Source organism: Amblyomma mixtum, chromosome 7, assembly GCF_055824585.1.
Source record: "Amblyomma mixtum isolate Tamu chromosome 7, ASM5582458v1, whole genome shotgun sequence".
Classification (NCBI taxonomy): domain Eukaryota; kingdom Metazoa; phylum Arthropoda; class Arachnida; order Ixodida; family Ixodidae; genus Amblyomma; species Amblyomma mixtum.
In genome coordinates this window covers 130,211,608-130,355,786 of record NC_143018.1, presented here as the reverse complement: position 1 = coordinate 130,355,786, position 144,179 = coordinate 130,211,608, and the positions used below count along the sequence as shown (strand labels likewise).

The 144,179-nt window shown below is 46.6% G+C and overlaps 3 protein-coding genes, 1 long non-coding RNA gene and 4 pseudogenes across 4 annotated transcripts; 3 read left to right on the top strand and 5 right to left on the bottom strand.

Annotated features, from left to right (window-relative positions):
- Positions 1-23,819: 23,819 nt before the first annotated feature.
- On the bottom strand, positions 23,820-27,683 carry LOC149337591 (uncharacterized). The gene is made up of 3 exons (XR_016284640.1): positions 27,595-27,683; positions 27,116-27,238; positions 23,820-23,898 (listed from the first exon to the last, which is right to left on the bottom strand). It is a non-coding gene; the product is annotated as an uncharacterized LOC149337591 (long non-coding RNA).
- Positions 27,684-45,873: 18,190 nt separating this feature from the next.
- On the bottom strand, positions 45,874-73,004 carry LOC149337590 (uncharacterized; annotated as a pseudogene).
- Positions 73,005-79,007: 6,003 nt separating this feature from the next.
- LOC149337589 (uncharacterized) lies at positions 79,008-86,579 on the top strand (annotated as a pseudogene).
- A 1,390-nt stretch (positions 86,580-87,969) lies between these two features.
- On the bottom strand, positions 87,970-90,621 carry LOC149337588 (kelch domain-containing protein 3-like). Its single transcript, XM_089554910.1, has 2 exons — positions 90,476-90,621; positions 87,970-88,963 (listed from the first exon to the last, which is right to left on the bottom strand). Exons 1-2 carry the CDS (start codon positions 90,619-90,621, stop codon positions 87,970-87,972), a joined length of 1,140 nt encoding a protein of 379 aa, XP_089411036.1.
- An 8,714-nt stretch (positions 90,622-99,335) lies between these two features.
- LOC149337586 (uncharacterized) lies at positions 99,336-112,055 on the top strand. Its single transcript, XM_089554465.1, has 3 exons — positions 99,336-99,803; positions 110,833-111,044; positions 111,641-112,055. Exons 1-3 carry the CDS (start codon positions 99,336-99,338, stop codon positions 112,053-112,055), a joined length of 1,095 nt encoding a protein of 364 aa, XP_089410591.1.
- LOC149337587 (uncharacterized) lies at positions 103,386-109,140 on the top strand (annotated as a pseudogene).
- Positions 112,056-113,078: 1,023 nt separating the features above from the next.
- On the bottom strand, positions 113,079-119,991 carry LOC149337584 (uncharacterized). Its single transcript, XM_089554464.1, has 4 exons — positions 119,771-119,991; positions 118,756-118,946; positions 113,572-113,793; positions 113,079-113,368 (listed from the first exon to the last, which is right to left on the bottom strand). Exons 1-4 carry the CDS (start codon positions 119,782-119,784, stop codon positions 113,079-113,081), a joined length of 717 nt encoding a protein of 238 aa, XP_089410590.1. The 5' UTR covers positions 119,785-119,991.
- LOC149337585 (uncharacterized) lies at positions 114,724-118,409 on the bottom strand (annotated as a pseudogene).
- Positions 119,992-144,179: the final 24,188 nt, after the last annotated feature.

Genomic DNA, 144,179 nt, shown 5'->3' with positions numbered 1-144,179 from the left:
CTGGGACAAGGCATCGCTGAACGTCCTGATCATGCGGTCAAGTACGCCAGCAACAGCCTTCTCCACCGCAGCAACAACGGACTTAGTTAAGGCTGCCTCCACATCAGCAGTGGTAGTGCGGGCAATACTTGCGTATGAGCACTGCCGTCTGTCAAGGCGGGCGTATGCATCAGCGCGCGAGCACCTGTCACGCTGAATAATGTCCAAGACGTTCTGCTCATCGGCACGCTTCGGGCAGGTGGGGTCGTCAGCTGTGTGATCAGAGTGGCAAAGACAGCAGCTAAGCGACTCAGAAGTGCAAATGTCGTGTGCATGATCGCCGCCACAAACGCGACAGCGCGTTGCCGACTTGCAAGATTTGGCACTGTGACCGAACCGCCAGCAATTCTTACACTGTAAAGGACGGGGCTGCAGTGGGTCTACACGGTACACAATAGGCCCAACTTTGATCTCGGACGTACAAGAGTACCCTGCAAATGTGGCAATAACCGACTCCGTTGGTGTTCGAGAGCCTCCAGCCTCTCTGCTGCAGCGGTAAACTGAAAGGATGCCAACACCGGCGTCATGAAGTCTGCAAGAATTTCCCCTGGTGTAGCGGAAGGATCCACACCGCGGATAATTCCTTTTACGCAGGCTAGCTGCTCAGGGATGAATACCTTCACCGGTAGTGAGGCGAAAGAGGTGCACTGCAGCAAATCGGCAACGCAATCCAAGTGAGCCGATTTGCATAGAATTCCTCTCTTGCCAAATGGTCGCACCTCCGAAATCTCAAGATAGTGGCTGGTGGCTGCCTTCAGCTGCTCCTGGATCAATCGAGAGTTTTTTATTTTAATTACGCCATCTCCTACAGGGACCAGCGCCACAGGGATTAGCTTGACACCATTTTGACTAAAAGATGTTAGCGGCAGATTTTCAGCCGGTAAACTGGCGAACCAGGTTACCGGACCTGAGCCCGGGGAAGACATAGCCATGGCGGAAAACCTGCAAATCCTTCGAACCTACATCCATAGGGGGAAAGACCTGGCCAAATCCCCCACTCGCGGAACGGCCTCACCAAAATTTGAAGACGGCCAGAAGACGCAGAGGCAGTCCGTGGAAGAGCAGCACCAACGGGGAGGAGAGGGAACAGCAGGACTCCGTGCAGCCGGTGGCGGAGAGGCTTAGAACGGCCGTGCGCTCCGAGCACGCGCTGTCCTTCTATATTTTCCTCTATCGCGGGAACGCCGATCTCAGCGCCTGCGCTTTATAGCGTCGCCGGGCGCTATAGATGTATTGGATGGCATTGTTTGACGTTTACAGATTTTTATTTTAAAAAGTGCGAGAGATATGTCGGTGTGGTCAGTGAAGGCGGACCGTACAGCAAGACGGGCATTATGTGCGTAATAGAGCTCAATAATCATAAAAATTATTAATTATAGTTAACTGATCAGGTTGATATTTTTTATTTTTGGGCGTAAGTCTGTATCGCAAAACTGAAGGCAGTCAATAAAAAAAAAAGATGACCTCAGCTTTTGAATTTTCTTAATCGTTACTGTGGATCGAAATACTGAACACACGCTTGCAAGCTCGATGAGTTGCCTTATCCGCTTCGTATATTCATAAACGCGCCGCTGCGCGTCGTATCGTCGCCGAATTCCAAGAAACTTTTTCTACATCATGAAATACACAAACGGCGTCCGTGTTTGATCCATCAAAAAGGTGAGCGACAGTTTTGCGCATTTTCAATGCGGGTAAACCAACTCAGTCAGCTTTGAAATGCGTAAAATCTGACGTTCGAAATTTCAAACCGCTATACTGATTAAAAAAAAGTTAGAAACTTGGCTCACCTTTTACGATGACGGCCTTTAATTTCGCAACATAATATTGCCCCTCAGAATCAAAATAAAATGTTCATTAGTTACTATTAGTTAATTAATATTCTATTAAATCATGTTTATATCTTACATAATGTCAACCATCCTGTATAAATCCCTAAACAGCACCAACGTATCTCTCAAAGTTTTAAAATAAAAATCTACGTAAAAAATCCAAGCTGCATTACATATCTGAAGTAGTAGTGGTAAGGACGTACTGCATAGTCGCTTACGTCTGCATGTGGCGATAACGGCATATGTATGAGAGCATTTTGTAATGATTGGGACTAATTTCATTACATCTTTTATTTGGCCGCCCTCCATCACTGGTTGGAGACGCCACGCCCAAGGTTCACTCTTTATTGGCTAATGTGATAGTAGGCCGCGTCGCTGTTGCAGGCAATCACTAAAGGCGGTTCGCATGCAAGCGACTGAGCGATTGAGCGACTCGTCGCAGCGACGACTCAAAACAGGTTTTTCCGCCGCGGCGACAGGATTCGCTAGCATTTTCGCTTGCATGTGAAACAGGCTTAAGAACGAGCAGTAGAAATAGAATGAAAATAGTTATACTGGCTGTGACGTTCGTGTTGTTCCAAAGTAGCACGCCGTATGTGGGCACATATACATAGGCTGCCATTTATTTTATATTTTCATATGAAAGCATATAAGGCTTTAATAAGGGAGTAAACACTCATTTTCATTCAGCCAAGCAGTCACATGGCTACAAAGGGATGCGACACAGCTTCCACAGAAACTTTTGCATTTTCGTAAAAAGATTTGTCTTGGTCTGGGGACATGGTGTATGACTGTGCTTGGGTGGATGCGAATAAGTAATTACTACCTTATTGGAAGTCTACTCCGCCTTAGGGGAATTTTCCCCTCAAAATTTGAGAGGTATATAAGGTTATGTGCAGATCTGTCAGTATATGTTCGTATATAGAACTAGCTCCATACATAAGCTCCAGCCAAATATGGACATATACGGATTAATTTATATTTCGCTATACCGGGTGTTTTTTTTAGAAGGTCCAAAATTTTTAAAGAAAGGTAAATTCCTTTAGATTTATTTTAACCCTGGGGCTATACTGAGGGCTACGGCGGACACCAGGTAAGAGGCAAACTACTTTAATTAGTTCGCTGATTAACTGAATACGTTAATTAACTTTTATAATTTTTATTTTAGGGGATATGTTCTATTAGCATAATTGGAGATCGTCTTCCAACCAGTCCAGCCAAGAAAAAAGATTTCCATGAAAAAATTTTTTGCGCGCGTAACGAAGCGAGAAAAAGTCACCCTGGTAGGCAGCTTCACACTGTAACACAGCGTCTGTGAGCGCCTGGGACGTAGCTTGTTCCGCCCTGCACTTTGTGTCAATGCGTTTTTGTCCCAGCGCGGCATTCCGTGAGGCCGCGGAGCGAAGCGAGATAAGCAGCGATAGCGCAGGCCGCCAGTCTGGGACGCGTGACGCAAAGCGCAGGGCGAGTGAACTACGTCAGAGGCGCTCCCGACGCTGCGTTACGGTGTGAAGATGCCTACCAGGGTGACTTTTTCGCGCCTCGTAACGTGCGTGAAAAATTTTTAATGAAAATTGTTTTTTCTCGGTTGGACTGTTTAGAGGATGATCTTCAATTCTGCGAATACAACATATCCCCTAAAACAAAAATTAGAAAAGTTAATTAACATATTTAGTTAATCAGAGAACTAATTAAAGCAGTTTTCCTCTTGCCTGGCGCCCGCCGTAGCCTCCAGTATAGCCCCAGTGCTAAAATAAATCTAAGGCAATTTACCTTTTTTTTTAAATTTTGGACCTTCTAAAAAAAAACACCCGGTATAGGGCGCCCATATAAGTATATTCATCCATATATGACTGTTCGCAGATATGGTTATATACGGATTCGGCCGTATCTGGGTATATAAAGCCCATATAGAGAAATAATCCCATATATGGTCTCCATCAGATACGGTCATGTAAAGATCGGATATATCTGGCTATATAAGGACCATATATACATATATTTCCATATATGTGTTCAATCCATATATGAATATATAGGGAATTGCGCATATCAGGCCATATATATACATATATTTTCATATATGAGCTCAGTCATGATATGGATATATAGGGAATTGGGCATATCAGGATATATACGCCCACATATACATATATTTCCTTATATGAGTTCCATTCAGATGCGCCATCCTAAAAATAAGGCCCAGAGCGCTGTGCAAAGAAAATCCTGTTTTCAGTACCCGGCGTTGCACGTTGGGGCAAGAAACTATTTCAAGGAAACGATGAAGCAGCACAAAGTTGATGTCAAAATGAGCGAAGCGCAGTGGCCAAGCACTGGGAACCAACGTTTACAATTACGAATTACGGCAGTATGGCAAACATTTCATTACACTTGTGTAGTTAGGCGAACAGTAGCGGTTTTCTGCGCTGTAACGCAACTAGTACACAATTTCCGAAAATAGGAAAGTCTCAATTCTTTGTGGCTTGATCCATAAAAATGAAAAAAAAAATGGCTGAGGCTTAGCTAAGGTTAAGCCTAGTCAGATGCGAAGCATATTGATGGCTAGGCTTGGTAATACATGGCTTTCCTTGGTTGAATACTTGGTCATTTTAATACAACCACTAGAAGCCTTCTTCGTGGGGGAAGACAACGGCATGGCTACAGCGGAACGCCGACTAACCCCGAGACGCGCGTTGGGTGAGCGCCTGGATTGCCACGGAAGCCGCGTCCGCCTGCCCGGTGGAGCGAGCGTTTCACCTACACCGAGTGTGAATGCGCGTTCGAAATGCGCGGGAGTGTGACGTCACCATACCACGTGATTCACACGGCGTGCAACCGCAGCGACGGCACAAGTTGGAGCCCCGTCTCTCATCTGTCGTGACGTCATTGTGTCATGTGGTGTGACGTCACCATATCACGTGGTCTGCACGGCGTGCAACCGCAGCGACGGCACAAGTTGGAGCCCCGTCTCTCATCTGTCGTGACGTCATTGTGTCACCTGGTGTGACGTCACCATACCACGTGGTCTGCACGGCGTGCAACTGCAGCGACGGCACGAGTTGGAGCCCCGTCTCTCATCTGTCGTGACGTCATTGTGTCACGTGGTGGGCACGGCGTGTAACCGTCACGAAGGGCTTGGGTTACCTATTGTAATATGCTTCGCATAATAAGGCAAGCAAAAGGCTTATGGCATTGTAGCTCTTATTATATGATTCGCCTACTTACCCGGCCATGCAAGTGCAATGCGCACTTTCGACGGTTCCATCCTTCTTCACAATGCACCACGCCTTGTATGATTTCGACAGTGTTTGTCTGGCTTCCACAGTCGCCGCAATAACAACGCCGCCGCCTCCGTGCGTTCCCGCCTTGAAAGATTTCACTTGCTTCACCTTCCCGCATATGAATGCGTTGTACGCATCTTCAGGTTTATAAGATTTGAACTGTTCGTCCGTGTAAAAACACACGCCTTCCTCAAGATACAAATAAATATCTGCTGCTGTCACAGGCGGCAGATTTCGTGGGCCAGATGTAAAGGCGAACCGGACAACGTCGTCGTCTAGAGCTTCAGGCAGCTCCTCGCCTCTGAACGAAAGTTTCGCCGGTACCGCACTTGCGCCTGGGTGTCCATCTTCTTAAAGTAATCGCTTGACACTATTTTTGTACAAGTGCCGCCGCGGTGGCTCAGCGGTTATGGTGCTCGGCTGCTGACCCGTAAGACGCGGGTTCGATCCCGGCCGCGGCGGCTAGAATTTCTTTGGAGGAGAAATTCTAGAGGCCCGTGTACTGTGCGATGTCAGTGCACGTTAAAGAACCCCAGGTGGTCGAAATTTCCGGAGCCCTTCACTACGGCGTCCCTCATAGCCTCAGTTGCTTTGGGACGTTAAACCCCAATAAACCAAACCAACCAATATTTTTGTACAAGTGACATACAATGAAAGTAAGCACAGCCTCAAAACACGTGCGTATAGTCCGGGTCTCCATATCGCGCCGCCTAAAAACACTGCCGGAAGTTCTTCGCCGGAGGTTTAGTGAGAGCAGCCAATGAGCGCCAGAGGCGCGTGTTTGTAAATAGTGATAAGGCTTGTACAAAACACGGCCGGTCTGCTGGAGAAGGCGAATGTATCAAGATATGAAAGCATAGTTGAGCGGAGATTCCTTCTTCTTCTCCCCCCCCCCCCCCCCCCCCCCCCCCCCCCCCCCCCCCCCCCCCCCGCTCGCTTCATAAATCAGCGCACGCTGCTTCGAGGCGTTTTCTTTCTCGGTGACACGAGAATAATAATAAAAATAAATTCTCGTATTGGTCGCAGCTCTGCCAAAATACCGACAGTAGTCCTAGCGAGAGTTACTCTTTAAGGTGGCGGTCCCACTCTGACATTGAGCGGGAACCATTTGTGGTGATATTTGTACGTTGACTGTACCTCGCTCGTTCGCTTCATAAATATGGTTCAGATATCTCCGAAAAGCTAGTTTTCTCTGCTTTCAAAAGATGCATTTCGTTTAACGGTAGCTGAAAATTTGTTTCAACTGTAAAAGAAAACGCAAAGATGAAAACTGGCAGTTGAGCTCAACTTGTCTCAGGAAATGCAAAATTGTGAAAAACCTCTTGCACCTAGAGAAATATCTTTCTAAGTACTTTGAGACCTGGTGCTAGTGAGCATAGTTAACCATTTAGAAGTACGTGTATAGATTAGTTTATTAGCCACGCATGTTTGAAAAGCATAGAAAACAGAACAATGTAATCTGCAATCACTTTTGGGATATGCATTGCACTGTGGCAACGTTTTGTACAGTTTGAGATAGTCTAATCGCTCTTCCATTCTGAAAATTTCATCCATCTGCCTTCTTTAGTTTAGAAGTTATCCCTGATCAAAGTTTGCGTTTTTTCGAAATAGTTAAAAAACGGAATGCAATACTGTTCAGGTACCCAGCATGTGGCAGTTCTGAGATTTTGCGTGAAGAAACTTAATACTTCGCTCTACGCGGCTAAGCATCGCCTTTACTCTACGGCTTTTGGGGAATGCGCAATGTCTAGTTGATTTTAGCTACCTTTTTTGTTCTCCTTATGAAGGGCACAAGCTCTTGAAACGTTCCGCGGCTTCTTTTTTCTGGAAAATATACTCTTAAATTGTCGCTCTCTCATTCTTTTAATCAGCTTGTAACAAATGCCAACAACAAAGTCCACAGAATACAAACAATAATAGCAATAACACAGCGACATGCGATAACTGTAGATAAATGTAGTAATTAGCGCCATCTACACACATGCACGTGACTAAATAATCGCAGTTCAAAAAAATAACGAGTGCGGCGCTGCTAAACATTTACAATCAGGAGGTGTTCACGAGAGGGAACGATATCTCTACGATGTTTGCACGTTTCCCTCGATTTTGCCCAATGTAGTGTGTGTCGAACTTCCAAGCAGATTTCCGCCATATTGCTTTGCTGAATTGTTTTGTAGCGTAAAGCTAGTAAAGCCACACTACGCGGGTCAGAGCCGAGTTTTGCTGGTTTTGCGCGAGTGTGCGCCGCCTGTTATGCGCATGCGCGAGAACCGCGTGATGTCACGAGAGGCGCAGCTCCGCAGGTGCGTCGCCCCCTCGCCACAGTCGGTGCGAGCTCCTCGCTGCCGGCGACGCCGGCGTGCGCTCCTCTCCGACGCGTGACCTCGTGTTTATGACAGTTGCACCGCGCGCTACTGCGCATGCGCGAGGATGGTGCGCGGAGAAATGACGGTCGCGCTCAACATGTAAGCTCTTGTAAGCTAAGGAGAGTCGAGCCGCTGCCAAACGGCGCAGAAGACTGGAAAATGTAGATTCTTCCGATCCCGAGGTTGTCGCCTGGCAGTTCGCCGTCGAGCAGCCAAGGCGAAACGTGCGGCCGAAACACCGGAGCAGTTTACGCTACGTATATCCAGGCATAGCAGAGCTAAGCCACTGCCACTTTTTTCTCCTGACGCTACGAAACGCATTCTGGGCGTCGTATTATTTTTCGAGGACAGCTTTGGCATTGCTAAAGCGACAGGAAAGGGAAGAGACAGGCTTTCGCTTCGTGCTGCCGGTTGTTCGTTGTTCCGGCTAGCGCTGTGGAGGGGAAGTTGGAGAGCGCTCGATTCGCCTGCACTCAATGCACCAGTTCGGCAAAGGTCGGCGGCATCGGCGGTGCGGCGGGTGTGTACTGCTAGTTCCGGCACTTTGAGCGCGCGCAGTTGGGCACTGTCTGCTTCCAAAACGGATGGTCGAGTGCAGGCCTGGTCGTCGCTAGCCTTTGCGATGCCAATGAATTGCAGCCAGCTGTTCACAGCCTACATCAGCTTCAGCCAACATCTCCTATATCATGGAGAAATGTGCAAACAGCACATCACAATAACATGTTGCCATGAACAAGCCTTGATCCGTTTCTTTGGAGAACTCGAGCAGCGTTATAGCTTGTCGACGAGTGAAAGTTACTTGAGTCTCCGCCGTTTATCGCAACCCGCAAACCATCATCTGCTTCCATGGCGGCTGCAGCTGCACTATTTCAGCACTAACCATGGAGCAGGTGCAGTTTTCCTGAACTAGACTCGCACTTCTTTCAAACGAATGCCGTGGTTCAGAGGGCGCCATGACCACCGCTGAAATGAATCCATGTGGTTTATTAGTCGGGTACAACTCAAGAACGGAGCAGCACATGCCCATCAAAGCAGACCGCCCAGCCAAGCGCGTCGACCGAACAGTTTTCTGTTCGGTCTCCACAGATGCGCCGCGACAGCACCGGTGGAGACTGAAGCGGCCACGACCGTCTGTTGCCGAATATGACCCCACCTGTAACATTCAGCGCTTTTGCGCAAAAGACGCTCTCGCGCGGACATATGCGAAAGGTGAGCACCCCAGCCCTTCCCCTTTAGTGGCTAGTGCAGCTGAGACAATAAACGGGTGCTCCAGCTCAGGTGCTCCTAGAGACGATGGCGGATGCCGGGGCCGCAAAATCTTTTCCTTTTTTTTCGTTATTATTCTTTTAGCCTTATCCCGAACAAAGGACATCCACCCTCGGCGACACGGGGACAAAGCGCCGACTCTTTCGCTCTCTTTCGCAGGCTTGGCTGCATGCACAGCTACACAAATCGACGTGATTGGCTGGAGAGCTCCCTCTGAGTAGCGTGTGCCGTTCGTTCTTTAGTTGTAACCGACTACAGTGCTGGGAAGCCCCTTTTTGGGAACTGGCACAAAGGGCCGCCCCCTCCCCTTGCTGCGCGCCCCTCCTGCAGGTGGGATAGACTATCGGCGCAGGAAAAGGAATTCTCGGAAAATGATTGCAAGCACGTTATAAGCGGTGTTTACATCACGGGTTAAGTTGAGGATTTGAGCTGAAAACCGGTTACTGGGTTCATGTAAACACCTAAGAGTCGGGTCCGGGAGTCGAGGGAGCGAGTCCAGTCAACTCCGCTGCAGGGGGTGGGTTGACTCACTCGACCCCAAGAGCAGATAGCACGTAAACCGGTTGGAGTCGGGTTAGTGGAGGGCGAGGTGATAAATGCGAACCTGTTATTCGCTTGCGCCGTAGCGCCTCCGAGGCAGCCGTGCATGCCGCAATCTTCCAGGCTGCCGCTGCCCTTTCCCGCTGCGCCGCTCGACGCTTGGTGCCGCTGCTGTTGAACCGGTCGCGACTCGCTAAAATCGAATTCATGTAAACATGCAGTCAAGTTGGGTGACCTTCCTCAACTCGATCTCCTCGCTCGACCCGCCGAAGTCGGGTTCATGTAAACGAGGCTATAGTTGCCTGACAATAGACGGTGTGAAAATAGCAGCTGTTCCTTCAGTTTCCAGGTACGCGCGCGTGGACACGCACGCATACACACACACATACGCGGGCGCCTTTTTCAATCTTTGATCCAACCAAATCGAGGCAAATCGACGCAAGGCAAGCAAGATATACATTTCAGCACGCGATGGAAAATTCTGGAGGGAATAAGCAACCTAATGATGCAAACTGGATGCAAGAAAGACGTACATCTAAAATGAATAAGAGCACGCAGTTGAGGGTCCAAGCGAGAGAGGGGAGGGGGTCGCCCTAAGTGCCTACAGAACTATCGCTTTGTAGCCGACCCCTGTTTTTTTGGCAGCGTTCCTGCACACCTCACCCCCCCCCCCTCCCTTTTTCGTACAATGTCTATAAAAAAAGTCTCGAGTCCGCCTCGTGAATGGTATGCATCTGTATACTGCATTTTTGTGAACCTTGGCAAAATTCCGTCTAGGTTGATCGGAATTGGTTGCAAGGTGCCGCCGCATGTACGACGAATATTTGCTTCTGAGGTAAACACATTCTGTCACCCTGCGGTGCTAACCCTCTCAATAGCAATTTCACCTCTCTTGCGCAATGTCGATTCATCTGGAGGGTAAACAGAAATTGACAATTGCCCACTTCTCTCTGCCTTTTTCTTTACCAACCATAGTTTATAAGGTTGGACAGGCATCCGCTGAGCGTTGACTAAATTGTATAGCTGTCTTTGTTATAGTTTTCTTAACATAGATGCAATACCATTTGATAATAAAATATTTTTGTTTTCAGGGTTAGAGTTGGCAGGTTGCACTCTAGACCAGGAGTGTTCCGGCTACTACTAATATTACTATGCATCAACAGTGACGAAGTGATTGCACGCTCAAAAGACGAGGGCAGAAGGAAGGACACAAGAAAGGCACCGATTTCAACTATAAGGTTCATTGAAAAAACAAACAAAATTGCTAGAAATATATACATGGGACATAAAGATAAATAATTCGCTTTATATCACACCTTCCTTATTTTTGGCGTCCGCTTTCTCTTTTCGCTTACTTAGTAATTTGCGCTGTGCAATTATGTCGACAATTGTCACTAACTCTCCCATGTTTCCAGCGTATCGACGTTGTGGCTGTTGCGATACGGGCTGGGCAGCATTATTTTTTTCTTTTTCTTTGCTCCCACTAATATATGTCACGACATTGAAAACGGTAAAGTCTGTAGTCGGGTAAAACTCAAGAACGAAACGGCACATTCCCTCAAAGGAGGCCCTCCAGTAGTAACATCGACGGTACAGCTTTCTGTGGCTACTCAGCCAAGGCTAAACAAGAGAGGGAAGGAAACGGTCCTCTTTTCCCGTGCTGGGCATCCTTACCCGGAACAAGGATCACCCCACCTCTGACGCCGTTCGGACAAAGACGGTACCCTCTTTGCCCCGGCTCTCCAACTTTTTCCCTTCACCCTTCCGGAACCACAGACCGAATAAAGGAAGCCCCACTCTCTTTGGCTTTGGCAAGGGACAGGCAGAGAAAGAAGCATGCGGAACCACCCCAGCCAACACCTCCCCCCACGCACGACGGGGACTTGCAGCCGGGTTTGCCATGGTTTGTTTGTAATCCTCTGAAGGCAGGGGCAGCAACAAAAGAAAAGCCTTCACACAGCGCGGGTCAAGAAAGGACCGGACACGTATCTCAACATCTCAACCAAAACCAGTCTTGGGTCGCTGGGGGCAAGACAGGTAGACACTTTCTCAGTGATGGATCAGTGTCGTAGCCTGGTGGCAGAATATGAACTACTTGCAAGATGGCGGCAGTGGAACCGCCACCTTAAGTGCCTCCAGTTGCGCGTAGGTCCGCCATATTGCTCCCTCAGGGGAATACGAGGGAAAGCCGCAACTCTTGCATGCAAGAGGCCGACTTGGTGCAGTGGTTAGAGCGAATGCCTGCTCAATCCGCTTGATTCTGGCTGCCAAACTTGGTTTAATCTAGGCAGACTACTGTTGCATTGAATGAAACAACTTGCTAGTATGCGTGGGCTGCACCAAGGACCATCTGAATGATTTACGAACAGAATACTCGCCGTGTGGTGGATGGGTGCCGCCATCTGTTGCAAACAGCGGTAATCAGAAACGTGTTCTTGTTAATAATATACGAACACTTGCGATGAAAAATACGCGTTATTGACAGGAAGGCAATCGTGTACATATGCTTTGGGACGAAATGAAATGCCGCAAAGCACGAGAACAGTAGGTGCACGAATGGACTGTCAGCCACAGTCTATAGTGCTAAACGGTGCAAATGAGTTTTCTCCGTAATACGAGGTCTGTTAGAAAAGTATCCAACTTGCTTTTTTTTTGCGAACACCTGATGGATATGAAGCAAGCGCGCTTACAGCAGCCGACCTTGAACCCTCGTGCGCATGCACGAATTTTTTCCCGCCTGCCGATAGCGTCAGTCGCTGGGAAGCAGCGTTTGAGTGAGGGAGTGCGCAGTGCTCTCGTCGGTTTTTTGTTGCAAGGAAAATGGCGGAGCGAGAGGAGCTGCGCTACTACCTCAAATTTTGCCAGAAACTTGGCGATAGCCAAATGGAAATTATCCGAAATGTTCAGACGGCTTTCGGTTATGATGCTATGAGCAGCACACAGATTAAGCAGTGGTGCAACTGGTTTAAAGACGGCCGCACATCCGTGGAGAGAGAGCCACGCTCCGGTCGGCCATCAACATGCCGAAATGACCAGGTAATTGCCGAAGTGAACGCTGTGGTGATGCGGGACTGTTGTGTGACTATCTGAGAAATTGCGGAAGAGGTGGACATCAGCAATTTTTCTGCACATTCCATTATCACCGAAGATTTGGCCATGGAGAGAGTTGCGGCGAAATTCGTGCCGAAGCTGCTGACGGTGGAGAAAAAGCAGCTTCGTGTTGAAGTCTCACAGGAGATGCTGGATTCCACAAACAGTTACCCTGACTTCACCGACGCCGTAATCAATAGTGACGAGTCTTGGGTGTACGGGTACGACCCGGAAACCAAATCCCAGTCGTCACAGAGGACGCATTCCACGTCACCAAGACCAAAGAAGGCCCGACAAGTGCGCAGCAATGTCAAAGTGATGCTGACTGCTTTCTTGGACTATCGCTGTGTGGCACACCACGAATACGCACGCCCCAGGGTCAAACAATGACTAAACAGTACTGCAGGGATGTCCTCCATCGCCTACGTGGTACTGTGCGGCGCAAGAGACCGGAATTAAGGTCAACAAGAAATTGGCGCATCCATCACGACAATGCTCCTGAACATTCTTCGCACTTGATTAAGACTTTTTTGGCGAAAAACCAGATCCCTGTAGTTCAACAGGCTTCTTACTCTCTTGATATGGCCCCCTGCGATTTCTGGTTGTTTCCCAAAATCAAGGGGTCATTGAAAGGAGCGCGATTTCAGACTAGAGTGGACATTATGGCTGCAACGACAGCAGAGCTAAATTTCATTCCGAAAAGGGTCTTTTCGGAATACTTCCAACAATGGCAGCACCGCTGGGAGATGCATATGGAGCCCCAAGGAGGCTACTTTGAAGGTTATTAGGTTTCTAACGCTCCAGTTATGCCAGTTTTTTTTGTTCGGCCAAAGGTCGGATACTTTTCTAACAGACCTCGTATGTGGATGCTTAGCAACCATGTGATCGCGTTTAGCTAATAGAGGTAAAATATCAATAGAAAAAGGAGAGAAACACGCAACTGCACGCAACTGCAATAGAACTGACCCAAGTTGAAAGTAAGAGAGCCATGCATGATCTCGGCAGCCGTATTGCATCGATAGAGTCAAGAATAGCGAGCCTTGATGAAATGAACTGTGCAGTTGGTGAATGGAAAAAAACGATTTGAAGATCAGCAGCGGATGTTGAGTTCAGTAATGGCAAAGGTTGAGCATCTGGAAAACCAGAGGAGGCGTTGCAATTTGCTTTTATTTGGTGTCGAGGATACAAAATCAAACGAGTCAAATGAGGACTCAGTAGAATGCGTAATTGACGTGTGTAATTCGAAATTAGGAGTTCAATCCGTAAAACTAGAAATTGCTCACAGGTTAGGCAGATTCAAGTCAGGTAGCAACCGTCCTTTAAAAGCGATTTTCGCCTCATACGCTGACAAGCAGAAGGTTTTAAAGAGGGCTTATAAATTAAAAGGAAGTGATGTCAGTATTTCAGAGGACTTTTCTGAGGAAGTACGTAGAAAGAGAAAGTTTCTAAGGCAGTTCGCAAAATCACGTGAACAAAGTGGCGACAAGATCAGCCTCAGGTATGACACTCTTATTATAAACGGCGAGAAGTACTTGTTTGATGATAATACAAATGAGGTCGTACGGATAGTAGGTGATAAGGCCAGTGCTACAAAGGAGGTAGGACCAGTTGAGTGACGGTGTCGGCGTAATGCAACGCTTATTTCCTTTCTCGTAATTAACTGCCGTAGCATTAAAAACAAGGTTGATGAATTTGCAGCTCTAATTGATATGGTGAAGCCGTCCGTTATTCTCAGCACTGAATCATGGTTAGCAAATGAAATTGCAGATGGTGAAGTATTCCCAGATCGTTTTAAATGTTATAGAAAGGACAGACACTTGCATGGAGGAGGTGTATTTATTCTTGTGGATGCTTCAATTTCTTCTTACCAAATAAATGTTGCCGATGAATGTGAAGCTGTATGGTGTAAACTGATGCTTAATAACAAGAAAGTTATAACTGTGTGTTCGTTCTACCGCCCGCCTGATTCATCAGTTGATGTGTTTGCGCAGCTGGCGGGGACAGTTGACGCAATTCAAATAGATTTTATGGTGATCGGAGGTGATTTCATCTGCCTAGCATTAACTGGACTCATCAACCTCACTTCCAGTCCTTTACGAGTCGCTCCTGCCAAGAACTGATCAACTTTTTTGAACTTTATGCATTGCGTCAAACGGTTCTGAAACCGACACGTGGGGATCACATCCTAGATTTGTTGTTCACAAATCAACCTGAATTCGTCAATTCCACTCAGGTGCTACCTGGAATAAGCGATCACAGTGCTGTGCTTTGTGAAATGAAAGTTGAACATGTAAGGAGCGCTGGTACAGCACATAGGCGAGTATATAACTATGAAAAAGCAAACGTAAGGGAGATAAACGAAGAGTTGAATAAGTACCGAACGACTTTTGAAACGCATGCCGATAACTCTGGACTGGTTGAACTATGGTCTAGATTTAAGGATAAGATGTTTGAACTGAGGCAGTGCTTTGTTCCGGCATGGATATTAACGACGAGGAGGAGTAAAAGCAAACCATGGTTTACTCGGGAGCTACGCAGTATTACGCGCAAAAGGCAATGTGTTTACGTTAAATTTAAAGGAAATCCGACGCGTGAGAATTGGTTCAAGCTTCAGGAAATTGCCGGAAGAATGAAAGTTGCTGTGGCAGCTGCAAAGAATTCGTTTGGCATTTCAATGGAGACGAAATTAAAAGAAAATCCAAAGGAATTTTGGAAACATGTAAAGAGAAATGGAAAAGACTCTGTAACTATACCACCTCTTGTTTCTGGTGACACCTTTGTTGATGATGATGCACAAAAAGCTGAGTTCTTTAATAAATATTTCAGCTCTGTTTTAAGCTCTGAAATCGAACATGCTGGTATGAATACCCCGAGTTTCCAGCCAGTGGCGAGTGTTATGGATGATGTTGTGATCAGCATCAACGGTATACAGTCGCTGTTGCAGAATCTGAAGATTGCTAAGGCTGGTTGTCCTGATGACTTGCCAAACAAATTCTACAAGCTGTGTGCTGAGTCGGTTGCACCCTACTTAAAGATAATTTTTGAAAAATCGCTTGAAGAATCCTGCCTTCCAGATGACTGGAAAATTGCAAGTGTTGTGCCAATCTACAAATCTGGCCCTTGCAACACTGTATCAAATTATAGACCGGTATCTCTAACTTAAGTTGCGTGCAAGACACGCGAACATATTTTGTTCACCAGTATAGCAGCACATATGGACGCACATTCATTGTTTAATCCTCGTCAGCATGGTTTTCGAAGGGGCCTATCGTGTACTACGCAGCTGACTGAATTTGCGCACGATTTGGCTGAGGCACTGGACAGGCGACTTAGCGTGGACTGCGTGTTTTTGGACTTTAAAAAGGCCTTTGATACCGTGACGCATTCTTTACTAATTCAAAAAATGTCTTTTTACAATATTAGCCCTCAAGTGATATCATGGGTAAAAGATTACCTATGTTTACGGCAGCAGTTTGTGGTTAAGAATGGTGCCGAGTCTCAAAGAGTGCAGGTTGTGTCTGGTGTTCCCCAGGGCTCCGTGTTAGGACCACTATTGTTCCTGCTCTACGTGAATGACATTGGTGACGGAATAGTATCTCAAATGCGGTTATTTGCGGATGACTGCGTTCTTTATAGTGTTGTCACTAGTGATCGAGATGCGGAAATGTTCGAAGAAGATTTGAACAGAATCTCAGAGTGGTGCGTTAAATGGAATATGAATTTGAATTTGTCCAAGACTGTCCATATGAAGTTTACAAGAAAGAAAAACCCTGATGTGTATTCATATGTTATTAGGAACACAATGTTAGAACAGGTATTCGAATTTAAATATCTAGGCGTTTATTTTACTCCTGATTTGAGCTGGCGCCGTCACGTCGATTATATCTCTGCTAAAGCATGCAGAAACTTGAGATTTCTTCGCCGAAATGCAAGCACTTTTCCACTGTCATGTCGTGACATTTTATTCAAGACTTATGTCAGGTCGGTTCTGGACTACGCGTGCACTGTCTGGGACCCGCCTACTGCTAGAGATAAAGATAAGCTGGAGAGGGTGCACACTGTAAAAAAAAATGCTCCACAGTACAGAGAAACCCGCTGGTAATGCGTTGCCGGAGGGTTTTCCGCAACATGAATACAGCGACTCCGTCCGACGGTTGTCACATTCTTGGTAACGGAAAGTTACGCTATGCTATTCACGAGAATGAAATCGTTTCTTTGCAACGAATGCTTCTGTTGTGTTCTTATTAAAGGTCCCGTAATGTGTATGCATACTTCCTCCGTTCATTTGGAAGTCATCTGATCTAGAACGGAAATAATCTGCGTTGTAATTATGTACTATCGAGAGCAAAAATAACAGACCCCTGCCAGCGCGTGCCAATCCGCGCCAAACTGCATCCGAGCACCGCCTGACGAAGCGCTCCTAGTGCCGAGACCAGCGCAGTGGCATGCGCCCATCTCGAGGAGCGCTATGCATTGCTTGCCACTGCGCTCGTCTCGGCATCTGGAGTGCTTCGTCAAGCGGCGCTTGCATGCAGTTTGGCACAGATCAGCATGCGCTGGCAGGGGTCTGTTATTTTTGCTCTCGATAATACTTTCAGTAGTACATGCACATGCATCTGTGTATAGCTTCTGCCCAGAATGTTCACTGCAGATATAGCAGTCCAGAGGCCGAGGAAATAAGTATTATGTACAAGACTTTCATGCATATTATGTATTGCACACGTACAAAGAATGCAACTTAGAATGAAAGAGTGGCAAGTGTTTGGCTGAGTACAAGTACATACGTTTTATTTTCATGACAAATTGCACACATTGTACCTCTAAACATTGCTGTCGGATTCATCTGAAAAGATAAAAAAATCCTCATTTAGTAGCCACAAAACACCTATTATAAATTTCACAAATACATTTGAACCATTTGCTATTGAACAATTGGCTTTCGTAGAAGCTTGCAAAAGCCATTTACTGAGAACCAAACCAACGTGATTCATTGCCTAAAATTCATTTCTCATAACAGTAAACAGCCAAAACCACAGGGCCAGGAAGAAGCAGACAAAATTCGCTTACTCGGATACCACTGTGTGCATGAAAGTCTTTACGGTTGTCAACAATTTTGTGCAAATAGAAAGTAGCTAAGGATGGGTGCCAAATACAATTCAGTGCAGATGCTTTTCATTACATAGTACTCAATGCACAACTTAGCGAGCAAGGAACATTGGTAACACCTGAAAAAGGCCAGACACTTGCCCACAAGCATGATGATGATTGTGATTTTTGATCGCGCGAGGGAATCTGAGGACAAAGAGCACCATGGCACAAGGTATTTTCTTCATCTCAAGGTGGGGCAATGAACATTTGGCAGGCATTTCACCCTAAAGAAGACGAGCACCAGGTGAGGAGAAAGCTTGTACCCATTGGATTGGTGGTTACCCAGCCCTTGCCCACAAGCAATCAGGAAGCATACTTCCCCGAAACCTTATGCTTTCAGTCATAGTTTCCATTATCTCAGTATCTGCAAGAAAATGTACTAATCTCTGATGTCAGTGAAAATGCAGTCACAGGTGCTGGTTGCAGCTCACTAAGGTATTCAAATATCTCTGCAGTGTGCCTCACAAGGAACAGATGCTTAAGTTTCCACAAAGGGCTCTTTGCAGAAATTTAACCGAAGGCTGCTGCTATGTTAACCTTTTTAAAATGATGGCCCAGGAAGACAAAGTGTCGTCATGTGCCTTAGTTTGGTTTGGTTTATGATTAAGGTTTTATGCCCCAAAGCGACTCAGGCTATGAGGGATGCCGTGTTGAAGGGCTCCGGAAATTTCGACCACCTGGGGTTTTTTAACGTGCATTCACATTACACAGCACACGGGCCTCTAGAATTTCTCCTCCATCGAAATTTGGCCGCCGCGGCCGGGATCGAACCCGCGTCTTTCGGGTCAGCAGCCGAGCGCCGTAACCACTGAGCCACCGCGGCAGGGCTGTTGCTGGTATTGCTTCGCACAGCTTCAGTCTTCTCTTTGACATTTCGCGAAATCATTCCAAATCTGTGAAAGATCTCGCTCGCAAACATTTTGGTTCTAATGAAGGAGCAAAAAAGACCCATGTCCTAGGCCTTTCTTTTGTGACACTAAAGGAAGGCTCGCATTTAGGGTCATTATTACGAAGAGTTCCATGTGGCAACAAACTTTGAAAGAATTTCTGCAAGGGCTGAGTGTTCTGAAGCCTAAGAATTTCTCATGAAGCGCCCTGTAGATTGAGTGCTCTGAAGCCTAAGAATCTCTCATGAGGTGCCCTGCATATGCATCAGAACACCTAAGTGAGCTGTTACTGGGCCCTGTGAGTTGCTCTGTCACTTGACATCAAGGGTATGTACTTTTCCTCGACGCATGCAGTGATGATGTATATGTCGAGCGAAAGCATAAAAGACTTCGAAGAGTTGCGCTTCCAGATTGCTTGCGGAGGAAAGCACAAGAGTCTGGCCATGCTCAGCTGTTACCTTTGCTTTTTGCTTGCTGAGTTCTGCAGTGAGTACTACGTAATGACAGCAGGTATCTGCATCGACTCATGTTTAACATCTTTCTGTGCGACCTCCATCTTGCACGACATGACAGGCAACTCCATAATGCCCTTCATGCACCGAGTGTCAGTGTGTTCGGTCAGCTTCCTGGTCCTGTGTTTTCTGTTCTTAAATTTATTACTGCCTTCATTCTCCACTCCATGAAGCCTGAATGTGCTACACTGGGTTTTCATATATTGGAGGCACTCAGGTCGCAAGCCATGCTTACTATATTCAGCACATAAGCGTACATGTGAGACAAATCATTTATAACCAATTTTAACAGTGGTATTTCGTGCAAGAATATCTAAATGCTACTCAATTTTTGCTCAAACTTTCAGATACACACTCTTATTCAGATTAAAAACATAATTTGGCTGCTGTGCTCTCCTGATGCCAGGTCCCGAGTTTGCATCAGTAGCTTGGAATAGTGCCTCTGTTACCTCTGGCAATGAAATCGAAAATGTTCAGCGGAAGATTGTATGCATCCTTTGTGATAGATATATTGAGCGCTGTCGTTTCTAAGACTACCCACTTTCTTCTAGTAGACCTTGGTATGTCTACTCTTTATGACAGGTGACTCACGTGTGACATGCATTTTCTACATAAAGTTGTGCTCGGCTCTATTGACTGTGAGCAGTTATTGATGTCACTGCGATTTTGTGTGCCTGAGGGAAAAACCACCAAATACTATGATAGATTTTATCCTGACATGCATGCCATTTCACCAATGACTTATTTGCAAATAATACAATTCAACTTTTTATGACACAGAAACATTTGTCTAATTTGCTGTTTTCATTGTTTATTTCATAATGCTTGTTTTTCTTTACTATTATTATCATCGTATTTGTGACCATATTTCTGTATTATGTCTGTTCACGTCATGGTATTTGTATTGACTTAGTGTGCACTCGTTTCGGCCAATTGGCTGTTCAGGCACATTTAAAACAAAATATCTACCTATCCATTTAAGCAGAAGCACAGCACCAAGGTACTCACCAACTGTTTGAAGCACTGTGTGCAAGTTCTCGTGCCGAGATGAATACAGGTACTTTGGAATGCATACTGTCCAAGTCTTCATCATGCCATGCCGCTCCGACTCTGGTGGCAAAATTTTCCACTAAAAAAAAGAGCAATTTTGTTTGTGTTAGACTAGTAATATTAAATTTTACTATATACTAGGTACTTCGCATCATTCTACCCCAGACTAAACCATACACCAGTGACCATCATGTTTTTAATTTTGTTGTATATGATCACAAAATGTGGTGTAATTAACATGTTAGAAATTCTGGTCAAAATAAATCTGACAAAGTATTGTTTAAAAAAATCTGGGCACAAGGAAGAAGGAAGCTAGCCAGATAGCCTGGACGAATGTTTTCAGTTTCATGCAAGCATCAGTACCCTTGCACACAAAATGTACAATTTAGTGGGTTTACCCTTCCAGAATGGAATTTCATGCTGCAAACATCTAGCTATGCGAAAAAAAAATTTTAACTTCCATTCCAGACAAAGGAAAGAAAATTCCTCTGGTTTTTCTTCACAAGCCTCTGCAAGTATGCAATTCAGTGAATCTACTCTGCAAGTACGTGAACCTACCAGCACGAGACAATGACAAGAAAGGAGACAAAGCAGGCGCTGACTCGCAACTGAAGTTTATTGAAGTAAACAGGGAGTACATAGAAAAGCCAAACAACACCACAAACCACACAGTTACAGATAAGCTATACCACAACATGAGTAAAAGATCGCCCTTAACTTTCCTCTCATCTAGATAGTCCAACTCGTCGCATATTAACACGATGGACAGCACACTCACAGATTTGTCACCGAGTTATAAGATGTGTCTAGCCTCGATAATTTTCCGGTTAATCTGCTCCAAATGTATCGCCAAAGTGAGTGTTGCCAAAAGGAATGGCTAGCAGCCTTCACATTCCTTGCGATGTAAGATAAGTTAGAACCCCTACCAATATCCAAATATCTCTTGTGCTCCCGTAGTCTTACATTCACACACCTTCGAGTTTGACCAACATAAACCCAACTCCAAGATAACAGTATCCAATACACCACATACATTTTACAAGGCACATATGCTTTTCCCGGACCAAATTCATAAATTTATTCTTAATTTTACAGATTGTAGACAACTTATTAGGGGCCAAGAGCACCATTTCTGCGTCATAACTTCTGACCACATTTTTCAAATTGTGCGACAATCTACGTATGTACAGTAACACAGTCGATCTTTTGGCATCTCGAGGCTGGCCCCGGCCGTATCCTGCCAATCTCTGTGAAGGGGTTTTAGCTTTAACATGCTAAAGAGAAGAATGGTGCAGCATCAAGTAATAAGGACAGCAGGACAGCAAGCACACACACAAGTGCCAACCTTGGAGCGGATACAGAATCCAAGAGCACGTGCTTGACAATCAGCACTGACAGTCAAGGAAATGAGAAAACACTGATTTGAACATTCAAGATTGAATGAGCCCGATCCTTGACTGCCAACACTGAATGTCAATCACACGCTCTTGGATTCTGTATCCGCTACAAGGTTGGCACTAATGCGTGTGTGCTCTCCTGCTGTCCTCGTTACATGATGCTGCGCCATTCTTACCTTTAGCATGTCTGACCAACTTGGTCAATCTTATACGCTCAGCTTTAACAATTTATCACACACTCCTGCAATAGCATGGTTGGGGAATAATGCTTTCGTAAGCCTTAAAATCTGCTCTTGGAGACCACTTGTCATGCTGTGAAAGCATCAATTCATCTACCGAGCCTAGCCTAGATGATACAATGCTATCTTTCACTAGCGTAGAATGGTTCGGCCAATAGTCAAGTAGCTGCTTGACACTCCTGGGTGAATATCGGCAGCATACATGGCATGTGCAGAACATCAAGGTGAAGCCCAGAAACCGCAGCTCTTTTTGATGGGACATTTCCTCTAAGGAAAACCTAAGACAAAGAAAGGCCTTGCTCCTTAAACAACTTGACAATATGCACAGGTCCCACACTATCGCAACCTTTTGTAAAAGACCAGAAAATCAGACGCAGTGAAAGATTTTCCCCCAGCCCATGCAAGTTCTTGGCAATCACTCCATCCACCCTGCTTAAGAGAATATTACTTAGCACAGAGGCATTCAATCGATACATATACTGGACTTTTGAACATATGCCGCACAGCCATACTCCAGAAACATGCTCTTCAAATAAAAGTAGGTAAGTCCAAAAAAGAAAGACTATTACGCACCTGTTCCTAAACACAAGCTCATCATTGTGCTCCGATATACACATTCACAAGCTTTTCATAAGGTCCTCAAACGGGATGGAATAAAATAGTTCTACATCGACACTAACCGCCAGACAATCCGCTGGATTGCCATTCTTCAGATACTCAACCACGCTGCGAAGTAGACAGATGCTTTTGCAAATAACCAGACAAAATTTTGCAAGAACCCCTTTCTGAAATTTATCTGAAGAGCATGCTAGTGAATAGCATTTATTTTAAGAGCATGGTTGTAGAGTATTGTAGTGTGGTATGTGTTCAAAAATCTGGTTCGAAGATGGGCCTTGTGCTAAGAGATATTTTAAGTAGGGTGAATAGAATGATTGTCAAGGACTTGCATGGACTGGGGAAAAAATCTTTTGCTATGTTGATGATTTTCTGGTCTTTTGCAAAGGTTCTGATAATTTGGGACGTGAACATATTCTCAAGCTGTTTAAGGAGCAAGGCCTTTGTCTTAGGTTTACCTTGGAGCAAATGTCGCCACAAAAAGAGCTGCGGTTTCTGGACCTTACCTTGATGATCTGCACACACCATGTGTGCTGGTAATATTCACCCAGGAGTGTTAAGCTGCTACTTGGACACAGGTTGGCTATTACAAGCTAGTGAAAGATAGCATTGGACTGTCAAGCCTGGGCTCAGAATTGATGAAGTCATGCTTTCACAGCATGACGACTAGTTTCCAAGAGCACATTTTAGGTTAATGAACGCAGGATTTCCTAACCATGTTATTCCTAGAGCACACAATAAATTGTTAAAGAAGCCGAAAGCTTTTCACGGCGACCGGCGCAATCAGGCCGGGGCCAGACAGCGAGATGCCAAAAGACCGGTTGTGTTACCGAACGTACATAAATTGTCGCACAAATAGAAAAATGCGGCCAGAAGGTATGATGGAAAAGCAATTTTCTTTGCATCTAATAAGTTGTTTAAAATATGTAAAATTGTTAAGAATAGTTCTGTGAATGTGGCTAGAGAAAAGTACACATGTGGAGTGAAATGCATATATACCTTGTTAAATGAACATGGTATCAGACACTATATCTTGTGGTCGGGTCTATATAGGTCAGACTGGAAGGTGTATCAATGTAAGATTACAGGAGCACAAGAGGGTAGGGGTTCTAACTTTTCTGTATATTGCAAGGGATGTGAAGGCTGCTACCCTTTCCTTTTGGCAGCACACATTTTGGCAGTAAATTCAGAGAAAATTAAATGGTAGATTATTGAGGCTAGACACACCTTACGACTCGGTGACTAATGTGCAAGTGTGTTGTCTATCGCACTAACACGCAATGAGTTGGACTATCTCGATCAGGGGAATGTTCAGGGGCATTGACTCATGTTGTCATGTATGCTTATCTGTAATTGTGTGGTTTGTGGTGTTGCTTGGGTTCTTCATGTATTCCCTATTCACTTCTATAAACTTTGGCCGCGACTCAGCGACTGTCTTGTCTCTTGTCTCGTCTTTCACACTGGTAGATTCACCATGATGTCTCACCTCTGCAGAAATCCAACACGACATTTTCCTCTTCACACTTGAGGTTCAGTGCATAATAAGGCCAACGCCAGACATCCGCAAGAAAAGTTCATGGCTCCATTAACACCGCCTCCTGCTTACAAGACACAGTGCGGCATTCATTGTAGATTCTACCTGCAACACAGAACGCAAAGTTTTAGTTTCAGTGGACTAACTAGGAAAGTAGCACAAAATATCTACAGCCAAACGGCCAAGCTGAAAGAAATTGAGGGTAGTGTAATAGTGAATATACTGATATAGTTTTGTGTAACATCTTCTATTCATATAAAATGTACACTTTTTTTTCTTATGCTGACGCCTGGGTACGCTATTTTGTGCACTTATTGCATGGGCCCGAACTAGCAGCTTGCTAAGGGCCCAGATGCTTTTATCACCCTGTTTGTATAACCTTCATCCAAAGTGAATAAACTGATACTGATATAGCATGCAAGATATATGCATGATATATTGTGATATTCAACACTGCTACCATTGGCTTAGCCACCTATTATGTATAACAAAAAATGCAGTATCACATAAATACTGATACAGTACTATTAGTGTTAATATTAGCAGTGCAGGTTCAATGAAAAAAAAAGGGGCCTAGTGCCAGCTGCCATTCCCACAGCAGGCTTGTGACCAATCGCCAGTTTAAAGGAAAAAGGAATGACTGAAAAGGGAGAGAGCCAGTAGGGAGGAAGACAGGCATAAAAGGACTTATGATACAATAGGCAGGCAAAGTTATTTAGACAGCAACCACAAAAGAAACATTAACACCCAAGTAAAGATGTACAAGACCAACCATACCATTGTGCAGAGTGGATAACTTGTTAACCTCATTTAGCCCAAAATATATTTTCATATATACTTGTGCTATAAAGTGATTACATTCATTAATAGCATAACTGACCGACTGAAACCAAAACAGGGATGAAGGGCGGTGAATGAGCCCTAGGCGTGATGCTTTTGCCTTCCTAGTGGTACACAGAAGGACCATTCAGTTGAACATCGGGTCTTTGAGATTAATATGTAGTTTAATATTAGCGCAAAAATAGAAGTAGTAACAACAAAGCAAGCAATGTAGCTGAACATTGTTCTATGCACATGAGAAAAAAAGCATTATGAATAACCAAGTATGCAATGTTTGTAGCTGCACATTTTTTAACACACGTGTCTAAAACATATGCGCATGATTTGCCACAAGAGAGTGTCTCATTTAGATAGGGTACCTGCTATGGCAGTAGTGCACAATTAGGCTGGAATGAAATGCAAACAGCGCCTATGAACACGACAAAATATTTCACCTGTGTGATTCCAGCTTGAGTATGCAGCTAGCCTGATTCCTGTTTCTGGTTAAGAGATCTACCTAATACACATATATGAACACTTTCTAAATGTATACCTCGCTGCAAAGTAGAAAAGTACTGCACATGTATGTTCGCATTTTGTTCCGTCCTAACTGTAAATGCATAATGTGTGTCTAATGCATATTATTATCAGTCGAGGCTGTCGCTTCCGACGCTAAGCAGATATGTGAAACGTGTAAGAACTCCTTGAAGGCAAGAGTCTGGAGACAAGCTTCTAGACCCACTTTGAAGGATGTAGATTTGGTGTTTAGTGCGGCATATAATTACTTCTGCATTAATAGCGAGCATGTAAGGCCAATACAGGGTGCTTCTGAATTTGGTCGCCTAAAATTTGCTTGGGAGAACGCAAAATAATGCTAAAGAGCAATCTATAGACACAATATTGCATGCTGAATAAACAACAAGAAAAAAAGAAGGCAATGCTCTGAAAGCACCTTCAATCATTCAAGACAAAAATGATGAGGCATGCTGATGCTGCTACTTGAACAATAGAAAAAAGCGACTACTGCTTACTTACAATGCTTTCTCTGAGCAAGCAATGAAAGAGAGCTGTAACTCATGAAACCTCACGTCATTCTTTTTACAAAAAAGGAATTTAAAAGGTTGCAATGCAAGAATCCCTGCCATAATAGTATTCTCCTCACACTTGGGTTACACAAGCCAAGACTTTTAACAGTATGTGTTTTTGCATGTGTTCATTCTGAAGCATTACCCGGTTGAAGCGACACAAAATATTTACGTCCCCATGAACCTGTGCGTTTAGCATAATCACAGAAAATATTTTTTACACTGGACAGAAATGCAACAGCATAGTGGCGTGACTGACACACAACAGGCTTCAGGGACAGTGCAAGACAATGATCTGAAATCCTACACAACAGACCTGCGACATCACAGTGGCTAAATCCTTGATAGTAGTATTTAACAGCCATCTAAATACTCGTGCGCAACAGGTGGGAGCACTTTACTGCGAAGCAACAGTAAACCTTTGCCACTAGTCTAAACAAAAGTGCGCCTCATTGCGACTTCCACTAAACTTTTTTGCTCCCAGTGCAACAAAGCAAGTACACAGGGGGCTCGAATGGCAACGATACGATGCGTTAGGCTATCATGTCATCATCTTAACATAAACAATGCATGTGGTCCCTGTTCCGGACTGCCAATCAGCCTCGAGAAGACAAAGATGCTTATAAAAAAAGAACACAGCAACAAGCTCTCAAACCTCACAGTGAACTTAGAAGTAGCAGAACCATGTAACCTAGCCAATAGTTCGAAGCTAAGCAGCAGAAGAAAATATGTTAAGGCCAGGACTGAGCAAAGAGAAAATCATGGAGGAAACCTAAAAGCAGCAACAAGCAATGAGAGTGGAGTTGCCTTGATGTTCATTGTCAATACCTACTGCTCAAAGTAAAGCAAACCAGGGTATAAGAAATACAGCATTTCGGTTTGGTTGGTTGGTTTATGGGGTTTAACGTCCCAAAGCGACTAAGACTATGAGAGACGCATAAAATACAGCATTTCATACTATGCTTTGAGCAAATGCAGTGAGAATGAAACAGGGTAGAGACTTGTCTTATAAAATTTTCATTCTTTACTTTGCACCAGAGGAAAACAGAATTGTGTGCAGTTCACCTACTGCTTGGCACTGTCCTAGAAGGAATGAATCCAGGTTTTGAAAAGTCTACAGAGAGAATACTGATGCTGCATGTGCATTTCTCTCTAGACTCCCTCGTTTATTCCTTCCCTTAGGTTCAGGAATCCACCGAGAGAAGTGAGACAGTTACTGCCCCATTTCCTTTCCTCAAAAACCAATTGAGGAAAGGAAATGGGGCAGTTTAATTTTAATTTTAATTTTAATTTCATTTCTCTCAACTGTCCTGAAATGTGTATAAGTTACCAATTTTTTTTAGTGCCTAATTACATACTGTAATTTTTGCAAGGAATATGAGGTTGATGGACAGAAAAAAAAAAGTCTGGAATGGTACCTTTGGTAACTTGGCACCTGGACAAACAGCTGACCCACTGGGCGTCCCCAAGGGCTCTGCTGCGAGGCGTCCCTAGCAACAGTAGCCGGTTGTCCAGATCCAAAGGAACCACGCGAATGATTACTGAAAAGTTTAAGGACAGCAGATGCATGAACACAAAACAGCTTTTCAGCACTGTTGCAGTGGAATGAACGGTTCCAAATCTCTAGACCATACCTGGTAATAAATAAATTATCAGAAGACCATCTCGAGCGCAGAATGATCTCAAAGCACATTCGACACGCACTACCAATATGGACAGCCTGTGCTTAATTGAATCCAAAAGTTTACGCTGATCGACCAATGTTACTTCAAATAGAGACAGAAAGCGCATGCACGTTGTGCTGATGTTACCGTGAACATAACATGCGACGAGACACAGGGTTACAATAGAAACAAAAAACCGCTTTCAAAATCTGAGAACAAAATTAATTGCTCACCTTCTCACAAGTTCACCAAACCGGAGACGATGCCGTGTGGCTGCCGCCAGTCACTCGCGATGCACAGAAACAATAAAAATGAATGCCACTGACTTTCCTTGAGCAATTTTCAGTCGATTAAACTTCACTGTTCGCACCGACCACCGTTCACCTCACCAAGCATGTGTGCACGGAGGAAGTAAAATTCATGCGGGCAAGTTAGCCGCGCAAAAAGCCGAGCACGACGCCATTTGCAGAGCTACGGTGGTGGCTAGCAGAGATGCACGGGAAATTCATAGCATCATTCGCGTATTCGCATCCATGCTTACGTCGCTGACACCGCAAAAGCGCACCACCTTGAAAACATATCAGACGTATTTAATTTTACCGTAGCTTTTTTAGCTGACAACTTGAATGGTTTTACATATTAAAATTTTCTTTTCGTTTCATGAGCGTTGTTACCACAAGAGCGCAGTGCATGCAGCTTGGCCGTCACGAGTCGAAGCGCTAGCCAAGCCCGCAGTCGGAACCATGCGCGGAGTATGTGTGGTGTTGAGTTGGTTGAGTGAACAGGTGCTTTAGAACGGTTTTTGTTCTTCCGTGTTCACTGCGTGCGTCCTGCGCGCTGTATTATCGTTACGGTGTGTGTATGTGTGCGGCCCGTACGCCGCAGTGGAGTGTACAACCGCTTGCTGTCCCATGCGGCATCGATGCATAGTAAAACGACCGTGCAGAATGTGCGTTACAATGCCAGTGGCCCTGCACGAAAGAGGAGACTTGAAGCCGGCGGAAAAGCTGCTCACCCTCGTGGGACTGCAAGAATCTGGCGAGGAACAGTCGACACGCGTTTCGGTGGATGATTGCGTTTATCAAGCTAAAAAATTCAGGACTGGCCAATAGCACTGATGAGCTGCTGCTGCTGCGTCATGATAAACACCTGTCTAATGTTTATTACAAGCTTGTTGGATGTGAACGTGGCCATGAGTGGTATTCGTCGAGCAGCGGCCCTCAGGAGGTGGAACCAGTCGATACCTGAAGACGATTACTGTTTGCCCACGCCCTGGCGCCTCGCTTCCAACCGCATGCGTTAGCGTTATTTATATCTGAATTTCACACGTAGTTAAACTTTCGCAAATATTACAGCCGCATCTTTCAAACGTGCCGTGTGAAGAGGACCCTTTTTCATGTTTTTTTGTGGGAGGGGGTGGGGGAATGAGCGGCTGCTCAAATGTCATTCTTTATTATTTTGAGCTTATTTTCATTATATGTGCCAGGTTGGCCCATTCTTACCTCTTGGTTGCATGTAAGCAATGCATTTATTGGGCTTTAATTTTTTTGCTGTTGTATTGGCACAGGGTTAATGATTCTCATTGTATTGTGGTGGCACATCATTGTATACACTCCTTGCAGAATGTCTAAGGGGGTAATAAATTACTGAGCAGAGAGTATGCCTTGTGATAAATGCGAGGAACATTACTGATTTACTTCGCACTTGGCATGTTCCGTTGTCGTTAGTGGTTACGTATGCCTTGCCTGCTGCTTTCCAGTGTAGGGGCGAGAGGCATGTCAAGCTCCACTTAGCAGCTTTTTCCTGTCCACTCTTTACTGGTCAACATGGTAAAATAAACTGAACATAATGCATGCTTGCTGAGACTTAGCTAAGACTACAATTCATTTATTTACTGTCAGGGCCTATCGGCGCCGGAGAGAGGAGTGGGTGGCTAACAAAAATACATGTGTAATAGGCAGATTAGTTAAGGTGATTATACACAGCATACTTGAAGGCGTCGGATGCAGTGATGGACATGACAAAGGCAGAGAAGATGTGACAGTTGGAAACGTAGAAAAGTAGAGATCTGCGTGAGCTTGCACATGACTTAAGGTGAACACTAGCAAAAAATTAAGAACGTGCAGAGGACTGAGGCCAGAGTTAAAGCTAGTTTAACAAAGAAAAGAACCTCCCAGCAATCCAAAATGAGCACATGCAAGCAGTTACGTAAACATGGAACATAAAACTTTTTGGATGGAAGAAAAGCCAAGGCACATTGCTCATTGTGACGTTGCTTAAAAAGTGGGTGTCCAGTTGTTCACCTTCATATCCGGTCCTTCCACACCTAGCGAATGAAATGCCATCAAGGAGGAGCATCTCCAATTCCTCTAATTAATTGCATGGGAGGTACACATCTTGAGATGTCGGAGGCTTGGTGTCTCATTTTAGACTAGATAGTTTGGTAAATATAAACATTACCACATGTAAGAGGCATGTGGTAGCCTTGCAGGGGGTGTATTTTGTAAGTCTTACAGCATGTTGTGCAATGCTGGCATGTTTCATTATTTACATTGCAGTAATATGTTAGCACAGGCGAGAAAGTTTGTAACTGAGCAGAAAAAAACAATATTCATGCCATGTCTTAGCCGCATTCTTTGTACCATATAAAACATAGTGCGTATAAGGAACTCCTCATTTTTTTCAAATTTTTCTTTCTGAGCACTGGTTTTTTGCAAGTTAGCAGGGTTCTACAGTCTTCTGTAGCTGTCGACTGGCCCGCATGTTTGTCAAAGCTGCAGAGTTCATGATGGGTCGTGTCAGTGCAAGCTAAATAAAGGTGGATAGGAAATTCACGCTTCCAGAGTACATTCCAGAAAAAACAGCTATTATTTCCTAGTCAGGATGAGGGAGCAGCACCGACGGTGCACATCCTCCTTGTCACTAGAGCAATTATGGCTGCTCACTGCTTTTTTGCAGCGTTTCATTTATCCGCAGGAAGACCAGGCATGAATGGCCGGCTATAGGTACCTAATAAATTGAACATTGCAATGAGCAATATTTTGTTGTGCCTGTGCTTTTTTTATCCGTGAAGGAGTTAGCGTTTTTGATTGATGGTTGTGTAGCAAAGATGTGACTGCTACATTGCACGGCATTCACAAATCTGTTTGCCCATGCTTTTGGCTTTCTCATTGGTTCGTTTCCTTATCAAACGGCAGACGGAAATTCGGCTTTCACCTTGTGCACTTTCATCATGTTTGTAATGTATTTTCAGCTGGTATTCAGTTTCAATTTAGAGAAGTTGTCTAACCATTGTCTGTGTCTAAGGTTTTTTAACTCTTGACCTCATTACGCTGCATTTCTACATGATTTATTAAATGCATTTATTAATTGTTACCCTGTCATGTGGTTAACAACAGTGAAAACATTTTTTGATGAAGTCAACGTTCTTCTTTTAAAGTTATAGCAAAGTAAGTCCTTTGTTATTTAATGTTGCTTACAATTTGTAGCAATCCCTCAACGTTGAAGCAACATTATGCGTCTCTTGGGTCTAATTTGATTATCACCCCCCCTCGGATCTTCACCTTTGCACATGGGGTTAATCTCATTTTCGCCATGCTAGTTTGCGGACATTGTCGAACAAGAGTAAACCACACAGATCGGAAATGGGACGTCATGTGGTGCCTAGTCCGGGGGCCAACAGTTACGGCGAGTCATACGTTTCAGAAAATGCATAATACGGCCAGCCACCTTCACGAATGTGTTACGGATGGACCCTCCATTTTAGATTCAACCGAGCAAGCGTTTGTTCTGTTATGGAGAGTTTGTACGTAACATTCACGGAATTTTTTTGCAGTGCATAACATTGCCTCTCGTTTCGTGTCTGGCACACGCGGGGTTCGTTACAGTGCATCACGTACGAAGGATGCACTGAACTGGGAATTGCTTGACACGCGCCGAAAGAAGTTGCGTCTGAAGCTGTTTCATGCTGTTTATTATTCAACTGTTCGGGTTGAACGCGAAAGGTATGTGCAGGAGCCTTTTTATAGATCCAACCGTCATGACCATGTTTTTAAAGCCCGCGAATTCGCGGCAAAAACTGAATTGTTTAAAATGTCTTTCTTTCCGAAAACCATTAGAGAATGGAACAGACTACCGAGCGATGTTGTGAGTGTGACATCAAATGATGCGTTCTTTAATGATGTGATGCGATTGTGATGTGTTCTTTTGAAGTGAGATGTACATGGTGAAAGTTTTATGCTTGTAACTCTGCCTGCGAGCGGAGGTGTCATGTGTGCTTCTTTGTTGTACATGGCCCCCCCCCCCCCCCCCCTTCCCCCACTGTAATGCCACGGCGCTGTGGGTTCCTTACTAAATAAATAAATAAACTGTAGGTACTTATAAAATAACTCTATCGAGAGCTGACAAACAACGCCACTCTCCGGTTTCAGCGCAAGCTGCCTGCTCTTGTGTCTTCCCCCGTAGGGACGAGGTGGCAGCACATGTGCTGTAGCTGAAGCATCACAGGAATTCTTTTGCAGTAATGCTAAGGGGCATCGTGGGCGGGGACAGAGCGACACGTACGCATCGTTATTGCATACTTCGATTCGCACATATAGACAGTTTACAGCGCGCAGTTCTTCCGTTCGGGACCAGATGGCGCCCCGGGTGCGCTCGGAACACGGCGTCATTACTTGCCTCGTAAGTCGCCGGCGTGTATGCCTCGACGCAGTAGTGGAAATGCGGAAAGAGGAAATACATGCTCTGTTGTGGACTGCAAGAATTGCGACCAACAGTTAAAGGGGCTAGATGCGATCGTTTGCGAGCTTCACGGAACCGAACTGCACAAGTACGTACTGCCCCTGTTCGCGCCCGTTGGGCATCCACCGTTTCCGAACGGGCGAACGCAACACACATGTTCGTCAGCGCAAGACCGCGAATATAGAAAGAAAGGTCTCCTATCTTCGATAATCTGCGAGGGTAAGTGCGCAACATAGCCCCGTGAACAAGCTGTCCTGCAACCGAAACGTCGCAAAAAAAAAAGACGACTTACGCTCCTGCCGCCGCGGTGGCTCAGCGGTTATGGTGCTCGGCTGCTGACCCAAAAGACGCGGGTTCGATCCCGGCCGCGGCGGCTAGAATTTCTTTGGAGGAGAAATTCTAGAGTCCCGTGTACTGTGCGATGTCAGTGCACGTTAAAGAACCCCAGGTGGTCGAAATTTCCGGAGCCCTCCATTACGGCGTCTCTCATAGCCTCAGTCGCTTTGGGACGTTCAACCCCATAAACCAAACCAACCAAACCACTTACGCTCCTATACCTCTACTGAATATTGTGCAGTGCATAGCCGTGACAGCGGACAACGCTTACCGTCAGTTCGTGTATTACACACCGTCTTGGTGCTACTGTTGAACTGCGCTCCAAGTAACGCGGTTTTCGTGGCCAACAATCGGAATAAAGCATTTGTGTTACGGCTGCTGTGCTCCGCGGTTGTCACTTCCTCGCGATCCATGCGAGACAGACGTTAAAAGTGACCTCGGCTGATTACTTACAACCAACGAGACCTCGAGCAATTTCATGTCCGCATATCGAGCATGGAGCGTACTACAATTTATACTATGTGAGGCTGACATAACTCTGAACTTCGTGTAGTGAACGCTCTGCCATGCGCGCGTTATAACAATTATATCGCGGAATCCTTGTAAACGATTGCATGCAGTCTTGTGAAGGCTGCTTGATGCATTGTACTGCTTAAATGATTGGGTAACATTTGTTTGTTCATTTATTTTTGTCGCCTTCCTTTGTTTAGCAAACCAACAGAAAATATTTTAGACTTCCTAAGCACTTTTAACAGGTTATAAAGAAATGAGTACGATGAGCATGTGAGCGTTTTAGAGCAGTGTCTGCATGCATGTGCACAATACGACAACGACCTGCGTAGCCGCAGGGTCATTAAACCTTGGTGTTTTAGATAATAAGAATAAAGAAATATTAAGCAAAGCCTTCAACGGCCTTCAGGCGATCCACCCGTTGCCTCGAACAGGCGGAGAGCTCAGCGGCTCTTCGCGACTTGAAGCCCGATCACGTTTTCAATGCCTAAAGTGATCAACTAGTGGTTTTCACACGTCCTTCGAAGCTTGGGACCAACCACAGCGTCGTCTTCCCACTCCTTTACAACCGTATCAGCCGAAACACTGCCTGTCGGAACCGAAAGATCAGACGCAGCAGCCGTCGCGACGAGGCGCGCGCCGAGCGGTCAGGAGGCGAATAATGGCGGCGTGATCACGTGATCAAAGATGGCAGCCCCCATGATACGCCGCTGTAAAGCGTCTAGCCAGGTTTTGACGACTTTGTGCTAAAGTGGCTGTTTTTGGGACTTCTTGGTGACAAAAATTTGGACTTGGCTCCGTGGCTCTTTTTTTACTCTATTTGAAATCGAAGTTACGGCTAAATAATGGACCCCCTTTTTTTTGCCAATGGTCCGAGTGCATCTTTGCGTGAGTGAGTAAGAATGCCGCACGTAAACACCATTTTTCTGTGGTGCCTGCCCTTTTGTTGAAAATGTGCTTGTCATTATGACCTAGACTAAAAATACTTCTCGCTTCGGCGTTCACTAAATGCTCGCTGGTTTTGTTTTCCGAGGCGAGACTCCGAAACTTCGCCTCCGGTGTGCAATGCTGATGTGTAGGCTTTCATAGAACCAGCAGTAAGGAATGTCTATCCACTATGCACTCAAGGCACCTCAGCTAAGTAGGGAAGTGACCTTGCTATCCAACTGATATAGATGGTTTCTTCAGTTGACTACTGGTTCAAAGCGCATTGATCGCTCGCACATGCCAGCCCGACACCCACTTGTATGATTCTAAGAATTACAGTCGTGGTCAAAATTTTCAAGGGTACATGGTTTTTGTTTTAGCCGATTATTAGGGAGCCGGGAAGGAGAACAAATTTTAAAACGTGATGGCGCAGCTTTTGCGCATCGCACAGCGATATAGAGTTTGAGGGGAGCCTTAAGTGCCCCAGTATACCGTTGAGAAGCAACCCATGTGACCTGAAAGAATTTCAACAAGACTGTGCTTTTTATGCCCTTTTTATAGAGGATGTTTTTTTTTAACCGTTTACAGATTAAAAAAAATAGAGCTGATAGTATCGTGACTGCCGCCTTCACGGAATGTATATTCGGCTTGGCGGGTACAAGATAAGGACATGGCAGTGAATTTTATTTAAATATTTAGCCAAATTTAATTAATTACCTCTCTAATTCTTCATTGTACGCTGCATTTTGCAATCAAAATATTGAAAACTGTCAAGATTCAAAGCTAATACAATTTGCATCATGTCCCTAAGTGCAACTGATAGAGATATTCGCGATGAGTCCTTCAGCCTTTTCGGTTCCGATTCAGGAACTGAACGCTCAGAGTGCTCCGGAAATCCCACCCACGATACTGTGTTAGAGAATGACGAAATCATGACGACAACCGACGGCACCAAGGCTATAGCTGTGACTGCGATAGGCAGGCGCTCGAGAAAAGCGCATCTCTCTCTCATAACATCTATGGCCACCGGCGCCTGAGGTACACAGGTGTGAAAGCTTGGAATGATTTCCGCTAGCCATTGTTCTTGCTTTCTATAATTGTAACACAGTAACCCTGAAGAAACATTTTTTGGCGCTGGATTTTTAGTCGTGTTATTTGCAAACTATAAGTAAAGGGCATTTGTTCATTTGTTGTGTTCTTTAGCCGTAATAGTTAGCATGTGTGCAATGTGGACTATGCAGTGTATTTTATTTCATTTCATTTCATTTTATTACCCTCAAGCACAAAAGTATTACAGTGGGGAGTGGTACATACATTATATAGCGAGAATGAGCAGAGCACAATAAAACCTAAACGAAACAAAAAGGCTAATATAGAACAGCAAATAGAAGCACATAAATAAAGAAGAAAAAATGCATGTTAGGAATATTAACTGAATACGGGAATAAACGGCAAAAGTATACAGTAGCAGAGCAGATGGAACAACCGTAAACGGAACAGGTACACACATAGAAAAACAAAGAACATGACACAACATAACTGGATGCTAGGAGAGAAGTCAAGAATCACCTTTAAGGTACCTTGCAAGTGTTGCACGAAATAAGCCATGATCCTTTATTAACGCGATGTCAGACGGAAGGCGATTCCCCTCTGCCGATGTACGAGGAAGAAACGAATGATAAAGGGCGTTGGTGTTGCAAGTGATGACGTTTACTTTACAAGGGTGGTCGATGCGTGGCGAGCGATAAGATGGCTGAGCAATGAATGCATGCTTCAGGTGACTATGATGATGAATTTTTTGAAAAAAGCTAAGACGCGACACTTTCCTCCGTATCTCCAGAGATGGCAGTGACTGTGTTAGTTTCATAGAAGTAATGCTGCTTGTGCGGTTATAACTGGAAAGAATGAAACGTGGATTATTCTGAACCATCTCTAGTGAGGATGTTAGATGCGCCAAACCAGAGTCCCGAATAAGTTGTTGGTAAATGAAGTGCATATTATTTACCTTATGATCTTGTATTTGCTTGTCTGCATGGCAGTGCTAGTTGCGCAATGTTCTTGTGAATATGTGGTTGGTTTATTTCTATGAAATAGCTGGAAGAGACGTGTGATTATTTGTTTTTCATATTTAGTTTGTGGTCTTCAGTTTGTGCGTTCCATCTTCCGCCTCACTTTTTCTTATTCTTTTGTATGGATCCGGCACAAGCCTTTGGCTATGGATCCGCTCACCTTTGTCTATTGAAGAACTACCTGTTATAAAAAAAATAAAATAAAATAAAAATAAAAATAAACTAATAAGACGCTTTAGATCTTTTTAAGTGCTGAGCCCGGGTTCGGATTACACCCATTAACATGAACAAAACCGCAGCCTAGACTTTCTTGATGGTATTTTTTTTCTTTAGTGAATCACACGTTTACCACGTGTACAAATTAAGGTCCAAAAAAAGTATTTTGAATTTTTATTCGGCCCACTCCAAATTGGTTAAGAGAGGCATTGCTAAACATGCCTTCTTACAGCTCTAGAAAAGTCTTGCTTGCACAATACGAGTGAGGGCGTACAAAAGCAGGTGGGTCGCTTTGTTTAGGCAGGTTTTCCGACAGAACTGGTGGCATCGGTATCTGAGAGCCTGATACACAAGATAAAAGCTGGGGACCATTCGCAGACGACTGAGCGACAAGCTCACAAACGGGCCAGATGCGTGGCACTGCCCTCTCTTCACAAGCTTACGCACCGCCTTAAAAAGGTGGCCATAAAGGCAATATCAGGGTAGTGCTTACTGCACCCAACAAACTCGGAAAAATGTGCAGGGTTGTTAATTATTACTTCAACGGAAAACTCCCATGCCCTACCAAGCATGGGAAGCCGTTTTTGGCCTGCAGGACCAATGTGGCCTATTTAATTACGCTATCTTGCGGAAAATCCTACATCGGCCAAACTGGCCGTGCTAGCAAACATTCGCCTCATGGAGCACAAGAATCTGGCAGCTGCTATATCAGGCCATGGACACTTGGCGGCACACTGCAAATGATGTAAACTGAATGAAAAAACTTGTGCCCCATTCTTTGAGCAGACACGTGTGGTATATGCAAATGCAGACCAGAACGTGCGGGAGGTATTGGAAGGCTTTCTTATTCACATGGACATGCCATCGTGTGTGAGCAAACCGAATGTTCATCTTTCTACTAAAGAACTGAAGTTCCTCTATCAGGAAGTGCCATCACGCATGCGATTTGGCTGTTGATTTTTTGGCACCTGATAGTCACCTATAAAGGCGTAGTACTTTTCTGGAATAAAGTCAGCTGATGTCTAGAGCCTTGTGATAAAGATGAAGTGCGGCAGGTGCGCTGCACGCACTCGCGCGCACGGGAATGGAGAAGACGACGAAGTAGGATAATACAGATCGGCTCGACCGTATGCTACGTGTACTGTTTCATTCTAATTATCATTACTTACGATACAACATATTTTGGCGACGAGGATGCTGTTTTGATTCAGGACCTTGACGTGGACTGCTCACCATCCATCATGAGCTTTTCTGGGCTTCAGCCACCACCGCCGTTCCTGCCGACTCCTGGTCGTCCTGCCCTACCATGGGAGCAATGGGAGCTGGCGTTCCGGAATTACATGCTGGCCTCTGGTCCCTCTACTCTGGGCGCGGACAGGCGGAAGGCCATCCTGCTGAATTGCATCGGACTGGAAGGTCGGCGCATTTTTTACACATTGGCGCCGCCGTCGTCCACTCCAGCGCCTACAGCTGCTGCATCGCACTCCGGTGACGAGGCGCCGCGCCTTGACGAATTTGATGCGGCGATATCTATCCTGTCGGCGCATTATAACTCGTCCGTGAATGTAATCGCCGCACGTCATCGCTTTCGGCGTCGAGTTCCGGCTCTAGGAGAGACAACCGATGAGTACGTCGCTGTCCTTCGCAGCCTTGTCGGCGACTGTGGCTTTGGGACCATGGCGGACGATATGATCAGGGACCAGCTGGTGGAGAAGACCTCGAGTTGCCATCTGCGTGAGCGCCTACTCATGGAAGGCTCCTCCTTGACTCTGTCGCGCGCCGTGCTCCTTGCTCGACAGTGCGAGCAAGCTTCCCGTGAAGCCAGGGAATTGGCTGAGGAGGACGCTCCAGTACGTCGTGTGGGATGCAAGCGCGGATCGAGGCAGACACCACCTCGGGCCCATTGCTGCAAGTGCCAAAGTCAACCATCGCAACCTGCTGCTGCAATACCACAGCGCATGTGCTACCGTTGCGGATCTACGGCCCACCTGGCGAACAACCCTGCATGCCGAGCCCGCAACCGCAAGTGTCGTCGGTGCGGCAAGATGGGCCACTTAGACTCTCTTTGCAAGTCGTCCGACCGTCAAGTTCAGCAAGTTGCAGATACTGCTGACACATCGTCGATGCCGGATGGGTCCAGCAGTGCATCTATTCTCAATGTTGAAAGTAAAAAAAAAAAAACGGAATTTTCGCCTCGGTCCTGATTGAAGGCAAGTCCATCCACTTCCTGATTGACACCGGCTCATCTGTGTCAATTATTTCTGAAGACCTATACCACCGATTCATCGCTGCAATTTTCCCGCTTAAACCAACTGCAGTTCGACTATAGGACTATTCTAAGTCTCGGATTATAGTCCAAGGCTGTTTTGTTGCCACAGCCAAGTTTCACGACCGTACCGCCTGCATCCTGCTGTACGTTGTGTCGGGAGGCACAACGCTGCTGGGTCTGGATTCCATTGCAGCCCTACAAATGAAGATAAAAGGTGCATCGTTGGAATGTATTTCCATGACGCCTGATACGCCTCTGTTACCTCCTGAGCTACGTCCACACTTCAAACATCTCTTCTCCAAGGAACTCGGAGTTGCTCGTGGCTACGTGCACAAAGTCAGAGTGCAGGATTCCGTTTCTCCTGTTTCTTGCAAGCTCCGACGGCTGCCGTTTGCCATTCGACAGCAAGTGTCCGAGGAACTCCAGAAGCTTGAAGCTCAAGACATCATTGAACGGGTCGACGCTTCGAAGTGGATTTCACCGATAGTCGTTGCTCGGAAAAAGGATGGCTCCATCCGAATGTGCGTCGATTTGCGTGAGCCGAACAAGGCTATTGTGGTCGACAGTTTTCCTTTGCCTCAAACGGAAGAACTTCTACATAGCTTGGCCGGGTCACAGCGTTTTTCGAAGTAGGACCTTGCCTCGGCTTACCATCAAGTATCACTTAGCCCTGAGAGTCGGGAATTGACCACATTCATTACCCATGATGGCCTCTTCCGCTTCAAACGAGTGTGTTTCGGCCTTGCTTCGGCGCCTTCGGCTTTTCAGAAGATGAAGCACTTAATTTTAAAAGGGTGCAAAGGTGTCCTCTTCTACATCGACGATATCATAGTCCATGGCACCACCCGACAGGAGCACCTGACCAACCTTCGTGCTGTTCTCGAGCGCCTGTCCCAAGCCGGACTCAAGCTCAACCACAAATGTGTCTTCGATGTTCCGAAGCTCACTTTCTTGGGGCACGTTGTCAGTGGTGAAGGACTGTTTCCGCTTTCTTCTGCCATCGAGGCGATTACGAAGGCTCCGACTCCATCTAACATCGGTGAGCTTCGCTCCCTCCTTGGACTTGCGGGTTTCTACTCCAAGTTCATCCCGCATTACTCCGACGTCGTTGAGCCTATGCGCGCCCTTCTTCGTGGAAGCGACTCAGCCTTCACTTGGACCGCTGCTGCGGATTAAAGCTTCAAACTACTGAAGTCCATGTTGACGTCATGTGACGTGCTGCATTTCTTTGATCCTGCCCTTCCCGTGGTCGTAACGACTGACCCTTCCGGATATGGCCTTGGGGCAGTGCTTCAGCAAGACAACGGCCATTCCCTGCAAACTGTTGCGTTTGCCTCCCGTACCTTGACACCCCAAGAACGAAAGTACTCTGTTGGCGAACGTGAGGCCCTAGCTTGCGTTTGGGCGTGCGAACGGTGGCACGTGTATTTGTGGGGCCGGCCTTTTGTTCTACGCACCGACCACAGTGCACTTGTCACTTTGCTGTCGACGAAAGGAACGGGTCATCGGCCGTTGCGAATTTCACGTTGGTCGGCTCGCCTGTTGTGCTACAACTACACTGTAGAGTACCGCAAAGGCAATGACAACTCTGTTGCGGACGCTCTGTCTCGCCTTCCCTTACCGACCTCATCATGCAGTGAGCCCAGTGAGTTCGACTCCAGTGACGACGATTTCGTCTGCCTGCTATCGCCAGCCGTGACTCTACAAGAGCTACAAGAGGCAACCATCAGCGACGCGGCAGTTGCTCAAGCCATTCAGTTTACATCTGCGACATGGCCGGACAAGAAATCCCTACCGGAGAACCTTAGGCCATACTATCTCCTGCGATCGGAGCTGTCCGTCGTGCAGGGCGTCTTGTTCCGAGGTGACAGGCTCGTCGTTCCCGAAAGTTTGCGACGACGCCTCATGGACATCGCGCACGAGTCACACCCCGGAATAAGCCGCACGAAAAGTCGACTGCGAGAGCTCTACTGGTGGCCGCGAATGGACGAGCACGTCGAAGAAATGGTACGGACATGCGTTGTGTGCCAGTCCTGTGACAAATCGGCTCGTCCGGTGGCAGCTCCTCTGCAACCTGTCGGCTTCCCAGAAAAACCTTGGGATAAGGTTGCCATTGATATCGTGGGGCCTTTCGACCAAGCTCCCAGTGGCTGCCGCTTCGCGATTACGCTAATGGATTATTATAGCAAGTGGCCAGAGGTTTTCTTCGCGGATGCCATCACAACTCAAACCGTTCAAGAATTCCTGCTTGGCCTCTTTGCTCGTGAGGGTTACCCTCAAGAGATTGTTTCTGACCACGGACCTCAATTCTCATCGATGGCCATGCAAACTTTCCTCCGCGAACGGGGGATACGCCATTGCTACTCTTCAGTGTACCATCCCCAAGCTAATGGACTCGTGGAACGATTCAATCGAGTGCTTAAGTCCTATATTCAGCTGGCTCTGTGCGAGCGACGCGACCTACGTACAGCTATTGTGGACTACCTCGGTGTCTACCGCTGTACGCCCCATGCCACTACTGGAATTGCACCATGGCCGGTTGCCCCGCACAAGACTCAACGTCGTAGGACTGCCGGATCCGTCCTTCTCAATGGATCCGATAAAAGCGCTCAAGCTTTTGCGGCAGAGGCTTGAGGAGAAGCAAGCGCAGTACAAGCTTTATGCGGACCAGCGGAGTGGCGCCAAGTGTCGTGATTTTCAGATTGGGCAGTACGTGCGTGTTCGCAAACCAACTGTGCGAGGCAAACTGTCAGCTCGGTTTTCGGAGCCTCGGAAGGTTGTGGAGCAGCGTGGACCTGCATCTTATCTGCTGGATGATGGGCGAGTGTGGCACTCGTCCAAGTTTTCTGCAGTTCGCCCAGAAGTAGTTCAGCAGCAACTGTCCTCCCCAGCTCCAGCGGCCCTTTTCGCTGATATTTCGCCGCCTATCGACGGCAACAGAATGCCGCCGCCCAGTCCACAGTCCGGAACCGTGGTCCAGGGTTCTTCTTCGGACGCGCCTTCAATCCATCTGATGCCAGCCGCTCAAGTTAGCTGCCCGGGCCCTCCATCGCACCTGGTTTCGCCAGCTCCGGAATCGGCAGCCGCTCCTCAACCCTCGTGTAGTACATCCACACCGGCAACTGCGGCTTCACTTCCTGCGCCGCCTCGCCGAAGTACTCGCAAAAAGAAGCGGCCCGCATGGTTGAAAGACTATGACATCCGCTAGACATTTTTTTTTTTAAGTGCGGCGGAAATGTGATAAAGATGAAGTGTGGCAGGTGCGCTGCACGCACTCGCGCGCACGGGAGTGGAGAAGACGACGAAGTAGGATAATACAGATCGGCTCGACCGTATGCTACGTGTACTGTTTCATTCTAATTATCATTACTTACGATACAACAAGCCTGTGTTTTCCTCTTCTACCCTGCCGTCCCTCTTTTTAGCGCTACTGCTATGTCCTCTCAATCGATAGCATTAATTTCGAATACTTCACACAGAATAACTGCCTTTGCCTTCCATGAATAAAGCACAGATCCTTTGGTCCAGAAAAGTTTGTGCATTTTAGCGAACCTTGCAAGTGACGGAAGGATAATCGGAGGCGTAGATTCTTCAGGCGAGGAGAGCGTTGCCATTCGTTTTTGCACAGGCGACAAGCATCTGCACCTTCTCGGTCAAGGAGTATCGTGGTTGCAGCTGACCCGCGATTCCAACGCGCATTCAGAGTTCATATCTACAGTATTGCAGGAGCCTTGCTCGTTCTGTTCGTAGAATCACAGTCGGCAGTGCACCAGTGGAGATTCCAGTGAAAAGTAACAAATCGCAAGCAGATAAGCCACCGGTCCCTGCTTGCCCGAGACAGAGCGGAAAGGGAAATCTTGAGCGAGAAGGCAGGCGCTTTTCTCGAGCGCCAGGGGCGAGTATCGGGAGCGGGATTTCCGGCAGACTCTGAGCGTTCAGTTCCCGAATCGGATTCGAAAAGGCTGAAAATTAACTCGCGATTATCTCAATGTCTGTTGCTCTTAGGGACATGCTGCGAATTGTATTAGCTTTGAATCTTTACAGTCTTCAATATTCCGATTGCAATATGCAGCGTAAAGTGAAGAGTTAAAGAGATAATTAATAAAATTTTGCTAATTATTTAAATAAATTTGACCGCTAGGTCTTTATCCTCTGTCCGCCTAGCCGAATATACCTTCCGTGAAGACGGCATTCACGATACTGTCAAAGCTTTCTTTTTTTAAATCTGGGAAGGAGTAAAAAAATACCTTGTCTATGATTTAAATGAGGTGCCTTGGTACAAAAACCATCGCTTAAGAAGCAAAAAATAGGGCAGACAAGGCGCTCTGTGTGCTTGTCTTTCCAAGTGCTTGTCTTTTTTTTTCCTTGTGTTTCGTCCCTAAATCATGAAAAAACAAGGCCAAGCATCTGTCCTTCAGAATACCTAAATCTTTAGATTTCGTAGGATTCTTGTAGCCAACTCAGGCGCCAAAATATTAAGCGGTAATATCGGTGCCCGCATACGTGAAGACAAGCGCGGCACCCTCACATCTTCACTAACAGAAAAAGGAGGTGCAATTCTAATGAGATTCGCCTCACTGCACGTGAGGAGTGCCGCACGCACATTGCGTCAGGGAGGGCAGGTTTTAAGTTCTGCATGTGCAGCGTGCAGGATTCAGTCCAAAGCTAAGCGTTCTCGCAATAGCTGCTTGTTGCGAAAATCCTACATTATAGAGTGATCTCAAAATGCAGCCACTTATGCGCTAATATCCGTACCAAGTAAGAGCTTAATTATTCATATGGAAAGGTTATTAATAAAACTTTTAGAACGCCAGAAATTATGCTCATTCTGGCATTTGGTGCGTGCCTCAGCGAATAACTAAGCTGGAATAAGAAATTTGCAGAACCATTATATGTTTTTGTTTCTAAAACTATATTTTAAATCCCCTGTGCTAATCTTGCCAAGGGCGACAGAAACTGGAGGAGTAGTCAGATCAGGAGCTTTAATGGGGCCGGCTGGTCTCGGCTGCCACAAGACAGCGGTCATTGGCGGGCGCTAATGGAGTGCTTTGTCTTGGAGGGGACGTAACGCGGATGGCGATAGCACTTTTGATAGTCCTTAATGCAGGAACAATCTGGGAGAAAATAATAAACAATGAAAAGTATCAGCTTAAAGGAGCCGAAAATCCGCGCATTTCAAGTTTCGATTGCTTGAGGATATAGGGGGGTGGGGTAAATTAAGATTGGCTAAATTTTAATTCCTCGTTAATATAATTCTTCTGAGAGGAGGTCGCTTAGTGCGAGCTCCGCAAAGCGCACAGTCGTATTCTTCATTCTTTGCTGCCTGAGTGGACAGGAACGTCGATTCGAAACCGATGATGAAAGTTGGAGTTGATTATATCGCATTTTAGTGAAGTACAGGTATATATGTGTAGACAGAAGAAGATCCCTAACTTGTAGAATAAAGGTAATCACCTTTATAAATTACTCTAAAAATATCTCGACAAACATTGAGCAAGACAAATTGTTTGTCGTGCTCAGTGTTTGGCGTGGTCATGCTCAATGCGGTGGAAGCCTATTCCCAATTCATTACATTTCTTCAGATGCTGTATTCACCGATTCTGCCAAGATAAAATAGAGCCAGTGCACCCTCCCTCGAATGCTGAAGCAGAAACGAACATGAGGGGTAGAGATGTTTTCGTACTTGTACATTTAAATTTTCTTGACATTTCATAAACAAAAACATTTCACATCATAAGTCACAACGGGAATCGACTTCTGTTGTTTTCGCAGCATTGCATGCCCATCGCCATCTTTGCAGTCTTCAGCACTATGAATCTCAAATTTCCTCTCCAATGCCATGAACCGTCCGCGACCCAAGGAAGCAATAACTGCTCGTAGGTCCAATATGAAAGTGAACAGTATGTTTGTACGTAGCAGCACATTCAACTGTTATTTCTGCGTTAAATTCGAAGTATCCTAAGATTATTAGGACAGGACAAATTGTGTTAGTCACTCATATTTATAGAATGATAATTAGTTGAATGCTCATGCTCAGTTCTACTGCTTATGGTTTAGGGGGGTTTAAAGTTTTCAAGCGACTCAGGCTATGAGGGCTGCCGTAGTGATGGACTCCGGGATTTTCGACCACTTGGGGTTCTCTAACGTGCAGGGACATCGCACAGTACACGGAAGTCTCAATTAAGTGCTGAACTAATCCGGGAATCGAAACCTCCAAGCTTCGACTCCTTGAGTGAGCACTACTTGTCTTAACCATGTGGACAGCAGACTCTGGAGCGTGTTGATGTGGCTTAAGAGTGCTTAGCTCTCGAAAAAGTATCACATGGTGCGTGTATCATATGTACAGTGCCATTCTTACGCCTCGAAATCTGTAACGAATCCAAGGAATAGCAAGAAATGTCGCAATCGCACACCGGAACGTGCCGTTCGAGAACCTCTAAGAAATGCCTAGAGCCCTGCGAGCAGCGGACCGGGTTTCGGCGAGACTCTGTCCGAACAAGCACACCATGTGGGAACAAACGATACGATGCATTTAACTCTGAGTGGAAACACCGTAAAATCACCGAGCTCGTCTTGTCGCGTAAGTAGAAAAAAAAACAATTCAATTGAACGGCCTTTTCACTGAATCACTGCCCGCGTCAGGCGAACGCAGATGGCGACACGGACTCGGGCTGCCTTGATTCTTCCCGCCTGGTGTAGCGGTGTGTTTACCGGCCCAACCACACCGCCTACTTCTCGAGCAATTCCTCTGCAGTACTAGGCGACCTTTTCCTCTTTTTTTTTTTCCAGGATCCCAGTAATTAAGCTCTGACCATGCCAACTGGACCGGAACAGATTGTCGTCCTAGGCCCATGGCGGGCGACCTGTGTTGCAAAACAAGCGCGTAACGGCCAAAAGCTCGTGCGCAATAAACGTGTCTCAGATGCTTTTAGTTCGGTGTGACTTTATTTGAGTAATTATGTTTTTATTTATGTAAAGAACACCTTTGAGAGATACTGGAGAGAGGCAGGCTGATTTTTTTCCATATTTTCGCCGAATATAAAGCTATTACTGCACACGAACGTACCTCAGGGGCTCGCATCTGTGCGAGTACAAGAGCTTGTATATCGCATGTTCATCGAGATACCCTGAGAACAATAGTACTGTCTTAAGTACTTGTCATTGTTAAAGCATTCATGCAAATGAGTGAAGATATGAATAATTACAAAAAAGATACATGCGCTTTGTGCTAACAGTGACAATACAACATAAGTATTATGGCGCGAAGGTGCTTCTAATGGCGCACTATGTAAAAAATAGTGATAAAATGTACGGACGAGCTTCGCTGTAGTATGACATCAGTAGTTGAGCGACAAAGTGTAGTAACGGTGAAACTGCGTCTCCGATCTTGCCAAGCTATATCTCTGCGTGCCCAGTACGGTGCAACTAAGTGCGTACGCCGGCTTTTATAGATGAGTCTTTCCGGGGTAGCACTTGAAACGCGGCTTGCATGTGCCGGCCGCGGGCGACGTTGCGGTGACCGTCTGGTTAGCCGAGAAGTAGCGCACCATAGGCTCAGTCCTGGTGAACGCGGGCCAGTCCGCCGACCTGCGTTTGAACCGTTTAAACCAAACACAATCCCTGTTACAATATTTCTTTGACGTAACGACAAAGATAAGAAGACAGAGCGAAATAACAAGAAGCTAAGAAAGTCAGTTTCGCCCTAGTAAAGTACACATTTCTAAGATAGCGATACTGTACCTTTAACGTCAAGCTTATCGCGGGCAAATTGTTTAGTCGTAACATGCGAAACATTCTGTACCGATTGACACCTGAAGTGTGGGCGATGCTTGTCTTGAGACTTGCCACTGTATCATCGCTTGGATTTGAATTCCTTCCGTCCGCTTTGCTGACAAGCCTTTGTGAACTTTTAGGTAGCATTGTGCTGCAATTCGTGTTATACCTAACATGAACCTTTTTGAGGTAGCTTTTAATATATGAGGTAGGTTTCAATCATAGATCACGTATTTTGCACTATATATAATTGCTCTTGTCTCTCCATTCACTATGATTGTCTCAAGTCATAAATACTGGCCATAAATGTTTTTTCCTCCGGAAGAACACACTGGAAGAGGTACCTCTTCATACAGTCCTTTCCGGAACACTGAAGCAAAAATGTTTGGCCGAGATGCCATCCTGAGGTTTTCCAAACCTAAAGTACCGCGTTGACAAGCAATCGTCGGCGCCCAATATACGAGGAAATATGACACAAATCAATGCATTCGTATAGGTGACTAAGCAGCGGAGATACCTTCCTGAGCGGTGTCAATTGCCGGATAGTTTCCAACAAAAATACTTATCTCTAGTCTTGAGCACTGGGAGGACCTTCTGGCCGACTCGGACCCGCAGCATCAGCTCACTCTGGTAGAGCGAGCCAGAAAATTCTGGTCACTACACCCTCGCCAACGTCTACCTAACCTAATCTCTACTAATGTAGTTTTTCAATAAGAAAATAAATAAATAAAACATAAATGAGTCTATCGCCGGCAGGTGTGACAACAAACTGAAGAACATGCTGTTCGAAGCATGAAAATTGCTTAAATTTTTATTTTAAGGATATTGATCCCTTGCAATAAATTTGTTGAACTGACCGTGCTAATAAGTGTACAGATCCTCACCCGTTGTCGATGAAGTAGAGTAAGGCGTCGGCGAAGCCTCTCGCGACAAATGACTCGAGGTAGTCATCGGCGGCCAAAATGAAAGGCAGCATCGACGTCGTCGCTATGCTGCGGCGCCTGTGCGGGCGTGGCGGCCTTGTGGTCGACCAGACCGAACTCGTGGACGTACACAAGCGCCGTGTCCGACAAATACTCGGCGAAGGCCAACGCCGGGCAGACATAGAGCGCCTCGTCTGGCAGCGCCCCGTAGTGTCGAAACGCGCGGCCAGTGTCGTTCAGCGACTCCAGGTCCGTGTGCAGGTTCTCGACCTCCAGGATCTCCTCGCCGAGGGTGAACGTGAAGAGCGCCGAGGCGGTGCTGCGGTGCTGGTCGGGCGTGAAGTGCGCCCACGAGCCGTTCGTCGAGGCATCCAGGAAGCGTGCCAAGAAGTGCGTCCCTTCGCCCCGGCCGGAGCCCACCAGCACTGAGAGCGGATTGGGAAGTCGAGGGGCCACAGCTGCCGCGGCGGCTCGGGGGGGGGGGGGGGGGGGGGGGGCAGCACAGGCCGCCTCTCGGATGCCAAAGCAAAGGCATTCTACTAAACGCATCGCATCATGGCGGTTCGAAGCGTTTTATGACGCTACTCTGCTGCTTTTGTTAAGCCATCCACAAGAGAGGACAATGGGGAGGGCAGATCTTCTGACAGGGCCCACGAGATGAAACACAGCCAAGTGCCGCATTCGTTGTAGACTCCGTCACTGTGGCCTCAATTTTAGTAACACATCTCTCTCTGCTGATGAGGATGGCTTGCTACGGTTGCGTCTGCTTCAGCGTTTATATAAATACGGACATTAGAGATCCTTCTCTCTCTACCAGGTTCGGACCACATCAGTCAAGCTTACTTAATTCTTAAATTTACGCGCCACTGAGGGACAATGTCAGCTCAGGAGAGATGCGATGACTGTCTCTCCCTTAGTAAACCCTTCCCCCGCTTCATCATCATCATCATCATTTATTTACCCTTAAGGGCCCCAGGGGGCATTACATAGGGGGGGGGGCGAACAGTAATCAAGTCGCAAAGAACAATGTTTGGAGCATAAACTTAGACACATGTAGCTCCTGCAGAGAACACTTCAAAAAGGAAACAAGCGAGTAAGTACGTAAACAAAAGAAAAAGAAAGAAAAAGGACCTTCAACAGGAATTATTAGGGGAATAAATCAGTTAATATCTCTTTAAATTTAGGGAATTAACTTCATTCACAACACTGTCTGGAAGGACATTCCACTCCGCTATGGCAGCTGGCAAGAACGAGGAATTAAACGCATTGGTTGAACCATGAATGCTTTGAACACTACGGCCCTTAAAAAAACGTCGCGATGATCTTAAAGGTGGCATAATTAGGCTCTCACGCAGTTGGGGAAAATTATAATAAAGTTTGTGAAATAGACAGAGTCTTGCTATCTTACGACGGGATGCCAAGGAAGGTGAACCAACGGAGGATTTGATATTAGTAACACTCGTCCAAGAATTATAATTTAATGTTACAAACCGAGCAGCTCGATTTTGAATGGCCTCTAATATATGTGTTAAATACTCTTGATGTGGATTCCAAATACTCGATGCATATTCAAGTTTAGTGCGGATGAAAGTTTCATATGCGATGAGTCTTACCTTAGGGGGAGAAAATATGAGCGATCGTCTGATGAATCCTAGCGATTTAGAAACGCTAGCAGCAAGGGACGTAATGTGCTTCGACCAGTTAAGATCACTTGCTATTTCTATGCCGAGGTATCTGTAGGATTCAACTTCAGATAGCGCAGTCCTGTTTAGCGTGTATGAAAAGTGCAGGTTAGATCGTTTAAGGGACACGTGCATAAACTTGAATTTAGTTTCGCTCAGTTTCATGAGCCAGGTCGAACACCAACTTTGTATCAAGTTCAGGCTGTACTGCAGCGATGACTGGTCGTTCGTAGTACTAACACGGCGGTAAAGGACGCAATCATCTGTGAACAAACGGATGGATGATGAAATGCCGGCAGGAAGGTCATTGATAAAGACAAGAAACAGGAGCGGGCCAAGAATTGAGCCCTGAGGCACTCCGGAGGTAACTTTAGTGACGGTAGAAGGATGATTGTCGATGACGGTGCATTGCGAATGATTAGTTAGGAAACTGCGAATCCACGATAATATCAGCGGGTGCAGTGAAAGGGAGGAAAGTTTAGCCAAGAGGCGCTGGTGAGGAACTCGGTCGAAAGCTTTCGAAAAATCGAGGCAAATAATATCTTTTTGAAACAAGGAGTCAAGGTTTAAGTGGAGCTCAGTCGTAAATTCAAAAAGTTGAGTTTAACATGAGTAGCCAGAACAGAATCCGTGTTGGTTTGGAAAGAAAAAAGAATTTCTATCGAGGTGATTAGCTACTTGGGAGTAAATTATATGTTCAAGTAGTTTACACGCAATGCATGTTAGCGAGATGGGACGATATTTAGATGGATCAGTGCGGTTTCCTGCCTTGAAGCGAGGCACGACTCGGCTAATCTTCCACTCAGACGGGATTTCGCCACTAGGAATAAGTTGCGTGAAAATGATTTGCAGGAAATGGCTGGATATTACTTTGGTACCTTTAAGAATTTTCGCAGAAATGTCGGGCCCAGGAGCACTTGATACCTTTAAATTTTCAATAAGTTTACATATTCCTTCGGCTGAGATACTAACAGGTGGCATTTCAGATACATTTAGGCTCTGTGATGTAGGAATGTTTACGGCTGGTTCGTGGGTGAAAACAGATGAGAAGTACGCATTCATTGCGTCCGAGCGAAGCTCCTTTGGAACATCACAACCACCTTGATCTAATAAATATATATTATGTGAACCGCTACGACCTGGAGCTAAAATAGTCGAAAACTTTTTTGGGTTATTTCGAAGAATATCGAGTAGGTCATTGTTGAAAAAGTTTTCTTTAGTGCTCTTAGGCAACTTGGTATAATTTCGCAGACAGCTAAAACATTTTTCCCATTTAGACGCTAAGTTGGAGCCCTTAGCTTCTCTAAATAATCGTTTTTTCTTATTTCACAGACTTCTTAAAGAGTTAGTAAACCACGGTTTTCCGGCATCACCACGAATGCAAACAAGGGGTACATAATATTCAGTTAAAGAGGTAATTTTATCTTTATATTATAAATGGGCCAGTTATCATCAGTAGACCTGAAAGAAGCAGTCTGTTCGAAGTGCAGAAGGAATTTGGCTAGTTCTTCATTAATTTTAGAAAAATCGGGTTTTTTGTAGTCGCGTATGTATTTCACTGAACGTTGTCGTGGAGTGATGCGAACTGAAAGGTTGAACAACACTGTGCTATGATCGCTAAGACCGGCGATAGATGACAAAGTCTGGATTAAATCTGGATTAGACGCAAGAGCAAGATCTAGGATGCTAGTGCCCCGAGTTGGTATTCCGGCTGCTTGAGAGAGGTGTGCAGGCAGGGGCATATTATTTTTATATCCTTTTTGGTCGCCCCCACCTACTCTTTGCTTGAGAGAGGTCAGTAGGTAGAAAAAGATCCAAAAATTCTTCGAATGGCGGGAAGATGCGATTAGAGTGTCCCAATCGATGTCTGGGAAGTTAAAATTGCCGCTAACTATTACGTTGGCTCTGGGAAACTGTGTATTGATGTCGAGCAGAATGGTACTTTAGTCGTCGATGAAGGAATGATCGGGGTCAGGTGCTTGGTAACATGCAATTATTATATTGGTGCAATGAGCAAGAGAAACGTTCACGCAAATTATATGGCTTTTACTATTGACTGCGACAACAGAAGAGACCAGAATACTTTTAACAAGAACCATCACGCCGCCTCCCCTACGCCCTGGTCTGTCACGGCGGAAACAAGTGAAGGATTGCTTATCTTGGAAAAGTTCATCATTCAGTATACCAGGTGTGAGCCACGTTTCAGTAAAGATGGCAATATCTGTGCTGTTGTCTTGCAATATAGCTTCGACTGCTTCTTTCTTTGGAAAATAAATTCGGATGTTTGTTAGTAAAACGGAAACTGATTTATCACTTGGGGCAGGGGCTGCACGCGTGCGATTTTGGAAAGATTGGTGCATAAAGGACCTGTGTGCCTGCGGTGAGCGCTATAAATTTATTTCAACCGCATAATCTTTAACAGCAACGTACACAAACTGTTTGTTGTTCATGATGAGGTTATCAAAGCGGATTTTAAATGCTGACCATACGAAAAAAGTTTCTTCATTGCCAAGCGAACGCGTGCAGAGTAGTCTTCACGGACGGAAAAGGAAGACTTTTTAAGCTTGGAACTGGCAAAACGGATACGCCCTTTTTCTTTAAATCTCATAACATTTACAATGATAGAATGTCGTATGCCAAAAACAAAAGGACGAAACAGGAAGGAAAAACACAGAACAGGAAAGAGGCGCAACTTCCAACTTTAATAACAGGAAAGGAAACGAGGCGCTCTTTTATAGCCGCTGAGCTGCATGAGGGTGCGTGAACTAAAAAAACAAATGCGGTGGTGGAGGAGTGATAACAGCACAACAAGTCATAGGGAGGTCACTATTAGAAAAAGCAGGGTTGATAACACATGCGAGTGTGAATGATAGCACAGGTTGAAAGATTATGAATAAGGATTAGAACCAACGCTAAGATATTAACAATCATAAAACCGATTGAAGGAAGCAAGCGGACTTTGCAAAGGGCATCTAAACGAAACCGTGCAAAAAAGCTAGTTCGTTTCTGGTGAGGAGAACAGAAGCCGTGCTAATGCAGTTGTCTTTTCTTTAATGAATATGAAAAGCCTCAATGACTTCTCTTTTGATTTTTTCTTTTGCCCTGGCTAGAAACCTGGTATCGTGAAATTTCGGACAACAATCTTTACATCTGCTACAATGTAAAGCTAGGTTGCTTCCCGTCTTGCGTTTTAGGGTCACATTGTGCTGTCGAGCACACTCATTGAAACTCTGTCCCGTTTGCCCCACATATACTTTGCCACACGTCAAAGGGATCTCGTATACCACATTAGTGGTGCATTTTGTGAACATTGTTTGATGTTTCACAGTACAGGCCATTTTGATCCGCTTTCCTGACACCCTCGAACCTAATGCAAAGAGAAACTATTCCTCGATTTACTAATTTGGAGTGGGCGCTATCGTAGGCTAACAGAGACTACTTTTAGCGAGGTTGATACATTAGGTCGGCCCTAGAAAAATCTTGTCCACACAAGATAAGTGAAAGCTTCCAGTATCAGATCGGAAGGGTTATGTCAGCAGGTTACCGATTGCAACTGGTCACCAGCGTGTCTGAAAGCCTGCTTCAAAAAATGAAGAAACCGGGCTACAAGTGTGCCATTGGAAACAAACCTGTGCAGGTCATACCTTACCTGCATGGCTTTTCGCACAATTTGAAAAAAGTGGCTTCCAGGCACGGAGTGCAGCTGGTTTTTTCAGCCCCCTGCAAACTGGCAAGCATATGTCCGATGGTGTCAGGAAAGAGGATCAAAAAGGCCTGTACTGCCAAACATCAAACAGTATTATAATAATTTTTCAACAGCGCATGCTACACAAGGACACAAGACGAGGAAACACACACACAGTGTTCAAACAGTGTTCATAATATGCACCACTAATGTGGTATACGAGATCCCTTTCACGTGAGGCAAAGTATATGTGGGGCAAACGGGACAGTGTTTTAATGAGCGTGCTCGACAGGACAATGTGACCCTAAAACGCAAGACGGGAAGCAACCTAGCTTTACATTGTAGCAGATGTAAAGATTGTTGTCCGAAATTTCACGAGACCAGGTTTCTAGCCAGGGCAAAAGAAAATATCGAAAGAGAAGTCACTGAGGCTTTTTATATTCATCAAAGAAAAGACAACTGCGTTAGCACGCCTTCTGTTCTCCTCACCAGAAACAAACTAGCTTTTTCGGACGGTTTCGTTTAGATGCCCGTTGCAAAGTCCCCTTGCTTCCTTCAATCGGTTTTATGATTGTTAATATCTTAGCGTTGGTTCTAATCCTTATTCATAATCTTTCAACCTGTGATATCATTCACACTCGCATGTGTTATCAACCCTGCTTTTTCTAATAGTGACCTCCCTAAGACTTGTTGTGCTGTTATCACTCGTCCACCACCGCATTTGTTTTTTTAGTTCCCGCACCCTCATGCAGCTCAGGAGCTATAAAAGAGCGCCTCGTTGCCTTTCCTGTTATTAAAGTTGGAAGTTGCGACTCTTTCGCGTTCTGTGTTTTTCCTTCCTGTTTCGTCCTTTTGTTTTTGGTGTACGACAGTCTTTCAAGACGATGTACCAACTAACCCGTCAAAAAGTTCTATTACAATGATAGGGCAGTTTTTTCCTTGTTGGAAACGGCCAAGTCTGAGCACGCTCAGTATCGTGGCTATCAATTGTGACATCGACCTCGTCCGCGCAGAATGAAATAATTCCCGATTCAGACTCGGACCAAGATTCATCTTGTTGATCTGTGATTCCAAAAAACAGCAAATTGGACCGTCGGTGACGGTTCTCAGCGTCATCACATTTATCAGAAAATAGCTTAATATCGGTTAGAAGTTTAGCCATATCAGGATCGGCTGATAAACTCGGGCTACTTTACTGATTCGAGCTCGTGATTTGTTCCAGGGCGTCAACTCGCACCGAAAGGCTGGATATTGAATCCTCGCACTTCGACTGAGCAGCGCGAATCAATGCTAGTTCACTAAGCATGGTATTTTGAGAGCATTCAATGCGGGATATAGCCAAGGCAATTGATTTGAGGGCCGGTTGAGGGGCGTTATTCTCTGCGGGTCCTGGGTTCGTTTCCACATTCCCGGCTAGCACAAGCATAAGGCAAACGACATAGGCGTTGATACTCTGGTAACATAATGTGCACAAGAACCTTCGCAAACTGCAGTCAGCGTCGATGGGGCACGACACCGCAACCCAAAGCGCGTTATCAGAGCAAATGCAAATTGAATTTGGTAAGCAACCAACCTGCATGAAAAAGGGCATTCTTGTGACCTGCATCGTTGCGGTGGTGTGCCCCGAGTGATCGCAGTGTGATGGTGGTATTTTTAGTCCATTTAACGCGGTGGCGCTGAGCGTAGTTCCTGGTTGCCAGATGTAGAAACGGTTCTGCGAGGGAAAGGTTGAGGCAAGCGGGTACTGCACAGTGCCGCTTTCGTTGTCGATGGAGTCAGCTTCCCGCCAAACGTCGGAATCCATGTCCGGGTTGTAATGGCTGCCTTCACAGCCCGGCGGCGTTTACGTGGTAATCCATATCAGTAAGGCCTGCATGAAAAATGGCATTCTTGTGACCTGCATCGTTGCGGTGGCGTGCCCCCGCAACGTTCCCTCTGCACGTCCCTTTCCGCCGTGTGCACATCTGCACAGCGTTAAATTGAGACGCTAACTATAGCCAACTATGATAACTATAGCCAACCATCCTTAGGGTCGACGGGTACTAGAGGTTCTCCGTATGTGGGCAGGAAGGGGCTCAGTGTCTGCGCGAAATAGTCGTCGACGGGGAGGGCCACCAGTGCCGCCGTGTACACCACCTGGAGGCAGGCAAGGGCGCGGCGTTCATCCTCTGCCTCGTCAGGCGAGGTGCACAGCTTGGCCACGACCAGCCGCACCTTCTCCGCGTCAGCACACTCGCCCAGGCACGACAGCGGTGAGCCTCCCTGCGCACCACGGGTGGGAATCCCTCATAGCACAGAGCTGCGATCCCAACTTACAAGGCACTCTTCAACAGCTGATGAGGGCGGCTCTCCTTGGATGTTTTCGATGTTTTAACCCTTGTGGTAGCTACCGCTTGTAATGGCAGTAATGACTGCGTTCCTTTTTCGTGAAGAAAGGATAAACACTTAATTAAATGACCCATGGCTCGTTCATCTCCGTGAGAGTTCAAGGTCCTCCTCCTTGCCGATGAGCAGCTGCTGCAGAAGGGTGTGCCAAGAAGCGATTCATTAGCCCTGCTGAGAAACTGTTGCCGCTATTTAGGGGATGTTGCGACAAAGCAACTGACGCTGAGGCGTTCTGGCTCTCCGACAGTTCTTACTGTTGGAGAGGACGAATGTAGGTATGGAGCCGCTCATTGAAATATTGCTTGTATTCCGGTACTGTCCTATTAAGGCGGAAGCATTTAATGCCTCATCGTTGTAAGCAGGAGTTGTCGACAGAAATGTCACGCTTTTCAATTGGTCGAAACGGTCATGACATCACAGTGCGCGAATTTCAAACAGGACCATTTGTACTTTGGCTAATAACCATGCAGCCAATTAAAGGGATCGTATAGTGATGCTCCAAGTGGGACTGATGTTAATTATTTCCATAATTAACCAAGTAGCCTAATTAACCTTTCTAGTCAAACCATATAAATAAATAAAACTGAGTAGGAAACTGAGTTCGGGAATCGAACCCCGGTCTCCGGAGTGCGAGACGAGGATCCTAACCACTCCGCCATGCCAGTTCGATGGTTTGGAATGAACAAAGGCTCGTATAGTGAATACGGTGTCTCCGTTCCTCCCATCTTCCTCCCTTCCCGTTACGTCGAGCCTAAGGTATCCACCAAGATATCATCATCATCATCAGCCTGACTACACCCACTGCAGGGCAAAGGCCTCTGCCATGTCTCTCCAATTAACCCTGTCCTTTGTCAGTTGCCGCCACTCTACCCCCGCAAACTTCTTAATCTCATCTGCCCACCTAACTTTCTGCCGTCCCCTGCTACGTTTGCTTTCTCTTCGAATCCACTCCGTTACTCTTAAGGACCAGCGGTTATCTTGCCTTCGCATTACATGCCCTGCCCAAGCCCATTTCTTCCTCTTGATTTCAACTAAGATGTCATTAACCCGTGTTTGTTCCCTCACCCACTCCGCCCGCTTTCGATCTCTTAACGTTACACCTATCATTTTCCTTTCCATAGCTCGCTGAGTTGTTCTTAACTTAAGCTGAACCCTCTTTGTTAGCCTCCACGTTTCTGCCCCATAGGTGAGTACCGTTAGGATACAGCTGTTGTGTACTTTTCTCTTCAGGGATATTGGTAAGCTACCATTCATGATGTGAGAGAACCTGCCATATGCGCTCCACCCCATTCTTATTCTTCTAGTTATTTCCCTCTCATGAACCGGATCTGCGGTCACTACCTGCCCTAAGTAGACATATTCTCTTACTATTTACAGCACCTTCCTACCGATGGCGAACTGCTGTTCCCTTGCTAGGCTGTTGAACATTACTTTGGTTTTCTGCATGTTAATTCTTAACCCCACCGTTCTGTTCTGCCTGTCTAACTGATTGATCATGCTTCGCAGTTCTTGTCCTGAGTGGCTTAGCAAGGCAATGTCATCAGCGAATCGCAAATTACTCAGGTATTCTCCATTAACTCTTTTCATTTCATTTCATTTTATTGCTCTCAAGGCCGGTCAGGCGTTACAGAGAGGAGTAGGCAAAAAAAATAAATACAAAGAAATACACAAATAAACAGTTACAATTCATAAGCATTAACAGTATCCTTGAATTTCTGAGAATCATTGATGACGACGACGGTGGAGGGCAGGTGATTCCAGTCCGAGGCTGTTCTGGGGACGAAGGAATTTAGATATTGGACAGTCCTGCACTGTGGAATGTGCACCTTTAGTTGATGATCTCTTCGGGACGATATGTGCACCGGAGGAGTAAACAAGGACTGCTTTAAGGTTTCGTTGCCGTAATATATTTTGTGAAATGTGCAGAGGCGCGAAATGCGGCGCCGTATGGCAAGATCCGGAAGACTAAGCGTTCTTTTCATTTCTGAAACACTGGCATGGCGGGAGTAATTTGACATTATGAACCTTGCAGAGCGATTTTGGATGGATTCAAGCAACCCAATGAGAGAGTTAGTGTATGGGTCCCACACTGGAGCAGCGTACTCAATTTTTGAACGGACGAGTGTTTTGTAGAGCAGTAGTTTCACGGGGATAGGGGCAAGGGAAAAGTTACGACGGATGAAGCCAAGCATGCGGTTGGCCTCGTTAGCAATATATTCAATGTGAGCCTTCCAGGACAGATGATCTGTTATTTGAACTCCAAGGTACTTATACTTGTTAACTTGGGTCAGTGGGGTGTCGTCGAGAGAGTATGAGCACGGAATGTTGTGATTAGTCGCGCGCGTAATTCTCATTAATTTACATTTGTTAACGTTTAGTTTCATAAGCCAGGTATTACACCAAGTTCCAATTATGTTCAGATCATTTTGAAGAGCGCATACATCATCTTGGTTAGTAACTTCTCTATATAAAACACAGTCATCAGCGAAAAGTCTTATTTTGGAAGTAACTGAGGAAGGAAGATCATTAATATAGATAAGGAAAAGAAGAGGTCCTAGAACTGATCCTTGCGGAACGCCAGAGGTTACGGGGGAAATAGGGGAGTCATGATCGTTAGCATTTACATACTGACTTCGATTACTTAAAAAACACTCAATCCACTTTAAAATACCATTATCAATATTTAATTTACTTAACTTATAAAGTAACAGTTGATGTGACACGGTGTCAAAAGCCTTTGCAAAGTCGATATATATACAATCAATGAGAGAAGAGTGGTCCAGAGCTAAAATCAAGTCATTAGTGAATGCAACTAATTGAGTTTCACAAGAATGATGCTTACGAAAACCATGCTGTGAATCTGTAAAAAACGAATTAGCTTCCAGATAGTCAACAAGGTGTGAATAGATAATATGTTCAAGGAGTTTGCATGGAATAGATGTTAAGGAAATAGGCCTGTAGTTATTAGGATTATGAACGTCACCAGACTTGTGGACTGGAACCACCTTGGCGATCCTCCAGTCGTCAGGCAGTGATGCGCTGCGGATGGACTGCGTAAAAATTTCGGACAACATCATGGATGAATATAAACATGTACTTTTCAAGAACTTATAACTAATACCGTCGACCCCTGCAGCTGAAGCAAGCTTTCCTTTCTGAATAAGACTGGCAACACCTTCATCATTGATAGTTATAGGCTCCACCTGAACAGATTCTGAAACCGCAATATCGGGTAAGGTGGACACAACGGAATTACTAAAGGATGAGAAAAATGTATTGTTCAAAGCAATGCAGCACTTGTGAGGGGGAACCGGGATATTATTTATGGAGCGAAGTCAGACCTCTTTTGTTTTGCGCATATTAACGACGTTCCAAAATTTTTGAGGGTTGGAAACGAGCAAATGAGGCAGTGTGTCATGATAAAAAACATGCTTAGCGCTCTGCAGCGCCTGCTTGTACTGTGACGCGACAGCACGATATAGGTGCCACTTATCAGCAGTTATTGATTTTTTTCAGTTGCCGGAAAATGCGCTTTAACGATACGCTGAACCAAGGTGCTTGTTTGGAGCAGGAAACGCGACGAGTGGTAATATATTCATTTATCAGATCGTTCACCTTCGTTTTAAATATGTGCCAGTTTTCTTGAATGGAACGACTCCAGAACTGCGGGAAGAAGGTGTCGGAAAAGCGCTCGAGCTCTGCATTAATAGCTTGGAAGTCCGCCTTGTTGTAGTTCCTAAGTAGCTTGTATCTTTTTGGTGAGCGAGCCGAGCGTGAAGGCATAGTTAGGTGGATTGCACTATGGTCACTTAAGCCCGGAAGAAAGCTGATTGAAGATATAGTTTCAGGAGAAGTGGTTAGCACAAGATCAAGTATGTTGGCAGATGTCTGAGTAACACGGGTTGGTTCTTTAACGATTTGATCAAGGTTGAACGTGGAACACAATTCAATGAATGCAGAACATTCTGAGAAAGGACGTAAGAGATGAAAAGAGGGGCTGTTCCATGAAATTGCGGGAAGGTTTAAATAACCAAAAATATAAAGAGGAGACCTCGGAAACTTAGAAAGGACCGAATTAATGGCGTCATGTTGGTCATCGCAGAAGCAAGGCTGTGAGCTAGGTGGTCGATAGCATACACAGAATAAAACGTCCTTGTGGTTCAAACGTAAGCAAGTGCAGAGAAATTCCAGTGAAGAATTCACGGGAACGCTATAGGAAGCAATTTCATCTGATACGGCAATCAAAACACCACTACCAACACGCTCGCAGCGATCAAATCTATAAATGTTATAATTTTTTTTCACAAGTGAACAGTTCCCGAGAATCAACTTTTTCAGACAGCCACGTTTCGGTCAGGACAATCACATCGGCAAAACACGTGTCGGCTAGAGCTGACAATGAGTCTCGTTTATTTAAAATGCTGCGAATGTTAGTGAAAAGAATCGAGTAATCTGGATTCGGTAATGCCTGAACGGCTGCGTTTTCCTATGGCGAACCTGAGTTAGAAGTTGATCCAGGCGTATCTGATGCAGGCGGAGGAGATGCAGGCGGGGCTGTTGCGTCATTTTCAGAGGCACGCCCGCCAGGCGCTTCAACTTCGCATACGGCATCCGTGTCGGCAGAATATACGTAGCATTTTTTGTTTACGTACAGCCTGTTGTAACGCAGGTTGTATTTATGGCCACTTGCTTTACCATAGTCCATGAGCTTTTTCCGCGAAAGCCTAGTTGCTCTGCAAAAGTCCTCCTGTATAGACACGCCTGTATTCTTCAGTTTTGTTCTCTGAGCCCAAATGCTATCTTTAACTTTGAACGACGCGAACTTCACGACGATCGGTCGGCATTTCTTTTGAACGAAAGCTCCAAGGCGATGTGCCCTTGCAATGCCTTCATCGGTTAGTTCCAGGGAAAATGAGCTCAGAAGGCGTCTCCCTATCTTCTGCTCAGATTCCGCCCATGTTTCATCTGCTGCATCATCGACACCATAAAATATAAGATTATCTCTTCGAGACTGATCTTCAAATTCATCAAGCCGTGTCCGCAGAAGATAGCTTTCATCAAGAACAGCTTTAGTTACGAAGTGTTTCACATCAGCCCCATCCAGAAGAGCTGTAGAATCGCTTGCCTTTGCTTCGAGAGCTGCCAGTCGATGTAATGCGTCTGACACCGTGTCTTCAAGCTGCTTTTGACTAGCCTCTAGCTGTTTTTGACCGGCCTCTAGCTGTTTTTGACTGGCCTTTACCTCGCTCAAAGATGCCATTACCTCCCCAAGGCGCGATTCCATAGATTTTTTGAGGTCATTAATTGCAACTAATATATCCTCATTACCCAGGCCTTGCTTGTTAGGACCAGGGTTCGACTCTACATCACCTGACAACAAAAGCAACTTCACAACATGAATACAATCGGCAACGGTGCATCCCAAAGTGTGTGGACATGGAACAAGCAGTAAACAGCGATTACTAGTACGCTTAGAATATAGTGAAAGTGGGCAACTGACCTGCGTAAGCAAGTAGAAGGGCTTTAGAACCATCATCGCTGCTGTCCCACGCCCATTGACGAGCGGATGCATCGGTTGACTATTTATACACGGCACACTGGTTGATGACGGTGGCGGTGCGTCTTGCTTGTCGCAGCGCGGTGGCAGCGCGCTTTCATGGTCCAACGGCGCGAAGTTCAGAGTGGCAGGACAATGACCGGCATAGAAGAATCCGTGGAAACGGGCAACATTTGGCAGCGATGGTTCTCCTCCAGGCAAATCCAGGCAAAAGGCAGGGAAGTTGCAGTCGATCACAAGCAACTGCGTAAGCAAGGAGAAGGGCTTTAGAACCATCATCGCTGCTGTCCCACGCCCACTGACGAGCGGATGCATCGGTTGACTATTTATACATGGCACACTGGTTGATGACGGTGGCGGTGCGTCTTGCTTGTCGCAGCGCGGTGGCAGCGCGCTTTCATGGTCCAACGGCGCGAAGTTCAGAGTGGCAGGACAATGACCGGCATAGAAGAATCCGTGGAAACGGGCAACATTTGGCAGCGATGGTTCTCCTCCAGGCAAATCCGGGCAAAAAGCAGGGAAGTTGCAGTCGATCACAAGCAACTGCGTAAGCAAGTAGAAGGGCTTTAGAACCATCATCGCTGCTGTCCCACGCCCACTCAACTGTTCCCATTCCAGTCCCCGGAATACCTCCTGTAAGCAGGCAGTGAAGAGCATTGGCGAGATCGTGTCTCCCTGCCTGACACCTTTCCGTATTGGAATTTTACTGCTGACGTTATGGAGAACTATAGTAGCTGTGCAATCGTTATAAATATCTTCCAATATTTTCACATAGCACTCTTCTACACCCTGATTCCGCAATGCCTGCATGACAGCTGAGGTTTCCACTGAGTCAAATGCTTTCTCGTAATCAATGAAGGCTATAAATAGGGGTTGGTTATATTCTGCGCATTTCTCTATCACCTGATTGATAGTGTGAATGTGATCTATTGTCGAGTATCCTTTACGAAAGCCTGCCTGATCATTTGGTTGACTAAAGTCCAAGGTTGTCCTGACTCTATTAGCGATTACCTTAGTAAATACCTTGTAGGCAATGGACACTTCAAGTCCTTGACGTCTCCTTTCTTATGAATTAAGATAATGTTAGCGTTCTTCCAAGCTTCTGGTACTCTCGAGGTCACAAGGCATTGCGTATAGAGGGTAGCTAGTTTTTGAAGCACAATCTCTCCTGCGTACTTCAACAAATCTGCTGTTACCTGATCCTCACCCGCTGCTTTCTCTATTTGAATTGCTCCTAAGGCTTTCTTTACTTCCTCCTTCGTTACTGGCAGGATGTCCCATTGCTGTTCTCGACTGCCTCCCTCAGTAACCTGATTATTAGATTCTCTACTGTATAGATCTTTGTAGAACTCTTCGGCTAATTCAACTATCTTATCCATATTGCCGGTGACATTGCCCTGTGTGTCTTTTAGCGCATACATCTGGTTTTTACCTATGCCCAGTTTTCTCCTCATTGATTTTAGGCTACCTCCGTTCCTTAGAGAATGCTCGATTTTCTCCATGTTAAACTTTCTTATGTCGGCTACCTTGCGCTTATTTATTAACTTCAATAGCTCTGCTAGTTCTATCCTGTCTGTGGAGTTAGACGTCCTCATGCTTTGACGTATATATGCGAGATATGCGAGAGGCGTACATTTCCTTTCCTCAAAAAGCAGTTTACCGTCCAGAAAAGCGTAGAGCCGAATGGGCGATGGCGTTCTGTGCACTCCCTGGCAGCGTTGCAAGACGCTGTCGCGTTCCACTCTTAGAGGCGAAGCCTAACATCTTAACAACGCTTCAGTGACACAAGCAGCAACACCGCGCTTAAGGCTTTCTCGTCTTCGCACTTTAGGTCTACAAATTGCCCCCCCTAATTTTTTTTACGTAAGATCAAGTCACAGGTTCATCGTGCATAATTATCGGCTTTGTGGTTTCCTGGGGAACCCGACGTGCTTTCGAGGACAAGAATCTGGTAGTCTTGGGAGTTCTCGTGCAGCTGTACGTTATTAGTAAAAAGAGGGGAGATGAAAGACACGTAAAGTTGCGCGCATGGCTTTCCCGGCATCTCAAATATGCGATTTTGGGCACCAGACCTACGCCTTTGCTTCCAACGCAATAATGATGTAATTGGTTAAGGAGGAATAAGAGGAGAAAAATTGTAGGGGACAGCTAAGCTGCGCCTGAAGAGCAATCGCTCCCAGCGGCAGGCCTTGTGCGGCCTATAGGTTGCTCTTCTCGAGCGACCTATCATTAAATCAACTGCAACATGCCGAGGTGGGCAGGCGTTGATGACCCCGCAAGGTCACGTGACCTAGGTGGCCCACGTGCCTCCTAGGTTGTTCTCTGGGGACCACCAGGCACAGCCACGCCCGTGATTTTTCGCTGACAACACTGACGCCGACAACAGATTTTCTGTTGAATGGGGCCTGTACGGCTATCGCGTTAAGAGGGCGACTTTGTTGAAAGCTTTCGCTCCAAGCCACTGCAAATAAGGAGACGCACGGAGACAGGGCGAAGCACGCAATGCAAATCAGCTGAGGGGCCTGAAGTGTTGCCAAGCGTATTTTTGAGTCTGCAGATAGTTTTTCCTGTCCGTTATTTCTATGTTTTCTAGCAAGTGAATGTATTTGCCTGAACTCAGCGGCAGAAACATGCTTGATACTACCGAAAAAAGTAAAGAATCGACGCATACAACGCAAACTGTGGCACCATCAGCGCAAAAGTTGTTAAAGAAACACAGAATCTTGACGGAAGGTGCTCTCGAAAACAACTGTGCTGTATTTCTGAATATGACAAGAAAAAAAAATTCCCTAATAAACTGAACATCCATTTCGCGGAATCTTGCAGAGCTGAGTTCAAGGCAGACTCTCGTCGTTTGCGCATTAGTACAATGTGGCAATCGTTGAAAGGAGATTAAGTGCGGGATAGGCTCTGGGTATGCTGCCTGCAGTCGTTTCCATTTTGGTTGTGAGAGTAGCCTGCAGCATCGGCGCACCTGCAGCATGGCTCTTGCAAAGAGTGCACTCCCCCCGTGCGGCGACAGGATGTGCAGTCCAGCGCTGATGGCCCCGGCGTCCACTCCCCAGAGAACCAGGCTGCGGGGGTCTCCGCCGAACGCGGCCGCGTTCCCCTTGGTCCACTGCAGGGCAAAGTGTTGGTCCCACAGACCCTGATTGCCTGGGAAGCCGGTGACGTTGGCGTACAGGAAGCCGAACACTCCAAGCCTGCAACGTATAAAAGGCTCATAAGGCATGAACCAGGCGGCCGTTTTTTTTTGCACTGAACAGCTGCTCTCTCATGAGTGATATGTACACATCGCACTTTCTATGGGGTAAGCAACATTGGCACTGCCATAGTTTGTCTAAACCAAGGTCACCAGCCATGACGTGCAGACCAGTGGATGTCATATGATAATGGGTCATGTGCCATCTGTGGTTGTAAGATCCAGGTGCTTATGCGCTGATCATATCAAGTACAGTCTGCGACCTTAAAACTATACGACTTTGCACGCCTCTGAGCTAGAAGCATAGCGGAAGCTACGTGATACCGCACATACTGAAAATTGTGTAAATATGGTTTGGTTTTTATGGGGTTTAGTGTCTCAAAGCCACTCAGGCTATGAGGGACGGCGTAGTGAAGGGCTTCGGAAATTTCGACCACCTGGGGTTATTACGAATGTTTAGATGTTTGTGGTGACGCTAAGAGCGATATGTCGTTTGTGCCTTCGTCGCATATTTCGTTATTACCTATGGTCTCGACATGAACACACGCCTGTTAGAAAGCCTACTTTTCATGTTTAAGTCACGGCCAATCTTTTAAAGGTGCACTCAAGTGGAATCTGAACTCGTATTTTTACCGTTGGAACTCGATCTACACGTTCCGATCGTTCTTGGAAACTTCGAATTAATGCCCTATGCGGCCGATTTCCTTAATTTAAATCGGATTGACGTCAGGCTCTTGCCTTTTTTTTTAATTCTCCTGAAATGGTGGGAGGAGCCGACCAACTTTTCACCCAGTCCCGTGGCGGCTTGCCGCTCTGCCACCGGCGAAGTGATACGTAGTGATCGGCGAAAGCAAAAAGTCCACGCACATTTTTATTTCCATGGGCCTAATTTGCAGCTATGTAGTCTCTGACTAGACCTATTTATTCAAGGAAGCCTAACAGAAAAAAAAAAACAAATGCGAAACCAAAGTCTCCACGCGACTGCCTGAAAGGCCCTCCAAGCGTTGGTCGACTCCTCCCACCGTATGCGGGGAATTAAATAAGAATTTATTATTTATTATCAATACCTCAAATGCCCCAGGAATGGGGTATTACATGAGGGATGGGCTGAATGTGTCACTAATGGCAGATTGGATGGCAGCCTTGAAGTGCAGTGGATCGGAGTGGTGCACGGAGTCGAATGGCAGGCTGTTCCAGTCTCGAGCAGTTTGCACGAAGAATGAGCGACGATGAGCTGTAGTCTGTGCTGGGGGAGGGTAGACTGCTTTGGGATGGTTGGTACGGCTTGATAAGCGATAAGTTGGCAGGATAGCTGAAACATCAAGTTGGCTGTGATAAAATTTATGAAAGAGGCAGAGCCGAAAGATGCAACGTCTGGACTCGAGATTAGTAAGATTAGCCTCAGATTTCAGTGCAGTGACGCTGGTGTGATACGAGTAGTCCGAAAAAATAAATCTAGCTGCGAGATTCTGAACTGATTCGAGGGTGTTTGAAAGGTTAGATTGATGAGGGTCCCAGACTGAGCATGCGTACTCTAACTTCGGCCGGACAAATGTGAGGTATGTTAATGTTTTAATTGAAGCGGAAGCGAGTCGCAAGTTCCTACGGAGGAAGCCAAAAGTGCGATTGGCTTCGTTTGTTATGTGCGCTGACCAATTAAGTGTGTTAGAAAATGTGATGCCGAGATATTTATACGATTGAACAGATGCTATTTCAGATGCACTTATTTTATACTTGAACTGTTGATAGTTTTGGCGCCGATGGAAAGAAAGCAATGACGTTTTATTAGTGTTTAAGGACATTAACTAAGTGTTGCCCCAGGCTTCAACACGTTTAAGGTCGTCTTGAAGTAAGCGAGAGTCAGAGGTGTTATGGATGGGGCGGTAGATTACACAGTCGTCTGCAAATAGGCGGATATGAGAAGTGATATTATTACGCAGGTCGTTAATATAGATTAGAAAAAGCAAAGGCCCAAGCACAGTGCCTTGGGGGACACCTGGAAAGGACCGGGGAGCAAGATCACGAAAGTTTATTAGCATACACAAATTGTTTCCGCTTAGTGAGAAAATTGCGTATCCAATGTAATACAAGGCGGTTAATGTGTAAGCTTGAAAGTTTAAGTAGAAGTCTTTGATGGGGAACCTTGTCGAATGCCTTTTCAGAATCCAAAAAGAGAGCGCCCACCGGAATGTTTAAATCGAAATTAGAGCTTACGTCGTTAATGAATAAAGCTAGTTGAGTATCACATGATAGCCCTTTGCGAAACCCATGCTGATTAGGATGAAAAAAAGTGACAGATATCAGGAATTTTACTATGTGAGAGTAAAGCACATGCTCCATTAGTTTTGAACAAACGCTTGTTAGTGAAATGGATTTTCGTACGGCATTCGACTGTGTGCAGCATAAACTCTTATTGCAAAAACTAGGAAGTTATGGCATTCGTGGTACTGCGTTAGATTTGCTAAATGATTACTTATGTAATAGATCTCAGTATGTGCAGGTAAATAATGTATCTTCCAATCACTGTGCTATTAGACAGGGAGTGCCACTCCTGTTTATCACCTATATTAATGACTTCTCCAAAATACCAGGGTCACCTTATTTAATTATGTATGCGGATGACACTAATATTTTCTTTTCTGCAACTTCCATGTCGGAGTTAGAAACAAGCGTAAATTCTTATCTAAAGGAACTTCATTTGTGGTTGCAAAATAACAATCTAAGTTTAAACCTGACAAAAACCAACTACATTATTTTCAGACCTATTAATGCACTCATATCGCAACCTATCAATATACGATATGCAAACACTACAATACGTCGGGTTACTAATCAAAAATTTCTTGGCGTTTGGTTTAATGAAACCCTATCCTGGAATGTACATGTTTCAAAGCTAACTACAGAACTAAGTAAAGCTGTTGGATGCCTGTATAAAATTGCACCTCTAATACCTGTCTGGCTTAAGCTAGCAATATATTATGCCTTTTTCTATTCCAGGCTATCGTACTGTATTTTAGTCTGGGGAACCAGGACAGCTGCTAACATTGAAAAACTTCACACACTCCAAAAAAGAGCCTTGCGGGCATTAGAAGGATTTTATGGCTTACCGTTAAATTTGCCAACTGCCCCACTCTTTAGAAAATACAGTCTACTAAACACTAAGCAGATTTATAACTCTCGCCTGCTGCAGCATATACACAAAAATCGATTATATGATTCCACCAATGACACCCCGACAATGAGGTACCCCTTCCGCAAAATAATGAAAGTAGTACCAAGAATCCGTACAAACTACGGCAAACAAAGTTTGAATTATCAGGTACCAACTGTTCTCAATGTGTTTAGCGTTAAAACTGAATTTACCATTTATCTAAATAGTTTTAAGAAAAAAATCAAGAAGTTTTTGTTAGAAACTGACCCTCTACTAACATGAAAATTTCTTAAGGTCGTCTCGCTTTTGGCCTACATTTTGTTCTTTTTACTTTTGTACTGCATATCGTGTTACTTTATTAAGTTACTACGCTTTTAGTCTTTGGTAAATATTTTTTGTTTACATGGTGTATGTTTTCTGTGCAGTGCCTGTGCACCTCTTTTGTATAATTATTGTGTATCTTCTGTTCTATTGACGTTGTCAGTAATGCATGCAGTGTTTCTTTGCTTGCATTTTGTTATGTCATTGCATTTATGTATATATATATATATATATATATATATATATTACATCCCCTGTGCGTTATATTCCGTAGCCACACTTTCAATACAGTGCATCTCCATCTCGTTTTGTGCCACCAATGTCACCAATTTGTTTGTATTTTGTTGCCATGATGTTATCATGCTTGTATGTGCTGCGCACCGCTGCCCCTGGTTCAGGTGCCGGGACCTCGTCAGGCCAATTGGCCTTTTGCCCCGGCTCCCTCTTTCTGTAGAAAGAAAGAAAATAAATTTCAATTTCAATTTTAATTTCAAATGGGACGATAACTAGAACATAAAGATGGAGGACCTTTTTTCGGGACTGGAACAACCTTGCCTACTTTCCAGTCTTCCGGCACCACTCCTGATGACAATGATTGCTGGAAACTATGGCATAAAATCACACTGACAGTGTTTTTCGTATGTTTTAGTACCTTGGTGTTAATGCCATCGACACCTGCAGAAGATGAAAGCCTTAATGAGTCAATGATTTTCACAATACCGGGAGGATTAAAAGTGATCTCAGGCATAACAGTGTGATCGTAATGGGGAAAATCTGGTAAATTGTTAGGAGGTTCTTGCGCGAAAACAGAACTGAATGCACGGTTTAGTTCTTCGGCTGTTTGACTTCCAGGAATCGGCCGATTGCAGTGATCGTGTAATTGTAATGGTTGCGAGCGCTTAGGGTTTATAGTACTCCAAAATTTTTGGGGTCATTTTTTAACATGGTTGGCAAAACTGATGAATAGAAAATACGCTTTTTTTTGTTAGCAAGTGACTCAAACTTATTTTCCGCAGTGTAATACTTTTTCCATGAGCATTCGTTGTTAATTCGTTTTACAGAGCGAAAGAGTCTTTTCTTTTTGTTGTTGAGACGTTTCAACGTGCGGTTCAACCATGGCGATGATGGTTTATCGGTTACAGTGATAGTGGGTATGTAAGTCTTTATCAGCTCATGCATTTTATCCTTGAAAAGTAATCAGTTAGTCTCAGCGGAACGTTTAGAAAAGTCCACAAGAAGCCAGACGGAAAATTCCTCAAGTGCAGTATTGATTGCGGAATAGTTTCCTTTGTCATATAATGTTATTGTTTTCATTATTGTTGGTGTACCCGGTAGATGGCAATGAAACGAACCGTGCACGATGGAATGGTCACTAAGAATATGTGAGCGAAGAGAGCTTATCGGAGTCAGAGGTAAGGATCAGATCGAGTGTATTAGACGAATTGCTGCTATGACGTGTTGGTTGGGCGACTACTTGCGTTAGTCCAAAGGTTAGACACGTGTTTACGAAGTCACTTTCAATGTTATTCATTGATAGTGTTTTGGCGAGATTAGACCAGGTAATAGCAGGAAAGTTAGTCTCCGAACAGCAGAATAGGTGACTGACGGTGCGTTGCAGTTACGCATTGAAGAACGGCGTGGAATTCGGCGACAAAAGAAGCTTTGGCGTCGGGGGGGCGATAACAGGCGCCGATGGTAAGAGGCATTGGAAATAACAAATATAATTTCTAGGGGCGATGATATTTTTAATTCGATGCATTGGAGATTTCGGTGGGCTGCTATCAGTACGCCACCCCCACGCTTGTCGATTCGATCCCGCCGGAAAATATTTAAATCGGAAGAAAGCGAGAGAATTTCAGAGTCGGTGATTGATGATCTGAGCCATGTCTCGGTAAGAACAAGAAGGTTAGACTCTGTTGTGTGAATTATATTGCTGAGAGGAACAGGTTTAGGCAAAAGGCTTCTGATATTAGTATATATATAAAGGATAAGTAAGAACGGCTAGGTTTCAGACAAGTGTTTCCTACGTGTGTAAAGGGTGGGGGACAACCATCTGATTACTGCGGTCAAAAGTGTAAGTTTTCTTTCCGATGGTTAGTTTGTCGTGTCTGAGTTTGAATTTAGTTTCTTCCTGTGCCTTCGCGAATTCCACAAGGCGCTTTCTAGCGGCAAGAGTACTTGGGCAGTAGTCCTCAGAAATACTGTAACTTTTGCCTTTGAGTTTTTTGGCACATGAAATAACCTTTTCTTTAACCTTAAAATGCGCAAATTAAACAATTATTGGTCGGTTCCGGTCCGCCCCAAACTTTCCCAGCCTGTGATATCTAGGGGAGCAAGAGTGGTGTCTAACTGCTCGCTGCAGTGTCGGATAATAAGGGCCTCTGACTGCGCCCACGTTTCTCGTTCGTCATCTTTATGGCAAAAAAAAAAAAACAGGTTTGATCTGCGCGACCTGTCGTCCGAATCATCAAGTCTGCTTTTAATAGCAGCAATCTGCTCAGAGTTCTGTTCGGAGAGCGCCTGTACTTGCGGAAGCCCGCGGAAGCCCGAAGCGGAAGCCCGAAGTTAATCCGATTTAATTAGGGAAATCGGCCGCACAGGGTAATAAATCGAAGTTTCTAAGAATGCTGGGAACGTGTAGGTCGAATTCCCGCGGCAAAAAGACGAGTTAAGATTCCTCGTCAGCGCACCTTTAAGCGCATTCCTACCCGCACCCTATCCTTCTGTCACGCAATGGTCTCATGTAATTCCCTACCTGAAAATATTGTCACATGCACAAAAAGCAAAACATTCAGAGGATGACTCTTTAGCTAAATATAATCCCTTGGAACAAACTCCACTTCTTGCTTTCTTTTTTTTTGTATGTTTGTTTTCTATAATTTTCTCAGTTGGCTTTATAATAATAATTAACATTTATTATCATTGTTGTATTTTCGCCTTTTGCTGTAAAGCTGCTTATTTGAACGCGACAGCGTTAAGCCTACCGTTGTGCAGAAAGCTCGGCGTCGTCAGCGTCGTAGGCGACGTTGTGAGAGACAAATCCTCTTCGACAAGCAACCAAGGTGGGCCATCTAAGTCACGTGACACCGCGGCGTCATCACAACCTGCCCACCGCATTGTGAACAAAACGACCGCCGTGGCAGGGGGCAGTTACATTAGTAACTGGTCGCGAGAGGTTGTTCGGAAAGAGCAACGTGGGTCGCACAAGCATCACAGGTAGCAGCACCTGCTATTGCAGAGCAGAGGCGCATTGCTCGCTGCACCACCGCTCGAGCAGTGGAATGAGGACTCCCATAGGTCTGTGAATGTAAAGTAGAGAATTACCAATACCACATATATGAGCATTAACTCATTAACTTATCGCGTCATAATGTTAAGGTGGGGCTTAAATGTCCGCTGAATTTTTTTTCTCTTGCATTATTTGGCGTTGTATATTGCTCATCCCTTTTTCCAGCATTTTCAAGCAAGGCTACGCATGTTAACCTGCCTCCCCTTATGAAATATCTTTTGGGCCTGGAAGAAAAAATAGAAAACAAAAATGGAAAACAGAGTAGACCCGTAGGGTGTAGAGGAAAGAACTAAGCGTAAAAAATAGTCTGATAATCTAAAAAATGACACTGAGTCTAGAAGCTGAACACCTTCTATTGCTGCTCAGCGGCAGGCAACAGGGCTGCTCACAAAGAGTTCGTGATGCATGTTCGTAATCGCGTGATTCAGAAACTTGGTAGTAGGCGCTGTACAGTTTCAGTCGAATCCCTGGCTATCGATTCTCTGCTCGGGGTAGGGCTACAAGCGTGGCGATCTTTTTCCCGAAGTCATTCAAAGCGCTTGTTTCGCTTGATCCTACTGTTCGCACTACCGTTCGCCCCCTCCAGACAGCGAATGCGAGCGCAGCGCACCTGTAGTTGGGCACGGCGACTACGCAGTCGCAGCGCGCAGCCATCACAGCCCCATCGTACTGGCGCAGCCTGTTGGAGCAGTGCGTGAAGTGCCCTCCGTGCAGGAGCACCACCACGGGCCTCAGCTTGGCCGGGCTTAGGCTGGGTGTCCATAGGTTTACGTGCAGGCAGTCTTCAGTCCAGTCGGCGCTCTCTTTGCCTCGCTGCCGCTCGTGCGCGCGCAGCCACTGTGGCGGGCACGGTGGTTCCTGCGCTCACAGAGCGCCATTGAGAACGACAAATGAGATGTTAGGAAGGTAGGTGAGGTTTGACGGGCCGAAGCTGCACATATGTGGGTTATGAAAGACGCTGTGATGGAATGTTTCCAGAACTCTTTAATAATCGCAGAACACAAGGCCGATTTTACAGCCTGCTGCCACCGAAATGCGGCCGGTGCGGCAAGGATAAAACCCTGCGGTCCTGGGTTCGTCCTCATCGAACCTTAATTGGGAAGGGGTGCGAACAATATTTCCCGAGCGGGAAATATTCCGAGGGCAAACCACACTCGTCTTCATTTTCTTTCGCGAGGAAAGGTTGAGTAACTCTATGCGTAGATTAGACTGTTCCCTTAAATCACCCCCTCCAAGAGTACGCCATAGCCGTACCCTTGATCCTGGAAGTTAGGTATAGCGTACTCCTTTACAAACGCTGCACTGAACCGGGCCGTAAGTTATATATTTTATATTTTTTGCTGACACAGGCACTTTGTTACACGGCGGAGGAATGCACACGAAATGTTTCTGGAAAAGAAAATGCGCCATATAGCAGAGCTTGCTTAAAAATATCAGGGAACCAGCACGGCCAAAAGCAGCTCGTGGCTGACATTTCATACTAAATAAAACGCCGGCATTATGTAGGATGAAAATTGTAATTTTTAATTTGAGAAGCCTCACTTTGTAGAAGGTGCTTTATTGCAAGCGTCAACTGCAGCTGTGTCTGGGGTTTCCTTAATGCTGGTATACGACTGAGTTCATGCATGTCATCTCAGCTACGCATAGTTTTTGGAGCCAGTGTCGGCTCAAATCACCGAAATGAGCATATATGAGCAAGAGACATACGACCAACTTTCTGTATTTTGAGGCAAGAAAAAAATTCACTGGGGAATCTGATTCCTTTGTATGTTGGCAATACGATAGAATTAGAAGCGTTTGACACCTTTACCGGAATTATGTCACATCCCTCCAGTCAAATGGGAAAATTTTATAACCGAGAGCACACATTTTTCTCCCGATGGGCTGATGCTCTGGCAATAAAAACAAGTTTTTCAAAACAAACTACAATAAAGTATCCAACCTCTTAACCACTCGAAAACAAGCGCTCTAGTATTCAGGGAAAGATTTACTTGACTTCAGCGACAAGTGGTGGGCGTTGATACCCCATGCGCTAATCCGCATGCACGAACTGCTGCCCTGTCGTGCTAAACCGCCGTGTTGGCCACGTGGCTGTTACAATCGCCTACTCAGCAAGCCAGTTTTGAGGTGCCAGCTCTGGCTGTGGCGGCCGCGAAATACAAAAAGCTCAGGCTCCGTAGCAGAATTTCAGGCCCTAAGTGCCCGAAATCAACCCGAAGCCCCACAGTACGGTACGCCTCACACTCCGCAGTCTTGCTTTACCACGTAAAACGGAATCGGTCAATCTTTCGTACTCGATTCACTTTTCAAAAGTGGAAAGGGGAAGCTTACCTTGAAGATGGCCCTGAGCTCTCCCTGCCACGGGCGTATGGGCGGGGGTCTCTAAAACCCCTCATTGAGGGGCTTTAGGGGTCTCTGGAAGCGGACGACTCCCAGCGGCGGCTCGGCGTACGGGACTCCGTAGAAGGCGAGGACGCTGCTGTTACCCGCGTCTACCCACAGTCCGCGCAAGCTGCCGCTGCTCGTCACCACGTGCTTGTCCTCCGCGCCGCCCCAAGTACAGGATCCAGAGACCCAGGGCTGGAGCTGTAGAGCAACACACCGCCATGCCTGCAGAGTGTTAAACTTCCAACACTTGCATCGCCTATTTGGCAGTACACCATGGTCACTAATCTATCCACAGCGATTATTGATTGAATGAGTTTATTCAGTAAGTACTGACAATGCTGCCGACAATCCTGCTTGAATGCCCAGGAGTGACGACCAATGAGGCCATTCAGTTTTTAAATCTTTACTCTACCGTCTAGGCTATCCCATGTATACCGGTGTCTGTGCAGACATGCAGAGGTGCAGCTGTACAATATTTCTCTCCACCTAGCTGTGCTTATCCTTCTTATACAAGCGTACTTCTGCGAACCCTGAACGTGGTTAAACGGGTCGACGTCCCCGATACAGCCTGCACTTCCATACTTAAACTTCACCGGAAGCTGACGTTGCCATTTCAGGTCTACCGTCACCTGAATAAAAGAGAAGGACTACTGTATCTACAATAGTAGATAGCAGCCTCGAAGATGGCCTGAACCTTTGTGGGGAGTTCTGGGAAGAGAGCCGCAATAAGTGAAAATTCCATCGAAGGTTCAATCGAGCGGTATACTCTTTGTCCTTTCTGAAACCAAATGTGAACATAAATTGGAGGAGAGCTAGTAGGTGCGTCGCTGTCTTCTTTTAGCTATCACAACAAACGTTGGAACAGGTCACATTTGTTGTAGCCGCGGCGAGCGAAGCGGAGGCAAAACAATTAAGCAACATACTGACAACAGGGTGTCGAACCCAAATTTTTTCGGGTTCGGTTCAGGTTCTGGTTCATGCCTTTCGGGTTCAGTTCCGGATTCGGCTCCAGCCCGACATTCCGTTCCGGTTCGGACCGTACTGAACCGGTTCAAACGGGTCCAGGACAAAAAAAATCAAACTTGTTATGCTGTTTACTTTTTTCTGGCGCATCAAAATATATAAAATAAAAAATGCAAACATTTCTTTTTTATTTATTTTATTTACAATACTCCTAAGGGCCCTCGTGCGAGGGTATTACATAGAGGGGGGGGGGCGATACAAGCATAAAAATATGGCACAGGCACTTGAAACAAAATACACGTAATAATGAATTAAAACTAGTAATGTACACAAATAACACAACAAACAGCGCAGAATAAAATACTCAGTAAATGCACACAAGACTACAAAAATACCAAATCTGTTAGTCCATGGTTTGCTTTAACGAATGCTGAAACGATTGTAGGTTAACCTCAGTAGCTATGTGCGATGGCAAGTTATTTCAATCTATTATAGTGCGAGGAATGAATGATTTCGCGTAGAGCAATGAACGGCATGTGATGCCCACATGTTCCTTCATACCTGCTTAGATTTTTCGCTTGTTCAACTTAGCACTGATCCTACCCGCCGCGATGTTAATGCGAGATGTTCTAAATTTATCCAGTTTATTGTCCGCGGCAAAAAGACGAATTTACGGCAAGAGTCACAAAATGAAATAAATTCGAAATCAATGTAAATCGGCTTTGTGTACGCCATATTCCGCCTGATGAGGTATAAGGCGAAGCTTGAGCAGTTTGAGGCATAAGCTTGATCAGCGTCGGAGACCCTGTCGCACGAGTAATATTGGTCTCCCCTGAAGCTCGAGTAAGCAGGGAATTTTTCGTGCGCAGTACAGTCAGGCCGGAATGAAACGCGAACAGAGCATGTCAAGAAAACAAAATATTTTACCTGCCTACTTTCAGCTGAAGTGTACAACTAGCCTGATTGATGTGCCTGGGTAAAGGGCCTACTGAAATGCATAATCGAAAATAGGTTGTAAAGGAATATCTCGCTACAAAACAGAAATGTATGACATATGCGTGTTCGCGTTTCATTCCGGCCTGACTGTACATTTATGGGGGCGTTGACCTGACCGGCGCACGTGGCCTCTATGTTCCCGCGCACTATTGAGAAACGAAGCTGTCATGTATCGGCACCTATTAACAGGGAGACACATTTCCGTCGACCCGCAACCGACTTGCCAATTACCCCTACTTTACTGCATGGCACGAGAATATGCAGAGCCCCTCCACCTCCCATCCCAGAACCAACGAGAGCCTCGTGAGAACACTGGCTCTCCCTAAGATCTAGAGCTTCCCAAACATATTTTATTTACCTCCTCAATGTCATCTTTGTGACTCGCGTTATGTATCTCGAGCTACTATAGCTCAGTATTCACCAGACCGACTTGCCCAGATTTCCACCCTGTTGACTCCCATACCAGTTATGGAGTTGTTTTCTTCAGCACATGTGCGGATTTTGGAAGCGTACGTTGTGTTCTGGTGCACCTTTCCGTCCGTTGTACGAGCTTTCCTGCGTTCGTTGTTGTCATTTTGTCACCAATCGGTGCGTATATAATTTGCACGAGTATGAAATGTATTGAAACTGTTTGTGGTCTGTTCTTCAACACTAGCCAGTGGTCGCATTCATTACGTGCTCCTTTGGTTCACTATCTTTGCTAAATTTTCTTGACTTCTAAACACACTTCTCATACTTTTTATGATCTAAATGTACGTTTCATGCACACTGTGTGCATAGCCACCAGTTCTTGTCTTCGCATAAGTATGCAATCACTGACCGTCTTCTTAGTATGTGTGTAGGAGAAAGGGTGAGGGGGCGTCTTTTAAATAGGCGCCATATTACTTTTGCAAAGCTGTTCTAAGGCCAGACAGTTGAGAATTTCGTGCTAAAATCTGTTGTATACCCCGTAGAGTCGCGCTGGAGATACCCGTGTGTGTTATTCGCATCTGCAATATAGGGGTTCCTGGACTGTGGCATTCACGATGGCTTTTTCTTGATTAGTAACTTTTTAGTTTCTTTCCTATTTTTAAGCTGCAATGGTCTAACTGCAAAAAATGACAGCAGATAATTGGGACTCGCGGCTTTCACGCCAGTCGTGTGTCACAACACCCCTGGAAGCATTCCGACTGTCGTTAAGTGCTTGGAGAAGCGGCCGTAGAAGAAGTTCTCGTGTTGAAACCATAGAACAGTGGAAAATGTTTGTCCAGTAGACTGAAACTACAATCTAATCGTGGTTGATTTCTACAATGAGCTGCAAAATGTAATAAATGACAATATCAGAAGTATTATAACATAGGGGTTATACCCGCTTAGAAAGTGTGATTTGAAGCGTTCATTGTAATCATCATCATCAACAACCTGACTACTGTACTAGCCATACTGGCACAGCGCTAAAGACAGACACAAGGAAAGGCGGGACAACACGGCGCTGACTAACAACTTCTTGAAGTTGTTAGTCAACTTCCCGCCTTCCCTTGTGTCTGCCTTTAGCGCTGTGCCAGTATGGCTAGTACAATGGAAAAACAACTCGCCCAGCTTTCCGTCCTACAGAAGCCTGACTAAGCTCACTGCAGGGCAAAGAGCTCCTCGATATCCCACCATCTAACCCTGCGCTTTGCCAGCTTCGGCCACCATATCCCCGCTAACTTCTTAATCTCATCCGTCCACCTAACTTCCTGCCACCCACTGCTACGCTTGCTTTCTCTTGCAATCCGCTCCGTTACCCTTAACAACTACTGGTTATCTTGCATTCGCAATCCATGCCCCGCTCAAACCCATTTCTTCCTCTTGATTTCAGCTAGGACGTCATTAAACCACGGTTGCTCCCTACACATTCAGGCCGCTTCCGGTCTCTTAACGTTACATCTGCTATTTTTCTTTTCACAGCTCGCTGTGTTGTCCTTAACTTGAGCCGAATCCTTTTCGTCAGCCGCCGTGTTTCGGCCCCATAGTTGAGTACCGGTAAGATGCAGCTGTTTTATACTTTTCTTTTGGGCGATATTGATAAACTGCCATTCATGATCTGAGATAACCTGCCATATGCACTCCAGCCTTCTCTTCTTATTAATTATCTTAATCCCGTGATCCAGATGTGCAGTGACTACCTGCCCTAACTAGACGTATTCCGTTACCAATTCCAGCACCTCTCTACCACTTGTAACTGGTGTTGCCTTCGGAGACTGTTAAACATTAAGCTGGTTTTCTGCATGCCCACAGATCTGCTCTGCCTGTCCAACTCACTGATCCTGCTTTGCAGTTCAACTCCTGAGTGACTTAGCAAGGCATTGTTATCAGCGAATCGCAAATTACTTAGGTATTCTGCATTAACCCTTATCCGAAACTGTTCCCAATTCAGGCCTCGGAATGCCTCCTGTAAACAAGCGGTGAATAGCATTGGTGAGATCGTGTCTCCCTGCCTGACACCTTTCTTTATTGGAACTTTATTGCTCTCTTTATGGAGGACTTTGATAAATGTGCAGCCGCGCTATATATAGGGTGCTTTTTTTACCGATTACAGTTTTTTAAAACAAAGGCGCTGGTAGTATCGTGTATGGCGTCTTCACGGAATGTATATTCGGCTCGGCGGACACAGGATATGGAAATCGCGGTCTATGATAATTAATTAATTAGCCAAATTTTGATAATTATATTTAACTATTCACTTTACGCTGCATATTGCAATCTCAATATTGGAGACTATAATTATTCAAAGCAAATACAATTTGCAGTATGTCTCTAAGTGTAACAGCTACTCAGATATCCCTTTCAGGCGCCATTTTTGTTTTCACTGAAATCAATTATTTTTTCACCTAAGTAGTATATTCAGGCCTCAAGAAAGGGAATTTGTTAGTTTTCAAACGTGAAAGACCAGCAGGTCAGTTCTTACTACGGTGTGGAGAATTCCGTACAAAGTGTCAGATTTGTTAGGAATAATAACATCAAAATGTTCTCGTGTGTCAGGTAAACACCCCAGGGATCGTGGAATCACTTTGTGTTTGGAAGATTCACATTATGCTCGAAATTGAGCAAAAACAATCGATGTTTTCACTCGCGGCAAAATCTGTCTGCACAAAAATGGCGGACAAAGTGCTACCTAGCTCACTCTTATGTAAAATATTATTTACTGCATTCGCTACATAGTACAAAAAAGCAACTTATTTGCAACAAGAAGGGTACTCAATTTGACTGAAATAATGAAATGACTGTTAACTGCTCCAGTTTCTCAGAAAAGCTGTAAGTTTGCCGCTTACACAATTGTGTACAAAGCGCCTGAAAGGGATATAACGACTGAATTTTCATTCCTTTTGGATCCGATTCGGGAACTGAACGCTCAGAGTGCGCCGCAAATACCGCCCACGATACTACGTAAGAGATCCACGAAATCAGGGCAACCACCGACGGCAAGAAGGCTATAACTGCGACTGCGGCAGGCAGGCGCTCGAGAAGAGCGCATAGTCACTGCTTCCGTGAGCAGCACGCGCTCTTTTTTCGTCATGGGTACTAACTCGGAGGCACGTTTCCTGCCATGAGCGGCTTCGGAAAAGCAGCACGGCGATAGCGCGCAAAATTTCCCTTTCCGCTCTAGCACGGCCAAGAAAGGAACGGAGTGCAAGTTGTTTGCAGTAGTTTAATGTTTTTGATCCCAACTAATTTCAAAAGATGTGAACTGATGACGGTTACCCCGTCGTATGTAAGTAAAACAGCGCTAGACACGGGACGAAGGAAGAACAACACAGCACAAGGCGCTACTAGGAACTCGGTTTTTATTCCGCCACAAGCGAAAAATCTTTTCGGAAAGTAAGAAAACCAAAACATAAAGATAAACAGTACAGTCACTCAGATACATAAAGTGCAGTCATTGCAGGTGCATGCACCAGTAACAAAGTTAGGTAGCGAATTTCTTTGTCAAGTAGCTTAATGGATGGCTTGCTGACGCAGGTCTGTCCTCTCTGTTGAATGATTAGTGCCTCGAAGACTTCCCTTGCTGTTTTCGATCTATATTTCTTAATAACGCTCGTGCGGTCCAAGAAAGGTGTGCAGTTTTTTGACTGGCAGTTTTTGCAGTGTATGGCTAGATTGCTGCCAGTTCCTGTAGAATGTAATCTGACGTGCTCGCTTAGTCTGGTTTCAAGACAGCGGCCTGTTTCCCGACGTACGTTTTACCAGACGAGAGCGGCACGTCATAGACCACGCCGCACTGACAGTCAGTGTAGCGTCCTTGATGGTTGATGCCACACGGGGCGTGCGATGGTTCGTCATTGTTGACGCCCTGGCACAAGGCAGTGAGTTTGTTGGGTGCAGAAAAGACCACCCGAATGCCAACGCGTCCCGCACACCTTTTGACCGGATGGGACAGTTTGTGAATGCAAGGTATGACAGTCATCTTAGACGTCTTATCAAGTCGCCTGGTCTTCTTCGCATTCTACACTTCCCTCAGAAGGGACTTTGCCACAGTCATGACCACAGGGCTGCGAAAACCTGCGCCCTACAGTCTCTCGGTCTGGGATTGCACACTGGGGAGCAACTCATGAGGGCAAGACCAGCCAATGGCGTTCTTAAGTGCTGCTTTAACTATCCCACGCTTCATGAGCCGAGAATGTGCAGAGGAGTATGGAAGGAATTTTTTCTTCAATCGTGGAGCATATTTCCAGCATATGTGCTGCACTGTGAAGCTGAGCTCCATGTCTAAGAAACGCAGGATCCCATTTGAAGGAAGCTCTTTGGTAAACTTAAAGTCTTTCAGGACTGACTTGAACACATCTGCAATGCTTGATGACCGACTTTCCGCGTCTCCTTCCTCATATTCAAAGAGGATCAGGAAGTCGTCAACGTAGCGGAAAGGCTTGACGACACCACATGCTTGAAGATCTTTTTCAAGTTGTCTGTCGTGTCGCGCCAGAGGTCGCTCAAGATAGGTGTCAAGCATGAACCGATACATATTCCTTCTTTCTGGACATAATGCTCATTGTTGCACACCACTATCAGCGAACGAAGATAAGAACTTAGTGCCTCAAGAAACCTATCCACGCTGTTCCCGCACGCGTTCTGGAACGCACGGTCCCAAAGAACTCAATGCCCTCGCTGACGGCTTCCATAATTGCACCGTGCGGTAAGGAAAAGTACGTGTCCTTGATGTCCAATGAAAAAGCACTTACATATCTGGGTCGCTGTTGCAGTTCACTGAGAAATCGTGATACCTCTGCAGGGCGCCTGACCAGGAATGGGTCCTCTAGCTTGAGACCAGAAAGTGCTTTTTGCAGAAACCGACCCAAAGGCTGTTGCCAGGTGCACCTTTCGCAAATGATGACGCAGAAAGGTGATCCTTCTTTATGCGTCTTTGCAGTGAAAAAATGGTCTCAGGCAAGGATCTTTCTGCTTCTTCATCAGCGCTGCAACTTGTGATAAGCCGGCTCCCTCACACATCTTAATCGCCTCTCTCTTGGCCCGTTGCGGTACTGTTCTAGTTCTTCGGAAGTTCTCGCCTACTGCCTGCTGGGCCTTCTGGTGGTATAGCTCCCACGGAATGATGACAAAGCTTCCCTCCTTGTCAGACTGTATTAACTTCAATCCTGCATCACGCAGTGAAGCGGCTGTCTTCCCAAGGTTTAGATGTGGTTTTTTGCAAGACCTGCATGGCAAGGTATCGGCGCAGTCCGATATGCATCTCTCCGCATCCTGATCATCACGATCGAAGAAAAAATTCCTCCCATACTCCTCTGCACATTCCAAGCTCGTAAAGCGTGGGATAGTTAAAGCGGCACTTAAGAACGCCATTGGCAGGTCTTGCCCTCATGAGATGTTCCCAAGTGTGCAATCCCAGGCCTAGAGACTGTTGGGCGCAGGTTTTCCCAGCCCTGTGGTCATGAATGTGGCAAAGTTCCTTCTGAGGGAAGTGCAGAATGCGAAGAAGACCAGGCGACTTGATAAGACGTCTAAGATGACCGTCATACCTTACATTCACAAACTGTCCCCTCAGGTCAAAAAGTGTGCGGGACGCGTCGGCATTCGAGTGGTCTTTTCTGCACCCAACAAACTCCCTGCCTTGTGCCAGCGCGTCAACAATGACGAACCATCGCACGCCCTGTGTGGAATCAACCAACAAGGACGCTACACTGACTGTCAGTGCGGCGTGGTCTATGACGTGCTGCTCTCGTCTGGTAAAACGTACGTCGCACAAACAGGCCACGAGCACGCCAGATTGCATTCTACAGGAATTGGCAGCAATCTAGCCATACACTGCAAAAAATGCCAGTCAAAAAACTGCACACATTCCTTGGACCGCACGAGCGTTGTTAAGAAATATAGATCGAAAAGAGCAAGGGAAGTCTTCGAGGCACTAATCATTCAACAGAGAGGACAGAACTGCCTCAGCAAGCCATCCATTAAGCTACTTGAGAAAGAAATTCGCTATCTAACTTTGTGACTTGTGCATGCACCTGCAATGACTGCACTTTATGTATCTGAGCGTCTGTACTGTTTATCTTTATGTTTTTGTGTTCTTCCCTCCTGGACAGATAATTCGCTTCTGGCAGAATAAATATCGAGTTGCTAGTAGCACCTTGTGCTGTGTTATTCTTCCTTCGTCCCGTGTCTAACGCTGTTTTACTTACATATGATGTACTGTCGGAGACAAGAGTGGTATACTCCACGCGACCGGAGCCGGAGCAACGGAAAACTGCGTTTCAACGCCATCTGCAGGCGGCATCTCGGACCCAGAAAGCCAGTCTGTAACCTTTATTATCAGCAGGCATGTTGCTTGACTCGTTTAAATGTTTCGTGCTTTTGCTCGCCAAAATGCCGAGCGGCGCCGCAGCAGTAGCAATCTGGTGGCCGTCTTTTCATTTTGTGTCTTCTTTTTTTCAGCGCGCGTTCGAGATATGGCTTCAGAGCCGGCGCGCGCACTGTCGTGATGCGATCAAATGCCCGCGCGCACGTGGCTAACTTGTCGTGGAAGCAGCGCATTTTTGAAACATTGAAACGAGCCAAGCGACAGGCCTGCTGATAATAAAGGTCGCAGATTGACTATCTGAGTTCGAGATGGCGCCTGTAGATGGCGTTGCAATGCAGTTTTCCGTCGCTCCGGCTCCCGCAGCATGGAGTATACCACTTTTATCCCCGATACTATCAACTTGCCGAAGCCTCCGCCTTAACCCCATCGTATCTCGGTGGTTGGGTTTTATGCATCAGTAATGCACAAAATATACTGAAAAAAAAATGCGCAGAAACACCAGGACCAAGCAGAGACAAACACAAAGACGAGTGCTACTCACAACTGAAGCTTAATTCAAAATCGTGCACATATAAATAGAGAGAGAGAGAGAGAGAGAGAGAAAAGGACGGAAAGGCAGGGAGGTTAACCAGGCGATGCCCAGTTGGCTACCCTACACTTGGGGAGGGGAACAAAGGGGAAAAAGGAAAAAGAGCGGCAAGGAAATGAGTAAATAGGAAAAACAGAAGAAGGCCAGACCACTATATCATCAAAAACATCACGTGTCACCCCCTTACATACCCGAGTGAGTTGGCCAAAAAGCTAAACTCCCTATCAGAGAAGCGGACGGAAGTCTGGGGGATGCATTTATCTCCACTGATACGCATATGAAAGGCTTCTATGAGCTCACGCACAAGTTGATCGCTGTGCCTGAACAGAATTGTTGTTTTGTCAAACAGCAGTTTACATTTCATCTCCTTCTTATCGCTCGCAACACAAGTGCGGCAATGTTTTAGGAGGTTGTCAAGAGAATCTCCTCTGAGTAATCTTCGGTATTCTCCTAACCTTTCATTGAAGCATCCCCTGGTTTGCCCGGTATATACTGCAGCACAGGATAGCGGTAACTTATCCACAACTCCCCTGACACACCGAAGGAGAACGCTGAACACTGAATTGATTGTGAAAAAATGCGAATTAAGGTAAATTATGTGGTTGAAATGATTATTCGAACAATAAAGAATCAATAATTTATTGTTGAGTCATTGATAAGTGATTGACAACTGATAAGAAATGATTAGTGAAAAATCCGGTATCGCGGCAAACCGGATTTTACCGGAACATATGGGTTTCATACCGGTCCGGTATCACTATCATACCGGCGAGATCCGTCAGGTTTGATGGCTATACCGGTTCATACCGGTCTGGTATCGATCCCAAACCGGACAGACCGCTCCGGTACGGAGCTCATACCGGACAGTCCATTCCCGGTTCGAAGCTCAAACCGGACAGACCAGTCCGGTACGGAGCTCAAACCGGACAGACTAGTCCGGTACGGAGCTCAAACCGGACATACCAGCCTGTATTCAGATCGATATGTGCTGCGGTTTTGGTGCTTGGTCTGCAGATTGACTGTTGTAAGCCAGCAGATATTTTTTAGGGTAAGGGGGGGGGGGTCAGCGTGCGGATAAGTGCGATAATGAACACATACACAGTTTTGTTGAAAGGGTTAGGAAAAGAAAAGGGCTAAGCGTGAGCTTCGCAGTGGCAAAACATGCAGTTTGTGCATGAAAGGCGGGGACTGCATGAAGGGGATTTGCGGGCAACCGCCATATTGGCTTCCCGTGCAGCACCCTGACAAAGCCAGGGCGGCTGTGTGCGGGCAAACGGCTAGTATACATCCGCCAGCAGCCTTCGTAAGTCCTGCGCACATTACTCTCTATTTCCCAGTGCAGGACTTCACGACTGGCTGATAAACATGGCGAGCCTCCGGTGACTGCGCCAGAGGCTCCAAAAGGTTTGTTACTGTCGCCTTCATTGCAGCAGCTTTCTTAATGTTCGCTAGCGGCAGTCTGTAGCGACGCATCGATGAAGAAAGAAATTTCTTGGTTTTCGTGCAGGAATTCTTTGTACTTCTTCTTCATCAAATGATAGTCCATTGATAACGCAACTTGTCCAAGCGCCATCGCGAGCGGCCCCACCCTTTACTCCATCAGGAAGACATACTAATCACAAATCGCCCAGAACATTTCTATCGACGAAGAAAAGGTTAATTCAATGGAGCCGGCAGCTTGGGGTGTTCCCTTAAGGGCGACGCTTCGTGCTAGCTAAAAGATACAGCTCTCGAGAGAACAAAAGAAAAACAAAAACCACCTGTAGAAACCTTACACGAGTAACCCGTCTTTGCGCAATTTTTTTTAAAGCTTTTTTCTTTTTTCTCATCACTGCCATCTCTGCTTTTCCTGGGTCCGAGTCGGGCGCCACCAAAAACCTGCTCATCCCTGGTTTTTCTGTCGGCCTTTGTTCCTTCCACTTGGGCTCCTCTGTGTCTGTCCTACCCCTCCCAGTGCCGTGCCCCGAAACGGTGCGGAGGCGCTCACTCTACAACCCACGACCGAACACTTTTTTTAAGCCGCCCTCCCGACGAGACTCCCCGCGACGCTTCCATGAAGTGGAGAGGGGGCTCTGATTCTACTTGTTCACTGTGCCAGGTCGCTGCGGGGAGGCTTTAAGCAGAAGTGCTCCCCCACTTTTCCTGCGTTTGTTTGGAACAGGTTATTCTTCTCTCCTGCGGCTGGGTTGAGTGTCAAGCGATGAAGGTAGCTGCGAAAACACGCTGGCACTCGCTCGTTGGCGTTGAATTTGTGTTATAGATAGCTTGCACCGACGTCACATCCGGTGGCCGCGGCATGCCACACGGCCATGCTGCCGAACCACCGCCAGACCGCCTCTAGCTTACAGGCGCCTGTGTTAGCTCGCATCGTGTTGGTTCTCGTCCATCCGTAGGTTCAATACGGTTTTACATGCCACCCTTGGCTGCTCTAACCGTAGCGACAGCTTCAGGCGAAACTAAAAGCCGAATAACACAAACTTCATCTGCATTCGTAAGACATGCAAGTGCGAGCTCTCCAAGGCTCTCAGTACGAATCGGCGCGGGCCGTGGCTGGCTCGCATTAAGCGCGACGATTTGTACCCCGACAACTCCGTTTATTTATGTGCGGAGCGCACTTTGCGACAAGTACGAGGCTTGTGACGTGAACTAAATGTTTGCGAAAACGAGCGAAGCAAGGACTGCAGCCTGAAGTGAATGTTGCTGCTTTGATTGACGCCATCCCGTTTGTTTGACAACACAAATCCAGACTGGGTCCCCCGTCGCTGCATATTGGCTACAGCACTATGCCAGCCGGTACGGATCGCCACGACCGCAGCGAGCAACGACCGAAGAGTAAGCGGCGTGGCCGAGCTTTTCGTCTCGTAGGCGCATCGCATACATGCTTTTCACCCACTTGCCAGAGCAAGCCTTGTGTTCTGCATTTATTTCAAGGCTTTCATTTCTTTCGATGTCACTAAGCTGGAAGAGTACACGATATCCCGTGGGTCACTTCAGGGAGCACATCACCGCCCATTGACGACTCGCGGTCGCAACATGCACGGACCCATATCGCCGCAAATTTTCACTCTGTCTTCGTAGCGTATACGCGCGCTATTTCGGAGTACTAGCCTGCCTTGAATGGCTCATTTTATGGAGTAGACATCGCGCCCGAAAGGATAATAAAACATTCCAAAGCGCCCCAGGAGCGGTCAGGCATCACAGGGCGGACGGGCGGGGACAGCCGGATGGTTCGGCAGCATGGCCGCCAGCTCTTGATGGAGGCGGAAGTAACGTCACGTGCAAGCTATGTATAAAATTTTTTGCGCCTTTCTTCGTGTTGCCTTGATCAATCCATGATCAAAGATGACATCGGCTTTTATGCGTACGTCCAGTGCAAATATGGTGGAACCCTATCATCCTTGTCTCAGTGATGAATGACTTCGCTCCGAAAGACGTGAGTGGTAAACATTTGACGGTGGAGGCCACGGCGGTGAAGGCGGATTTTATGACAGCGACGTCGTGCTGCTAGGACGTAAGTACGCATTTTAAATCACTCTCTTCTGTAAGTACTGTCTCCGTCTCGGTTATATGCTCGGAGTCAACAGAAACGTTCTAACTTACCAGTGTGTTTTTAACTAAAACTTTGTAGATTGCACAGCCTAGAGGGATGAAATAGCGCAAAATTTTCTTTCAGTTACATACCGAAATTGCTTGTCCTTCATGATAGCATGACTAAACTAAGTTTTATAGTTTGTACTCTTTCTTTACAGAGGCATATGGTGTATATGTGCTAGAGCAATCATCGATAAGCGTCCTGAGGGGGAGCGGCTCAAGACTTTGAACAAACATCACGCATCGCATCGATGCTGCGGTATGTGCCGTAAATAATGGAGGATGACCACGCAAGCATCGGAATCGTCCGAGCAACCTGTTTACACACCAACAATGTTACGACGCAGATTTGCAATACAGAACTGTTTCAAATATGGAAGGCGTGAGGTGCATTCACGATACTGAGCATTGCCAATGCTCAGGGCCTGGCGTCTTGAGACGCCTGGCTTGTCTCTGGCTTGTCTGGGCCCACGAGGGCCCGCAATTCGGAGCCCCGTTCGTGCTACTGGGGTATGCATTTGTAATTATTGCATACAGGTCCACGTCGGGAATGGAATTTTTATACCATCGGCAACGTGGCCAGCAGTTATGGTGGCACCCAAAGATTCGCGTTTCTGCAAGGACGCAGCCTTTGGACGACTCCACAACTCCTGGAAAGGAGCGTTACAGGGCAAGCTTACCATCGGAACCTAAAGTCAAAAGCCTCCACAGTGGGCAGAAAGCCAATGACCCCTGATAAGCAACAAGCCATTGGCCGTAAGTTGCATGTCACAGTGCTCAATGCATTATGTTGTGTGTCACTGCCCAATTAAATGATAAGCTAGGGGCATTATGTACTACCAATCATATTTTCTTTTCTGCAGGTGCTTCTGACTACTTCATAAGCCAGCACCCTGTAGAGACCCCAGCGCCGGTAGATCGTCGCAAAGAGTTCAATTATTACCTCAGTGAGCAGGTTCAAGACATATGCGAAAAAAATAAACATCTTTTGAAGTTTTTGATGCATTATAATACTCACCAAGCTACCAATACTTGGTAAAAGCTGGAGCAAATAACACAACTGCACATCGACTGCAATACGAGTCGCTGATAATCGCAGATTACCAGTTTCTGAGGCTCTGTATATTGCAGCATTTGGCATGTACACTTATGGCCCCAGTTTTTGGGCAGATTTAGTCCAAGTGGGATATATTTGAAGTATTTTACTCCTGCCTTTGTCCTGTGATACAGGGCCCTCCTGTATAATAGGGGCCTAGCCTGTAGAATACAGGACTGTCCTGTATGCCGGTAGGAATTTTAAACTGGAACCGCATACCGGGTTATTGTACAGGATTTGCGATACCGGATTACCGGAGTATCCTGTACAAAACAGGAGAGTCCTGTATTATACAGGACTGTCCTGTTTTATACAGGATATTCCGGTAATCCGGTATCGCAAATCCTGTACAATAACCCCGTATGCGGTTCCGGTTTAAAATTCATGCCGGATTTTTCAGTAGGGATCGATTACTGATCGATGAGTAATCGATAATGAATTGATAAGTGATCGATATGTGCTAATGAGTAATTGTGCGGGCGATATAGCATGTATCTAACAAAAAGGTTTCCAGTGAGTTTTGAGAGTGTTGAGGAAGTAACATTCCGACGTCACCTCACAATCAAGGCAAAGAGGGGCGACGAGTGCCGAGGAAGCGTCAACGCTTTCGCATTCCTCCAATGCGGGAACCCGCAGTGATATCTAACGTTAGTTTCTTTTAGATTAGGTGTATTAAATTTTCTTTTAATGGTGTTTAACTTGCCAAAGCGACTCAGGCTATGAGGGACGCCGCAGTGAAGGGCTCCGGATAATTTAGACCACCTGGGTTTCTTGAACGTGCTCTGATACCGCACAGTACACGCGCTTCTAGCATTTCGCCTCCATCAAAATGCCACCGCCGCGGCCGGGATCGAACCCGCGTCTTTCAGGTCAGCAGCCGAGGGCCACAGCCACTGAGCCACCGGAACGGCGCCTTCTATTAAAAGAGAAGAAGGCATATTCGCTTGTTTTTTTATTTGAGGTCTCTACCTGCAGAAAAGGTTGGAACTGATCAATTTTGTATAGCGCCCTATTCACTGTGCGGGCTGGGAGCGAGTCAGTCGTCATAGATTGCTGAACCACGAGAACCATATAATTTACAAGGCGCCTGATAGGTAACTCGATAGCCAGATACGTGCATAGCGCCACTTTTACCAGCTATTTTACGGAAGGCACGTTTTAGCATTTTTCGGGAAGCATCAGCCTGCCGACAGTGACGGCCGCGAGATGTCGTCGTTCCTCGTCATGGCGCTTATCTCGCACCTGATCTCCTGCGGCAAGTGGTCGATGTCCAAGCGAGCATCTATGACGGCGACTAGGGAGAGGGTCTTCAGCGTTGGTGCGAAGTCGAGAACGTGCAGATCAGAGTGATCAATGAAGGACGTCTCGCCCTCTGACCCATCGACATGCTGCCCACTCCTCTGAACCGGTTCCGGACTTCTGCCTCCGAAGAGGAACAGCCGGTCTCCTACTATGCAGCAGCACTGGCGCCTCCTGGCGCAGGGCCCTTCCTTCTGAATCTTCACCTGGCTCCAGGACGAGTTCTTGGGATCATATTTATGGACGCCTGCAAAATGACGCGCGAGTAGCTCGGTGTAGCCTCCGAAGATGTACAGCTGTCCCTTGTGCTCGAAGGCTGAGTGACTTCGGCGCCCCACAGGCGGCGTGCCCTCGGTCGACGGATGCATCCAGCACAAAGTGGCTGCGTCCAGAAATGCGACGCGGTTGTTAAAGACGTTGCCTTGCAAGTGGTACGGTCCGTCATTGTTGCCCTGGCCGCCCCACACGTACATCCGGTTCCCAATGGCCGACGCCGAGTGGAAGAAGCGCCACGGCGGAGGTTGGCCTTGAGTGGTCACGTGCTCCCACTGCATGGTCTCCAGGTGGAGAGAGTGCACAGTCAGCGACAGCCTGTCCTCCTCGAAGCCGCCGAAGACGTACATCCGCTGTCCCAAGACGCACACCGAGTGACCGTAGTGCGCTCTTGGAACGGACCCGTGCACTCTCGGGCTGCTCCACGTGGTGGTGTTGGTGTCAAATCGGTAGACGACGTGACAGGGTCCGCGGTTGTCCCGACCACCCCAGAGGTAGGCGCTCTCGCCGTAAGCGACCACTGTGTGGCCGTACCTCTGGAAGGGCACGTCGTGGGTTTGCGGTTGGGTCAGCGGCAGCAACGACCACCGTAGGGACAAATGGTAGTTGAGGCGACAAAAATGAATAAGAAAATTTGCCTCTCCCGCACCACTAATGTATCGCGGGTATAAGCCCAATAGCAAAATAAAAGATTTGGCCCGAGGGCAATTGTGATTTTGCCACCCGAAGGTGGAAAGAAATCAATAGGGAAAGCTCTACTTCAGCGACCCACCGCCGAGGAAGCGGGCCCGGGGAGACTCCCCTGATCTCCCCTGGGACGTAGAGGGATGGGATGGGCGTTTGGAAATGGGAAATTGGAAATTGGTTTGGGTTGTGGGAATTAGGTGGGGTTGGGGACAGCAGGTATTTTGACCAGATCTGGCTTGATTTGATCCTGAGTTCCTTTTCAGGCCTCCTTGAAGGGCGAGCACTCAGTGCACCAATTGTGGGCCCTCGGCTTTGGACGTACTCCCACACCACAGAGAACGTTTTGCCGGCGATCTCCGACCGTCCGAGACAGGGAAAATCCTAACAGGGGCTCGACTAGGATCCCCTCCCCCAAGCCAGGTTCCGCCACCCCGACCCTCCCACAGTACTAAGAGACGGATATTTCGCAGCACTCGTTCGGTACTTCGGCTCTTACTCCTGCAGTACTCGCACACGCTGCAGCCATCCTTTCACGGTTTTCGCGGCGATCGTCGCCAGCGATCGCCCTGGCATAGTATGTGAAACCTCAATCCATACTACCACTCGTTCATGGTTGAGGTCTCGATTGATGTCCGCAGTGACATCACACGCTACCACACGGTATATATGCGCGTGCCAGGGGCGAGGCATTGATGCCCTCTGCGATTTCACCAGTCTACTAACCGTTACTCAGACAGCCGCCGGGCTTTCCCGCGTTTCGGAGCTTACTGGCCTTGGAGTTTGCTGCTACTTACTCCATCTCTTTTCGTGCTTTCAGGCCAAGGGCAGCTTTCCCAAAACCCAAGCTTGGATCGCCCAGCCGCATGCCCCCGCGAGGCACCGAGCTCTTCGTGATCGGAAACCAACGCGTCCGCGGCTGGGTGGTACGCCCTCGTACCGAGAGTGAACCGTGACTTTCAATTTTGCGAATTTTGGAACGACCGCGTCTGCCCGGGCGATCTCGTCGATCGGCAAAACAGCTAAGTCGGGACCGCGTCTACCGCGGCGCCAGCACCAACGGCAAAATGACAAAGTCCCGACCGCGTCTACCGCGTCGACCACGCCAAAAGCAAACAGCCGTTCTAGTCACCAGTTCTGCTTTTAAGCCGGATTCCACGTGCCCAGTCCGTCTCCCTTCTCGGACCTGCCCTCCCACACAGGCATAGGGCATCGTGGGCGCGACACGCTCACAATGTCGCGGAAAGTCTGCTGCACCTTTCCTGGGGATTCGCAACCCCAAGAGTGGATTCCGGCGGATCCACCCACCGCTGTGCGTTGCACCGGAACAAAGCCTAGTAGCCGAAACTACACCGGCCCGTATCCGGTGGCAGGGGGGGCCACGCGCAGGCCGCACAGTCGGATTTCCCCCCCCACCGTAGGGACAGCGTGTTGAGGACGTGCACATCGATTGGTTTGCGGGAGTCGTAGTCCTCGCCCGTGCAGTAGCCACCGAAGGAGTAGAGCTTGCCGCCGATGGCCGTGGCGGCGTGGCTCACGCGCCGCGGCCCGCCCTCGAGCCGCACAGTCCACATCCCAGCTTTCCGGTTCAAACAAGGTTGCCCTTTTTGCTTGACCAGTAATAATAGGTGAGAGCTCACGTTTTCATCTCACCCGAATCTTCTACCTTTTCTTTGTTAGCTGTTGGTGACGATGCCACTTGGTGCACAATCACTGACTCTGCTAATCTCAAAGAATCGCGGACCTAATAACTTCGGTATGACGTGACCGCATCTTGGCTTTACGATACATTTGGCGTTCAAAGGATTTTACCTCTAGCTGCACTGAGGGCATTGTTTACATGAGCATGTAAGCCTGAAAGAAGTGCTTTTCTTTTTATGCTGTGCTCGATTCAGCTTGCGATGATCTGGACTGCATGCAACTCTTGGAGAAAGCACTTTCTTTACCGCTTGTGATAGGGCATTCAAACGGCCAAGACGAAAAATATTCAATTCAATTCAGTTTGTTTATTTCAATGTACACATGGTGAGGGTAGAGCGAAAAAAGGCAGAGATTGTGGCTTGACATGCCCTTCGGCCCCTACATTGCAGGGCAGCAGGTAACGTGGAAATTTCCTGCAGAAGTAGCATCCCAAAATGGAAAAAAAAGGTTGTCAAAAATGGTTTGGTGCCTTATTAGACAGAATAATAAAGAATGAAGTGCACACAAAAAATGCTAACAAAAAAGGTAGCAGAAAAAAAACGGCATGAAAAACAGGAATTGGGTTATTCCTGTTTAAACATAAGCCCGCTTGCATCCCGCCGAAAAACTGAGTCCTTAAAACTTCTTCACTCCATAGTCCATTCTGCTAATTGCCTTTCAGAGGGTAAGCATATCTCGTTTTCAAAACCATCTGCAACCAGGAGCCATCACGATCTTAATATCCAACCTTTGTTTGCCCGTACTAACGTTTTCAAATACAGTTTTTTTCCGCGCACTGTGGAGTGTTGGAATTTTTGGATGGCAACATTCGCGCACTATCAATCTCTGATTTTGCGTCGGCAATTGAGTCGTACCCCGTATATTGTTTTTCTAGCGTTTATATTTGTAATGCTTGTAATATACTCTTGTATGCGTGGAATTGTTCCACATTTTTGTACCCACTCCTGCTATAGCCCCTTGAATGGGGCTGCAGTATTTTCAAATAAATAAATAAAAATCAGGTCAACATTTTGCGGATCAAAAGAGATAAAGAAGCAGTGAAAGCATGGTGAAATCTAAAAAGTAGCACATACATCTTGTATATCTTTGCGGCATGCTCATGATAGATCAACTTTTGCAGCATGAAACTTATTTAAAAGACGGGCAACGTGTTTGCTTGGCTATGGAAGATTTTGAGCGGAAATATTCCTGCCGCTGTTTACCTGAAACCCGATTGGCTTAATTCGCTGCTCCCGATTCGCTGTCTGCAGTCCGGTTTGTACACAACAAATAAACGAAACGTCGCAACAAAAAGAGACGAGAACGAAAGTGGTGACGAAATATGAGGCAAATATTCACTTTAACTTTTGAGTTAAAAAAATGACTCAAATATTGCCGTCCCTGCAAAGAGTATAATCTGATACTAAAAATCGCTCCTAACATTCAGAACTATGCTTAGTATTGAAAAGAGTCCTGCATTGAAGGCAAAAACACAGCGTTATTGAAAATGGTTTCGGTCGTTAGAGGAGAGGATGGCGGCCTGAGTGTCGGTTTTCTGCGCACTACGTACTTTAATGCGTAAACCTGTCCAAATCGTCCAGTGTGCGAAAAGTATGCGCCGAAATCGAGCTGAGTGCTGGCGAAGAGTCATTTGATCTTTCCGTGAGTTTATTCGTTGAGAAACTGATGAGTTGAAGTTGAGAAAAAACTGGGAAGACGCTTAAGCTTGGCCTTTCAGAGTAGAACACAACAGCACTATCGGACTGCAGCCGTTAATCGGCAGCCCCTATCTCCAGCTGCGCGAAGAGGAGGGGAGGGAGGGGGGCGGCATGTCCGCTTTCTCTCGAGGCGCACGATATCGCTGGGCCCCTCGGCGCACCCCGCGGGCTGGCGCAAACTGTCCGCCTGACAGAAGAGCGCTACTTGCTAAGCAGTGTATCACCACCATGCGGCGGTACACTTGGCGGCCTCGGGGAGTGTTTGCTCCTTTCTCTCTCTCTCTGTTTCCCTGACTGACAACTCCCGAATCACACCTTACATGTCAATACTTCATACACACACATGCATGAAACCGTTCAAGTACAATAAACCATCTCAGAAATAGAATCAATCTGGTTGAATTACCTAATCGCTACTTAGCATTTCCCTAATTAACTATGCACACATCAGTACGTGTCCCTAAGACATGGCAAGAACTCAAAGACCACAACTCATTCACCAGTTCCACCTATGTGCATTAACCGTTCAGCATTTATGGCCTATGGGTAGCGCGCCCGTGTCGCAATAGAACGGTCCTAGGTACGAATGCCACCAAATTCACCCCCCAATTTAATTTTCACCGCCGTTAACTTTGCATATATAAGCCTCCTGAAGGTGTTTGCGACTGGTCCGAGCACTCTCCGAGTTTGTGTACCGGTCCGAGATTGTGTACGGATGCGGTTTTGTGGTTTCATCCACGGTAAATCAGCTGGTGGGAAAAGTCCTGTTTGGTACCAGCGTCACTACAGAGCCAGACAGACGTTTCCTGAAGCCACAGGAGAGGGGAAACATATTAATAAATAAAGTAAAAAAACGTGACGTCGTGATGACCTTTCGGTTGCCCAGTTTCGACGGTTCATTTTTCATAAATAAAAACAAGACAGGGGCAACGACGACGATGTCAGGCGCATAGACATGGAAACAAATAATTCACACCGTAACGTTTAAGCCAATATAAGTTGACAGGAATTTTGGCTGCCAAGTGAAATCAACTCAAGAATAACTGTTTAACCAGGGAAATTCGCGGCCGACCTGTTCAAGTATCATTCTTCCTTCGTCGTCGTTTGCCTTGTCTTTCATCGCGTGTTAAGTAAACACAAGGAACCGCTTTTTTTCTGTAGACACCTTCTTAAATAAATAGGAGACTAAAGTAAATGCCTCAACTAACCCAAAAAGTTCATGAGATTGCTTGAGCGATTTCATTGAAGACAAAAGTGAGTGCCCCATTGGAAAGTGTGTTGCATCGAAAGCCATGCTTTAGTTACAAAAGATTACACACTCAGATTCATCGCTGGATAAAAAGAAACGAAATCTTGAACGATAGGAAAGTGGCCATCCTTCATTCAGCTGCCACGGAGTCTTCAAACGCAGACCACGGAGACAGCAACAAGATCTGAGCGTGCCTTCTGTGGACAAAACGTGGGTAGAGAATAAAAGGGACAAGTAATATACGATCAGTGACTTAAGAAACGCGAACAAGAAAACGACGCTGCTAAAACGTATTTGTCAGCTGCTAGATAGGAATTGAAAACGAGCTTCTTACCACTTAAATAGAGCTGTTGTCGCGCTTTATAAGCGAAAATCACATGTGCTACTTTTCAGTTATCTTGAACAAATAACAGGTCATGGTTTGCGTGATTCAGTTCTATGCTCTTTCTCTCGCTTCGTTTGATGGTGATCGAAATCAACGTAAGCGAAAACGCCTAAAGTTTAAAGGACAAGCAATAAAGACTCGATGTCTACAAATTATACTCAGATCCATCACATCCCCAATGTATATGCTTGCTTCAGTGCACCGCTGACTGCAGCATCGATGACAGCGAGCACCGAAGCATGACGGACATACCGCTCCATCTGTAGCAGGCCCTTTTAAAACGACCATATTAAACGCTACACATTTAGTGCAGCTTCAGTTGATGGGCTTTGATCCAGCCACCATGATTAGGGTGCGGCAGCAATCCTTCAACGCAGGTTGTACATCGCAGGCATGAAGGAACAGTGGAGACGGCCGAAAGACACACTGGGGCCTCTCCTGATTTTGTCATCAGGGCAACTATTAATTGCTTCGCACACTCCCGCCGTGACGCTGAACCTCCACACTTTGTTGAAAGCGCCCGCCGAGCAGCCAATTCAAAGAAGACCCTTCCCCTTATAGAACGAAGAGTTCGACATTCTGTCATGTCAAAGAGAAGTGTTTATTTTTAGGCGTTCAATGGAGGCTAGCAGCACTGCCAGAGTGAGGTTAGTAGCGACACCATTGTTGGGCTCACAAAGGCGTAAGACAGGAGGTGGCGTGCGAGTGCAGTCATTGGTAAGGAAATACTGACGCGCTGCTTTATAGGTACGGATTGCACTTTTCGGTTCAATCCCCCCCTCCCCCCCCCCCCCCCCCCCCCCCCAAAAAAAAAAAACGATAAAAGTGTGCTGAATTAACTTCCCGAAATTCGGCTTCAACCGAAAGAGGTCTGTATTTTTGTCTTTCAAAGCATACCTAGCTGGCTACTGAATGCGAGTTTCCCTCATTTCCCGTTTAAAATTAAATAAGTAGACAAGTAAGGGCACAGTTTTGCAACAATGGTATTGTTGGATAAGCATTGCAGTTGACTGATTTTAGGTATTCCTCCGCTAGATTACACGCCCCTGCAGACCGGAAAGCATCATCTCCTCTCAGTCTTCTAGGTAAGCAGTTTCAGCACTATCACCACCTGCTTAGAGCAGTTCGTCGGTTAATTAGGTCAGCCAAATGTATGTAGTTCATTAACACAAAACCGCCAATGGGCGTCATTAAAAAGTATGTTTTGCCTACCGCAACGATTGAGCAGAATTCGCATCGCTGTCGTCAACACGCACATCAGGTGATGACCAACCCTCGCGCTCTACACAGCGTGAGAGCTATGTGACAACCCAACTATAACTTCTCAACATAGTTCTTAGAAGTAAACTTCAACTTTCGTTTTTATCTGGCGGCGAGCTCATTTAACTCGAATTATTTTTTAATGAGGGGAGAAATTTTTTCTGCAAGCACAGTTTTATATATTTCCATATGCACATTAATTAGTGTTAAATAAATTGTTCAGGATGACAGAAATCCCGAGGTAGACTTTAAATGACTTTTGACCGCGTAGAATTGCTATATTAAGTGACCGAAAAAAGTCAGTATATCGTTTGTCGGAAATAATATTCACCGAACCGAAAACCGAATAGCGTCCTAAAATAAAAAGCAAGATTAGTACGGCGAATATTAAAAAACTTAAAAAACGAAACATCTTGTCCGTACTTATAGCAAAACAATCTTCGATTTCATTTATTTGTTGTTTACCTCTCTCTCAACACTTTTTTGTCTCTTTCCAAGAAAGGATATCAGGACTGGGTGCGCAGGCCTACAATCCTAGTATTGCACGCTCTCAAACTACCACTCTGCGGTTCGAAATTGGTTCACATTACACTGGACACTAAGCGCACAATAGAAAAACCTCTTACGTTTCCGTATACACAGCTAGCGTCAAATGTCTTGTTTCATCGTGTCCTTTCTCAACAAAAGCTCTTCTGGATCTCGGACGAACTTGCAAGGATCACTTGACCGTGCCTGTTGAAATAGAGAAGTGAAATGCGAGAACCGGGCGCTTTCGATAGAGAATGCGGTAGAGTACTCGAGGGATCCCGTTGTATGCAGAAGGAAAGAAGCTTAACAGTAGCGCTCCTGTAGCATGCGGTCTTCGAAGGTCTCCTTTTTTATCTGTATTCGACGGTGCATGAGGGCTATACAATCTGCGTGGCTGGTGGTGCTTCGGGGACATCACTTCTGGCGCGTTCTCGACGGCGTGAAGGAGAGGTTAGGGAGAAAGACGTGTCGGTGTAGCTACCCACCGTGGAGTTGATTCTGAACGAGTGCTCATCTGCGGTTTTCAGAAAAAAAGCGTGGTGTTCAACAGAAAGCTGATAACCCCCTGTAAATTTCTCTCCGATATGGTACCCCCTATACAGAGGGCACCATAAAGAGGGTAATATGGCACCCTTGCCGTGGACCTCTAGGACAACGCGAGTAAATGCGGTTTGCTGGCTGTTGTATGAAGCAACTCACACTATATTTTGTATTATGCTTAGCTGCATACTTAGTCGAGATTGGTTAATCAATTTCGCAAGCAGCGAAGTTCGGCACAAAATTCCATTTAGAAATTTGTAGAATGGTCCGAAAACGTCTGATATAACGATCTCTAACTTTTCATCGATTACATACTAGACTTTCCCCTTACTACAGATGGTGCGAAATAATAATAATTAAAAAGAACACATGACAGGCCCGCTTGCGCGTTGCGATTGCAGTGCTCCCAAACGTTCGGTGTACAAGCGACAATATCATTTAGCCGGGCGCGCCACCGCTAGAAGTTGACAAGCAGCAGTGGAGGAGCTGGCTGTGTGATGTACAGTCTTTGTCAAAAGTTTAGAGCCCAGGGGGTTTTCTTCTAAGCCTTGTAGTGGGACTCCTGAAGCATTCGTGGCAGCCCTACTCATTATAGGAGGCAGGACCAGAAATCATCTTACCTTCAGGAAATTTGGATTGCTGGTGATGCATTACGAACCACACAGTGTGTCTCAGAAGAAACCCCCTGGGCTCCAATCTTTTGACGAAGGCTGTACATGAGCGCGAGCGATAAGCGATGCGTTAGCTTATCGCGATCCTGAAACGCCGTGAGGGATGCACGTGGCTGGCGTAAATTGCATCGCCAATGCTTGCATCACTCCACTGTCTTCTTTTAAGCGGCAGCAAATCGGAGTAAAAAGTATGATCGTTTGTACGCGGAACGCTTGGGAGCATTGCAATTGCGGCGTGCAACCGCTCGAGTCTAATGGTATACTTTGCATTTCGCGCGAATCTGGAGTAAGCGGAATAAACTAATACTTATTCAATAGAAAATTATAAACTGTTCCATGAGACATTTTTGGACCATTCTGCAAATTTCGAATCCAAAATTGTCACGAACCTACACCCTTACGAAATTGGATAATTAATCTTCACTAATTATGCTACTAAGCACCATACAAAAATACTGTGACATGCTCCACAAAACAGCCTGCCCGCAGAATTCCGTCGCGTCGTCTTATAGCGCGTCGGCATATTTTGAAAAATTGGCTCTATTTAGCTGAATTATGAATTGAGAGTGCTGGTGCCGCCGCACCAGCACTCTGGATATCCTGGATATCCAGGGTAGTGGATATCGAGGGTGGATATCCACTGGATATCCAGGGTGGTGGATATCCACCCTGTGGTGGATATCACAACAGGGTGGTGGCCGGATATCGGGTTCGGAGAAGTTTGGAAATGTGCACAAATAGAGTGACAGGCTTATAGGCGGGCCGAAGTTTGGAGACATTGTTCGGACGACTGAACGCGAGGGCTGCGATGTTCTGTGACAATGCACTCAAATCCAAGCGAGACCTGTTAATCATCAAAGGACTAACTACGTCCGTGGCTGGACAAAGGCCTCTCCTACTGATCTCCACTTAGCCTTGTTCTGTGCCACCAGCAGCCTTGATACATACGGAGATTTGATAATCTCACCGAGCCACTTTATTGTCGGCCGTCTCCTGAGAAGTTTACCATTCTTTAGAATCCGTGCAGTTCGGCTAAAGAATCATCCGTTATACGCTTCGTACAATACAGGTCTTGCATAAATCCGATTCCTGTTCCTGCTTTCAGATGAAATGTTGCCTCGTGTCTCTCGTCTCACAAACCCTACTGTCTTTCTCTATCTTAGTGCTACACCCATTAATTTACTTTCTGTAGCTGGATGCGCTGTTCTTTAATAAAATACAATGCGTGCGTCTTGCTGGAAGCCTTTGCCGCAAACGTGTCAATCGGAGCTGTCACGCTTCAGCTCAGAGCGGAAGCGGCAAGGTTCTCGCTCACCGTCAACAATAGTTAATTCCTGGCCCAGTACAGCAGTGTAGCGTGGTAAAGGTACGTGTCCACCTAGAGCTCCAGACGGCTGGAGTCCAGTTCTGACGGCCGCAATTCATAATGGTCGTCTTCGTCAATGTGTTCAATCCGCGTGGCTCCCAGCCTCATACGGAGCCTCTTGCCAGCGTTGTCTTCGGCGACCCAAAAGTAACGCAGGCCCTCGTACGGATCGGCTCTACGTCGCAGGTCACGTTCAGCGTTTCATCCAACGTCGCCGACAAGGTCTTGTCGTGTGGTGCTTTGCATAAGGTGAGTCTGCATGGAAGCTTGCTCCCCACACCGAAGCATGCATTAAGAAAAGATTCAACCGAAGATGTGCAAGTGGTCACGAGGATGGAGATATACCTCATCCGATACAGAATTGGCCAGAGCATGACAGCTTTAGGACCCTACTGAGCAGAGACTTGACCACCTTTAATAAAAGGCGTTTCAATCATCAAAAGGTATTAGGTCCATGGCCAAAGCATGCGCTACAGCAACGAGCGATCGTTGCGCTAAAATCTTTCCTCGAGGACAATGACATCCTCGAGAAGTACTATAGTTATTAGAGAAATTTAGTATAGCGTATGAGCGCTTACGTACGTTATATGCCAGCATTTAGCGGGAGGTTATCGTGGAAGTCGCAAGAGTACTTCTAGTTTATCGAACAACCACCCGAACGCAACGATAGCCAAGGCCGCAGTGGCGCCATGTGATCTTATAATGTAAAATCATTTTGTATTATTATTTTCTTGCTTAGCCAAGGCATTGGCCAAGCTGATCCAAGTCGTATCACGTAGATAGCCGGTTGCATGACGTCCCCAAATGAGTTGCGCACTGCGCAGTCGAGGCAGGGCTTAGTTTTTTTTATTTTTTTAGGTTACCGAACCGAGCAAGGTTTTTAAGAACGTCATGGTGCAAACTAGCATTCTTTCGGACCCCTACTGCATAGCATATTTATGCTGTGACGACATCGAAGCCGTAATGATGCGCGGGCGTGAACTGCAGTGCCGACTGTATGCATCCAGGCATGACCTCCTGAACCTGGACATTATGCCCGACAGCACGTTGCGAAGGCAGTTTAGGTTCGAGAAGGCAGACTTTCGGACGCTTGTAAAGGCTTTAGAAGTGCCCGAGTACATAACAAGCGTTTTGGGAGTGCGATTGTCTGAGCAAGAAGCCCTGTACACCTGTTTGCGGCGATTGGCCTACCCGAACAGACTGTGCGATCTGCAGGAATTCTTTGGCTTCCGCTATCCAATGATACCGAGCATTTCAAACAAAACAATGCGGCACATTGAGCAGAGATTTCGATCCTTGCATGACAACCTGCTTTGTCACAAGTGGCGGACCTCGTCTCATTTTAGAGAAATGAGCAACGTAAGTTTTTCATTTTGTTGTTTTATTCTGCTTATCGTGTGACATTCGGAGTAGAAGGAAAACGAAAACAATTTACATGTAACTGTGAACAGCAGTCATAGTATATAGTTAGGGTTATTCGTTTTCGGGTTTTATATTTTTTTTCAAATTCGGGGGGTAAAAATCGGGCGCTATTTTTCGGCTTGATAATAGGGGACAAATCGGGTTTTTCCTGGAAAAACTCCGAAATTCAGGTTTTATCGGGTTAAATTTTTAAACTAATAATTTATTCGATTGGTTCTAACCGATGGGTAACAATTAGGGCTATATTTTGGGCTGCTTTCAAGAAAGTATTGCAAAATTTGGCGTTTCTTTGGTAATTAATTATTACTCGCAGTGAGAGGCAACGGTCAGTTTTGAGAAAATAAACATTTTTTTCACGAGGGCTGGTCATCGACGTTCTACACGTCCTTATTAACATACATAATCATCTGGATGCGCAACATCTCGGGTTCCAACCGAGACCTGTCTGGTCTCTGCAGGTACCTTAGCTGAGAGAACGTTCGCTCAACGTCACAGCTGCCATTAGCTAGCTGCCATTAGACGCACAGTTGCGTCGTTCCAATAGTCCATCACTTCAACACCTTCATTTGTGGGGCTTGCTTCCAGCAAGTACTGGTTAAACTCCTCGCGAAGCGAGCCTACATCGTCCATCACGGAGATAAAGAGAGGCCGGTAGTCATCAAACGACTCCTTCAGCAGCCCTTTCTGGAACGAATCGAGTACGGCTCCCAGTTTCCACAATGTCAACTGCTTTTCTTCTTTGTCTGGGACGTTCTGTTTCAAAGTGCAGTCCCATTTTGTGGAGATTTTGGCGCTGTCTCTTCTGTCTGTCGGCCGCCTTGGCCGCCTCTCGCCTGCGCACCAATTGGAGGCGCAGGAATTCCATGGGCACAATTGTTTCTGAAATCGGGTAAAATCGAGTTTTACCCGATATTTTAGGAACACGTTTGGGGTGCAAAAATCAGGTAAAATCGGGCTTTACCCGAAAACGAACAACCCTATATATAATGGATGAGTTGCAGAAGTCAGACCCCTCACTTTGGTTTGGCTTATTGGGGTTTAACGTCCCAAAGCAACTCAGGCTATGAGGGACGCCGTAGTGAAAGGCTACGGAAATTTCGACAACCTGGGGTTCTTTAACGTGCACTGACATCGCACAGCACACAGCCCTCAAGAATTTCGCCTCCATCAAAATTCAGCCGCCGCGGCCGGGATCTAACCCGCGTCTTTCGGGTCCGAGCGCCGTAACCACTGAGCCACCATGACGGGGCAGACTGTGAAAAGTGCTTGATTCGTTTTTTTATAATAAATAGACTCAGGCGATAACAGCTCAGGTCTCCCTTATTCCTGTGTTGTTCCTTAAAACGTAGCCCCGGGAGAACTGATAATGTGTCCCATTTTCATTGCATCTTGCAAAACTAGAGGCCCGTGTACTGTGTGATGTCAGTGCATGTTAAAGGCGCTCGCAATTATCCGGAGCCCTCCGCTACGGCGCCTCTCAGAAAACCAAAACCAAATCTGTCGTGTAAAAGACGCAATATGCACTGTTGCCTACGTGAGGTCTGAGGATGTGGTTTTGTGTCAACACTCTAGCAGTTCTGATATCTCAGCTGGATCTCACGTGACGTGGTGGATGTGCAGGGCAAGACAAAGTGTCAGACGATAGTAGCGCTCACCAAGCTTTGTGTGACATCATTGCATGCCTCTTCACTAACTCAATTGTCAATACTCAGTACTTGCCGTCTTTCTTTCTACAGTCTACCACTCACCGTAATTTTTTTGTCTACATTGGTTACCAAGGTTAAACTCTTTCGCTACCCCGGAAAAATGGACGATTTGGATTTTACTGAAAGAAATTTTTTTTTCACAACAACTAACACACCCAGCACATATTGCAATGCATAAAATTGTAGCCTATTAGTTACACCTCTGAATGAAGTTGTCTGTGCAAAGGTACATGAACATTTATTTGTGAAATTTGCCAAAAACACGAAAAAATATATACCGAAAAGAAATATTACCGGCTGCACTAAGCCAGAACTTTATTAAAGGAAAACTGGAATATAGAAACTGTTGCACTTGTTTATGGCTGTCATCATTCCCAGTTTCAGCTATGAGAAAAAATTATTGCACTTTCCATGGCCGGTGAAGTCAGGGGTCGTGAATGCGGTGCTACTCTGAAGAGCAATCGGGGGTGAAGATATGAGGCAGAGGTAGACTGACAGGTGCTTCACATAACGTTTTAATCTTTCTTCCTCTGTTGTTCTCTGATAGCCGAGCTTCCAGTTTCTTCTTTTTCAGTACTTTTCGGTTGGTGATGAATGGCTTCTATGGGAGGATCTAGGGCGTGGACTTCTTTTACCTCGTGAAAGACACGACAGCCCAAAACGGGGACACGGACGAGTAAGGGAACAGGACGAGCGCTGCTTACCTCATCATACCCGAAGATTTCTTGAATGAGCTGTTCCCTGAAAGCCAGCTCACCAATATAGGCATTCTAGGCAAGCTCCAAATCATCAGGACGGATTAAGTTTTAACGATGTGGTTCAAAGTCCAAGACACTATCCAAGTCTTGCCAATAGATGCTGCCGTCACTGAATCATCCGAGTCCGTTACGTGGAAAAAAACAAACAGAAAACCGAAAAACCAATTTTGGGAATTGATTTTTTATGGCAGAAGGCGAGAATAGTGACGCGTGCCGGCGTTCTGGGCGAGCCGAGTGAGACGCATGCCGGCGTTCTGTGTGAGGCGAGCGAGAGGCGTGCCGGCGTTCTGTGTGAGGCGAGTGAGACGCGTGCCGGCGTCTGTGTGAGCTGTGTGAGACGCGTGATGACGCGCCAAGTGACGTCAGCCGTGGCTCTACAAAAGCGAGCACCTGCATGAGCGTCGCGGGAGAACGCATCTCAGCTGTTGCCCAATAAAGTACTACGCAGTGTTCTATAGCTTCTTACTTGCCGGTACCCGCGAACACCACAGCTGGCGAACAGGAATTGTGGAAGCAAGGCAAGACGCAGAAAAGAGCGCTGAAGCTGGACAACGGAGTACCGAGGCAACAGTCTGAAGAGCAACACTGGATTCAACCGCACCTACGACGAAAGGCGACAAGACGTCCGAGATGGCAGCCTCCAGTCAGATTGGTCAAGTAGAAGCCTTCGACGAAACTGAGTGACTGGCTATCTTACGAAGGACGCCTAACTTCCTTTTTCGCGGTGAACAAAGTTCCAGAAGACCTCAAGGTGCATGCTTTGCTAAGCGTCATTGGGCCGAAGTCATACAGCCTTTTGAAATCTCTAACCGCACCAGATAAGCCGTAAGAAAAGACTTTCAAGGAGCTAACTGAATTTCTTCGCAATCACTTCACCCCGATAGTGTCTGTAATCGGAGAGCGAGCAAAATTTCATAGAAGATGTCAGCTGCACCATGAAAGCATCGCACAGTACGTAGCCGAGCTCAGAAAACTAGCTCAGACCTTTGAATTCAGTACCTTTTTGGACGAATCGCTTCGTGAAAGGTTTGTGTGCTGTTTATTCCACACCGACATTCAGCGATAATTATTTGCAGAAGACAAAACCCTGACATTCCAAAAAGCCGTTGAGCGCGCACTTGCTTCGGAAGAAGCTAAGAAAAATGTTGAGGAAGCGCACGCTAGAGAAGCTGTCGATGACTTCCACAAAATGAGCGCTGAAGACGCAGCCAAAAGAAAGCATTCTTTCGAGTGTTACCGCTGCGGCTCTGACAAGCACTTTTCCCGCGCCTGTCCGCATATCGCCGATAAGTGCACGAACTGCGGCAAGAAGGGGCAAGTTCAGCGTGCCTGCCGTGGTCGCAAGCAGAAGCCAACGAGTTCAAGGAAGTGGATACGCACTCTTGAAAGTGACGACACGGGAAACCTCCAGACGCTGTCTGAAAAAGCCCGGCGTCGCATCAGCGTCGCTGTCAAAATTCAAGGTGTACCTTTGCGAATGGAGTTAGACACAGGCGCTACGGTGTCTGTAATATCAAGACAACAGTTCAAGAGGCTTAGACCGACTTTGAGACTCGAACCGACGGAACTGGGACTGAAAACATACTTTATTTATTTATTTATCATCATACCCACAGCGCCATTGTCTGGCATTACAGTGGGGGGGTTGAACAAAAAGTACACAAATGCTGCCTCATGGAGGTGGTTACAAAAAAAGATAACAATGAGATAGAAAGAACACGGAATTATTATACATAAAAAATATCAGAGTATCGAAGAAAATGAATCATTTGATAATATGGACACTACTTCCTCGGGCAGCTTGTTCCATTCCTAAACCGTTTTAGGGAAAAAAGACATTTTAAAAAGGTCAGTCCGGCATCGTATTCTTTAACTTTAAGTGGTTGATCTCTTCGTAAACACACGTAATCAGGGTTGGCTATATATTTGGTTTTGTCTATTCCAGTTCTAGAATGAAATATGTTATGAAATAATTTTAAACGCAGAACTTTCCTACGGTTTTGAAGGGAGTCCCAACCTAAAGATTTTTTCGCGCTCGTTACACTAAAATATCGCCCATAGTTATTGAAAAAAAAACGAACAGCCAAATTCTGAACTCTTTCTAGCTTTTGAATGTCAAGAAAGGATTTCGGATCCCAGACTGTGCAAGCATACTCAAGTATGCTTCTAACGTTTGTATTATACAGCAGTTCTTTAGTCTTTAAGGGGAAAAGTTTAGCGTTACGTCGCAGGAAGCCTAACACACGACAGGCTTTGGCAGTAACGAAATCCACGCGACAAATCCACGTAACGAAATATACACCAAGATATTTAAATTCCAACACTGAAAGCAGTTTGCTATCATTTATGTTATAAGTGAAAATATGGGGAACCTTCTTTTTAGTGAATCACATATGTACAGATTTTTGTAAGTTAATATGCATTCCCCAGTTCTCACACCACTGGGCCACTTTACACAAATCCTGTTGTAATGCATCACAGTCACTTTGATCGTTAATAATTCTATACAATACACAATCGTCCGCAAAAAGACGCATGTATGAAGAAATACCTGAAAAGATGTCATTCATGTAAATTATGAACGGTAATGGGCCCAAGAGGGATCCCTGGGGCACCCCTGATGTTACAGCCACCTCATGCGACTGTTTCCCGTTGACAACAACACATTGACGCCTAAGGCTCAAATATTCCTTTATCCACCTAATAACGGTCTCATTTATGTTGTACCAGTATAATTTTTCTATTAACAAGGAGTGTGATACGACGTAAAAGGCCTTCTTAAAATCTAGAAAAACACAGTCAACAGAATATACCTTATCCAAAGCACTTGACAGGTCATGTACAAATTCGGTAAGCTGGGTCACAAACGAGTAACCACTGCGAAAGCCATGCTGATCAGTATTTAATAATGAATGTATACTAAGATGATTCATAATATTAGTATAAAACACGTGCTCTAAAACTTTGCATAATACACTGGTCAAGGACACTGGTCGATAATTGGAAACAACATTCCTAGGTCCCGATTTATGTATAGGTACAACATTAGCAAGCCTTCATTCATCAGGCAAAGAGCCGTCCTGTAATGACTTTGTGAAAAGAATTTGAAGGTACCTTGACAAAGCAAAAGCGCAAGAAGAGAGCAGGACCGTGGGTAAGCCGTCCGGACCGGTGGCACTGTTATCTTTTAAGCGTTCTAAGAGCGCCACAATTCCTCGCTGATCAAATTCAATGTTCTCCATAGGTTCCGTACAGTTCAAGGCCAGGCGAAAACCGGCAGGGCTATTGCTGCCCTTAGCAGAAAACACTGAGCTAAAAAACGTGTTAAAGCACTTGGCTTTCTCCAGATTATCATGAACGATACTTCCGTTGTGATCGAGTGGTGGGATAGACAATTCATCCTTTCTGTTTTTTTTTATGTACTGCCAAAATTCTTTAGGGCGATCCTGGATACTCATGTCGAAAGACTGAAAGTAGGTACATTTAGCCTCTTTGACCGAAGCATTCATATCTTTTGTAATCTTTTTTAAGTGATCCATGTTATCTTCCGACGGATTTCTTTTGAAGCGCGCATATAGTTGTTGCCTCTTTTCAACGACTCTGCGCAGCGCTTTTGTAAACCATGGCTTGCTTTTTCTGCGACGTTTTGTCATCACCCATGACGGCACATATTGCTCACGCAAATCAAAAAGTTTGGCTGTCAGTGTGCGCCACAGCTCATCAACGCTGAGTGAATCAGACAATGTTTCGTACACATCGACATAGGATTCAAGTGCCCGGGCTATCTCGGGGAAATTTGCTTTTCGATAACTGCAAATGCGCCGATTGCCACATTCTTCAAGTTTAACATACTGAACGTTCATTTCTGCTAAAACACAACTGTGATCACTGATACCGGGCACTACAAGGGTAGAATAAGCTGCCGATGGTTGGTTAGTCAATAATAAATCCAAAACATTGTTACCACGGGTTGGCTGCAGCACTAATTGGGATAAGCTAAATGAATTGCATAGATTTAACAATTCTTTGCCTACTGCAGAATTGGGTCTAGACGGAAGACATCCTGAGCTCCAGTCTAATTCAGGAGAATACATAATCTAATACACAGGAGAAGTTGTCCAGCCCTGCGGCGTCTTCAAAGCAGCTGTAAGGTATGTACAAGGATCAAGTCGGTGACTTTCCGTTGTACATCGTAGATTACGGCGGACCAGCTCTTCTAGGACGCGAGTGGCTGGGAACTTTGCGCTTGTACTGGGACGAAATCTGCGGTTTGCACAAGCTATGCAACGATTCGCACCTCGATGCAAACCAAGAAAGCTACCACACGCCTCTGAAAGTACTCCAGGACAAATATAGCACCATTTTCGACGACACCCTTGGCAAAATAGAAGGTGAGCAAGCTACCTTATTTCTTAAGGAAAAACGTCCTAAGTTTCTCAAAGCTAGAAGCGTGCCTTTCGCACTAGGTTCGGCAGTGGAAGAAGAGCTAAGGAAGCTAGAGGAAATGGGCGTCATTACGCAAGTTTCTACTAGCGAGTTTGCCACACCTATCGTGCCAGTTATTAAAAAGGACAGGACAATACGTGTGTGCGGAGATTACAAGACAACTTTGAACCCTGTTCTAGACACAGAGCAGTATCCTCTCCCTAGGCTTGATGAGATACTAGCTGCACTTGCCGGAGGGCGGTACTCTTCGAAGCTGGATCTGAACAGAGCCTACCTACAAGTAGAAATGTCGGAGGACTCTAAAACGCTTCTCACGTTGAATGCACATAAAGGGCTGTTTGCTGTAAACAGGCTACCCTTCGGAGTCGCCTCAGCACCTGCATTGTTTCAGCGTATTATAGATAACGTACTGAAGGGACTGCCAGGAGTAATATGTTATCTGGACGACATTCTTGTGACAGGAGCTACTGCCGAAGAGCACCTGAGAAACGTTGAAGCTGTGTTTCAAACACTAGCGCGAAAAGTGGTCAGAGTCAAGAGCCAAAAATGCGAGTTTTTCAAGGAAAGTCTTCAGTGTCTTGTACATATTATCAGTAAGACTGGCGTTAAGCCAATAAACAAAAACGTTGAAGCTTTCCCGAAAGCCCCGGCGCCTACTAACGTGGCACAGCTGCGTTTCCTACTTGGTCTCATTAACTACTATGGCAAGTTTACACCACAACTGCCAACGCTTGCAAAACCCTTCTACAGATTGTTAGAGAAGGACGTCTCCTGGTCCTGGGACCGAAAATGCGAGGACTCATTTCAAGCCATCAGAGCAGTGTTGTCATCAGCCGAAGTACTTGCGCACTACGATCCGGCACTACCGCTGCAGCTGTCGTGCGATGCGTCTGCGTACGGGCTCGGCGGCGTGTTATCGTATGTTATGAAAGACAACACGGTAAGACCAATTGCTTACGCTTCCAGGACTCTATCAAAGGCTGAACAGAACTATACCCAGGTCGAAAAGGAGGCGCTTGCCCTAATTTTCGGCATCAAGAAATTTCATTTCTATATTTATGGTCGGAATTTTACGTTAATCACTGACCATAAGCCGCTTGAAAAAATTCTTGGCCCGAAGAGCGGTATCCCGGCTATAGCGGCCGCAAGACTACAACGGTACGTGGGCTGTAACGCTTTCAGCTTACAAATATAACCTTTTCTACCGAAAGTCTGCCGAAAATATGGACGCGGATTGTTTTTCGCGACTTCCGTTGGGAATAACGGACGGTGAGGACAACACGAGTGAGGCATTTTATGCGCTTCGCTTGGCATCTCTTCCTGCGACAAGCAAAGACATCGCGCGCCACACAGCTCGTGATCCTGTTCTCAGCCTAGTCTTGACCTTGACCAAGAGAGGGTGGCCATCGCATGTTGATAAATTGATGAAACCATACTTTGACAGACGCAGTGAACTGACCATACACGAAGGGTGCCTGATGCATGGAATGCGTGTGGTCGTGCCACCAAAGCTACAAATTCCAGCTTTGGAGGAGCTACACCAGGGACATGCCGGTATCGTGCGAAGCAAGGAACTCGCCCGAAGCTACGTATGGTGGCCATCTGTGGACAAATATCTCGAAAATCTAGTGAGACACTGCATGCCATGCCTGCAGCAGCGCAACATGTCAAAAAAGGCGCCATTGCACCCATGGTCGTGGCCTACGCGTCCATGGTCACGTGTCCATATTGACTTTGCATGCCCATTCCGTAATCGTATGCTGCTAGTGGCTGTAGACACGCATTCAAAATGGCCTGAGGTGTACGTCATGACATGTGCGTCCGCGCAAGCCACCATAGCAAGATTACGTGATTAGTACGCTCGATACGGCGCGCCGGAGACTGTTGTAAGTGATAACGGCCCACAGTTCACATCATCCGAGCTCCAAGCGTTCATGAAAGAGCACGCCGTTCGGCAAGTTTTCACTTCTGCCTATCCCCCCAGCAGCAATGGGCTGGCTGAAAGGGTTGTGCCGACGGTAAAAAACTCCTTACGCAAAGGCCCAGCAACAGAAAGCCTTGAAGAAACATTATCTAAGTTCCTGATGGCATATCGGAACACACCGCATGCGACGACACTTCAGACACCATCTTATCTTTTCCTTGGTCGTGAGCTGCGCACTGGTTTGGACGCTTTAAAGCCCGCCCAGTCGCGTACAGCCGGAGCAAGCCAGTTTCAGCAAGCGATGCTGCGAAGTGCTGATCATACTGCGTTTCAAGTGAATGAACAGGTTTTGGTGCGCATTTTCAGGAGTGGACCAAGATGGCTCAAAGCAACTATCGTGCAGCGTACCGGGCCAGTGTCGTACGAGGTCAAGGTGCTGACACCCACGGATCCCGCATGTGGAGGCGACACAAGGACCATTTGCTACGAGCCTCAGCTGCGAACACGCCGTCAACATTTGCGGTGGGGGAGGAGACCGACATCTGTTATCCAGAACCTTCAGATTGTCCGCCACCCTCATCAAACGCTGTCTCCGCAACTAGCCCTGCACCCGTGCTCAGCGGAAACACCCCTACGAGGCGGTACCCTCAGCGAGTCAGGAAGCCGCCTGACCGATACCAGCCATCGTGACTCTCCAAATTACGGTGGAGGAAGTGACGCGTGCCGGCGTTCTGTTTGAGGCGAGTGAGACGCGTGCCGGCGTTCTGTTTGAGGCGAGTGAGACGCGTGCCGGCGTTCTGTGTGAGCTGTGTGAGACTCGTGATGACGCGCCAAGTGACGTCAGCAGTGGCTCTACAAAAGCGAGCATCTGCATGAGCGTCGCGGGAGAACGCATCTCAGCTGTTGCCCAATAAAGTACTACGCAGTGTTCTATCGCTTCTTACTTTCCGGCACCCGCGAACACCACAAATAGATTATCCCGCTATTTCAGTAGAAATACATTCGCGGCAGGTCAACAATTCCAATGTATATGATGATTCCAATGAACTTCAACATCTCCAACAGATTCACGCGTTCCCATGAGCCGTCACGCAGGGCATATGTTTGCTTGTCCAAAATCTTCATCCATGCATACTTATTAGTGCTTTCGCACACGGTCCATCACTTCCACCGTGAAAGCATAAAAAAAAGTCGAGGTCGAGCAAATCTCCCGAGCGCCGCTCCGCAGCGATGTGCCAATATGGACATGTGGCTGTCGTCTTGGTTGAAAAGCGCAAGGCAACCTTGAGCATTTGGCAAACGGTCTTCGCCATGCGTTGTGAAGACCCTGAAGCACAGAAATAAACCACTGTCATCAATTACAAACCGCATGCACCGCAGAAAACACACAGCGAACGAAAACAGAACTTACTATCAGCGTCAATTGAAACGCGAACAAGCCAATTGAAACGCGAACAGCACAACTCGTAGATATTATACTAGGGAGGCAAAATACATGAGCAGTTGATTTTGCCATTGAAGCCGAAAAGACCGCTCTTCTGAAATGTTAATAGCCCACGCCTGTATTTCACCTCCAGCCTCTAATATGCTTGATTTTTTGTGCTCGCGTTTCAGTTGTTTTGTTCGCGTTTCATTTGACGCTGATAGTACATGCAAGTACGTGCTGACGTTCCAGGCACCTGAGGCGAAGTATTCCTGTCGAAACAGAAATCCGACATTTCTACATCATTGCTCGACTAATAACCGCTGCTTTCGTCGCAAAAACCGAAACCGAAACCAGCCAACGTGCACGGTGTCAGCTTTCGCTTTCGAGGAGCGCGCAGAGATGGGGACTCCATTTTCTCCGGCTGACGCTGCTGCGGCTGTTCAAAGTTTTATTTTTAACGGCGCCCCCTCATGTCAAAACACTGAAACCAAGGCTGCAACCGAAAGAGCAATTGTTGAGCTCGCAAACTAGATGGTGGGGCACGTCCACGACGCTCCAAAATGAGCTTTCTTCCGCGGGTGAGGTGCATCGTTCGTAGGCGAACGTTGGCCTACGGCGCGGTAGCGAACACTAACATCAGACTCCTTGAAGTTCATAAAGGAGTAGATAAGCTTAACCCCATCTGACTGTCTCTAAGTTATTTTAGGCGGTTCACTTGAAGGGTGCCCCCCAGGACAACTGCTGGGCATTTATTGACGGAACAGCACGGCCCATATGTCGCCCGTCAGGAGGTCAAATAGTGTACTTCTCTGGGCACAAGAGAGTCCACGCACTAAAATACAAAGCCCTCATGTGCCCCAATGGGCTCATCTGTGAGCTTGACGGGCAATGTCCAGGTAGCAGGCATGATATTGATAAGTTGCACTGTCATAAAGAAATCCATATCAGTATGATTATTGCGTCTCAGTTTTGCACATGTCTGTCGTGTCATGATTTATTCCTCTTTGTTTCACCTTCCTTTGTTTCCTCTTCCTGTGTGTCAGGTAGCATACTGGGTGTCATCTGGTTAACCTGCCTGCCTTTACGTTCTTCTATTTTCCTCTGTTCGTTACCTCATTACATTGAAAACAAAGAAAATATGGCGTGTGTATAACTCAACATTCTTTTTACTCCGATCTATATGCAATGATCTTATTACATGACGGCCAACCGAAGAATTAGACAAGATACCTCTATGAGATGATTTAGTGGCCGCTGGCCTTGCACGAGCGTTTAGTCTCGTTCCACTCTCAGCTTCGTCTTCTAAATTACGCAGCCAAATGTTACGTAATGGCTATGTGCGGTAGAGGTAATCTGCTAGGCAGAGGATCGACGCCTTGGGACATCTGAACAGGACACAAGCGCACACTGCCAGCTTCGTTTTCTTTGTCAAGTATTATAATAAACTATTCTGTCTGCAGATGCGCTGCTGTGCACATTGTTTTTGTGACATTACAGAGTATGGTATGCACTAGTTTTTTTTTTTTCGTTTCAGGAACCTTGAGTGAAAGCAAACTTTACGAGACACTTCAGGAGCTGGTTCCTGGAAATGATGCAGTGATATATGGGAACCGTGCGTATCCCCTGCTACCGCTTCTGATGAAACCATATGGAAGTGCACGGCTCACAACTGCTCAAGAAAACTTCAATGCTACCATGAGTAGAGTTAGGCAGGCCGTAGAATGGGGATTGGGGAAAGTAATTTCCCAGTTTGCTTTTCTTCATTTCAAAAAAAAAAATCAGAGGCTGCTTTCGCAGGCTGTACCTAGGATCAGGGTAGCCGTCATTCTTACACACTGCCATGCTTGCATGTATGGTAACCAAGTCTCTAACTACTTTTACTTGCAGCCATCATGCCTCTTTGATTACCTTCACCCAATGCAGTCATAGATAAAAATGGTGAGGCTTACTAAATGAACTTTTTTTTAATCGTGCACAGTGCTTGTTTGACTTTAAGTCCCTGTTTTTCGTATGTGAACTAAATGTGCTGTCTCAGTATTAATAGTGTGCTCATCTTGTTTTTGGCGTGTAACTTCCCGAAGCCACTTGAACTATGAGGACGGTGAAGAATATGGAGGCCTCCGGGTAAATTTAGACTCCCTGAGGTTCCTTAATATGCACTCCTATTGTACAGTACATATTAGAGGACTGTGCTTGCATTCTAGGAGTCAGCCACTGATCATTATAACTACTGAGCAGCCGCAGTGGGCTATAATATGCAAGAAGCGGCTTTGGCATGCATTGGCTGCTGGAAGTGCTCATTCAGCTTGCAGTGACATATATAGACCAAATTCGTCGCACTTCAAGGATCAGTGACATGTTCATTTTTATTGCGAAAGCAATATTACTTGCACTTTCACGCCTTTGCCGTGCCGCGGCGGGGACCACCATTGACCTTCATTTGACCTTGATTGCATTAGATTGGATTAGATTGGATTATATTAGATTGGATTGGACTGGATTGGACTGGATTGAATTGGATAACAATAGATTAGATAATATTACATAAGATTAGAGTAGATTACATTGGATTGGATAGGAGTGGATTGGATTGGATTGCACTGGAGTGGTTTGAATTGGATTGAATTGCATTGGAATAGATACGATTTGATTGGATTGGATGAGATTGGATTGGTTTGGAGTGGATTGGATAACCGATGCATCACCAAAAGTCTAACCACAAGCACCACCACCAGCTACACTACCAGCTGTACCATGGCGTAGGTACGGATATTGCTTTCACAATTACCGGGCTGAACCGAGCTAAACCACAGCGAATTTTTTGCATTCAATTTGTATAGGTGAGTTCTGATGGATGCAGTTAAAAGCATGTAGTGCTGTAAAATAACTATTTTAACCTCTTTTGATATTACTCTTTGTACAATTTCGGTGAAATCACATTCAACATGTTTGCTAGTGCTCGTTGACTTGCACTGTTGACCTCATTTTGTTTCTGTCTTTCAGTTCAGTGGCACCAGCGTCCAATTCTAGCTCGCGCAGCTTGAATTCCTCTTCAGTTTTTAAGGCCTTCAGTTCTTGCTTCTTCGCCCAGCGTCTCTGTTTCATTTCGAGGCGCACCTTTTCAAGTGCTGAGCGTTCCTTCTCCTGCTGGACGTCTTTCTCCTTGAGCGCCTTTTCGTAGCTCCATCTTTTTTCCAAAAACTCATAATTTTCGTCACCCGCTGCCTTTGGCTTCCGTTTTCCTGTAAAAGCATACTTCCCAAAATTAAATTAATGTGTGACAATGCATCAAATAACCGAAACCAAAGCAAGAGAGGAAGACAGATCCACGTTTGCCAGTTCGCAAAAGAATTTAACATGTGCGAGTAGCACAAACTGATCTACTGATGACACTGTTTGAATATTCAACCTGGCATGATACAGCTAAACGGAAAAGTGTCCTTTGTTCTCTTCATTTCAGCCGTAGATGTAGGCTCACGTTCCTCAGTTTGCTGCTGTTCCTGTGTTGTTACAGCAATTGCACAAGGTATTTGCTCTGCGCTCTGAAAGTTGTCAGCATCAGTGCTGATATATTCGTCTTCGGCACCTTCACTGCCCTTGTACATTTGTTGCAGCAAATATGATGCAGTTTCGGGAGTGTTGTTGATTGTCCCAGATGGCGTTGGGTCTAAAAAGAGGAGAAAACGTGAACGCTTTGTACACCACTTAACGGGTGTTTTGCAATACACTGCATTTCATCACAAATACGTCATGACCCTTGCCACTTGCTACACACCAAGTGCTGGCATAGGATTGATTTAAACACACCTTTTAAAAAATTAGCTGTGGCTTAGCTCTGCTAAGCCTGAGTGATTGCGAAAACAATAGCTCCCTGGCTGCGCTTGGCTCTGCTGGTGGTTTCGCATGGCTTCGCCTTTTGTGCAACTAAAGGATTTACTCTCGTCACAACGTGGTTTCTACTGTGTTTATTCCAATGAACGCGCTTTGGTGGTCCGTAAAGTAGTGACTCTTAGTCTGAACACTGGTAATTACTTTCTTCTGTGGTAATTATATTGTTACGTAAATGTAGGCACACAAGGAGTAGTCACTGAGGAATGCTGACAGCAGCTCACAGCAGCTCAGTCGAACCACTGCCGGCCAACGGCGCACAGATCACACTTCGTCCTCTTCGCGCTCATTGCACGAGCACAGCACTGTCTTCTTCGTTGTCCACTGACACAACTCCCGGCGGCGAAAGCATCGTCCCGATGCTAAGTGGAAGACGGAGCAGGTGCACGGTATGGCTTGAGGCGAACCACGTGAACAACGTCAGTGGTAGGGGGGGGGGGGGGGGGTGGATGACGACGGAGGGTCGAGGGGGGCAATCTCATAAGTCACGTCGGTCACCTGACGGAGCACGCGATAAGGGCCCTTATACTGATGTAGGAGTTTCTCTGAAAGGCCGACACGGCGAGAGGGATACCAAACGAGGACGAGTGATCCTGGCGTGTAGTGTACTGGGCGATGTCGGCGGTCGTAAACTGACTTCTGGTAGGCCTGGGAGGCGGTGAGACGGTCGCGGGCGATTTCGCGGGCCGAGGTTGCTTGAGCGATTGCGTCACGGAGGAGGGAAGTCTTTGACAGCTTGAACTTTAGCAGGGTCCGGGCGGACACCCGAGGCATCGACTAGATGTCCAAGGATGGTCAGTTGGCGACGAGCGAATTGGCATTTCGACGAGTTGAGCTGCAGCCCGGCTTTACGGAAGACAGAAAGAATGCTCATCAGTCGTTCGAGGTGCGTGGAAAATGAGGGCGAAAAAACCACGACGTCGTCCAGGTAACACAGGCATGTAACCCATTTAAATCCTCGAAGCAAAGAGTCCATCATTCTCTCGAAGGTAGCTGGCGCATTGCAGAGACCGAACGGCATAACTTTGAACTGATATAAGCCGTCTGGTGTGACGAATGCAGTCTTTTCACGGTCTTGGTCATCTACAGCAATTTGCCAATAGCCGGATCGAAGGTCGATGGAAGAGAAAAATTTGGCTCCGTGAAGGCAATCCAAAGCGTCGTCAATTCTGGGGAGAGGATACACGTCCTTTTTCGTAATGCGGTTAAGGTGCCGATAATCAACGCAAAAGCGCCAGCTCCCGTCTTTCTTTTTAACTAGGACAACTGGTGAGGCCCAAGGACTCGACGAGGGCTCTATAATGTCTTTGGTAAGCATTTTGTCCACCTCCTGCTGAATGATGTTCCGTTCTGCACTGGAGACCCTATACGGACGTCTGTAGATAGGAGCGGCGTCACCGGTGTTAATGCGATGCGTAACCACAGAGGTCCGAGCCAAATGGCGGCTGTCGAAGTCAAAGATGTCGTGAAATGAGGAAAGAAGACACCTGAGGTCGTGAGTTTGGGCTGGTAAGAGGTCAGGGGCAATCATTTTTGCGTATTGGTCACATGGTGTCACGTCGGACTCGGGGCATTTCGGCGAGGGAGGTACACAGCCGGTGACAGCTGATACAACGCAGTCGGAAGCAGGGCACAGCGTGGCGAGCGACATGCCTTGTGGAAGCGGCTGAACGTGCGATGAAAAGTTGAGGATCGGAAGGGACGCTCGATTGGCAAACATAGTGACCACTGTATGTGCGAGGGCAACACTCCGTGTGAGAGGCACATCAAGGGCTGGAGTAACGACGTATTGGCCATCGGGAACTGGTGGGACGGAAGAGAATGATACGTAAGTGACGGCTTCGGGGTTCAGGCGGACAAAATCCACGGTACATAGGCGATGGACAACTGGAGCCGGTGGCTCCTCGTTAAAAGGTAGGGCGAGCTGAACGACACTTGTGGCGCAATCAATGAGGGCAGAATGTTCGGAAAGAAAGTCAAGGCCAAGGATGAGGTCATGAGAGCAGTGTTCGAGGACAGTGAAGAGAACCGAAGTATGGCGGCCGGCGATTGACACACGGGCTGTGCACATTCCAACGACAGCGGAAGTACCGCCATCGGCGACACCAACAACAGCGGAGCGGGCAGGAGTGAGCACTTTCCTTAGGCGACGGCGTAGACAGGCATTCATAACGGAGACGTGCGCTCCCGTGTCGTTGAGAGCGGTAACAGGGACTCCGTCCACGTCGACGCTAAGTATATTCCGTCGGGCATGTAGAGTCAAAGGAGGATTTCCAAGGTCGGTCGTCGGAGCAGCATCACCTCCAGACGCTGCAGCCATCAGTTTTCCGAACGGGATCGAGCATACGGGCCAGGAGATGATGGGCGGCGAGTTTGGGGCGATGGAGATCGACGACGGTAAGGAGACGACGAGCGGTTAGTTGGAGGGGCCTGAGCGTCGGAGCTTGCGAGCTGTGGTTCATGGGGCGACGACGAGCGGCGGGGATAGAAAGAATCAGGATAGCGGCGGTAGGTCGAGGACGGACGGCTTCGGCAGTGTCGGGAGATGTGACCAACTCGGGAGCAGTTAAAACAGATGGGCCTGTCGTCAGGTGTTCTCCACTCATCCGGGTTGCGGCTGCGGCGAGTGTGGTACGGATGTCGGACACCGAGCACGGGAGACACATTACGAGCATCTGGGCAACTAATGGAGCATACAGGTCGGATCCCGAGATTGGCGAATTCTTGTCGAACAACAGCCTGCATAAGGGATACTGCAGGGGCATTGTCCGGTACCGATAATTGGGAAATTGTGGGAGACACTGCCTCTAGTTCTCGGCGTACAAGTCGTGTCAGGCTGTCGGATGTTGGCAGGGAGCACGGTTGGGATGAGTCTACGCAGGACGACGTTGCCGCCGTGTTCGGCAACCGCGTGAACTGAGGGGAAATACGGCGGCTTTTCGCTTGTTCAAACCGGCGGCATTCTTTTAAGATGGCTTCAACCGTTCCACAGTCCTTGTACACCAGCGAGTTGAAGGCGTCGTCTGCAATTCCCTTGAGAACGTGACCGACTTTGTCACTCTCTGACATGGCGGAATCAACTTTCATGCAGAGGGCTAAAATGTCCTAAATATAGGACACATATGACTCTGTTGACGATTGTGCGCGGCATGCAAGCTCCTTCTTCGCAGCCAGCTGACGTCCGAATGGCTTACCGAACAATTCGGCAAGCTTCTGCTTGCACAGGTCCCAACTGGTCAGTTCTTCCTCGTGGGTCTCGAACCAGACCCTTGCGGTGCCCGTCAAGTAGAAAATGACGTTGGCCAACTTCATCGTGGGGTCCCACCTGTTGTGCGTACTCACACGCTCGTACAGGGAGAGCCAGTCTTCGACGTCCACGCCATCGGTCCCGCAGGATGTGCCCGGATCTCGAGGGTGGGCTAGGATTACAGTTGGCGTGGCAGGCGCGTCGGTAGCTATCTCGACGGATCGGCTCGTCGGCTCGTCGGCTCGTCGGGTCAGCGGCATGGCGGCTCGTACCCCGCACCTCCACCAAGAGATGTTACGTAAATGTAGGCACACAAGGAGTAGTCACTGAGGAATGCTGACAGCAGCTCACAGCAGCTCAGTCGAACCACTGCCGGCCAACGGCGCACAGATCACACTTCGTCCTCTTCGCGCTCATTGCACGAGCACAGCACTGTCTTCTTCGTTGTCCACTGACAATATCGCTCTGCACTACTCATAGACGATTCTTCGGCATCCAGAGAGTCCATGAAACTACTCTCGCTCACTGAACTTGTAGAACGCCGCCGGGCTCGCCATTCTGCGGCGTAGGCGCGTTGCTTAGCCAACCGTTCTTGCCTTTCTTCATCTGTCTCCTCGGCACGGCGCCGGCGTTTGCGCGCAGCACGTCGCTCCAGCGACGCCTTTTACAACTCATCAGACATGTCTAAGCGGAGCGCGCCTGCAGCGCCCCGTTTATCCTCTCCTAGAGAGCGCCCTCACGCGGCGAGCCGAGGAGGCCGTCACGTGGTAGCCGCCGCGCCGAGCGAAGGAACGACTACGGCCGAGGAGACGAGTTGCGGCCCCTGCTCTCCTCTGGTCGTGACGTCACGCTATCACGTGGTCGTGCGCCGCAGCTGCGCCGGAGCGAAGGAACGACCTCCACCGACGGCAGAAAAGTGCTAGCGGTATTGCTTTCGCAATAGCAATCTACACCACCAAATGGAGAACGCTCCATACTTCCATCCAGTTTTATTTTTATTGCGTCAGTAATACTGCGCCAGGTTTCCACCCGTCGCGTAGCTCCCGGCTGTGGCCACGGTTGACCTTCAGCTGCAGCGAGGTCAAACAGATGGAGCCCTCTTACCATAGCAACCATTCCAGCCGCGCGCCACCAGGCGGCAGCACCATCGCTGCGCCCCCGCCGCTGCCGCGCACCTAGTCGCGCGCTCTCGACGCAAGTGTCGGAATATGGGGAGAGGAGAGAGGAAGCGGGAGAGAAACGGGGAATAAATACCCGCTTTCGCCGCGGGCAAAACAGTTGCTGCTTGCTTACGCAGCTTGCCCGGTTTAATCAGCGCTAAACCTCAGCTAACCTTTTTTTATTTTTATATGTAACTTTTATTTCCTTGTTGTTTATTTAGTCCAGTGCACAATGTCTATCTACCGCATTAAAGCAAAATGGCTTTCGCTTACATCATGCTTAGCAAAATGATGCTCAGCAGGAGAACAGAAATAGAAATCGATGCATTCTTACAGGAGTCACTGTGATGTGCTGACACCCCCGCAGCAGCGGCGCACGCATTGTCTTGCACTCCTGTAGCAAAAGTTTTGCTTGCAGCTGCTGGTGCCTTGCAGTGTTTAAACATGCGCCCAAATTCTCTTGCTTGGTCACAGATCTCCTGCAGGATCCTCTCCTTCTCTTCATACTCGTCTGCTGTACCTGACCTGTGAGCATTCTGACTTATTACAGTACAAAATAAACTTGCTAAGTCATACAGAGAAAAATGTGTGAGCACCATCTACGCACACTTCACACCTGATTCAAGGCTTTCAGCAGCCATTTTTTGTTTTGGCTAAGTTTCGTTTGTTATCATTACAAACAGTGTACCCAGGCGTCACGAAACACAATTTTTTTCTAGCAGAAAACCAGAAGTTTTTTTAGGCACATGCAGAAAATTGATTATAAACTGTTAGTATACTAAGAAAAAGTAGAAATCACACAATTTATGTAATAAACACTTTCCGTATGGTGGATCTTTTTCCAAATTCAAAGGATATGTTCAGGAAAAAAAAAGTAAACAAGATAAAAAAATGATATTACTGGTTGCACAATCTGCCTGCAAGAAAATGGCAGAAGATAAGCTGCCAAACCCAACGTTTTATGAAATATTTGCTGTATTCGCTACCATTACAGAGCATCCTATCTGCTAAGTTAGGCGTGCTAAGTTTTCCTGACGCAAGAGTCGGTGTTGGGTACACCAAAGATCGAGAAAAACCGCTTCCCGAATCTACACAATTGCGTACAGAGCACTTGAAAGGGTTAATAACCACGGACAAGAGTTCTTTCGACGAATAACTTCGGTTTGGGAAATGGGAAAGCGGCAGTAAACAGTTCATCGCACAGTGGGCACCTTGATCACGCCGTTGTTGAAGCGATGTAGTAAGCAGTGGAAAAGTGGCCGTAGTTCAGAGCTTCAGGAGCGGCGTGCACCTACTGAACTGGAAGCATGGTAGAGTATAAGCATTGCATCATGAAATCGGCAACTTACTTGCGCAGGTTCATTATGTCGTTTGCAATGACCTAGGCTAGGTGAAGGGTGACCCTTTCTCGCAAGGCCCGGACAGAGAATACCTTCCCACTGGCGAAATGCACATTCTTCAAAATGGTTTACCACTGTGTGGGGTCCTTGAATATATTTTGTGCGTTCACTTCTCTGAGTAACGCTAAATCGTCTGCGAATACAATACACAGGCGAGGAGCGGGATATTTCTGCGCTGCCACTTCACAAAGCACGAGAACGATGTCAGCACCAACACGTGCTACAAGCACTGCGACGGGCCAGCCACGACCGGTCGTGGGCCAGCTGACCACCGAAACGGCTACTTTTGGCAAGGCTACGACTACCTTGGCGTAAAAATCCAAAGCAAGCCAATCCACAGTCAGCGTTTTGTTAAGGCTGGGAACGGCAGAATCGTTACACAGAGTCCGAAATAGGGCAAGTTTATCACTCATTCGTTCAGCTGTCAGCGAGGGGAGGCAAAGCGAATATCACATGTTTCATTTAAAGGCAATTAATATGCCTAAAAACTTAATAACGTTGACGAACTCTGTCCGAAGCGTGCGACGTGGGCCCTTCCATGTTGACAGCGCTATTTTTCCTAGAGCAAGCAAGAGCACGCACACTAAATTCGAAAAACAGCGTGCCCAATGCGAACGTTTGCAAAACCTTGATTTGAAACAGCTTTTGGCGCATGCGCAGTATGAATGACGCTATTTTATAGCGTCCGCTATGCTCTTGCGTATGTCTACGTAAGCTATCCTAAGCTCTCTATTGCTTTTACAAATTCTGTCATGTTTACCTCAGATTGTGCTCCCCAGTGTCCTGACAATCATTTATGTGTTTCTAGTACGTATATATGCATGGGGTACCGTTATTGCGGCTGCTCATTGTTTTTCTTCCTTTTCTAAGATTTGCGGTTTTTATACCATTTAATATGATTACGGCATACCATTGCGAGCCGTATATCCTCATTCTATGTCTGTAGGTAATATCATTACTTATACTTTATTTTTACATTTTATGTTATCGTTTCTGCAGCGCCCATTGTGCTCTTTTTTTGTGAATTGTGTGTGTTGCAGCTATGTTTCGCTGAGCGGTGTGTCGCCAGTTGAAATGCTTTAGTGCGAAAGCATTACTTAACGCGGTCAAACCAAAGCAATAATCTGGTGGCGCCACTGTCCTTCAAGGTATCTTTGACCGAAGCTAGCTTAGGAATAACCCTTGTAGAAATAAAATAAATATGGCCGCAACCGGGTGTTAAACCACCGGCGGCGTGAACAGATAAGCTTCGCTGGCCACTGCACGGTATGGTATCGCAGCTGCCGAACACATCTAGTGTTAAAGGGGCCGGGAAAAACATTCTAAGTGCATTGTTTTGCCTAATTGTTTCATAAAATGAGTTATAGTGATGTTATTAGCATTGGTCGTACCGCGTAAAATGCGGGTTTTAATAAGTTAATTAGCTCGCAAAAACAAATTCCAGGCGCTCATGGTGTCACCACACAGTGGCGGTTTTCAGGCGGTTTTCAGTGGTAGTGACATCATTGACCGGGAACTTGATGATTCGAGAAACAGTAAATATACAGCAAACTGTGTTAATAAATTAATATACGTTTTGCGAAGTTTTGGGTTTTGTATTAGATCAACAAAACTGACATGTTTGCCTTACGTTAGAGCACTTCAATGAAAGAAAAACAAAAAAAAACACCAACAGAGGCTCTGGCTATTTTTCTGCATCGAAGGACTTCGCACCTCTCTGTATGCATCTATGAAATTGGAAACAGCACTTAAAGGTGCACTGAAGAGGATTCTGAACATGTAATTTTGCCGCGGGAGCTCGATCCACACGTTCCTAGCATTCTTAGAAACAGTGACTTATTGCCCTGTGTGGCCGATTTCCCCAATTAAAACGAATAAACGTCCGGCTCCCGCCTTTTTTTTTTAATTCTGCCTCGTACGGTGGGCGGAGTCTACCAACGCGTGGAGCACCTTTCAACCAGTCACGTGGAGGCCTTGATTTCACTTTATTTTGTTTTTTTAGGTTTCCATGAATAAATAGTTTCATTCGCAGATAATATAGCCGCAAAATAAGCCCGAAGAAATAAAAATACGCGCGGACTATTTGCTACTACGGACTACTACGTATTACTCCGCCGATGGCAGAGCGGCAAGCCGCCACGGGACTGGGTGAAAGGCGCTCAACGCGTTGGTCGACTCCGCCCACCGTACGAGGCAGAATTAAAAAAAAAAAGGGGGGGAGCCGTACGTTAATTCGATTTAATTGGGGAAATCGGCCACACGGGGCACTAAATCGCAGTTTCTAAGAAAGCTCGGAACGTGTAGATTGAGTTCCCGTGGCAAGATGACAAGTTCAGATTCCTCTTCAGTGCACCTTTAATACCCGCGCCACACGGACAGATTTAATGCCATTAAGTGCTTACTGCCTTAAGTTTTAATTGCATTCGTGCAGTGCCACACGAATAAATTTAATGGCATTAGCCTTACTGCCATTCGCGACCTACTGAGTTCGCCGCAACTCATTCGCCTGTGCAATGCGTACTCTCGTTCCCATTGCACGTGCAGAAAAGCATGCAGATTTGTTTGTAACAACTTCCTAACCAGTAGGAAATGGTTAATTGTTAACTTTCAATCAGATGAGGCATCTATACCGCATTTTCGATGCGAAGAGCGCAATTTAACCAGCCTTATTGACAGGTACTCTCGACTTGGGTGCTGACATGCGAGTTTATGGCTACTTTTTCGACTTGTAAACCAGGAACAGCCGTATTTTCTGGAAAATCGTTTTTATATTACACTTGAACAACATTCCCCATATATTTTGCTCATTAGCAATTTTTTGTATTCAGATGAAACTTCTGATTACCCCGCAAACGTTATCGTCATCGTCACTTTCGATAATGGCATTAAATGTGGACGTGTAGCACCAACTCCGAAAATAATGGCATTAACAAACTTAAGGCCTTAAGCATTTACTGCCTTTTCTTGTGAGCGTGTGGCACGGGTATAAGCCTGCTCTCTATGTGTCAGCGAACGGCTTGGTGGAACCGACCTGATCGAGCCAGTACTTTCCACAAGCATTCGTTTCGGTTCCAAGCAAGGACACAAAAAAGAAGATATTAGTTTTAATTTACCAGCGCGCATCGGCAGCTTGATGAGGATCACCGGGCGCGGCCGCCAGATGACGCCACTCTCCCGCCATTGAACTCCTCAAAAACGCGGAAGTTAAAATTGGATGAATTCAATGGAAAAGAAACATTGTGTAGAACAATATCGATTCTGGAAAAGGCAGATCAGGAAAGAATTTTTCTATGATAACTCAAGAGGCAGTGCCCTACTTCTTGAAGCTAGATCAGGGTGTCTTAGAATGCGCAGCTACAAAAAGAAATTTAACGAAGAAGATGACACATGTGCAGTGTGTGGTAGATCTGTGGAAACAATTGAACACCTCATAATCAAATGTGATGGTATCCATCCTGATGTGGATGCAGGCACAGTCACTCTTTCTGAGGCCCTAGGGTTTAAAGATAACAATGGTCATGTAAATAAATCTGCAGTGGAAGTCAGCAAAAAGCGATAGGAGGATTGGTGGCTGAAAAGCAGAGATGTGGCATGAGGTTAGAATTGTAGGAAACCGTAGGCAAAGGTGATGGAGAATCTTAATGAGAATTGCCAACACAGTAAACAAAAAAAATAAAGAAAGAAAAGCTGAGCATGGTGGCAATTGCCACCACCCCGTTTCAAAGGGGGCGCTCCTATCCATCCATCCATCCATTCATCCATCTATCCACCCACCCACCCACCCACCCACCTACCCACCCATCCATCCATCCATCCATCCACCCACCCACCCACCCCCCACCCACCCACCCATTCACCCACCCATCCATCCATCCACCCATCCACCCATCCATCCATCCATCCATCCAACCACCCACCCGCCCACCCACCCATCCATCCATCCATCCATCCATCCACCCACCCACCCACCCACCCACCCATCCATCCATCCATCCATCCATCCACCCATCCACCCACCCACCCATCCATCCATCCATCCATCCACCCACCCACCCACCCATCCATCCATCCATCCACCCATCCACCCATCCATCCATCCACCCACCCACCCATCCACCCATCCATCCATCCATCCATCCATCCACCCACCCACCCACCCACCCACCCACCCACCCATCCATCCATCCATCCATCCATCCATCCATCCATCCACCCATCCACCCACCCACCCATCCACCCACCCACCCACCCATTCATCCATCCATCCATCCATCCCCCCACCCACCCACCCACCCACCCATCCATCCACCCACCCATCCATCCATCCCTCCATCCACCCACCCACCCACCCACCCACCCATCCATCCATCCATCCATCCACCCATCCACCCATCCATCCATCCATCCACCCACCCATCCATCCACCCATCCATCCATCCATCCATCCATCCATCCACCCACCCACCCACCCATCCATCCATCCATCCATCCATCCATCCATCCATCCATCCATCCATCCATCCATCCATCCATCCATCCATCCATCCATTTATCCATCCATCCATCCAGTGGAAGGGTAGAAGAGATAGGCGGGCGCCTAGGAGGCCGAGCGGTAGCTTTTTTAGGGGGCCCACGGTGGCTCAGGGCGTAGGGGCAGGTAGAAGCGATGTAGTAAATGTAACAATGGCGGCTCAGCCCAACAAAATGGCCACTAGGAGGCCCAGAAAGAAAAAAACGAAAAAGAAATTGAACGCCAGAATCAGTTACATAAACATGCAAGGGGTAGAAAGAGAGCGAAATGGCTAGAAATAGAACATCAGTTAAAGGACGAAGCAGTAGGTGTGTATGCTCTATGCGAGACACATCTGAGGGATCTAGAAGATCCACCTTTAATCGATGGCTATATCTGGGAAGGGTGCAACAGAACAACAACGGAGAAGAACGGAGGAGGAGTAGGTATGCTGATACATCAAGGAACAAATTGGCAAAGAATAAAATCAACTGGCATAGAACATGTCTGGGTATCAGGTACAATTGCTGGCAAAAGGACATCGCTAGGGATAGTTTATTTAGGGACCGGGGACAAATGCAGGCAAGAAAACAAGGATCTAGTTAAGTGCCTCCATGACGATATAAAGCAGTTTGGAGACGGTGTCGATATTATTTTGCTTGGAGACATGAACGGCCACACCGAGGATCTGGATGGATACACAGATTGTAACGGAAAGTTAATGCTAGAGTTGTGTGAGCGGCACAACCTAGTTATTGTCAACAGAGAAACTAAACGTGAAGGACAAATCACGTGGAAATCCCGTAACAGGCAAGCAACCATTGACTACTGTCTAATGTCGCAGGGCCTCCATAGCAAGCTCGCAATAATGGAAATAGACGAAGAGGGGAAGTACAGCCTAGGAAGTGAAAATAAACGTTTTAGTCTACAGTTGGGAGCCCTAGTCAAAAGAGAAATGAAGCGAAGGCCAAAAGACAACACAAAATAAATGATGAACAAATAGCGCTCATATCAGCCGAAATAGAAGAAGTAATCAAGAAACGCACCGTGGAAAAGTGGGATTATAATCAGTTAGAACTGCTCATCGCTACAAAAATGGAACAAGTGAAAGGAGTAAACCGCTGGAGAGGAAAGAGGAAGCCACGAAGCTGGTGGAATATGGAAATTATGGAGGCCATCGAACAACGACGGGTGGCTTCAAGGGAACACAAAGAAGCAAAGAAGGCGCAGTTATCTGAAGAGTAAATAGGCGAAAAATCGGAATCTTATCGACAAAAGAAACAGGAAGTCAGGTCCTAGTCCAGGCTAAAATGTAGCAGTCCTCTGATAAATGGGTGGCTGAAGTTCGCGAGGCAAATGAAGGGGGGCCAAGAAAATTCTGGAACCATATAAGCTGGTTGGGAAAAACAAATAAAAGAACGCAGGAACAGATTATAGATGCTGAGGGAAAATGTTTAGAGGGAGACGATGCTGTGAACTACATTACATCATTTATAGCGGCGTCTTTTAGCAACCACAATGGGGTAATCTCCCCAAGTGAGGCGGCAACACCGGACAGACCAACAGAGAACAGCTTAGAACTGACTAGTCTTAACTGGGAAAAGGCGGAAACGAATATTCCTAAAACCACATCCGCAGGGATAGACGAAATTCCAATTAGGCTGATTAATGAACTTGGCCCAGGAAGCAAGGAAGCGCTTCCCATCCATCCACCCACCCACCCATCCACCCATCCATCCATCCATCCATCCATCCATCCATCCATCCATCCATCCATCCATCCATCCATCCATCCATCCATCCATCCACCCATCCACCCACCCACCCATCCATCCATCCATCCATCCATCCCCCCACCCACCCACCCACCCACCCACCCATCCATCCATCCATTCATCCACCCACCCACCCACCCACCCATCCATCCATCCATCCATCCATCCATCCATCCATCCATCCATCCGCCCATCCACCCACCCACCCACCCACCCGTCCGTCCGTCCGTCCGTCCGTCCGTCCGTCCGTCCGTCCGTCCATCCATCCAGCACGAAGTGGCAGGGCACGGTACGCGGGGGCGTCAACGGCACGCGCTATAGTAAAAAGTATCTCGCGCTCGAGTTTGGATTAGCCAGATAAGGCCATTGATCAATGTTCCCTTTTGCGTCATCGATGTGTCGATGAAGCATCGCTGGGCCAGATGGACGTTCACATGGTTGTTGTAACCATGGAAACGACGCTATTATTAATTACTGGACTTTGCGATACTGTGTGAAATTGCGATGGTGATGCGTTTATACAGCCATGGCCTGTCTCATCGCAGCAGTGCGGCCCATCCTGTACTAGATATTGAATCAGTCATCCAAAAATTTTTTTTTTGTCGTCAGTTAGCAAAAGAAATTCCTATTGCACAGGTCATTTGTACGTTAAATATATGTAGCCGAATGCTGCGGGCTTGCTATATTTTTACGATGGTATTGAAGTAATATAACGCTTGTTGAGCTGACTTGTGGTGTGGAAAAATCATCACACTTAGGTGTTTCCTTGCATAAAGTAGAGAATGCAACCCAGAAAACAGCAAAATCCCTGTAACTAACATTTGCGCCAGCTGTGACTTCAACTAGAAGATGCGAAAATCCTGAATCTTCAGGAAGAAAAAATGAAAACACTGGCTGACAAAATGTTGAGTACTTATGATAATATGTTTTATAATCTAAAAATATTGGTTGTATGTGTGCTAACAAAGAGGTCTCAGCTCCAGTTAAGGACAACGCAGCGAGCTATGGAAAGAAAAAATTCAGGGGGCACTTTGACTGTCTAAAGTACTACGTAGAGGCGAAAGCGTTTTCCGAACCACTTTCGCTGCTTCTATGGCACAGGTGGCTACATATAACTGAGTTTTAATTACTAAGTAATGACAAATCACTAATTAATGGTTAATTACTGACTAGTGCCTGATACTAATTAACTGCTAATTAATGACGCTTAAGCTTCGCCTTTTGGAGTGGAGCGCGACAACGTGTTGTAGCGCTGCCAGGGAGTCCACGGAACGCCACCACCCGTTCGGTGCGATTCCTTGCCCTTTGAACGCAACGCTTCTTGAGGAAAGGAAATGGCGCAGTAATTCTGTGTCATCTCGGTGGACACCTGAACCGCACCGTAGAGGAAGGGAGGAAGTGGGAGTGAAAGAAGACAAAGAGGGCCCGTAATGAAGAAAATGAATGTTGTATTTGAGGAAAGGAATTTACGCAGTAACTGTCTCAAATAACTCGGTGAACACCCGTCAAAATTCAGGGGGGGGGGGGGGCACTTTTTTGACTCAAAGTGTGGTCACTGATGTGTGGTTAAGATGTTAAGCTTCGCCTCTAAGAGTGGAACGCGACAGCATCTTGAAACGCTGTCAGGGAGTCCATAGAACACCATTGCCCATTCGGTTGTACGCCTCGCTCGTCGGTAAATTGGTTTTTGAGGAAAGGAAATGTATCTGTCTCTCATATCTCGGTAGACAACTAAACCTCGCCCGAAGGGAAGGGAGGAGGATGGGAGTGAGCGAAGACATCGTATTCACTAGACGCGCCTTTGTTCATTCCAAACCATCGAGATGGCATGGCGGTTCAATAAAGAAAAAAAAAAAGATGGCATAGCGGAGTGGATAGCATGCTGTTCTCACACGCCGAAGACCGGGGTTCGATTCCCGAGCTCGACTAATTTTCTACTCGGTTTTATTTATTTATATGGCCTGACTAGAAAAGTTAATTAGACTGATTGGGTAATTGTGCAATTAACTAAGCTCAGTCCCCACTTGTAGCGTCGCTATACGATCCCTTCAATTGGTTGCATGGTTACTAGCCAAAGTACAATTGGCCTCGTTTGAAAATCGCGCACTTTGACGTCATGGCCGTTTCGACCAATTGAAAAGCGTGACATTTCTGTCGACAACTGCTGCTTACAACGATGAGACATTAAAGGCTTTCGCCTTAAAATTACAGATGTAACGTTAAGGAGGAGGAGGAGGAAGAACATTTATTTCCGCCGAACCTATCAGTTGCCGCCTGTGTCTTGGCCAATCCCCCGCAGTGGGTACGCGCCATTATCTAGAGGAGAACAACAACAACAACAATATGGCGCTAAGAGATCGGAAGCGGGCGCACTGAATGAGAGAACAAACGCGGGTCAATGACACCCTAGTCGAAATCAATAGGAAGAAGTGGGCTTCGGCAGGGCGTGTAACGCAGTCGACGCGCGGCAGCGATGGCCGAGCAGTATTGCGGCGCCCGTCATCGCTCGCTGCGAGCCCAGTCCTAGGCGGATCGGCTAAGTATTAGGTGGCTTGTCCTGTTTTTGTTTTTCCCTCTGCGCCTTTGCGCATTTTGTCTTGTGTAGATAACGCACGCAGTTCGTTTAATTGAGTTGATGTCTACGCAGTCTGCCGGCCGGGGGAGCTCCCCCTGGTCGGCTTCCCTATCGCCTAATGAGATGCCTCTGGAGCCTTTTCAAAGCACAGGCGTCCGCAGCATTTTTGTGGCTCTGGTGCCGAAGGATGGTGGTGCCATCAAAATGTCCAACCCAGGGACTGTTCGAGCTGCTCTCCAGGCAGCCACGCCCCTTTATGAGGAAATTTCTGAGGTGAGCCAGTTTGGACGTGGCGGGATACTGTGCCGTTCCCAAGACCTATCCTGCGTAAAGGATCTTCTAAACTGCGCATCCTATGGATCTATTCCGGTTAACAGCTTTATTCCTTCCCATCTCGCCTGCACAAAAGGTCTAGTCCGTGGCGTCGACTCCTGTATGTCTGCGGTGGAGACCCTCAACCTTCTCTCCGCGGCAGGCGTTGTTGCTGTGTACAGATGTAGCCGGGAGGTGAATAATGTGCGTGTACCAACCGAATCAGTCATTGCCACTTTTGCTGGTACTTTCTGCCCGTCAGAAATTAAAGCATGGCCACTGATCTTCCGGGTCGCTCCCCTTCCATCAAAGCTGTATCGAAGTCATGACACGTCGAATGCCAGGGGGCAAAAGGGGCCCAGCTTTATTGAGCAGCGCGTATTTATACCCAGAGTAGGGCGAGGGGGCAAGCGCAGCGCTTCGGTTCATAACGCTTATCAGTTGCCCGTTTCAGCCGGCCTGGCGCACGCTGCCCGTCGCACATACGATACATCTTTCTTCTTCTATAACAAAGAACAACGAACTAAGGGAAGTTTGTAAGCACAGGATCAGCTCACTGCACAAGGAATAGCTCACGACACTTGTTCAAAGTTCCCGCTGTATGCCAAACGACGCGTGGTACCCGTTGTCTCTGCGATCGTCTTAACACCGGGGCGCTTGACACTGCATCACCATCCGACGTCACTGGTTGCTGAGGCGGTTGCTGTTGGTGGTGGTGGTGGTGGTGGTGGTGCGGCTGCTGCAGCTGCTGCCGCTGCTGCGATGCGCTGTTTGTTAAGGTGTCCTCGCTGTCGTCATCAAGTTCACGCTGAAAGATTTCTTTCGTAGGCAGCAAATGCTTTCGGTTGCGACGCAGGAGTCTTCCGTCCTCTGTGACAACATTGTAGGACCTGGGTTCTGCACAGCGCTGCACGACCCTTGCCTTTCTGTCCCAGAATAACTTCTTCACACGCACGATGTCCCCTTGGTGCAGAGATGGTAGTGCTTGCCGTTTGTTCGTTGTCTGACGGTGCTTTACAACATGTAGACCAGGACCATCTTGAATGCTTGGCAGCGTTGTTCGGAGCTTTCTGCCCTGAAGGATCTCTGCTGGTGACTCAACTCCTTCCAGCGGAGTTGTCCTGTATGCTAGCAAACCGAGCCAGAAATCTTGATTGGTTTCAGCGGTCTTCTTTAATATTCGTTTTACCACTTGCACCCCCTTTTCTGCGAGGCCATTTGACTGGGGGTACCTAGGGCTTGAAGTAATGTGGTGAAAATCGTAATCTTTTGCAAATGTGGCAAACTGGTGGCTTGAAAATGGCGGTCCATTGTCTGAACACACTTCCATAGGTATGCCGTACCTCGCGAAGATGGCGCTAGTTACTTGAATGACAGTGTCAGCAGAAGCATCTTGAAGAAGTTCCACCTCTGGAAAGTTCGACAGCGCGTCGTAAACGCAGAGGTAAGGCCTGCCGCCGTAGTAGAAAATGTCAATGCCAACTCGATGCCACGGCTGCTCAGGCACTGGGCGCATCTTCAGCGGTTCATGTGGCTGGCTGTACGAGTATTTCCTGCAGACTGCACATTTCTGAACAAAATCTTCAATGTCACGACTCATTCCTGGCCAGAATACCACTTCCCGGGCTCTTGCCTTGCATTTAGTAATACCCAAGTGGCCTTGGTGAATTTTTTCCAGTATTTCACGCTTCATACTGGTGGGAATAACAACCTTGCATCCCTTTAACAAAATACCCTGGACTTGAGACAGCTCGGCATTAAATGGCTTCAGCTGGCCTTCGACCTGTTTGCCTTTTTTCTAGACTCCCGAGTTCACTGCTTAGGTATTTATCATTGCTTGTCTCGGCTGCCAGTCGCATGAAAGTTTTGTGGCTTAAGCGAGCCGCAACCACACTCACGGCATGCACTTCTGCGTCTTCGCTGTCGATGCCGGCCTTATCGCAGTCGAATGAACCCCGGGACAGCATGTCGGCCAGGAAGAGTTGTTTTCCTGGAACAAAAACAATTCTGATGTCATAACGAAGCAGTCGCAGAAAGAAGCGCTGCAGTCTTGGTGGCATGTCACCGATTGCTTTATGGGATATCGCAATCAAAGGTCGGTGGTCGGTTTCCACGATAACCTTCCGTCCATATGTGAAATGATTGAATCGTTCACATCCATACACAATCGCCATCGCTTCTCTTTCTATTTGCGAATATCGCTGTTGTGTTTCAGTCAGTGCTTTAGACGCGTACGCGACCGCCTTCCACTCGTTATCTTGACACTGTAGCAAAGCAGCGCCTAAGCCGTTCTGTGATGCATCGCACGATATTTTAGTTTCCTTCGCAGGGTCGAAAAGCGATAGCAGTGGTTGTTTGGTCATGATGTCGCAGAGCTGGTGCCACTCCTTGGCGTGGTTTGCCGTCCATTCAAAAATTGTGCCTTGCTTTAGTAAGCTTCGCAGTAGGGCTGTCCTGTGTGCCAGCGACGGTAAAAATTTGGCGAAGTAGTTTGCTACCCCAAGCATTCTTTGCACAGACAGCTTGTCCTTCCGTTCCGGCATTTGCATCATACATTGCATCAGGGAGGGACTCGGCCTTACACCCTCACTGCTGATTACGTCGCCAAGGAATTCTATCTGTTTCACGCCAATTTTGCACTTAGTCGCGTTGAAAGTCAAACCAGCTCGTTCTGCAGCTTCTAGCGCTGATCTCAGTCGTTTGTCGTGCTCGTGCGTTGATGTGCCCCAGACTAATATGTCGTCGACATATACCCTTACGCCAGGTAGACCCTCGAAGATTTCATTTAGGATCTTTTGAAAAACTTCTGGCTCTGAAGAAATTCCGAAGGGTAGCCTCAGGAAACGGTACCGCCCGAAAGGTGTTGCAAAGGTACATATTTTTGAAGTTTCCTCGTCTAATGGTACCTGGTGGAAGCCAGATGATGCATCTAGGCGCGTGAAAGTCGTTGCTCCGGCCAGTTCAGCTTCTATATCTTCTCGCGTCGGCATCTGGTAGTGTTCTCGTTTTATACATTCATTAATCTTCCTAGGGTCCATGCAAACCCGGAGCCTTCCATCCTTTTTACGTACTATTACAAGAGGGCTTACCCAATCTGTCGGCTCAGTCACCTTGGCAATAATTCCACCCTGTTCCATGCGCTGCAGCTCCTCACGCAGTGGCTCCCGAAGGGATAGTGGCACCCTTCGCGCTGGCTGTACGACCGGCACGGCGTCATCGCGGAGACCCATATGGTAGCGACGCTGAACGCAACCTGTACCGATGAACAGATGACGGAATTCATCCACTATTCCCTCTGTGGCGTTCTGCGATACGCTGTGCACTTGCCGGGAGAGAAGCTGGAGGCGTTCGCACGCTTCGAGTCCTAGTAATGCTTGTCCTTTCCGAACGATGAAAAATTTCAGGACAGCTTTGAGACCGTTTAGCTTCACTTCCGATGTAATTGTGCCAACTTGTTCAATTTTGCTTCCGCCGAAGGACCGCAAAGTCGCGCCACTTGGCTGCAGTGGTGGCTTTGGCTGCATTTTGTTGAAGACACTGAGGGGTACAATATTGGCTTGCGAACCGGTGTCAACTTTCAGGCTCACCGACCAGTTGCCAACGTTTGCTTGAACAAGCCAGTCGCGCTCCCTGACCTTGCTGCGCAAAGCCACATCCAGTACGTCGAATTCCTCCTCGGCTCCTGTGAGCTCGCGGATTTGTTGCTTTGCTTTACAACAGACGGCAAAGTGGTTTCTTCCATGACAGTTGTGACACGTACGCCCAAAGGCAGGACAGCTCCGCGGTGCGTGTGTCCGTGCGCACCTTTGGCAGTTGTAGGACTGCGGCTCCCGACGAGGGGCAGAGCGCATCTTCTGAACTTTGTCTACTTGCTTATGGTCTTGTTCCCACATTTCTTGATGTGCTGCTGTTGCTTCGGCAGCCTTGCATATCTGTTCTGCCTTCTGTAGGGTCAGTTTGTTATCTCTTAATAACTTTTCACGTATATTCTCGTCATTTGTGCCAAAAACAATTTGGTCCTTGACCATTGAATCGAGTAACCCTTCACAGTTACAGAGCCGTGCTTGAGTCTTCAAATCCCGCAAAAAGTGCTCGAATGGTTCACCTGGTTCTTGTACACGCCTCCTGAACAAGTAGCGCTCGTACACTTCATTGCTTTGCGCCTCGCAGTACACGTCAAACTTCTTGACTATCGTGGCGTAGTCATTGCTGCTTTCGCCTTCGGAGAAAGTGAAAGTGTTAAATACCTCAATGGCTTCTTCACATGCGGTGGTCAACAGTAGCGTAGTTTTCGTTGCTGCTGGTCGCGGCTTTTCGGCGGGTTCTGTCGCCGTCAGGAATAGCTCGAACTTCTGCTTGAACAACTGCCAGTTCTTTGCAATGTCCCCTTTGAGGCGAAGTGCATCCGGTGGCCGTAGGAAATCCATCCCGCCGCTTGTTTCCTTAGTCTGTGCAGATTTTCCACGAAGTGGGCGTCAACGTCGGCCACTTCTGACACCATGTATCGAAGTCATGACACGTCGAATGCCAGGGGGCAAAAGGGGCCCAGCTTTATTGAGCAGCGCGTATTTATACCCAGAGTAGGGCGAGGGGGCAAGCGCAGCGCTTCGGTTCATAACGCTTATCAGTTGCCCGTTTCAGCCGGCCTGGCGCACGCTGCCCGTCGCACATACGATACAAAAGCCACTGCAATGTAACAACTGCTGGCGATATGGACATAGTGCTGGTGGTTGCAAGTCCACCTTGCGATGTTGCAATTGCGGCAATGACCATGCATCGACTGCATGCACCGAACAGGAGGTTAAGTTTTGTCTTTGCGGGGGTGATCACGCTGCAAATTCCCTGGATTGCCCTTCTCGGGCTCAGGAATCACAAATTGTTGACTTAATTGACCGCAAACTCTGTTCGCGGCGTGAAGCCATAATCGAAATTAAAGAAAGAGCGCACGGCTATGCGGGTGTGGCAGCCCGCTCAGGTGTCGCCCTCGATGCAACTGTCTCGCAGGCCATAGTGACTGCTGTAGAAGCCTCAATGACGAAAATGATTCAAAAGATTGTATCAACTGTCACAGAGAGCATTTCAAACGCTCTCGCTACGCAGATTACTCAGGCCATGCAATCTGCAATATCTTCACAGATGACACGTTTGCCATCGTTGCTTTCTCAACCTTCATTATCGGTCATATCGCCACCCCAGGAACCAGTTAGTCCTAGTGCTCCTATTATTAGCTCCGGCGTTTCGAATGATGTCCCAGTCACTCATGATGCAGAGATGATGGATACAGATACGCGAGTCCTCAAACGCAGTGGCTCCCATATGTCTAACCCGTCTTCTCCTCAAAATCCGAAACCAAAGAAACAACAGCTGGGCTCTAAGCCAAAGGAAAATATTTTGCGGCAGGCAGTTGCTGCTGCTCAGATTGCGCCACCATAGGGGTGTTACGAATACGCCAGTGGAACTGTAGGTCACTCATTTCAGCTTCAACAGATTTACTTTACCTTTCATCACCACTTAATCCAGACATAATCATTTTGCAAGAAACTTGGCTTTCACCTGAAAAACATTTCCATTTACAAAATTATTCCTCATTTCGCCAAGATCGCCAGTCAAGAGGAGAGGGTTGCTCATTCTGGTTTCTTCAAAATTTTGTCACAGGGCCAAAATTGTTTTCCAATTCTCTTCTCTAGACTGTGAGATGGTAACTTTAGACTTTGTTATTCCTGGGTGCTATCCCTTCGCATTAGTTAATGCTTATTTTCCTAATGGTGTGCAGGATTCAAAGCCTCTAGATCCTCTACTAGTCAATTGCCAGAAGTCAGTTCTGTTGGCAGGCGACTTCAATTCGCACCATGTGTCGTGGGGATATAAGACAGATCCCTGTGGCAAACGCCTTTGGGATTGGGTTACTGATAACAATCTTATGTGCATGAATTCAGGTTTGGCGACCTTTCTTCGGGCTCAAACCGTATCTGTATTAGATTTAACTTTCTCCAGCCCTTGTGTTCCTGTTCTGAATTAGTCGACAGTTGATTGTGGTACATCTAGTGATCACATACCTATTATTTTTGAGGTTAACTGCCGCTTAACTCCAGCGTCTTCACAGTTGAGATCATATATTAATTATAACCAGTTCCAGGTTTCTTTGCGCTCTACTCTTGCGTCAGCGTTAAGTTCTGAAGACGATCATAATTCAAAAGACATTTGCTTGGCTATTGAGGAATGCCGCAAAAGGTCCGAGTTCCTGGTGCGTACATCAAAAGGGACCAATTCAACAAGGTGGTGGAATGCAGGCTGTACGCGGGACTACAGACGCAGAAAGGCTGCATGGAAGAAGCTCCTCCACAATCAGTGCCCGAAAAATTGGCATGATTATAAGTTTATTGCGGCCACTTTTAAACGCACGATTTCGCGAGCTAAAGAGGATTATGAATCTGAGCGTTTCGATTTCCTGACGAAATCAGGAAACCGACGTGCACTTTTCAGATTTTTACACTCGCGGAAAAAGGTACCGGCCCCAGGTAATTTTACCTCATGTGTCTTGACTCCGCAAGAAGCAACAGACACCATTGAATCTATTGCCAAAGGATTAGAGAAGCGTTTCTCGTCTGCACTACTTTTGCATTCCGTGTGTGTAGCGTCAGTGGATCAGATTAAGCTTGTACCTCAGGTTACTCTTTCAGAACTTTCGCCTATAGTGCTGAGGGTACCATCAGCTGCTCCTGGACCTGATAGGGTAACGTCAAAAATGATAAAGATCCTCTTTGAGGAGTATCCTAACTCTTTATTACAGCTAGTAAATGATTCCATCAATCATGCTTGGATTCCTCCTGAATGGAAACTCGCCAAAGTGATTCCTTTACCTAAAAATAATGGCGGCGGCTATTCTCTGGAAAACATTAGACCTATTTCATTGACATCCAATGTGGTTAAATTAATTGAAAGGGTCTTGTTCCTACGTATTTCGGAGTTTGTGGATAGTGAAAATATCCTCAGTCACTGTCAAATCGGTTTCCGTCGAAAATGTTCAATATGGAATGCCCATGTTGACCTCGAGAGTCGAATCCTCCTTGCGAGGCGTCAAAAAATGCATGCTGCTTTGGTTACATTAGATGTAGCCAAAGCTTACGACAGTGTGGAACACACCATATTATTGCAAAGACTGCAGACTCTGCAGTTTCCACACTACGTAATTGCTTGGATCTCGGCGTTCCTAGATAAGAGGCAGTTCTATTGTACACTCCATGGTGTCAGCTCTGGATGGTATAAACAAACTAGAGGTGTTCCTCAGGGGGCAATCCTTTCGCCCATACTCTTCAACATTCTACTGAGCTCAATTCCCAGTCATCACGAAATTCGCACGTACGTCTATGCGGACGACATTGCATTTTTCTCGGCTGCTCCTGACATTCAATCTCTTTACGTGCGTCTGCAGTCGTACCTGAACTTGCTTGAGAGTTGGTTGGGTGGCCTACGACTCACTTTAAATGTTAGCAACGCGCTACCATTGTTTTCCGTCTCCAAGATCCTGTTGCTCTGTCTCTAACTTACAAGCGACAAATTATTCCCCAAGTTCAGTCTTTAAAATATCTTGGTGTCATTTATGACGACAAGCTCACATGGCGCTCTCACATTGACCATGTTGCAGCGAAAGGCACTCGTGCTGTGGGCATGTTGCGTAGATTAAGGAATCCCCGGTCTGGAACGCGGAGAGATGCACTTTTAATGATTTATGTTATGTACGTCCGACCAATGTTAGAATTTGGATCAGTGCTGTTTTCTGGTTCAGCTGCTTATAAAATTCGCCCGCTGGTTCTTTTATAGCGGGAAGCTCTACGGTTGTGCCTTGGCCTCCCTAAATTTGTAGCTAATGACGTGCTTTACCTCGAAGCTCGAATTCCACCTTTAGTATCTAGATTTAAGTTTCTCACTGTTCAGACGTACCTCACGGTATATGACTCAAGTTTCCACCGTTCCTCGTCTGTGTTTTGTTGCCAGCCGACCTTCTTTTTTGGAATCCACTGGCCTCGATTTCATACACCGCAGGTAGTACTGGTACAAACTTTACTTCACCCGTTAAATGTACTCCTGTCTGACATACTTCCGACACAGAAGAGTGGGCCTTCCGTGAAAATTGTCTATGATGACATTTTCCCGAAGAATGCAAAGCATTTACCATCAAGCATTTTAAATGGATTATTAGAAGACCATTTACAAAGCCTACCTGTTTCCATCATGATTGCTACTGACGCCTCCCAATGTGATGAAAAGGCAGGAGTGGGAATATATTGCCCGCTTCTGGATTGGTCTTTTTCTGTGCGTCTTCCGGATTTCACCCCAATTTTCCAAGCGGAGTTTCTGGCGGTGGTGCTTGCTCTTCGGAAACTAGACCCTTCTTTCTCCGCAGTCGCTGTCATTACTGACTCCTTTTCTTTGTGCTTGTCCCTTGCCTCAGCTACGGATTCTCCAATCCTCAACACCTTCTTATCATTACTTCCTCCCCATTTGAGCCTTTTACATATGATATGGGTACCGGGTCATAGCAGTGTGACAGTCAATGAAGTGGCTGATAGCCTGGCAAAAGCGTCCCTCAATGGCCCCGTGCTACCTATTCTCCCGGCTACAGCGTACATCACAGCTGCGAGGTTTCGGAGAAGCATTTTGTTAGGCATGACATCTGGATCAATTTTAAGATCTGATGATTTCCTGCATCTTCAGTATCCGTGGAGCAGGAAATGATGCCATTCGCGACAGCTTGAAGTCTCTTTAACTAGGCTGCGCTGCCGGATCCCCCCCTTAAATTTTTATTTGCACAGGTCTGGTTTGGCGCTTTCTCCCGTCTGCGCATTCTGTGGTGAACAAGAATCAATAGACCATTTTTTGTTGTTTTGTCGACGCTTCACCATGATGAGACGTCGATATTTAGAGCAACCGCTGCAACAGCTTGGCCTTAGTTTGAGCAGCCCGATCATATTGTCATTTGGGGCCACCATTCTCGGTTACAGCCACAGGTCTGTTTTTACCGCCATTCAAAATTTTTTACTGGAATCTAGACGGTTACCTTGCTAATATTTTATTCTATATTTATTTATTTAATTTTTTACACATCATTTCATTTTTTTTCTATCCCCCGTTACTATTATTATTATTATTTTCATTCATTTATTTCTTAATCAACTTCCTCTGCTACAGATCTTGCTGAGTCCAGCTCCTGCGTGTGTTATGCTTGTCCTGTTTCTTTTTGGTCTTTCTGCTTTCTCATAAAGATTCTCTTCCCCAGCATTCTGCTATTTCTATTTATTACTTAATTTATCTATTTATTTTTCCCCAGAAGACAAAACCAAACAAACAAGCAAAAAATCTCAAAAACTTTCTATGCACCCCTCTTCTTGGCCGATCCCCTTCTGTGGGTATGCGCCATCCCATGAGGTGAACAACAACAACAACAACAACAAGTGCACCAGTGCCTGTACTCCAGCTAGGCCAGCTGTGCTACCGCTGTTTGTGCAGGCATGAGAATGAGGTTTATCAAATAAAAGAGTTTTTATGGCTCCATAGCGGACGCCTTGTTATTAGCTTAGTACTGAAATAAAAGCTCCGGGAGCCAAGTAAACTAATTTGCGCTAGTAAACCTGAGCTCCGAGGAAGACCTTCATAAAAAATTTAATGTACTTGTTAATTCTTTTAAGTTGAGACTTCAATGTGTACGGAGATGAAAACAGCCTCTAAACAGCATAATTATTATGCATCCACTTTCCTGCGTAGATTGCATAGTGACAGTGCCTAAACGCCTGAAGGCAGCACAAAATGCGCATCTGGGCGTCACCTGATGTACTTGAGCCATGCCATTGAGGCACAACGCTTTGCACGAGTACACGCGTACTCTTTGCTTTAGCACGAGACTTATATCAGCGTCCTCTGGGGATGGCATGTCTCTCGACAGCGTCGCTCAGATTGGTATTTGCTGAGTGTACAACGGTTAAGAGGCTGGTGGCTATAAGGCTGAGATCTGGGCGAGTTGGTATGCATTCATACTGGCGAACAGCGCAAAAAAGGCGGGACAACAACAAGACAAGCGCTGACTATCAACTGGGTTTATTGAAAGACGGAAGGGTATATATACAAAAACATAACACAAAGAAGTAAGAAGACAGTGTGAAAAGGGCCGTGAAAATCAAAACTTATGTGACATGTGAAGTGATGTAAGCCAATTCCTTGTTGCTAAGTGCCACAGAAAGGGAAGCAAGGGAGCAAGAAAGGAAATCGGAACAGGACGGCGGGCTTCCGCGCACAAAGTTCCGCTGCAAAAAGTGCAAGTGCGCACCGGAGTACAAGAAAACCGAAGTTCTGTTCCGCCATAAAGATAAGCTCACGCGCGAAATAATGGAAGCGCATCACATCCACAGGCAAGATGACGAATGCATCAGCAGTCCTTCCGTGGCACTTAGCAACAAGGAATTGGCTTACATCACTTCACATGTGACATAAGTTTTGATTTTCACGGCCCTTTTCACACTATCTTCTTACTTCTTTGTGTTATGTTTTTGTATATATACCCTTCCGTCCTTCAATAAACCCAGTTGATAGTCTGTACTTGTCTTGTTGTTGTCCCGCCTTTTTTGCGATGTTCGCCAGTATGGTGGCTATAAGACTGCTGTTGAATTTCTTAAAGGAGGTCTCAAGCACCTAAAAAGAGCAATAAGTCACAAAATCCATACATTGACAACTGAACTGAACTGAACTTTGACAACTGAACTGAGAAAAATAACACACTTTTACATCCACCAGAGGACCGAGAATCTTGGGCGAAAATTAGCGAGACCTTTCCGGCGCCTTTTTACATTCTCTGGATCTTGTCGGTATCACGCGTCTGCGTGTGTTGCACGGCTGCTGCAGAGCATGTGCATGGCTATGGCAGGTGCTCGCCAGAGAGAATCGTAGGAGACAGGCGGGCCACCTTGGTGACGTAATCTTGCGGCGTCTTCACAACCTTCCACCGGATAGTGAGGAAACTCGCCCCCATTGCAGCCGTCAGTTAAATTAGTAATTGTTCGCCCGGGAAGAGCAACCTGTTTACACAAGGCTTGCCACTGGGAGCACCTGACATCGGAGTCAGCGTCGCATCGCTTAAATGCTGCACCACGGCGCCAGGAGGGATATGAGGATTATCAGGTATCGTAATTAAACCATTACGATATCCCTTCGTACCGTGAAGGTGTAGCCTAAGTATCCCTTCCAATATTCTTTCTTCATCAAGTGTGCATGGTTCTTCCATCGTATCCAACAAGCGCACTCCGTATGCATGGGGCTCCATGCACCCGCGCCTATCGGGTCAGCAGCCGAGCACCGTAACCACTGAGCCACCGCGGCGGCATACTCTTTCACCGCCACCACATCCACTTTTCTAAACTGATTCCAGTAGAAAGGAGGGTTTTGGCACTAGAACGCGATACTCCGTTCACTATTCAACGGAAACCATGATCTTTCAAGACACGATATCACCCTAAGCGAGATCCCATGCGTTAATTTCTTCACGTGCCACTATTAAAATATGTCCTTGGAGCAACAAGGCGTGTGTCTTGGCAGGAGGAGCGAGGCTTCCGCAATGAAGGCCCAAGCAAACGTGTGTTGAATAATGCTCTGATTTTTCTTTCGACAGTGCAATGAACAGAGCCGAAACATGGGCACAGACGGTTATTTTCATACTTATTCATCTTACGAGTCTGTTACCAAGCGTTCTTAGTGAAAGCGACCCATAATATTTAGTTCGTCAGATTATTTTCAATGTCCGGCCGATGACGACGACTAAGCGGCTCTGGCAACTGCTCACGGCTCGCACTAGTTATGAGCTGGAGAAAGAGTGAAGCAGAAAAAAAAAACTATCTTTGGTGGGGGCCGTAGAGCCCCTAGTCCATGTCTCCAGAGGCCTCAGCTGTCAAGTGAGCCCGGCTGATAAGCTTGAGCTGGTCTTCCAGGCTTCTGCAGCGTCCTATAATGGAGCTGTTTATCTTTGGTGCTAGCAGGGTTTGTCGGCAAACTCTGATGTGATATAAGGTAGAAGATTCTTAGCATTCCGCGCATTTCCGATGTACCGGCTTGTCGAGCGTGCTCACGAGGTACAGCATGGACTGGGCTCGTCCTATATATTATCCTGTATACCACCGCATGATATAACGAGAGGCTACTTGCCTATGGGCGAAGTTCGAGCCTAATTTAACAGGTAAACGAGCACAACGAGTACATTAAAGAGGAGCGCACCTTGCTCCCTCCTCCATCTCCACATCTCATCTCACAACAACCCCAAATTCGTCCTAATCCAAACCAACGTGCTCCTTACCTCGCACAGACCGTATTTATTCGGGTTCCGCAGAAGACCCAAACTGCCCATATTGTTCTCAACAGATCGCAGACACCGAGCATACATATGCTTTTAACATGCAACGCACTCCTTACCCTCTGCCCCGACACACACGCGCACACGCACACGCACACACAACCTGGAGCGCTTGGCCATACTCGGTGGAGCTGGATAAACAGCGGGCTCTAACCGAAAGGTGACCCGCCCTCTGGGGTCTTCATCTGGCTCCGAAATAAAGCTGTTTTGAGTGACTGACTGAGCCTCACTCGATTAATGAGAAAGACGGAGAGGCTGCTAGCTGTTCGTTCATGTAACGCTGCGCAGAGAACGGATCAACCTTATGTCTGCACATGGGCTTTGAGACACGCCGACGTGGAGGGCTCCGGATTAATTTTGAATACCTAGGCTTTCTTAAAGTGCACTGACATCGCGAGCCACGCTGACGTTTTTTCATTTCGGCTCCGTAAGCACTATGCCATCGGCGCTGCCGGGATCCTATCCCACATCCATGTTCGGAAGACAAACGCCATGGCCACCCTTCCAACAAAGGCAGCGATGTTGCTGTTTATACTTAGCTGCTGCCGTTCATTTTTTCACACTCGGCTCTTTGTAACGTGATTTAGACCGGAGCTTTATGTGATTTTCGTAAGTTTTGTTCTATATTTTCTTTATCCTTTCCGCCTTCCGACGACGTTGCGAGCTACCTCTGGCAATTGTACAGGATTAGGCGGCTGGGCAGAGAACTGCTGTCAAGCCATCGTGTCGGCATTCGAAACGTGTCGTTATAGAAGAACTTTCGGTACTTCAAACGAGGGGCGCCTGTGTTTGGCGCTTCTTGTTAGCCGGCGTGAACAGTGGCCGCAAAGCAGTTAATTTTGCCAGCTGTGCTGGCGACGTTATTCAGCCCATCGTTTTAGGATTCTACATCGGAGAAGGCGGCAAAGTGTCGAGCCTCACAAGGGCGGCGGCGCTGGTCCGGGCCAGCCTGGTCGTCGCAGCAGGGCAATACGTCGGAGCCCGTTTGACGGCGGCAGGGTGGCAGGTCTATTATCAGCAATTTGGTACTTGCGCGTGGGTAGCCAGAGAGCGTATTGCTGACTTCCAAGTACGCGGTGTGAGATAGCGTGCGTAGTGTTGTGATTCGCGGCCAACGCAGAGGGCGGGGACGAGCTCTGAAGGGGGACGGCTGCTGCCGGCCCTGGGTTTGAGCCATGGTCTAGATTGTTGAACATTGCTTTGGAATGATATAACTGCCGTGGCTGTACGTAATCATAAAGGAGGAGATGACGGGCTTATAAAATCAGCGTGTAACTCTTCTCGATGTCCCTAGGAAGTTTTTAAGGTGTCCAGAATGCACGCGGTTCTATACAGACCGCACGACCGGTGAGGGGAAGAACGTTTTTCGAAGAGTCTCGACCCGAAACAACGCCGTCCCTCAGTTACAAGCACGGCTGAGCGAGGGCGAAGAACTGCATTCGAAGTCTACCTAGCGCACGCTATCTGCTTTGCGTAGCTATATTTCCAAACACCGTGGCAAGTCCGCGCACGTCAGTTTCATCCTTTTTGTCCACGTATTTTCGCGCTGTGTAATCTACATTACAACCTCGCCTTCACGACGTGTGTTAGCCGGTCTTCGCTGAGTTCTGAAGGAGTCGACCGACTGACCAGCCAAGGTTTGCAGCAGATCATTAGAGCATTGGTCGGCTGTACTTCACGATCTGCTTTTTCATTCACGTCGGTGTGCTAATAAACTATTTTGTTCCTTCTCCCGTTAAATGGCTAACAGGGATGTCACTGGCCAAGTAACGATAGGGGCATGACAGGATCGTTAGCGCATGTAAACGAAATAACGTTGGAATCACAGTGTCCCGAACGGAAGCAGAAGAGAATACTGCCTCCAGGAAGCCCTTTTACCCTTTTATTGGTCCTCTAAAAAAAAGGTAAAAAGACATAAAAGAAAGAGAGAGGATGCCTAGACCAGCAATCCTTTGCCAGCCTTAACGCCAATTCAATATTAATGAAAAATAATTAAACGTTCCAAAGATGAAAAAAAATTTAAGCGAAAAAGAGAGCATTAATAAAAAACTCAAAAGAAAAGAAATAAAAGGATCGTCACAATAAAAGATAGTCGCAGGCAGATAGCCAAAGCACACCGGGCAGTCCGCGGAATAAATAATAGTAACAAAAAAAAGAGAAAACCCAAGTCACTGCAAAGTCATGGTCACCGTAACAGTCGAAGAAAGCACTGAGCGCCGGCCACAAAATAAAAATCCGAAAAATAAAAGCATAATCACGACAAAAGAAAAAACCGAAGTCGCAGTCACACAGTCAGGCAAACAGACAAAGTAACACAGTCAAGACAGAGTCACAGTCACACAGTGAAGAACGCAGTCACAGTCACAGTCACGCCACGACAAAGCCGCCTATGCTCAATAAAGGAGCACGGGGCGCTCCTCTGTGCAAAGCTTGGGGAAGAGAAATTAGAGGAAAGAGAAAAATCAGCGTGAATAATTTGTAATTGTACTACTTATGAGGTGAACCATTTGAAGGAGAAGAGCACAAGCAGCAGTGACTCGGAGAACGGAGGGGCAAGCAGATGGTGTGATGTCCGATGAGCAAAGAGATTTTAAACGAGAAACTAAAGGAGCAGTAACGGAACAGTCCCGGAAGTATTGACGGATATCTTCACATAACAATCCACAGGAACAAATTGAAGACGGAGACAGGCCAAATCTTTTAAAACAGAACGGAAATCTACCATGCCCAGTAAGTAAAGTTATTAGAGGATTCCTGGGTAGACGAATAGGGGAAATATTAAGTGTATCAGGGAT

Excerpts from the sequence above, each read along its gene's own strand:
- LOC149337584 (XM_089554464.1), bottom strand. Across the intron at positions 113,794-118,755 it reads AGCACATCACAGTGACTCCT|ACCCAACGCCATCTGGGACA; the intron begins GTAAGAATGCAT and ends TCCTCTTTTTAG. Across the intron at positions 113,369-113,571 it reads TACGGCTGAAATGAAGAGAA|GAAAACGGAAGCCAAAGGCA; the intron begins CAAAGGACACTT and ends ATGCTTTTACAG.
- LOC149337588 (XM_089554910.1), bottom strand. The coding sequence starts at position 90,621 with ATGTGGACTGTGCGGCTCGAGGGCGGGCCGCGGCGCGTGAGCCACGCC. Across the intron at positions 88,964-90,475 it reads GATGTGCACGTCCTCAACAC|TTTGTCCCTACGGTGGTCGT; the intron begins GCTGTCCCTACG and ends CCTCAACTACCA.
- LOC149337586 (XM_089554465.1), top strand. The coding sequence starts at position 99,336 with ATGGTGCAAACTAGCATTCTTTCGGACCCCTACTGCATAGCATATTTA. Across the intron at positions 99,804-110,832 it reads ATTTTAGAGAAATGAGCAAC|GCGGTTCACTTGAAGGGTGC; the intron begins GTAAGTTTTTCA and ends AAGTTATTTTAG. Across the intron at positions 111,045-111,640 it reads AGCAGGCATGATATTGATAA|TTTTTTTTTTTTCGTTTCAG; the intron begins GTTGCACTGTCA and ends GGTATGCACTAG.